Source organism: Theobroma cacao, chromosome 2 (assembly GCF_053813885.1).
Source record: "Theobroma cacao isolate CCN51 chromosome 2, ASM5381388v1, whole genome shotgun sequence".
Classification (NCBI taxonomy): Eukaryota; Viridiplantae; Streptophyta; class Magnoliopsida; order Malvales; family Malvaceae; genus Theobroma; species Theobroma cacao.
The window spans coordinates 47,283,138-47,400,310 of NC_142640.1; the positions used below are offsets into that span (position 1 = coordinate 47,283,138).

The window sequence follows — 117,173 nt, forward strand, 5'->3', positions numbered from 1 at the left end:
ACTCATTAATTGGTGTATGATTTCCTTACTTAAAAAGTACGGTTCAAATCTCTCAATTCCAAAAAAAAAGTACTTAAGATCATGCCCACATCTTATAGGTGAGAATTCTTTTTTAATGGAAAGATTTTTAGGGTGGTTAAATATGCATGCTATAGACCATGAAAAGCTTCTCATAGAGAATAATCCAGGGGTTAAAACCTTACAAATTTTGACTTCGAATTTTTGGATGGATTAACTAATACATTCAGCAATGAAATGAAAATCATCGTCAATAAAATTAAAGCTAAGGTTGAGGTACATGGTTGAACTGCAAATTGTAGTACCATCACAACTCTAATGCCAAACAAATACAAAAATCTTAATCTAAAATGATATTTGAATTAAAAGAATATCATTATAATTTTCAAAATCAGAAATATTCAAATAACAGCATTATAATTACCTATTAATCATAATGCAAAATTAAGCTAAAGTAGAGAAGAGAAATTACAAAGCGAAACTCGCAAATTTAGATTATAAACCCTAATTACTAATAGAACATGGATACTACGCACACTTGGTCAATATGATTTTCTCTATTTTGAGTAGAAAGAAAAAAAAATCAAACTTGGCATTATAATTTAGTGAGCAGTGTCAAGAATCCAAAGTTGTCTCCAGTTCATGTATAATAATTTGAATTTCTTGGAAATTACTCAAATCGTTTACGACCCCATGAGTACCATTTATTGTACAATCCCCACAACTTTTAGCCCTTTTCCAGTGATGTATGTATAGTCATTGTGTCATATAAGACATTGGAGGGTCCTTAAAACCAAACTAAAAGAGCAAGTTTGTCCTCGAAGTGAAGTCATATGGAAAAAAAGTTGGATAAGAATCCGACCCATGCTGCTTCAGAAAGATAGGAACAGATGCTTATACCTTTGCCAGTTGTGGGCAAAGAAGGAAAAAGAGTAAAACAAGATTCAAAAACAGCAATTGCATTTTTCACGATCAATGATTTTTCTACTTCACAAGGACAATTTTGGAATATTTCCCAAGAAATTTCCTACTTACCAAAACTTGGAACTAGGACCTAGAACAACCAAGACAACTGAACTTGGACTTGAATGAGAGAAATAAAATTTATTTTTCCAGGGGATAGAACAACAAAGCTTGAGAGAAATCACTGTGTACCTACATTTGCTATTAAGGAAAAACAGCGATGGTCGTTGGGTGAGGGAGACATGTGGTACTACAATTTTCTGTTTTGGGGCAGTGAGTGGAGGAGGTGGGGTTGTCTGTTTGGACCATTATTGGCCGACATAAATGACAACACCCCAGTTTTAAACAGCATTGAGGATGCATGTGGACTTTGTTTTGGCCTTAAACTAAGTTTAGGTGAAGATTAGTGACCTCATTGAGAAGTAATTGTTAGTTAATACCAACATTGAATTTTATGAAAGAATAGTGGTGAAACTCTATGGCAGAAACAACAAAACAGAAATCATATCTCTGAGATTCTCTTGCTGGCAAATTCCTTAGCCTACAAGCACATAAATTACAAGCAAAGGATTTTCTGATGTGCTTTTCCCCACTTTATTCAAGCAACTGAAACACCATTGCAATAGAAAAAAAGGAAAATGTATGACAAGAACAGAATCTGCAAAATTATTTTATTCTGGAAAAGCTTCATTCTTGTACATACTTGATGAAGATGAGAGATGAAATCCATGGGAAGGTCCTGTGAAGGATTTGCTTTTCCTTGCATATTTTGTAAAAATTAGTCTAATGTCAACAGCACTGTTTTCTTAATTAAATCTAATTTAAGTGTAGGGACATATTTATTTTATCCTGTGACATATAATTATATATCAACATATTTAGATGTTAAAAGATAATCTTGGATTCTGGTTGTTATGACATGGTTATCAATACATATATGCATCCAAGTCAGCCTAATCAATTGCTTTGATTTTTTTGTGACATATCTTCACTTGGAATATAAAGAAGGATGGTAGTTGTAGCTTGTTATGGTTTGAGCTTTGAACTTATGCCATCTTTGACTCATTGATTCATTGGTTAGTACCTACATTGTTTGGTAGCAAAAAAATTATTCAGATAGTGATTGGAAAATAGTTTGTACATACTACAGTATTAAAATTTGGCTGAATAGTTGTCTTTCTTTTTAAACTACCAACAGGAACAAAATTGTTCTATCTACAAAAGAAGTTTCCTTCTTTCTGTAATTGTATTAATGCATTGCTTTGGCTTCAACATTCATTTGGCCTTTGACTTAAAACATACATTTTTTTAAGGTACATAAAGATTTTTATGTCCTTTATGTCATACGATAAGAGCTCATTTCGTACTCAAAATGTTTAAACTAAAAATTAAAATTTCGACCATTGGATAGTTTACGAAGAATTGTGTGATTATGTAATACGTTCCGCATTCATGAAATGCGAAAACTATATAAGTAGTTTTATGTTTTTGTTAGGTATTCACTTAATATATCAAATAATTAATTTGATGATGTTTGATTTGTGATGATCATCTATAATTTGTATTGATTTATGAGAGGTCGATTTTTTTTTTGGATAGTATTGAACAGGGTGACATTTATGAGATGAAAGAAGATTATTTTTTTTTTGGTGTAATTCGATATCTTTATATAAATATATAAAGCAAAACTTTAATTAAATTATTTGAATTTAAATAAAACAAATTGCAACGTAAAGAAACAAAAATCTAGCTAACTGTTATGGTTCCTTACCTGTTCGTGTACAAATTCCGAAGAGAATCCTACTCATCAGTGAAATCTTGATTACTGATCACATAGCCAGAGTGGCACATACTCTTTCAAGTACAAAACATGTAACCAGAAAGGGTTCAATTCATGCCTAAGAATGTTTTTCTTAGTCCAGCAACATAAATATTTTCTTATATAAACAAGGGAACAAACTTAAATGCAACAACAAACTACATTAAAATAGTACTATTCTCTTAGATTACTCAGATCAGATTCAACAGTGAGATGTGAAAGGACCCACATTCTAAAATGAAAAGATAATCTCATTTGATGATGACAGTATCTATCGGTCACTGACATAAATCTAGAATGTAATTAAAAAAAAATGACAATTTGGGCAGTCACATGAATTGATTTGCTTGTATTATTATGATCATGAAATTTACATGCTGAAGTACCTAAAAAGCTTGATTTCCCCTCTTTCTCAATCTATTGGTATACTATACATCGAAAGCCAATCATTTCTTTTATTTTTTAATCAATTTATTTAGATATGAATATTTGAATTAAAGATTTTAAAAATTTTAAAGAAAAAAATGCAGTTGAATAATGATAGAAACTAAGATCTTTTTTTGGTGTTGCTTTTTTACCCTAAGAAGGCTTGAAATTTTTTTTTTAATTGACGGAGAGGGATTCAAATCCTGCTTTTTAGGTAGGAAGTCATATATAAACTAAAGAGCCAAATTCTTGAATGCAAGATTAAAAATTTTAATAACTTGAGATTCCATATAAAGGTCTTATGGTTTGAATGTTAAAACTAGAAGAATGAGTTTATGACCCTAAAAATGACTACTCATTTTTTTTATAATTGGGGAGGGGGATTTGAAATTTGTTTTTTAAATAAAAGATCATGTACTAATTAATGAATCAAATGCTTATATGTAAGGTTTGAAATTTTACTAACTTGAGATTCCACGTAAAGGTCTTATGATTTGAATGTTAAAAGTAGAAGAATGAGTTTATGACCCGGAAAATGACTACTCATTTTGTAATCCAAGATAACAGGTAAAAAAAATAAAATCCGAAAAAAGGCTACATGACAAAGAAGCAAAACGTCCCCCAAAAATAAAGCAACAGGGTAATAAAGTAGGCTGTAGGTAATGGTATCTGACAGAAAAGTAGTAAAAAATTTTTGATGCCAAGGTTCAGTACAATTGGTGCCCCTATGAATGCACCTGTAAGTATTTGCCACATCTCCCCTTTGTTTCTAATAAATGGAGTCCACAGCAGAAAGGTGAGAGAGGCTGCATATATATACTTATATGTTTCTATCTAATAGAATCAATAGGCCGTGTGGTAGAACCCGCATGCAATCAGATCAGATTTTTGTTAGGAAAGCTGTGTTTGGATTTAAGGAAATGTGGTCCCCCAATTCCTTTTCACAATTTCATGTTCCTATCTCAACTTTACATTCCATCTTTACAGAATAAAAAAAAAAAGGGGTAACCTTGTTCTAATGTAAATCACACAGGGTAAATGCATTGTATCCAGCCAACCATTCACTGAATTATCAAGAAAATTTGCTTAGGTTGAAGTGTTTTTATCATTAAAGGGGATCATCCAGATTCATCATTGGCAGTTTAGTGGAGACATACCGTGAAGCTGCTTTCTCTACAGAAACCTTGGCTAGCAATGGGGTTCGAACACATGCCTAAGAATGTCCTTGACCTTCTCAATAATGTCCTCTTCTTTGTATGATGTTACAAACTTTACTGCAGGCAAACAGAAAAAACTTTTCTCAGTGCTTATTAAATTTAATTGCATAATAATGCTAAATCAAAACTTGAATGCCTCTGATTGACAATAATTTAGAGATTCTAACATATCTTTAAATATGACGGAGATCAAGCAATAATATCTTAGAAAGTTCATTATTGGATATGATAAAAAATTTGAAACGGTCTATGAAGCTTTGTCCTTGATCTAGTAGGTACAACTCTAAGTCTCTAACTAAGCTCGTGATCATGCCGATGCATAGTCAAAAAATTGATGAAGACAAGATTGTTCTATCAATTAAAGCATTACTATGATTTAGACGATTTCAGATACCAATCAAGATAACACCAAGATTTAAATTCATGATTGGCTAGATCACCTTTTTTGTGCGTTTGGTGAAGGCTCCATGACAGCAAAGGGCATTCTATTTGCATATGGCAAATTTATGAAGAGGGTTTAACGTAATCTCAACCACACAAAAACATGCGATTTGTCAGTTAAATAAGATGGTCGAAAATCATTTTCAAGTTGAAACTAATATATCTTTTGGGCTAGCACTAGCAAATTGTTGTTTTCGTTCTAATAACTCAAGAATCTTTTGTAGTAATAATTTTACAGTTTACTTATTGTAACCTAGGCTTGCCAGTGGCAAGGTATAAATGTATATGCCATGTGCAAAATAACATGTCTGACATGATACATAAAAACTTGGAATGGAAGGACCTAAAAATAAAACAGAGCTGGGAGCAGAAGCAGCAGAATGATAACATAAAGAATAACCAGAACACAAAAAAACAAATGATAGCACATCATTAATAGTAAAAGTACAGTAAGGATCAAACAGCTCAACCTGTGAAAGAAGAAGATCAATCTTCCTTGAAAGCAAAATAAGTAAAAATGGGCAGTGGTGGGTCTAAATGGGACCCTTATGTATTATGATTATCCTCATCATCAGAGGTGTGGTTCAGTTTTTTATGCCTCTTCTCTTTATCCAAAGACCAATACAAAATACCAAGAGACAGGCTGTAGGAATCCTTCCAACTAGGTCAGTCTATCACCTACCTTAATTAAGCAGTCCCTCATCAGGCATTAGCCATTGTGTTCACACGTGTGATTCTCACGTGTAACATATTGGTCGCAAGAGATCATCCATATGTCATACTGCTTGCTCTTGAAGAGGAAAAGTGTAGGGCTGGGGACCTAAACAGAAACAGCCAAAAAGTCTACCGACCTTCCGAATCATTGAACTTATTGACTGGGAAATATCATCTCAAAAGAGTTAATTGAGTAGGAAAAGTTTCTAGCCACCAGGGTCTGGACTGTTTTACGTGTACTCGAGGCTGTTGAGTTTATGTTTGACAAATTTCATGCTTTTACTCTTGATAGTGAAAACAGTGCAACATAGTCGAACATTAGATTAATGTCTATAATTATTAAGAAATCTGAATCAATATTTAAAAGGCTTTAAGTTGGGGCATATATACTGAGTGAAGACCGTGACGTCAAAGGAACCTCTCATTTAATGATTCTAATAGACATTAAAAGAAATTAGTTTAACTCTGATTAAGACCACTTAATCTCATGTGAATCACGTTAAACAGGAGAAATATAACAGACTGCTTCGAGAGAGGTCATAGAATATGGTATTAGCCAGTAGTTGAATTTAATTTATGCATATATTCCAAGCAATTAACTGAACTTCCCCACAACTAGTACAATTTTTCCTAGTTACCAAACTCTAGAAAAACTGTTCTTCTCATTTTGTGCAAAATTTGAAATCTAATTCTCCCCAAAAATTTAAAGGACAATTACATCACATGGATATTGTGATTTGTGAGAATAACCTATGAGATTTTTTAACGTGACATCATTTACATCTACAAGTTTTAACAATATTAAGTGATTAAATACTAATCAATATTGATAAATATAAATGTGTTCACTTCTGGTGAGTAATTAACTTATAAAAATAATTAATTCTATAGGTATTGAATGGCATCATTAACAAAAGAATTGCCTCTAATAAAAAGAAAAAAGAAAAAAAAATATTCTTAATGAATCTCTTTGCCTACGGTGAAATTTCGATGTCAGCTAAAATTACGGTCCTATATTTAAAAGGTCAAATCCAAGGAAAGAAGCTCAAACCGGGGCCCACAAACTCAATTGCTTGGATACAGCTCGAATTTCACCGAGGTGAGAGCCCAATGGACAGAGATTGGTTGAAAGAAAAAGCACGGATTCAACCAAATAAAAAAAGGTTGGAAAAGAGAAAGTAAGGGGCAAGTGTCAATCCCCTCCAATAGTGACAATTAACGTCAAAAATTGATGATGATATAGTGTCAGCAGGATCCTAGCTAGCTATATATTCCATGCATTTATTGTATGAAAATGGACCATGCAATTTCTTTTTTGCAGTGCATGTACCACGAGCCTGATAGGGTCGGTGGTCAGGACTCAAAATTCAATCTGATGGAATTGAAGGGAAGATGAATGGATTGAGGGTGGACAAGTGTCCCAGTTCACAAGGCAACAAGAGATAAAACACTCACCCTTTCGCCTTGTAGACATGAATTCAAAGCTTTAATAACTCCAATCGTTGTTTACAGTTTACGTAACATACTAACATGGGTATTTAATTCAGTTGGTATTAAATAATTTATTAAAGCTTAATTATGGAATTAAGGTAAGAATTTTTCAAATCTTAGCAATAGTTAGAGAAGAGCAAAGTTTTCCATGTATTACAACAGACGAGGAATAAAGTGCACCAAAAATAATAAAAACAAACGAGGGATAACGGATCTGTTTTTGATCCTTCATTGCTATGGGAAAATATGACCCAAAACAAGTGGGCTTCAGAATTTTTTGAGGCACAAAATCTTGGGCTTTTTTTTTTTAATTTTTAATTTTTATTATTATTCTTTTAAAACTTCTGGTTAGACACTATACAAAGGAAGGGAAGGAGAGAAACACTGTTTCCTTCCACTTCCTTTCCTTCATTCACATTTCCCTCCTACCAATCATAGCGTTAATTAATCTTTAAAATGGATGTGTTATCTAAAGCACTATGAGATGAGATATATGATTAAGAGACTTTCAATTAGGATTATAGTAGTAAAGTCAAAAATTGGAAAAATAATTCAGAACCAATTACCAACAATAGTAGCATTCCTTCCTATAAGTTTCTTGAGTCAGACTACTGCTAGAATTAAACGTAATTCTACTCTCAAACAAGCTAATGGTACTGATCAGCCTTCGATGTTGACACTCCTATACATATGGTGATCAATTTGGTTGTTTCAAACTCTACAAATTTCATTGCTTCATCTTACGAGATAGTAGCTTAAATTCAAGTGACAAAGTAACTCCTGAGACAAGCAGGTTATAGATTGAATCATCTAAGAGGGGTTAGAAATAACGTTTAGATAAAACTTGAAGGTAATCATGGCTTAGTGTTCCTTAGATACAAATCATCATCTGGAAAAATCTACTGAATGAGCAAACTGAAGGGTTTTAGGGTTGTAAGCTAGTCAATTAACACTAAATTTGTTATCCTCAAGCGGGGTTGGTTCTGACAGGCCAATTTCCAATAGCAGTATTACTAATATCTCGTTTGATTACCTATATGGTGTTGTCTAACCATGAAATTCCCTTGTTAAACCAATGCATCTAGTTGGACTTCAATCTTTTCAACAGAGATGATTTATAGGACAATTCTTAATTACTTGATACTATTCCAATTGAAAATCAAACCCAACTTACTACTTTAATTTTCTTTGTCACCATGCTAGGTAACATATTGGAGGTATTCTTACAAATCAAACCTCAACTTTACTAAATCTGAAAATGATTTTGATGCAGGGGGGATGGAGAAGAAATAAATTATGCAGTGCACATGAGAAAAACTTACCCCAAGGAAGAACAGGAAACTCAAACTGTTGTTTAGGGACTGTGACCACATATGAAGTAACCTACAAAAGGAAAAAAAAAAAAAAGGTTATCAAATTGAATCACATAATTGAAGACTAAAAGACATATAGTGGAGTAATTTTAATATGACTGAAAACGTGCCAAGATGGAAGCAGCAAGAGAACGAGGAGAACTAAAAAGAATTGACGTCTCCTCCTTTTCATAAAGAAGATCCATCACATCCATGCATGCTTCAAAGCTCACCAGTTCCCCAACCTTTGCCATTCCCCTACAAGCAAAATATAGCAAAAAGAGGAGAAAAAAATGATACTAAGATGATAAAACTTTTCAAGCGATACAGATGAATTGATCTGAAATGGAACCAGAGCATTACTTGAACCGAATAAAAAGCTCTTCAAGGAATGTGAAGGCAACATTTGATGTCCCAATCTCAAAATTCAACACCTTTATATTAAAAAAATAGTTAAAAAGAGAAATGATCATCTCAAACAAATCAAATTGGTTGATAACAGAAAATGTTTTAGCTGTTTGAGCCTTGGAGATGTACTTGAAGGAAGACCACCTCCTGCACAATACGCTTTTTGATCAGATTGGCATGAGTTAACAATACTTCACATCTTAAATAGTGTTTTTATGGAATTTTTATTTAAATCTTAATCAATAATAAATTTAAATGCAAAAAGGTCAAATTCGAAAAGTTTAAATTAAAAGAGAAAAGGCTAAAACAAGACTGCGATTAGCTATACTAGTAATTAGCAAGTAGCTCACTGCTTCAAGAAAATCTCTAGTTGTAAAATGTTGATCCTTAATGAACTTGTCTCCCAATGGCTTTAAAGATTTAACAGACAGAGCACGAGAATCGTGTATCTACAACAACAAACGGAAAAATCACCTCACTGTGAAAGAAAACAAAGAAAAGAGAAGCATGAGATGTAAAGACTCAACTTTACTTGAGATCCATATTGAAATGAGGGCAAATAACTGCAAATTGCTGTCTTCCATGGATCGTAGAAGCCAGCTTCCCAACTCATTTCCCTGCTTTAATAAACTGTAAAATAAACAAAGAACATTAAAATTTAAGAAATTTTTTTCTTTAAAAAAAAAAGTTGATGGAATTGAAAAAGAGAGAGAGAGAGAGAGGAGATTTACGTGGTGACAGAGGGGAGAAATCGGTCAGCGAAGAGAGATAAAGCAGTGTATTTCACTAATGGAGTAGCTTGGAGTTGCTTTAATTTACAACAGAAAATAAATTTAATGAAGGAAATTTTTGATTTGCGTCATCGAATATTTTCATCTGAGAAAATTACTTACCTGAGAAGATTGAATAAGGAACTCCACCGATTTCTTTCGCAGTCGAATCATTTCTCTGAGAGAGAGGACCAGTTTTGCGGGAGTTTTTGATTTCGAAAGGAGAAGAATCCGTTGGCCACGTGGCATGCTTATAATTTTTTATTATTTTTATAGTAAAGATTTTTGGGCCCACTTCAATTGGGCTGGGCCTTCTATGCTCTTTTTCTCCATTATCTGTCCCAATATTTGAGATACAAGAGCTTTGGTTCAAATTTTAGTTTTCCATCAATTTATTTACCCTCATGTGCACACAAGCATGTACGTGAAAGAGAAAGATGAATATGAAGCTCTCCCATTAGTCTCCGTACCTTATATTGATATTTAATTACCTTCTGTAACGAATGGATCTCTCACTTTACATGCAAATTTCTTCATGAAGAGGTGTCTGAATGAATTAGGATAAATAGAGGTTTTGGATAATGGTAGTATGACCATGGAGTTGTATTTCTTGAGCTTTGCAGCTCGTTTATTATCTTGGTTTTCTGCTACTGTTGCAGAGGATGGACCATTGCCCAGTTCTCAGCAAGTGGCAACATCCAAGTTGCTGGGATGATGAAGATGGTGGAGGAGGCAGTACTCTGGGCATGAAATACAGTAGTCTGGTATGCTGTCGCTTTCCCCTTTTCTCTTAAAGTGCATCTAGCTTACATTCTCTCAGGGCATGAATCTTGCAGGCTTATAAAGAGTGCAAGATATTATACAAGACCACATCACAAGTATGAGAAGTGCGTTGTTGTTGTTTCACCAGATTCCTTAACTTTTTTATATATAGAGAGTTAGTATCTATGCTTATTTGTCATATGAAATATGATATAAATAGTCACTATCAAGAGTTGCCTGGAGCTAATTTATTAAAATCGATGAAATCAGGATTTGAAATTTGTTGCTAAGGTATGAAAAGTGTCACTGGAAGTGAGGATGACAAAGCAGTATTAGGTCTGTACATATATTTGTACATTATGTAACTTACATGTGTAAAGTAAGGGTAGCAATTATTTATATTTGAAATTGTATCATGTTGGTAGGTACCTGTGAAATGACCTCCCCTGAGTAAAGAGCGCCAACAAAGTTGTCTCAAAAGTTAGTGAGGAAAAAAGGGAAAATTGCTGCTGGAGAAAAGGAAGACCAATTGAATGCTATTGAAGAATAGCTTTGCCAACTAAGGTAAAGGTTGAATAATGATATATATGTTTTAGTAGCATTGTGATTTCCCAACCTTCCTCTTAGCTTAAGCATAATTATAACCACATATATCTGGCTTTTTAGTTTCATAGACAACAGTTGACACATGCTTATAACTTGAGATTGCCATCCTACGTACTTGCATATATCCGTTTTGAAGGAATTCATAATTATGAATTTGTTGATTTTATTTTGGATGGGCTAAATCCATAGGAATGGGCTGGACTGAAGTATTTGGATATATCTTTAAGACATATTGGATGCAGACTGCATGGATTTCTTAAGATGGTTTTTAGGCATGAAGAATTTTAGAGGTTCATCCTCATGTTTCAGGCTTGTTGGAAGAGCTGATTCTATGGTGATCAATTTGCAAAGAGCTGTGCTGAGAAGCACTAGATAATTTCATTCCCAGATCAGAAAATGACTTGTATGAATATGCTGAGCTCATTTCTAATAAGCTACGAGCTTTTGAGGTTTGACAATATTCTTGGCTATATTGTTATCGTCTATGATGAGACAGCACAATATTTAACTCTATAATTGGCCATTCTTTGTATTGCTCCCCTTATTGCAGCATAGCTATAACTAGTTAGGCCTACTCAAGGCTGTAATGAGATTTTCTATGAAGGCTCTCAGAGCAGCAGACGCAAAAGAAGTTGCTTCCTCAGTTGCAACGTACAGTAGCTAATGAGATCGGTTAAAGGCGAAGAGAGAAGCTCTTAGCTGTAAATGAAAACAGAGGGTACATTTTAATTTGTCTTTCCTCCTTGTATGCATGCTACAGCATTCTATAACTGATTATATTTCATGCCTTAACCAGCCTCGAAGAAGAAAAAGTTTTATGTGGAGAAAATAGAAGATTGTACCAGTTTGGATGCTTATGATATGCTCTTGATGCGCATGAGGATTTTGATTCCATGTAAGAGGTTAATAAACTAGCAGGTTAGTAAAGTCTGCATGCACGCAATCGGTTGTTTGTAACTGCTGACCAAAAGTTTATAGAAATACGTCAGGTGCTTTGATGCAAAGTTTGTATGCAGCTACTTCTTTTACTTTGGTATATCTGATAGCGATAAGGTTGTCATGTATGGATGTGGTAATTTTCTTCAATGCCTTCTACAAGTTCAAGAAATTGATGGAGAATAGCTTTTGTTTATTGATGAGCTAAAGAAACATGTGTATATCAGTGTCTTGTCATTCATTCTTCATTGTTTTTGTGATTCAATAAGTATCAATAATTTTGAGATTTCAGATATGATTAAACTTGCTTTTTGTCAAATGCCTCACTAGGGAAGTGTTTATCTAAATTTTTTTTATTGCAACAATTTGATGGGTCTTTTAGTTGATCCCAAATAATTTCATTGGTTTATGTTCATCAACCATTGAATGAGAAGTTAAATGTACCATGACACTGACATAATATTATTGCACCACTTGCAATTTATATAACATATCTTTTTTATTACTATAAACTATTAATTAAGTAAGAGATGGTCCAATTAACAGACATAATTAATTTGGTTGCCTTGATGCTCTCCCACTGCTCCACAAAAATCCAACGGCTCTCCAATGCCTCCATCTAAACTACTCAATTATTGTCATCTAGTTTATGCTCCTTCCCATTTTTTTTTTCCCTCTGAAAGAGGACATCTTTTTTTTTTTTTATATTATGAGCTTCATATCCGCCAATCAATTTGGTTATTAAGCTACTCTAATCATTAGGAAGTTTTCGTTAAATTAATTGATGGTTAACATAAACTGCATGGGGTTTAGCATACAACACCCATGTTGGAAGCAAAAAGGACCAAGCAGATTTTGGACTGTAGTTGATGGACCAAAACAAAACCTACATTTTTTTTTTAATTTTATAATCTAATGAAAACAAAAGAAGGATGATTTAGACTTATTCTCTGAGATATATAGAAGAAAAATAAAAATAATTGGAGAATAAGCGCAAAAAAAATCACTGTACACTCATCAGCAAATTTAAGTGCAACAGCCACAGAATTAACAAGTTCTTCTATCATATCCTTTGTAATTTCCTTTCTCACCCTATTCTCTGTAGTTTAGCATGCATCAAACAGTTATACAAGAAGATAAGGGTACGTTTAGCTTATCTTCAAATTTGGAAGCTTGATCTTCCTTTACATAGAAAATCATCAGCTGAGGAGGGTATCTCTAACTGGCTTGTAATTCTGTCAAACCTGTCTGATAAAAAAAAGCTTTGAAATTGTTTCATTGAATGCAAAACCGCAACTTCTGCAGTAAATAATGCTTTGACAGGTCTATGATCAGAGAATTTCTCTTCACCTCTGTTATATACATGTTGCTTTAACCCCTTCCCATACCAGATTATTCGATCGCACCTGAATTAAAAGAAAAAAGGGAAATCTATTAAGGCCTAAAACCTTTGAACTACTAAGAATATTATATGTCAATAAGTAGGTTAATTACCATGCCGGGGCACGTTTCTTTTCCCCTTTTTTGCTTTGATGAAAACATCCGTAGTATGCATCAGAATTCGGACGGTATTTATAAGTAGGAGCGAATGTGATAGACCCTTCATGCCAACCTTCAAATTCACCATTCATCAGCTCCATTCTTAGCTTCATTTGCAGAAACATTTTTATCCCAAAGTTCAGAATGAGAATTAAATTAGGAAAGAAGATTAATGATGTGAAATGGGTTTGCTGTGATATTTTATTGTTTGGTTACCTGATCATGTTCCAGGAGGCCGTTCCATTCTCTTGTATCCACTAAGAGTCGAATAGTTGATTCTGGTAGGGAAATTCTATAATTCAAATCTCCAAGCAGAATTACCCGACTGCAAGGGAACCAGGTATTGTTAGTTGATATCACCAAGAGATTCCTGTATTAGATTTATTTTAATCTGCTACTTGTTTATAGTCCTAAAAGTAATCGTTTAACTTCTTGATTAAGAAGACAACTTTATCATAAACAAATGGATTTGATAATAAGAGACGGTTTACCAGTAAAGTAATCATCCTTTTCAGTTGGTTTATCAAACCATTAGTGTACTTAGCCCCCACCAAATTTAAAATTACTTTAACAACTACACTAATTTAGAAATATATATACATATATACCAAATTAAGGTCACTGATAAATAATTAAGAAACAATATTATATCTTTGGCGGCCTCTAATCGAACAAAACAAATTCAAAGTTGGAGACTAGTAATCAAATAATGATGTTTAAACTTTATAATTTATTGGGTATTCGTGTCTTATTTTCATGATTTATAGTGAAAAGAAACATTCATTAAGAAGATAATTATTAGATTATTATACTCCATGAATCACTAACGAAATTGTTTTGGACTGTTTCAAAAAGATTAAAGAAAATTAAATCAAGTAATTTTACGTACTCATGGTCTAGGATTTTCCTTGGCAAATCACGTGAAGGGCCTCTAGGAAAACTTGTTCGGGAGAATATTTCGGATACATTGGAGTTTCTAAGCTTTTCATCCCCTTCTCTACCCCCAGAAGCTAGATGACTGCATACAAAGCAGAAGCTTGTTTCATGTAACCGAAATCTAACTGATACTGAACCCTGCAAACCAAGATTTTGAAAAGGGGGAATTAAGGGAAAAAAAGATATGATAAATAATCCTCTTGATTAAATCTCATGTAATTATTTCAAAACTATTTGTACCCTGATGTTGGTATAGCAGTAAAGATTTCAGTTCTGTTGCTGTTAAAATTGAAGAAATTAGTAGTACCATTGATAACACAGTAACTTTTCCTTTTGGGATAAAGAACAAATCAAAGGAAAAAGGTTGTTTGACAATAACATTTTTTCCACTTTGGGAATATGCTTTGATTGATGATGATCACCTTATTTCCTAGGCAGCCCATGATGCCACAGCCTATACAGGAGACACTGGGATGCCGGATATAAGGACGAAGATAGCTTCGAACCCAAACTGAGATTAGTATCCCAACCATTTGCTTGCTTATAATACACCGGAAGTCTTGACCTGGGATGCTGTTTTCAATTGATGACTTTCCATCTTCACTGGAATGCTGGGCTTTGTCTCGGCAGCGAATTTTCTTGTTCAGAGCTTCTCTAATCAGGGAATTCCATTTTGTGGAAATTTTGCTATTTTCTGATCCTAACACGTTCGACGCGCTAAGGGGTACAATTTCTTGAAACCTGGAAAGAAGAGAGGAAAGTGACAATGATATCATTAAAGATTTGATCAAACTGTAAAACTTCAACTCTCATTGTTTGCTTTCTGGTAGTAATAGTTTTACTGTCAGTGGTTACCCGAGAACATAGATGTCACAGGCGGTATTGCCTGTATCCAGCAAATCCTCCATATCCAAACCTTCATGTGGTGCAACCCCGCCAACATTCCAAGTAGTAACAAAAATACTTAAGAAGCAAAATGAGGAGAAAGAAGGAGAACAAAAAAAGACACGGAAGGATGAGCATAAACCTTATAATGATACAAATAAATTAATAATTTGTTAATTAATACGATAGTGGAATGAATATAAGTATAAAGAATAAGTTAGCTGTTGCTTACCTGTAGTTGTGTGTATCCTTATGATGACTGAATATGGTCTTGGGGCTCAAGGATGGCTGATCTAAGCTTGGAATTTCCAACAAGGTTTCTTTGCGGCTTGGAAAATCTGCGACAAAGTTGTTGCTCCCTAATCTCTTTCTGAGGATCTTGTTAGCTACTAATCTGGGCCACATAACCTGGAAGCACCATAGACAAGTATCAGTACGTATATCTTGAAAGGAAAAGAGAGCTATGGAATTAGTGAAAGAACATTAGTATGCATGAAGTTGTCATGAGAGAAAAAATGGGAAATTAAGCAACTGACTTCTTGGTTTCTTGGCATGGTGGAAACAAAGGGAAATGGGAGAAGGAAAGCTGGTGATATTGGCAGAGGTGAAGAGGATTGAAGGAAAGGGTTGGATAGAGAATGCCAAAACAGATAAATATGACAGAGATCATGCTGAGGAATTGAGAGAGAGACCTCAGCAAGTTGCGAGCAAAGGAGCTCTTTCTTAAAACAGTGACGTTAATGATGATGCGCCAATGTTGTCTAAATTAACTTGAAAAAAATTTCATTCCAGATCGAGAGAGAGGGCAGAAAATATGGGTGTTTTTGCAGGCTTAAACTTTTGTATTTGTTGGGTTGATTGGAGGCTACCTTGAGTTTTGTAGATTTATTTAGTGAGAAGCAAGTGGGGGAGGGTCCTTAATAAAAAACTAGTACCAGCACAGAAAATGGAGAACAGTTAAACAGATGAGCTGCAAATGCCCCAGCTACAGGGAAATCATGCTTTGGCTGACATGGCAATAGGCAATTGGCTATTGAATACTCTAGATGGGCGTCTTCTTTCACACACAATTTTCCATTTCCAAGGTTGTTGGTTTTCTTACTTCCGAGTCAATGTTTTCATATTGGAACCAGTTCTTAACTGCTGGAACAAGAGGACAATTGCATGATAACTTCGTTAATTTGCAAGTTGTTTCAATTTTTGTTTTTAACTCTTATTTTTCATGAAATATTTGTATTATAAATACATGACGTTTCAAATTATAAAAAAAAATTGAACCAATTGTGTTAAACATATATTCATATTTGACAGTCATAATCGATTTCTGAGTACGTACATCATGGACAACACATTTTTCCTCATTTTCGGTGATAAAAAAAAAGATTGATCATTATTAATATAATTTATTTATTTACCAATTAATATAAATCAGTAAAAATTAGAGATTATTGTATTTAGCATCACATGAAAATTAAATATCTTTAAATATAAATCACCCAAACAAGTATATCATAATAGTGAAAAAAAAGACAATAGTACTTCAATATTTTATTAAAATAGCAATTTGTAGAATATTTACATTTTATTTCTTCGACTTTAATATAATTAAGCTATTCAATTTTTACAAATATGAAAAATATTTTATCAATGTCTCGATAAACTAAAATTTGACCTTTTAAATTATTTAAAGAAAAAAAATCTTTGATTGAAAAAATGAAATTAAATATATCAAAATATAATAAAATGTGCTAAAAAAATCGAAAATTATGTACAATAAAAAAAAAGTAGGGATGAGAGTGTAATATGTTTCACCTCTAAGTTGGTGCAATGGATATTTTAAACAGGTAAAAGCTTACTTTATAAAACTAATTACAAATGTGGGAATTAAGGAAGCAAATTTCCTATGCAGATGGTATAAGATTGTCCATAAATTTTATCGCATACGCTCTTTTGAATTAAATTGAAATCTTAAATTTTAACCTGAAAACATGTCTTTAGGAACAAAGAGAGTCAGACTCATGATAAGGATTTCTCATAGGGTATCATAAAATCTTTATATATATATATTATAATTTATTTTTTTCTTATAAAAATGCTAGTGGTACAAGTTAGCAATAGGAAAACAAATTGATGTAATTTAAGGGATAACGGTATGATGGACCTACATTTGATACCATATCAAACATATAATTAGATAATCAATTTTTCTTGAAAAGGTTACGTCAAGAGTTCTTTTTAAAAATAGGTCTCATGTATAAAGTACTTTTAAAAATAGGCCTCCCTATAATTTTAACTGTTTTTAACCAAGAGAAATAAAATTAAAACAAATTACCCTTAATGAAACTAACCTATATGTTTGGCTCCGTACCTCAACCCGACCTATATGTTTGGGTCAAGTATGTTTACAAACTTTGCAACTATTCAATTCTTATCGACAGACCATACATCTCCCTACAAAGCATTCTCTCGAAAGCATTCCTCTCTGAGTCAACCGTCAAACATTTTTAGCAGTGATAGAAGTATTTTGGAATGGTTTTTCGCATAAAGGTAGTTCACATATTGAGCAGTGAGAAAAAGTTCACATAATGGTTCGCATAAGGGTTTGCATGAGTGGTTGACACCTTATGCATGATTGGTTTTAAACATGGCATCACTTAGAGTGTGTGTGATTGGTTTAGGGTTTTTTGGCATTACTTGACTTGTTGATAGATCATTGCATGATTGAATGTAAATCATTGCATGCTTCTTGATTGGGCATTGCATGACTGTTTGATTGGGCATTGCGTGACTGTTAATTGTATTGCATTGCGTGATCAATTTATGAAACGCATTACGTGACTGTTATCTGAAGGGCATTTTGTGACTATTATCTATAGGGCATTGCGTAACTATTATTTGTATCGAAGTGCGTGAGTGTTATAAGTATGACATTGCGTGAATTTTATCTATATGGCATTGCATGATTGTTATTGTGTTCATTCTCGTCAAGCAATACATAAGTCATGCAATTATTAAAATCTAGTCTCGCAATGCCTCTTCTCTAGTCTCACTTTTTTTAATATTCAATAACGTAATGTCAAATAAACAGGATACTCAATTCCTAATAATCAATCATGCAATACTTAAGTCGCGTAATACATAATAACTAGTCATGCAATGCCTAATATCCAGTCACATAGTACTTAATATCCAATGATGCAATGCCTAAAAATATTCATGAATTGCCTAATAACTAATTGATTTTGTTACTCCTAACTAGGTTTAAGTTGCCAAAATTATATAATTTATCCATCAACTTTTGAGTTCTATGAATATAAACAAATAAACTCAAGAATCTAAAACACATACATTGATGTTATCTTTGCTTTTTGGGATGGAGAGAGAGTTGGATGGTGATATAGATCTCGATGGCATTAGAGAGTTGGACGGCAAGATACAGAAATCAAGATTTAATTTTGAAATTTTATGTGAATGGCGAAATAGAACAAACCGAGAGCATTTAATTTAGAATAAATGATTTAAAGTGTATTATTGTCGAGTTATACTAAAAATTATTTAAAAATGATTAAAATAATAATAAAGATTATTTTTAAATTAAGTTTATGATGAAGGTAGTCTATACTTATTTAGCTTTTAAGTTTTGGCAAGGAAAAAGGAACTTCTAAAGCTCCTATATACATATTTTAGTTGGTAAATGGTTCTGCTTTTATTCCCATAAGAGATCAAATAAAAAGGTGCGGTTGTTAGAGCAATATTCTTGACTAATTCAAGCAGGTCGTGTCTTTATTTGATGGAAAGATGGGAAAATACCTTCTTGGAATCTGTAGAGCTGGTCTTCCCCCGAGCAACAAATCCTAGACACAGCCTATATTTCCATCAAGACAGCTACTTTCGTTGAAAACATGTATATATTTATCAAAATTTTCCTTTTATATTTCATTTAAAAGTAAAATGTGTTGGTTAGTAGTTCTAATTAAATAAATAAATAAATATTAGCATGTGTAACAAAATTTTCACATTCGACTCAATAGAATATATTTTATCGGTTAGGAACTTGAGATTTTTTTTTGAATAAAAGGTGTGAGATTTACTAAATAAGAAAATATTACATTTTATTATGTAATCCAAGAGATTACCTGAATGTTTGATCTAACGGGAATAAGAGGTGTTTGTGTTGATTTTCTCCAAAATTCTATTTTAATTTAAACAAGAAACATTTTATTTCTACTGGAAAAGAAATTCACCCGTAAATAAATTCGAGAATTACATGAGCTTATATCAAATTAAATAAATTATTTCAATTCAATTGGTTATATTCGAAAATTGGAGTAGTCCACTTTGGTTTAAAGATTGGCCCTTCTCATGTATAGTCTGAGCATCAGCCTAGGGACGCCGGCGGGTGCATACTCCAATTCAAGAACAAAAAGTTTAATTAAAAAATTCAGTCTAATTCTTGTCGTGTAATGGATATTATTATTTATCCCTTTTAAAAAAAAGACCAGAAGAGTATGTGACCAAGGAATAGTATCAAACCTAACCTGAAAGTTTGACATTTAAAATAAATGCAGCGTATCGTTTCCCACTATCACAAAAAAATTTCAGGACCCATTTTCAAATACTGTTGAAGACAGATAAATTTGGTGTATCCCATTGGTTTCCAATGAGTATTTTTTAATGGCATGCACCATAAATTTCTATATTAAAACTTGCAATTGGGTGTTGTTGATAGGGCAGGAATGGCAGCCACGGAAACCAAATCACCAATTGCTGGAGGCTCTCTACGATTTCATTATTCTATATGCCTTTTTCTGTTTATTGTATCTTTCCTTGTAGGTTTTAATTTAAGCAAATCAGGAGAAGATTCATGACTTTGAGTAAAATAACAAAGGTCTACCAGTGACTACAATTAACGAATTTAATAAGATTAGTTTTTGTAATTATAACTGAGGCATTGATAGTGAAGTTTTTTTTGGGTTTGATGAGTCAAACTTTGTTGGTTAATCAGAAGCAATTATGATTTAAGTTGCCTCTTTGTCGGCTTTGCCAAATAAGTCAAATTTTGAGAAAAAAAAAATAGAAGAAGAAAAGAACAGAGCAAATTAGCCAAGCTAAGCTATATGCCCTGGATGTTTTACATGAAGCGGATAGTATAGCAACTATATATAAAAGGGAGGATTCAGTTTATTTTAGTAAAGAAAATGAAATAATTTATAAGCCTTTTTATGTGCGTTTCTCGTTTTTAAAAAAATCAGAGATTAGTATTTATTTATAAACATTAAAATAAGGTTAAAGTTGTAACACCAAATATTATCCTACAGTTTTTGTTGATGGAAACTCTTGCTTTCGCCAACTCAGCTGCAAAAAACTTTGTTTGAAAGTGAGACCCAAAGTTCGGCATTTGAGACCTTTAATGTGGTTTGAAATATGCTTCATCTGTTAAAGAACAATGAAATAATCATTGGCTCAAAAAATTGCATTGTTAGACTCATTTTCAATAATGAGAGAACGAGAACTGACTCAAAAGAAAGAAGTAAAAAATAAGAGGCCTTCCTTAATTATAAACAAAAAGATGTTTTCATATGCATCTCCTAACACAGTTAAGAGTTTTGAGATTTTCATATAAAGATTTCATATTCGAATATTAGGGAAGGGAATGTGAGGTTTATGGGATATAATAATATAAACAAATGATCAGTCTTTATAATGTAAGGGGTGTAACTACACAGAGTCGAGTTGATTCGTTGTTAATTCTTAGTCCAAACTCAACCGGTTCGATTAAGAAAAAAATTGAGACTTGAGCTCGGTCAAGCTTTATTATTTTGTACTTGAACTCAACCTGAGACATAATCGAGTTACGAACATGACTCCATTAGGTTTGATTAACATTAATTCAAATAAGAAGCTGGAAACTCAATTGGGACGGGAGTTCAAGCTTCAATCCAAAAATAGAATAAAACTTGAAAATAGGCATGCAAATATTATATTTTATTTATACAAAATTATTTAAAAAAATCGATTACGTTTGCAAGTCACTTAAGCCGAGTATTAAGAAATTCGAATTTCACTCAACTCGTTACTTGTGTAGCTTTGAAAGCCTTAGGTCGGCTTGATAATAAACGTGCAAGTCGAGCTCGAGTAGTTCATTGGTAACTTTGCTCTTTGTTAACCTTTAAACCCAATGAGCTTCCTTCCATGTAGATATCTAAATAAAATAAATTTCAAATATAATCAAATTATTAAACTCTTATGGATATGAGTGGCATACACAACTGATAAAAATTTATCCAACATTAATTTTAAAAAATCCACAAAAAGCAGGATTCGAATTTATGCTCAATTATTAAAATCTAAAGGTCTCCGTACAACTCACCATGCCATTGAAATAAAAAGAAGTGCACAACTTGAAGCTAAGCAAATTCCCTACCTAACCATTTCTAGTGGGATATTAGTAGCCTCTTGGTTTTAAAACCAAAGAAGTAAATACAGAATCTGACTGATGAAGTCGACAAGATTATTCAAAGACAAATTAGCACTATCGTTATTGCACATCATGTTTTGGCTTATTGCACATCATGTTTTAGCTTTACAGAATACAGACACTGACTCTTAAATCTTAGGAAAGCTTATTTTATTAGTATTATTGGTCCAAAATCCCTATCCAATGGAACAGTAAATTTAATAATTAATGCATTGTGTGGTTGTGAGAGTTCGTTAGTGTGGTAATTAAGCACGCCCACCCAAAGAAAGGCCAAAAAAAAATTATTAAAGAAGGGAGAAATATATAATAAGAATGAAGGACCAAGTAGTTCCATTAAATAGGAAGCTAGTATATTTTTTAAACGAATTAAAATGAAAAAAATTATCAACTAGAATTTTTTTTAAGGAAAATGAAATTTTAAATTTCTTAATAATTAATAAGAAAGTTATCTTCTATTAAGTCTCCATTTGTTGTGATTTTATATTCAAATTGAGTCTCTCTATTTATTATCAATTAACATGTAAAAAACTTAGGTTTTTCATGTTGCTAAAAGAAAACAAATAAGCAAGGAAAGTAAAAAAAAAAAAAAAAAAGGAGCAGATTAGACAAGACAAATAAAGGATAAAGATGAGTTCTAAACATGTTTTATTTATCAAAAGCTAGCCTATATATAGGTTGTACATGAAACAAGAAAACAATATAATGGGCATAAAATCAGCTAACAGTTTGTAATTTCTTTCTAAAATAATGGTAAAAATATCTCCCTCCTGTTGACTAGAAGTTCCTAAGCGACTGAGTAAAAAGACTAACCAACAATCCCTCCCTTAAACTTATGTTTCTAACACAGTTTACAAGGCTTCAAATTCTTTTAACAAATAGACACCAAGCATGTCTTTGAACTTGAGAAAATTCTCCTTCTTCAAGGCTTTGGTGAAAATATCTACTGCTTGGTTTTCACTATCTGATTAAACTACCTCAAGCCCAAGGAAGTAATGCAATCTTCCTAAATCAGTCATGTCAAACTCCTTCATCATAGATTCTTTAAACTTGTCAAACATAATCTCATTGCTTCTAATAAAAATTAAGTCATCCACATATAAACAAACAATGAGAATATTACCCTTATCATACCTGATGTAGAGAGTATGCTCATATGGGAATTTATGAAAGCCTTCTTTTACAAAATAGGCATCTATGTGGTTGTACCAAGCTCTACGTGCTTGTTTAGTCCATATAATGCCTTCTTCAGTCTATACACCTTGTGTTCTTCACCAGTTCTGATATGGCCAGGAGGTTGATCAACGTATACTTCTTCTTGTAGCTTTCCATGTAAAAATGATGATTTTATATCAAGCTGATATATCAGCCATTGGTTTTGAGCTGCGAATCCCAAAATCATTCTGATTGTATCATGCCTCGTAACAGGTGCAAATACTTCCTCATAGTCAACACCATACTCCTGTTTATACCTTTCTGCTACAAGTTTGGCTTTATGTTTGTCTATCTCTCCATTTTCTTTCAGCTTTGTCTTGAACACCCATTTCACTCCTATACTTTTCTGACCTTTTGGCAATGTTGTCAACTCCTAAGTATTATTCCTTTTAATAGCTGATATCTCCTTATTCATTGCCTTCTGCCATTTTGGTTCCTTGACAGCTTCCTCGAAGGTAATTGATCATATTTCGTAAATAAGCAAAAATGAGTCAAAGTTTCATCTATTTAACTAACTCCAGTTACCTCATAATCCTCTATCCAAGCATGCCTCCTTATTTGCCTTTGAACTCTCTAGTTAAGGGTACTTGTGCTTTGACTGCCATGTTCAACCTCCTTAGCTTGCTTTATATCATGTTGTTTTCCTTCACCATTGGTCTGCTCTTCATCATTGAGACTTATAGTTATATGTTGCTTTGCTCCACCTTCATCCCACTGTAAAAAATCTATTTCATCAAAGACCACATCCTTATTGACTACAATCTTCTTTATAGTGGGATTATACAATTTATAAGCTTTTGTACAGTCTGTTATGCCAAGAAACACACATTTCTTTCCTTTGTCATCCAATTTTTTCCTTTTTTCATCTGGTACATGTGCATAGCCCATGTAGCCAAAAATTTGGAAATGCGTTACATCAGGTTTTCTTCCGCTTCATGCTTCTTCAGGCGTCATGTTTTGCACAGCCAATGTTGGACTTCTATTTAGAATGTGCACATTCCAAGTTGCTGCTTCAGGCCAAAATTTCTTTGGCACCCTGCTCTTTACCATCATGCTTCTCACCATGTTCATGATTGTTCGGTTTTTCCTCTCACTCACTCAATTTTGTTATGGAATGCAAGCTGTTGTTTTCTGTCTCTTTATGCCATGTAACTCACAAAATTTTGAAAAATCTTGTGAGTCATATTCTCAACCCCTATCTGTGCGTAGCACCTGAATTGTCCTTCTTGCTTCATTTTTTGCAATTGCTTTAAACTTCTTGAAAGTTTCAAATACTTCTGATTTTTCAATAAGAAAGTACACCCAAGTTTTTTTTACTATGATCATCTATAAAGGTTGCAAAGTACCTTTTTCCACCATTTGAAGTAAGAGTGATAGGTCCGGATATATTTGAGTGGACAATCTCTAATATTTCTCTTGTTCTCTGTGTCCCTTTTGAAAAGGATTCCCTGTGTTGCTTCCCAATGACATAATCTTCACAGATACTGGAAGGAATTTGAAAAGTTGAAAGACTAGTCACCATGTTCTTCTGTTGTAAAATTTTCAATCCTCCAAATTCAAGTGGCCATATCTAAAATGCCACAACCAAGCTGTATCCCTTAATTGAGCTGTAAAATATGATTGCTCAATATAATTAAGATTAAGTGGAAACATTCTATTGACAATCATATTTACTTGTGCTATCAGTCCAAGCTTGTCATTTTGAGTTTTGCCCGTACCATCCTTGATAATCACTTCATAGCCTTTCTTCTGTAGTTGTCCAATGCTCAGTAAGTTGGTCTTTAAGTTTGGTACAAAGAGTAAATTGAAGATTGTTTGAATTGCATTCCTTTTTGTTATGATTTTGACCTAACCTTTCCCCATGATTGAGACTTTTGTGTTATCTTCAAATTTCACGTTGTCTTTGAAAGTTTCATCCAAGCTTGAGAAAACTTCTTTGTTACCACTCATATGGTTACTACACCCTGTGTATAAATACTACAAGCCCTTGGTAGTTTCCTCCTTTGTTTGACATACCATCAACAAAGATATCTCCTCTTCCTATTCTGCAAAATTAGATGATTTTCCCTGGCTTTTTGATATATTTGTTCTGCATTCTGATTTGTAGTGGCCAAATTTATGACACTTGTAGCACTTAACATGCGCCTTGCTTCCTGCTCTTCCTTTGTGATTGGTTTGAACAGATCTTCCTTGACCTCTTTCCCTTCTTTGACCATTATTATCTGTTTGCACATTTTTGTATCACCTTTTTTTTGTTCTTGTCATGCTTGCTTACTTGAGTAGAGACTTGAAAATCTTGCTCCACTTGGTCTGGATGGATCAACTTTTGCTCATGAACCAACAACGAGCTTTGTAACTCATCTAGGGATAATTCGTCAATATCATGTGACTTTTCTATGGAACAGACAATAAAGTTATACTTCGGTGTTAGTGATCTCAAAATCTTCTCTACAATGATCACATCTTTTTGTTGAAACATGGCTTCATCTTGCTACCAAGCTGATTTAAAGGTTGAAAGTTGCAGAAAAATTCATAGCTGTAGATAGAAGAGTAGCTTATGTCGGTTTAAGTTTTTTTTGTTCTAGTCATTTTAATCTTTATATGTTTGACCAGTTACCTTTTACTTTGTTTACCAGTAATTTTTTTGAATACTGTGTCGTTTTACTTGTTATAGCCATTAGGCTGTGTGAGCTGTTTTGGGAATCAAAGCATAGATTTGTGTGCTGTATATTCTCTCTGCAGTTTTGTATAGCCAGGTGTTCATACCTGGTATGCTGAGTCCTTATTTTTTCTCTCATGTAACCACCTATAAATACCATTCTTGTTTTCAATGAAAAGTGAGCTGCAACTGTGCATTGGTTTTCTGTGCTTAACAAATTTCTCTCCAAATTAGCTATTTCCCCCATTCTTGTGTTCATCAGATTTTCAGAATTTTTTATTTTTCAACATGGTATCAAAGCTCCAAGGATCTTAAGGGGCCATTTTCCTTTCTTTTCCCACTCCTATTTTACCTTTAATATGTTTTTTAAGGTATTGATTCATGGCTACCTCGAGGTTCAGCACTACTGCTTCTCCAGTCTTTAATGAAGAAAACTATATTTTCTGGTCAATGAAGATGCAGTCTTACCTCAAAGCTTTCTCTCTCTGGGAAATGGTGGAGATCGGAGCAGAAGCTATTCAAAGACATGCCAACCCAACTCTAGCATAGATTAGGCAGTTTGAAGAAGATAAGGCAAAAAGGTATAAGGTTCTCTCCTGTTTACAATCTGTAGTTTCAGATGAGATTTTCTCTAGGATAATGCATCTTGATAACCCAAAGGAAGTATGGGATCATTTAAGAGAGAAATTTTATGGTAGTGATCGAACTAGAAAAATCCAAGCTTTGAATCTGTCTACGCAGTTTGAAATGCAGCAAATGGAGGATAATGAAACTATTAGAGAATTTTCTAGGAAGATGATGGGGATAGTGAATCAGTTTAGGCTGCTAGGGAAGGAGATGGATGAAGAAATGTTAGTAAGTAAGATGCTGGTAGCATTACCAGATAAGTATGAGTCTAAAATCTCATCATTAGAGGACTCTCGAGACATTAGTCTGATGACCTTAAAGGAAATGGTGAGTGCACTGGAAGGCTTAGAGTAGAGGAGAGCCTTCAGGCAGAAGGGTCTTGTTGAGAATGCCCTGGTAATGAGATAAAAAAATGTGAAACCTGAAAGTGGCAATTCTAGGAAGAATGAAACTGAAAGAAAGGATAAAAGAAAGAAGTTAGGTGAGAGAAAACAAGGAGAAACTAAGAAGTCATTTCCACCATGTTTTCATTGCAAAAAAACAAATCATACAGAGAAGTTTTACTAGTTTCAACCAAACGTTAAATACAGGAGGTGTCACCAGCAGGGTCATATGGAGAAAGTGTGTAAAAGTAAAGGTAATAAGACTGAAAAGAAAGCTGCTATGGTTGAAGAGCCTCAAGCTGATGAAGAAGTTCTGTTCATGGTTAAGAAAGTTGATATTAAAGAAAAGAATGACACTTGGTTATTGGATAGTGGTTGTTCAAACCATATAATCGGTTGCAAAGAAAACTTCATTAGTATAAATGAGAGTTCTAGAAATAGAATGGAAATTGGAAATGGTGAGATGTTTCTAATCTTTGGAATTGGTACAGTGGGTGTGCAGACTCCTAATGGAACAAAATCAGTGGCAAATGTTTACTTTGCTCCTGATGTAAGCCAAAATTTACTTAGTGTTGGTCAACTGGTGCATGAAAGCTTTGAGTTAAATTTTAAAGACAAGCTTGGCACAATAAAGAACTCATCTGGTGCAGAACTTTTTACAATGGAAATGAAGAACAAATGTTTTCCTTTAAATTGGATGAATATCAAGCATACTACTTACAGCTGTATTTTGAATGATACTGAGATGTGGCATAGGAGATTTGGCCATGTGAACTATGGTTCACTCAAGTTGATGGCAGCTGACAACCTAGTAGAAGGGTTACCTTCAATAACAAATGTTAAAAAGATTTGTGATGTGTGTATGTATGGGAAGCAGAGAAGGGTGTCCTTTCCAAAAACCAGTACCTAAAGGGCAACACAAAGACTGCAGCTGATACATATTGATCTTGGAGGACCTATAAAGATTCCATCACTAAATGGCAATAAGTATTACATATTTTTCATTGATGATTATTCAAGATTTTGTTGGGTATATTTCTTGAAAATGAAATATGATGCCTTGAGAGTATTTACTAAGTTCAAAGTCTTAGTTGAGAATCAAACAAGTCTGACTGTGAAGAAGATAAGAAGTGATAATGGAGCTGAGTATACTGCCGATGAATTTGAAGACTATTTGAGCAAGGTTGGTATCATTCATCAATTAACAGTTCCTTACAGTTCACAACAGAATGGAGTGGCGAAAAGAAAGAACAAAACCTTGATGGAGATGGCTAGGTGCCTGCTATTGGAGAAAAAGTTGCCTAAGTCTTTGTGGACTGAAGTAGTCAATACTGCTAATTATCTGTTTAATATGTCAGTTACTAGAGCCTTGAAAGGCAAAACTCCATATCAAGCCTGGTATGAAGTAAAACCCTTAGTCAAACATCTAAAAGTATTTGGATGTATATGCTTTGCTAAGGTCCCAGATGTAAAAAGAACAAAGCTGGATAGTAAGTCACTGTTAGCCATCAATCTTGGGTACAATGAAACTTTAAAAGGATACAGACTGCTGGATGTCAAAAGCATGAAGTTATTCATTAACAGAGATGTAGTGTTTGATGAAAGCAAGTTGTGGGACTGGGAAGCCAAGCAAGTTGCAGGGTCAGATAACTATGTTTCAGTAGAAAATCAGTTGACAGAAGAGGATTTTGAGTTGAGTTCAGATGATGTGGATGAGATACCAGTAAAAGGAACAAGAAGTCTATCAGATGTTTATGCTATATGTCATGTAGCAATCTTAGAACTTAGTTCATATGCTGAAGCTGCTTCTAATGAGCATTGGAAACAGGCCATGAAAGCTGAAATGAAGATGATATGGAAGAACAAAACTTGGATATTGGTTGATAAACCAGCTGACCAACACATTGTTGGAGTTAAGTGGATATGTAAAACGAAACTAAATATTGATGGATCAATTAACAAGTTTAAAGCCAAGTTGGTGGTAAAGGGTTACTCTCAGATATATGGCATAGATTATTGGGAGACCTTTGCTTCAGTTGCAAGACTGGACACTATAAGATTAATCACTGCTTTAGCTGCTCGAGAAGGGTGGAAAATAATTCATCTTGATGTGAAGTCTGCTTTTTTGAACGGTTATCTTACTGAAGACATTTACATTTAGCAACCTGAAAGATTTATCAAACCTGGAATTGAGGGGAAGGTCTGCAAGCTTGTGAAGGCTCTATATGGACTAAAATAGGCCCTAAGAGCCTAGTATGATCGTATGGACTTTTTTTTACTTGCAAAAGGTTTTCAAAGAAGTGAAAATGAGCCTACCTTATATATCTTCAAGTCAGACAAATCAGTGAGTGCGATAATTTTCCTGTATGTGGATGATCTTTTGATAACTGGAGTAGATGATAATGTCTTGGCAGATTGCAAAGCTAAACTGATGAGAGAGTTTGAAATGTCTGATCTGGGGGAGATGCATTATTTTTTGGGACTGCAGTTTATACAAAGTGCAGAATCCATTTGTATTCATTAGAGTAAATATGTTGCTGAATTATTAAAGAGGTTTTAGATGGAAAACTACAAGGCAGTTGAGACTCCTCTTACTTCCAACCACAAGCTGAGTAAGGATGATGGAGCTGTTGAGGCTGGATGTTCAAATTACAGAAATATCATAGGAAGTCTATTGTATTTAACTGCATCAAGACCAGACTTGATGTATCCTGCAAGTCTGTTATCCAGGTTTATGCAAAAACCTTCCCAAAATCACTATTTAGCAGCAAAGAGGGTTCTGAGGTATATCAAAGGGACAACTGATTATGGCTTGAAGTTTGATAAGAATAAGAGCAATGAACTGATTGGTTATTGTGACAGTGACTAGGCAGGTAGTCCAGATAACTCTAAAAGCACAAGAGGTTACTGTTTTTGATTTGGGAGTGCTATTTTCTCCTAGAACTCTCAAAAACAGGAGGTGGTTGCACAATCCTCAGCTGAAGTAGAGTATATCTCAGCTGCCACAGCTGCAAATCATGTTATCTGGATTAGAAAAGTACTAGGAGATTTGGTGTTCAAACAGAAGTTAGGAACAACTTTGATGATTGATAATCAATCAGCAATATCCATTGCTAAAAATCCAGTGCATCATGGCAGGACAAAGCACATAAATGTTAAGTTTCATTTTATCAGAGAAGTTGTTAAGGAAGAAGAAAGCTCAGTTTTGTATTGTGGCACATCTGAACAGCTAGCTGATATATTTACCAAAAGTTTGAATAAGGAGAAATTTACTTATCTAAGAGATCTGTTGGGGGTTAGCAAGTTGAATACCAAGGAGGTGTGTTGAAACATGGCTTCATCTTGCTGCCAAGCTGATTCAAAGGCTGAAGGTTGCAGAAAAATTCATAACTGCAGATAGAAGAGTAGCTTATGTCGGTTTAAGTTTTTTTGTTCTAGTCATTTTTATTTTTATATGTTTGACTAGTTACCTTTTACTTTGTTTACCAGTAATATTTTTTAAATACTATGTCATTTTACTTGTTACAACCATTAGGCTGTGTAAGCTGTTTTGGGAATCAAAGCATAGATCTGTGTGCTATATATTCTCTCTGCGGTTTTGTATAGCCAGGTGTTCATACCTGGTATGCTGAGTCGTTATTTTCTCTCTCATGTAACCACCTATAAATACCATTCTTGTTTTCAATGAAAAGTGTGCTGCAGCTATGTGGTTTTCTGTGCTCAACAAATTTCTCTCCAAATTAGCTATTTCCCTTGTTCTTGTGTTCATCAGATTTCCAGAATTTTTTGTTTTTCAACACTTCTGACGTATCACCATGCATCCTCATCTTTTTAACAATAGCCATTACTCTAGAGAAGTATTTGTAATTGTCTCATTTGGCTTCATCCTCAAGGTTTCAAACTCAGATTGAAGTGCCTGAAGTTGCTGCCTTTTGGTCTTGGCAGAACCTTGGTACTTCTTCTTCATTGAGTCTCATATGTGCTTGGAGGTGTCTTTGCAAAGTATTGTCTCCAAGATTGAACAATCTATGAACTGAAACAAATAATTTTTTGCCTTTAGATCTTTCAATTTCAACGCCTCTATTTTTGCCTTCTGTGCTTTTGCTGCTCTTGCTGCCAATCGTAGTAGACCTTTTGAAACTAGTTGCCAGTATTCTTTTGATCTCATAAAGTTCTCCATCAACGTACTCCAGTAGTCATAATGATCATCAAAACGTGGAATAGAGGATTGGACAAAATTCTCATGAGCTATAAGAAAGTGTGTAGAATTTTAGCTGCTGCAAGGAATCTTTTCTGTAGCACTTTAAAACCTTGCTTTAATACCAAATCAAAGAAAACAAATAATCAAGAAAAGCAAAAAAATAGGGAGCAGATTAGACAAGACAAATAAAGGATAAGGATGAGTTCTAAACATGTTTTATTTATCAAAAGCTAGCCTATATATAGGCTGTACATGAAACAAGAAAACAATAAAATAGGCATAAAATCAGTTAACAGTCTGTAACTTCTACCTAAAATAATGGTAAAAGTATTTCCCTCCTGTTGACTAGGAGTTCCTAAACGACTGAGTAAAAAGACTAACCAACAGTTGCATGTTATACTTCTTGTTTGTTTGTTGCTCCTGATTTGTTTTCCACGTGTTAGGCTTATTTGTTTTAATTGTTTATCTTATACTATATTTAAGAAATATTAAGTGGTGTTACTATGTAGATCAAATCTTGTATTTATTCTCAATTAATTTTAAGCCCGATGTTTATTAAGTTTAATTCGAAAATATAAATGCACACAAATTTAATGTGCATTTTTCAGAATTAAAAAAAGAAGAAGAAGAAGTAGAAAAGATTGAAACATTAGGTTGTTGAGCTAGCTCGAGCGGCTTCACTGTATTTGGACGTTGAGATGCGGTGGCTAGCCACATTGCCCACCTCCTGCTCCTGGTGCTTGTAAAAGACAAAATAAACAAAGGAAAGTTCTGTAGACAAACAGTGTGAAAGTTTATTTAGCTGTATCTTGATGTGGTCCTTCCCTTAATTAACTGTATCTTGATGTTTTGGAACATCAATCCCTAGTGCATGCATCTTTATGCTCGTTAGTTCGGAGAAAGGGAAAGCCTTCGGGGATCAAAGATTTGGTGATATAATAACCCTAAGTTGGAGATACAAAGTAAAATATATATCTAGTATTGGGATCACTTTATTTTTACTATTGGACGGATCACTTTGCAGACTCTTTACTATTTTTCTTAAATAAAATTGTAGTGAAAATGTACGGGAATTAATTAATTTGAGATTAATTAGCATAATATTTAAAGTAATTTTTTGAATTATTTGAAAAAAATTAAATAAATTTTTATTCTTTTATTGTATTTAATCAAATTTTTTATTTTTATTTTAAGTTAAATAAGTTTTTATCATGATTAATGATTGATTAATTGTTGTTAGTCAAAATGTCACTTGTAATTTTATGTTACGTATTGTTGTCGTGACATGCTAATATATCATAATGGATGATGATAATGATATTATTAATTTTCACCTTCCACGTCAGTATTATGCGCAAATAAAATAATAAGTGACATTTTTTTTGAAAAGTAATAAGATAAGTGGTATTTTAACTTATGATAATTAGTCAACCAATAGTTATAATTAATGGCTTAGTTGATCCAAAATAAAAATATAGAGACTTGATTAAATACAATAGAGAAATAAGTGTTGATTTGAATTTTTTTAAAATAGTTTAAGAGCTTTTTCAAATATTATGTCAAATTAATTCAATTTATGCGAATCTATATTCGTTACTCTTAAGTCAAAACTTCCTTGGTCTTGACTATATATGCTTTTGTCTGACATTTTTTAAAAAGGTAAAATACACTGATTCTCTTAACTTTTGACCATAATTATATGCAAGTTCATTAATTTTCAAAATAAATACTTCGTTCTAAAAGAATATTTTCGCTGGACACATAAGTCTTGCCATTAATCAACCATCAATGTTTCCGTTAGTTTGATGATGTGGTAATATTTTTAAGACAATTTTACCTTTCATTAATTTTAAAAATTACTACTTTATAAATTATATTTTTAAAATTTTTTTTGTTTAAAAAGCTCTCAACTAGCCATCTCGCGGCCTACGGTGCTCCCTTGAGGAGCTCGAGATCTGGAATGCATAGCTAGATCTCGTGCTCTCCTAGAGAGATTTACTCAATGTAAGAGAGCATCGTCGACTAGTCTGAGAGAAAGAAAAAGAGTGAGAAAAGAAGAAAGGCATTTTAAATATTTTACGTTTAGGCATTAACATCATTTATATGTTTGAGATGAAGTGCTTATTTCTAAAATTAATAGATCCGTCTATAACTATGGTCAAAAATTAAGAAATTCAGTGTATTTTATCCTGTTTTAAACTTTAATTTTTGTTTAAGAAGATTTCAATCTCCAACGTTTACAAATATGCTGTAGTGTCTTTGGGCCAACTTAGCAAATAAATATATAAATACAGAAAATGCCGTTATATATATATATATTTTGAAAGATATATATGTTCTTTATATGCTCATATTATGTTTAGTTCACTATTAATTTATGTTTCTTTTCCAAGTCCCTTCTCTTAATTTATCGAAACACGTTGGTTTTGGCTCCTAAAAGCATGAAAATGCGATGCAAAGGCAACAATAAATTTGGGTTTTAAATATATATATATATATATATATCAGTCCAACAGCAAATCTAGTTTCTATGAAAGAAGGAAACAGAAAATATTGGATGGTGGGCGGCAAAGAATGAACATAAAAATGTAATAATTAGTATAAAAGATAGACTAATTTTGCACGTAACCCACATCGATGTTGGATATCTAAGAACAAAAGTGCGTTAGGAGGAGAGAAAGTTGATAGGTTCGGTAAAGAAGATAATATAATCCATGCTTTTCCCAACCGAGACTTAAAAAATTGCCGCAAATTAAACATCATTGGTCTAATCATCCTTTTTAATTAGGGTTTAAGAAGTGCAAATGACGTAATTAGCTGTGAGCTAATTAGCCTTTAATTATGATTTAGGGTTTCCGAAAAGCATAAACTATAGTGAACTTTGTATAGATCCCATGGGCGCATACCAACGGGACCACTATTTCACTTTTCAGCCTTCATATTTAATTTCAAGGTTTGTTACGTTTGCACTCCAATAATTTATAGTCTTTTGATTTGTTTCTTTTGTCTGATTAAACCCTGTCTTTGCTGCCGGGGCTAAACATTGGTTAATCTTTTAAAAATAAATAATGTTTATATTTTGGCGATTAAGTGATTAATTTTTATTGGCAAAAAAAAAGCAATTCCTTTTTTTTAATAAAATGGATATATATGCAGGTCTAGATATACTACAATAACTTTTAATCTAAGATCATCTAAGATATTATGTTCCTAGATGAATTAATAGGGATAAAGACATAATGCAAGTGGTTGATTATTTATATACTATTCATCCCATTGTATAAGAAAACAGGGAATAAGAATTAAACAGAATTTTTACGTCAAGTTCGTCATAAGTTTTTTCTGTATAATTATATCATGACTTAAAATTATTGATTATACAATTGAAGTTAAAATTAAAAGATCCAAGTGAGTTAAGCGCGCAGTATGATTTAGTTTTCGAAAAAAAAAAAAACACATAGTATGATTTTGTTGCAGAATGTAATAAAATTCATACGAAAAGTACAACTTGAAACTTTTATTTTTTCGAAATATAGCCACTGAAACGATATGGCATTGTTAGTCTATAACTGTAACTAACAGAAACTCTCATTGACATAAATTAAAGACAGGCTTGGAAAAAGCAACTATACAATTAACAAATACAACATAAAACTTAACCATCTCTTTTTTTTTTTTTTAAAGATTATTCCATTATATTAAAATGTGAATCTTCCACTTTTTAAAATAAAAAAAATGAGAATCTTGCACCCTATTTATAAGACATAATTAAACTCAACGGGGTTTCAATTGATTATATGACATTCAATTTAAACTCAATTTCAAAAAATACAAAGGTCTAGGATCAATATAATAATACCTAATTCATTGATATGAAGAGATAATATAAGGATACAATTAATTAAACCCATAACAATCACAATTTTATTTGGGATTTATAGAATGAAATAAAAGTATCTTTTGTTGTATAGGTTAAGACTTAGTAGACCTCTGCATATGTCTGTATACACATATGCACTCCCTCTTTTAGGGATTTAATGTTCTAAGTACTTTCAAATTGAAGTTCAACCCAAAACATACTTTTTTGTGACGCGATGTGGTGTTTTTTGTCGTATATTTTCCATTCCAATATATTCCCTCATTTGTAGTCCCTCTTCTTTGATAATATTTAGTTCATAAGGAACATTATGTCTATTATTTACTCCCTCGTATGTGCCAAAAATAAATGTTCATTTTGCCCAATTTAGGGCTAATACAACAGCACATTTTTATCTACAATTAAGTTTTTTAGTTAGCATGTGATTGTTTTTGCTTCAATTGAAAACTAATTTGTGATTAGTGAATAATGAAAAAGAAAATAACCAATATGGAATTTGAAAAGTATAAACGAAATCTATATAGAACCTATATAGCAGCAAGGGTTTATATATATATATATATGTATAATTCAAGACATTAATTAATCCATTAATTAAAAACCTTGAAGTGTTCAAAAATAAAGGTTGAAATTAAGTACATGGGGTGGTTATGAATTGGTGGATAATCCTAAATGCATGGGAGGAAAACTATGTTTACGTTCGTCTTATTGCATTCGTACGCACCTTCGTTCCTTTTCTAGTTTCCTTAAACGTAAGGGAGAGGGGGAAGAGGAAGAGAGAGGAGGAATGTCGACTGTGAAAATACCTCCGGTGGCACCTTCCGCCCGCGATGATGCCATGCAAATCTACCGTGCCTTCAAAGGTCAATATTATACTCGTTCTTATTCATTTCTCTACAGTCTTTTCTTGCCAACTTACATTAATTTGTAGATTTCATTGCATGAGCTTATGTCCTTAATAATCAATGAATATGTTAAGGACTCATTGTTTGCGTGCAGCAATGAGAAATTGTGCTGCCCAATTGGTGTAGAATATCAGGGAATGTGTTAAAAGAAGCCAAATGCAACTACAAGATCTTCCATATTTCTAGATTTAATTTCCATAGCCTTCTTCGTGAGAAGAGTTTCCATGAAACCAGTAAACTACAAACCGAATTTTCCTTTAATATGTGGTTCTTTTCATGAGGTGGGGAGGAGAAAATTAGATTGAATGGAACAATCATATTTTCCCAGAAAATTGGAATCTTGATGGTCACAACCAAAATGGCTTTACCGTCTTCGAGATTGAAGTTCCATAAGTTTAGGGTGATCTTAATACCTGGCCATTTTTAAACCTTTGGAACATGCATAAGAATTGCTTCGTTTAAAAGCTTGAATCATATATATCACAAACAATAATGTCTAGTCTTAGTTTAATTTCTTCTTTTAGGTAGATTTGTTTGATAATTATTTGCAAATCTGTGTTACGGGCTTCTTCTAATTTTCCTTGTTAATATATAAATACTTTACCCTGATTTACATGTGAAAATCAGGGATATTCTACAACTTAACAACATGTAATGGAAGGAAATGCAATACAACGAAATGGTTTGGGATTATCAAATACAGATTATCTAAGATTAAGTGGAAACATGATGTTTCCAAATGCCATATCCCAACACAAATTAGCAATTGAAATTTTTTTCCAGCCACTAATAGGGGAAATAAAAAGGTACAAGGAGTATTTCATGATGAGCATGGGCTCATAAATTATTGTAAAAGTTTTGGTTGTGATGTACATCCTTGCTTCTGTTACATTTCAGGAATAGGTTGTGATAGTGCAGCAATTATCAATATTCTAGCTCACAGGAATGCTATACAACGCTCTCACATCCAACAAGAATATGAAACCATGTACACTGAGGAACTTAGAAAACGTTTATCGTCAGAGCTGAATGGCCATTTCAAGGTAATTAACATGGGAAATTCTAGTCATTTTTCTGTAAAATTCTGTTAGCAAGAAGTAAAACTGTCAGGAGCCCTCCCTTTCCGGGTTTCATAAATGTGCAATTGACAATGGTTACTGATACCAACTGTGATCAAACTTTTGTCTGCTGGTCTTAGAAAGCAATATTGCTGTGGATGCAAGAGCCAGGGGCACGAGATGCTAACATTGTGAAGAATGCCTTAAAAGGAACTGTAAAAGATCACAAAGCTGTTACCGAAATAATATGTTCTCGTACTTCATCCCAGATTGGACAACTCAAGCGAGCTTATTTTACACATATTGGTACTAATCTTGAAGATGACATTGAATCTGAAGCATCTGGTGATCATAAGAAGGTCCTCTTTCTGTCTTCATTATACAATATGTGATTCCTTTTAGACTCTGCTAGTCATGGTGAAATCACATAAATATTAATTTCATATCAGTCAGCAGTAGCACCAAATCTACTTCATTCTTGGTCCAATGCTGTATGTGATAATTTTTTATGTTTTTCAATAGAGGGTTAAAGCTGAGCAGAGGTGAGGAAGGACTTTCATAACTTGTGCTGTATGACCAAATAGGAAAACAAGAATGAAAACTTTAGGATTTGAGATTAGTTTCTTTCAGCTAGCTAAAATGTTGTCATCTGGCGTTAGCGCCATGTATGTCTATTGCGAATTAACTTTTACCCTTTCTTGATGCTTTTCCATATTGAAACATTCGTTGCTTGATTTGATTTTACACAGTTGTTGCTAGCCTTCATAAGTACATCCCGCTATGAAGGCCCAGAATATGATGAAATTGTGGTAGAGAACGATGCTAAAGCTCTGCATAAAGCTGCAAAGAAATTTGGACTGGAAGAAAAGACTTTCATACAGATTTTCAGTGAAAGAAGCAGGGCACACCTTGCTGCTGTTAGTATCTGCTACCAAAAGATGTACAAAAAACCCTTAGAGAAGGTAATTTTCTGAACTCTACTCTTTAGCATTAAGCTTTGTGTTCCACTACCAACCTTGATGTGATGCTCAATTTATTCAACTTAATGCAGGCAATAAGAGATGAAGCACATAAAAGTTTTGAATATGCCCTTAAAACCATATTAAGATGTGCTGAAAGTACTGCAAAGTTCTATGCTAAGGTGAGGTTCTACATTGCCAACGATGGTTCGTGATATTGAATTTTGATTAAATAATTTTTCATGAAGGTTCAATGAACTTTTAAATTTTCCTCATCAGAGTTCCCCCTTTAGCCCCCTTAAATGGAATAACAGGAACCAGTAACTCTGAATGTCCTTGTGACTCCCATGGTGACATGATTTTTCTAACTACAGGCATTGCGTAAGGCAATGAAAGGTCTAGGAACGGCTGACACTGCACTAATCAGGATTGTTGTTACAAGGGCCGAGATTGACATGCATCATATAAAGGCAGAATACCGTAAAAAGTATGGGAAAACTTTGAATGATGCGGTCCATTCTGAAACATCAGGCCATTACAGAACCTTTCTGCTATCTCTTTTAGGTGCCAATCATTAGGCATAAGGGGAAGGGATACCATCCAGGGTATGGTTTGATGCTAGCTAGAAAGTAGAGATGGACTTTCCCATGATCTGATCCTGTGATCACACCTTGATTTGGGATGAACAGCGTATCTTCTTGTATAGATTGATTGCTAGAAATATAGAACCTTTCTGTATCAATCAATGAAGATTTTCTAGAGTGTATTTTTGTATATTGTTTAAACTCATACTTCGTTATGCCAGTAAACATATTCTTACACTGTTTGAGCAATTATTTATGTGATGTCAGTTTAAAACTATTGCTCCTTCTTTCTTCTTTTCTTGGTTTGGATTGATTGCATTGAATGTCAACTTTAACCATATCTGGCACCAAATCAAATGTAGCTCGTTTAAAGCTAGAGCCCTGTTCAATAACCAATAACCAATGCTTAATCTTCTCCTGAAAGAGTTTATTAAAGCTAATAAAGATGTCTGTTGATTGGTTAACTAGGCTTCAAATCAGGCTTCAATTTAATGGCGTCAGCCAGAATTCCAAGCTCAGCTTGGCCCAATAGATCACCTTGGACCAGGTTTGATATTTAAAGCAAGGCAGGCATGTCTATTAAGCCCAATTCTTGATATATTGTAGTATTTGTTTTTCATACCTTCCCTTCATTTGAAACTGAATATTCATGTTTGATTTGATCGAAAAATTAAGAAAATTATTTTGATATAAATATATATAAATATTAATAATACTGATAAATTATAATTTTTTATGTCAGAAAGTAAAAATTAAAAAATTAATATGGAACATATTAAAAGACGAGTTCTAAGTTTTGAGAAAGAAAAGTGGACATAATTTTGGAATTGTCAAAAGAGAAAAGACAGACATTCAATCTGTAACGGAAGGCATATAAATTTATTAACTTGGGTTTTTAGCACTACTCTTTGTAGTTGTATAAAAAAAACAATCTTAATTTTTAGTAATTATTTTTTACTTTTTTTTATCTGAATTATACATTATTAAAAGTTGTTATAAAACTTTTTTATGAAAAGATTCTTCTAAATTAAAATTAAATAATGAATACCAAAATCATATATGATAAAAAAAGCGAAATGATTAAAATATAAAATCAATTTGAAGATAACTATTTTTTCACACACAAATAATAAATTAAATATCATATAGTTAAATTTCTAATTTCCAAAAATATTAGCTAGATTATTAAGTGCAATTTGGAGCCTCTAAAAGTAAATGGTAAAAAGTTTATGGATATATGCATGTGCTTGTAAAATGCTTTGAATTTCTTTTTATTGGTAGAAAGAGGATTCATATTCAATGTTTTGAGTAAGAATTCATACGCATTTATTATGGAATATTAAAATGCTTTAAATCTTTTGAGGAATATAAAACAGTTTTCTAGATTTAGATAAGAACATAGCAAGGTGGAAGAAATGAAATGTAGGTGAGGGATCACGCAGCAACATCTGAGCAAGTGTCTTCCACAGCTTTTGCAAAAGAGGCTACCACCATTTTGCTTTCCTGTAATAGTCAAGTATCCTTGAAACATGGTCGGCCAGTTAGAACATTTTCAAGATTACTCTATATAAATGGCATCAAATTAGGCTTCCCAATAGCATTTCATTAATCAGAAAGCATCTATTCATCTAGATTCTTTTCTTTTCTCTTTTTTTTTTTTTTATCTCACTTTGATCGATAGATTCTTCCCTTCTGTCTACTTAATTACCTCCTGAAGCCTTGTCCTATTCCCCCATTTCCTCTGGAAAAAGCCATGGTGACAATGGCATCCATGGCTTCCCATTTCAGAACAAGAGCTATGGACCTACGTTGTTTAGCGATTGTGTTTTGTGCAGTCTTGGTTCCAAGTTTTGCGGAGCTTCAAAGGTTTGAACACCCCATAAAAAGTGATGGGTCGCTTAGCTTTTTGGTTGTTGGAGACTGGGGCAGGAAAGGGCTTTACAATCAATCAGAAGTTGCTTTTCAGGTCCAACTTCTTCATTATTTCCATTTGCCTAGTAATATTGATAATTTTTCAATTTAGTTCTTGAAAAATTTATGCAAACTTTCATGATAAGTGCATGGATTACAGATGGGAAGGATTGGAGAAAGACTAGATATAGACTTTGTCATCTCAACGGGTGACAATTTCTATGATAATGGGTTAAAAGGTGTATATGATCCAGCATTTAGAGAATCCTTCACAAAAGTTTACACCGCCAAAAGCTTGCAAAAGCAATGGTATAGTGGTAAGTCTTCATTGTCATATCATCTCTCCAATGAGTTGCATTCCCTTTCCTACAATTTTTTTCCTCTAAAAAGGCTTAAAGGGTAATCCTTTTACTTCTGTAGTTTTGGGAAATCACGATTATAGAGGTGATGCAGTGGCACAGCTGAGCCCTATTCTACGAAAGATTGATAAACGATGGCTTTGTCTAAGATCCTTCATCCTTGACACAGGTAAATTAATCTCTATTTGGTCGACATTAATTATAATATCAACCAGCATAGCATGATATTTTCTCTTCTTAATTTGTTTGTCTAGAAATAGTAGAATTCATCTTTGTTGACACCACTCCATTCGTGGATAGCTACTTCGTAGAGCCAGACCATGTTTATGATTGGAGAGGGGTAGAACCTCGAAGAACTTACGTTTCTCATCTTCTCGAGGTGAGTAGCAGAGTCTTTTTTGGCTTGAAAACATGTGAATGAGAAATTAACGATCACAATTTGATTAGGATGTGGAATTAGCATTGAGAAAGTCAACTGCAAAGTGGAAAATTGTTGTCGGTCACCATGCAATTAGAAGTGTTGGGCATCATGGCGACACTCCCGAGCTTATAAAGTATCTACTTCCAATACTTAAGGTAATCTGATTGTTAAACAAATATTTTTAAAGTGTTATTCCGTTTACGCTGAGAATGTAGTCTGCAAATAATCCGACCACTCACAATGACAAGCATAGCATCAAATCTTTAGCAATATCTTTTATTTCATGGAATATTTCAGGCCAACAATGTTGATCTTTACATAAATGGGCATGACCACTGTTTGGAACACATTACAAGCCTTGATAGGTGAACTTTTGCTACAAACATTTTGTAACAAATATGTTTTTTGGTTTGGTTGAGATTGATTTGTTTGATTTTCGCTGGAAGTCAACCATGTGTTTGAAATGGACGCAGTTCGATTCAGTATTTAACAAGTGGAGGAGGCTCAAAAGCTTGGAGGGGTGACATTGAACACCGTGATAATGATGCTTTAAAGTTCGTCTATGACGGCCAAGGTTTCATGTCTATGAAGATGACTCAAACAAGTGCTGCGTTTGCCTTCTATGACGTTGTTGGCAAGGTTTTGCACAAATGGAAGATTCCTAAACAGCTGCATTCTGCAGTATGAGCTTCCATAAAAAAGCAGAAAAAAAAAAAACCCCAAAACATTGCTTAGTCTGTAAATTATCCTATAGTAGTGATGGAGTCTTGGAGATTTGTAGATATGTCCAATTTTGTCTCCAATTTCTCTTATATCCATAGAGCTTCACAAGGCCTAGGTGCCCAAAGTCATTCTCCAATTTTTATTTGAATAGGAAAAGCAAAGTCTGAATTCTTTTTGTATCTTGCATTAGCTATTGCGATTGTGCCTAACTCATCGACAAATTATCTATGTGATGGAAGATTAACAACTTGGAATGACTTATACAAAATGCAGATTTTCTCTTAAGATTCCAAATCAAAGTCAGTAATCCCAAATATGTGCAATGCTTCTCCTAAATTCTTGGACCGTATGTCACATTTTTTTCTTATTCTTATAAAAGAAAATATTATCAACATGATATTTATTCAAACATTTTATATTTCTTAACCCTTTGTAAAAGGTTGGATGAATAATAACTAGTTGTATTAGTTTCATGAATCTAGAAGTTACTTATGTAAACACCCCTTTTTAATAATATAAAAATAATAATAATAAATAAATAAATCAAAATTTCAAAAAAAAAAAAAAAAGCTAGAAGCACGCTTAGCCTCCGTTGTCAACAAAATACAGAGCATTCAATGCTCCTCTGGTAGCCGAGATTTGATTTCATTTCCGGGTGGATTTTCTTTGACTTGAAGGTTACCCATCCGGAATTAATGTTGCCAAGATCATGATTGTCCAAAGATTTGGACAACTGGATTCTATAAGAACCCTGAAAAATCTGAGGCGGAGGGGGGCAGATTTTGAAAAAATAAGAGAAAACGATTCAAAAAAAATCTTCCAGAAACAAAAGAAAAAAAATCCTAAACATCTAGCAGTCAAGAACCACAATCCACAATCCACAAATCAGAAAAAAAAATAAAAAAATTGCAAGAAAAAGAAACGAAAATTGGAGAGAGCCAAGGAGTGTGGAGCCGCCGGTTAGAGGGGAGAAAGGGGGTCAATCGTCCGCGACGTAGAGAGAGAGAGAGAGTCGCAGGACGGAGAAGGGGCCTTGGAGATCCGTGCTAGATCTACCGGTCGAAAGGAAAGAAGGTTTCAAGGGAGAGAGAGGGGCTGAAATTTCGTCGGTCGACGGTAAGGGAAACGGTGGAAGCAACTACGATGGAGTGAGAGAAGGAGGGGGGCTGAGGTTTAGGCTAGAGAGAAGGGAGAGCATTTGGGTTTAGAGAGAGAAAATGGAAGGGAAGAAATAAGGAGGAAAGAAAAAAAAAAGCTTTTATACCAGATAGAAGAGCAAAACGACACCGTTTTAGTGGAGTGGGGGAGTTGAAAGGGTCAAGGCCTAAACGGCACTGTTTCGAGTGGCCCTACAAACACCAAACAGTGCGTTTCGGCCTTGGTATCGTGGGCTTAGGGAGCAGATTTGGTGTTGCCGTCTTGGGTTTCCTACGAGCTTGTGGGCTGGCCCAATCTCAGCCCGGTAAGGTATAACTATTCTCTTTTGTTTGGGTTTAGTTTAGTTTAGTTGATATTGGACTTAGCCTATCTTGCTTAATTAACATATATTTATTTTTATTAGAGAATCAAAACAAACCAAAAATCAATAAATAATAATAATAATAATAACACCAAAACAAAGTAAAAATGCATAATTATAAAGAACATAAATTTAGATAAATAAATAATAAAAAAAATTTTTAGGAAGGAAAGTTTAGTTTATTTTTTGTAAAAATATATATAATAATAATGTATTTAGATAAATGACAGTAATAATAATAAAAAAATATATATTTTGGACCGAAATTCATAGTTAGGACAGATTCTAAGTTTGGTTAAAAAAATCAATCGATGAATAGATAAATAAAAATAAAAATAAAATAAAAGAATAAAACCAAGTAAAGAATTATTAAGTATAAAATGTAATATTTGATTTGGAATCAATACCGATGATGGGATGTCCATTCGAAGTGCGAGAAGTTGTAATTTCAAGCAAACTTTCCTAAGTTAGGGGTTTCGATTAAGACTCCACCAGTACGATGGGAGGGTCCTAATTCGGAATTCCAATGTTCCTAATTGTAAATGAAATAAAAACTATATAGTTAACCACCAATTAATCAAAATATGTAAAACAAAATAAAATAGAAATCAATGATAACAATAAATTTGTTAATCATAACAATAAAAATGGAAAACACATATGCATGAATAATAATAACTACGGATAATAAAAAAAATACTCGGTCTAAAAACGTGGTTTTGAAAATTTTCATATAGTAAAATAAATAAGTACTTATATAGCAAAATACATAACGAAATAAAAATGGAATAATAAATAAATATAAAATATTTATTCATGATAAAAAAATGCGCACAAAGAAAAGTAGTAAATTTCTTGAAAGAAACGAACATTGCATTCATGAATGCATCACGTAGCATTCTTGTATTGTTAAATATCATGGCATATAAAAATATTCCATAAACGAGTATGAGCCCAATGATGGGACTTTCCAAGGAAGCTTGCGAAGGCGAGTTTCTTCGAAAAACTCCCTAGGTGAAAATATATTTTCGAGTCCCACCAGTATGATGGGAGGGCTTAGAGAAATATCTTTAATAAAAAACTTTTGCTCGTATTAGGATTTGTATTCATGAAAATATTATTTTTACTCGTAAACGACTATCCCGATGATGAGATTTACCTAGTAAACTTGCGAATGTGAGTTACTCAGGTATTTTTCCAAGTGAGAGAATACTCCCGGATCCCACCAGTATGATGGACGGATTCGGAAAGTACGTTTAATAAAAGGTTTTCATTTAATATCATCTCGATTTTATGCCATGCATTTCACAATCGCATCACGTGCACGTCAAATTCTTAAAACAAATGAAACATTTTAACTTGATCAAAGATGAATTAAATAAATCAAATTAAGGAAGCATAAAAATAAAATTAATGCATTAGGATAATATATGATTAAGTGGTACCGTTCGTGGAACGGGCGTCACAGGGGTGCTAATCCTTCCTTGTGCGTAACCGCACTCCCGAACCTATCTCTGAAAAATATAGTCCAGTTCTCGTTCTGTCAACAGACTTAAAATTGATTTAGGACTTTGTTGATATGAATCGGGTTAATAGGTGGCCAATCACACCTAAATAAAAAAAAAGATTGGTGGCGACTCCTAAATAATTTATTTTCGCCCACGTCTAGCGGATGGGTTTCAGGACCCGACACGTTATGACAACTTACATAAAGTATATTAATCAGTAGTATTTACAAATTATTAAAGAGTCTTCACATATATAAAATTATTTATACCTAATATATATGTCCATTTTCTCTTCATGAACAGCCCATATTTTATTTTTCTGAGTACTAGTTATTTGAGGTGCATCTAACCACTAGTGGGGTTTGAAATGCTATAGAAAGCTCCCCTACAGTATTTTTCAGACTCTACTGTTCGTGTCACATTGCTTGCCCACTAGCGTGAATGGTTGGTATCATGACACGAGTTTGAAACATGACACAATTGGGACTAAATCTCAAAGTAATACGAAGTCTTTCTATCTTTCATTCATATATAAATCTTCAAATGAAGTCATATTGACAATTTCATACTTACATTCTTGCCTATGTAACTATTACAATCCAACTAAAGTCTCCAAGATGAAAATTAATTAAACAACTAGAAACTAAAATATCAATTACATACAATAAAGTCTCAATATAGCTAACAATGTCTTAACACTTAAATGGACTGCTCAAACTGTTTTTTTGGCTCTCATAATTCTTAAGCTCTCATATCTAGTTATCTGCGAAGTTGTAAGTAGAGGAATGAGCAAACCATGGCTCAGCAAGTATAGCCACACACACCCTACCAAATCAAGCATCGTTTTCAATATATCATATATACCATTCAAGAGCATTTCACTAAATCATGCTTTCAAAATAGTCAAATTCATCATATTCAAAGCAAATAATTTCATAAGTTCATAGCGTCTGAACATTGGATTCATTGGTTGGTACATGATCCCTCTATTTAAAAAGCAGGGTTCGAATCTCTCTTCTCCCAATTAAAAAAAATGATAAGTTCATAAATCATTGATTATCAAATATAATTCTTGAAATATCATTCAAGCAAATCATAGATTCAATCTTTCAAACTCATAATATTTCATCATCTTTAGCTACTGTCATAACGTGCCAAGTCCGAGAACCTAACCGCTAAACATGGAGTGATTTGAGGGAGTCGCCACCAATCTTTTTTTTTACCTAGGTGTGATTGGCCACCTAATAAATTTATTTTATTCGACGAAATCCTAAATTAACTTAGGAATCATTGAAAGGATGATAAATCGGCCTGCGTATCTTTAGAGTTGGGTTCGGGAGTACAATTATGCACAAGGAAGGGTTAGCATCCCCGTGACGCCCGTTCCACAAACGGTACCATTTAATCGTATATTATCCTAACCCATTAATTTTATTCTTATGTTTCCTTAATTATTATTTATTTAATTTGTCTTTTATTCTATCAAGTCAAATTATTTTACGGGTTTGGCGCACACATGATGCAATCGTGAAATGCATGGCATAAAATCAAGATAATGTCAAACAAAAATCTCTTATTGAACGTACTTTCCGAATCTGCCCATCATACTGGTGGGATCTGGGAGTATTCTCTCACCTAGAGAAATACCTTAAAAACTCGCTTTCTCAAACTTACAAGGTAAATCCCATCATCGGGATAGTCGTTTGCGAATAAAAAAAATAGTATTTTCATGTATGCAAATCTTAATGTGGGCAAAAGCTTTTTATCAAAAATATCTCTCTGAATCCTCCCATCGTACTGGTGGGATCCGAGGATACCTTTTAACCTAGGGAATTTACCGGAAAAACTCACCTTTGCAAGCTTTCTCAGAAAGTCCCATCATCGGGGCTATGCTCGTATATAAAATATGTCTATATGTCATGACATGTAACAATGCAACAATGATACGCGATGTACTCATAATTTCAATATTCGTTTCTTATTTACTACTTTTCTTTGAGCTTGTTTATTATGAACAAATATTTTACATTTATTTATTGTTTTTATATAATCATTTCTATTTCGTCATATACTTTATTTATTTTATCTTTAAACAGTGAATTTTTATTGTATGTAGTTATTATTATTTATGCACATGTATTTTATCTATTTTTTTATTATTATGACTGACAAATTTATTGTTATCATTGATTTCTTATTCCTTTATATATATTTTTTGATCAATTGGTGATTAAGTATAGTTTTTATTTCATTTAAAATTAGAAACATTGGAATTCCAAATTAAAACCCTCCCATCATACTAGTGGAATCTTAATCGAAACCCCTAACCTAGGGAAGTTTACTAGGAATTTCGACTTCTCGAGCTCCGAATGGACATCCCATCGTCGACATTAAATTTAAACAATTACTTTATCTATATTAAATAATTAATTATTTTATTCTATCTCTTTCAATTAACTTGTCCTTTACCAATTTTATTTCTTCACATTTTATTTATATATATGTTTTATATGTTTAGTTTTAGCAACTAAGTGTATTTTTTATTTCTCTATATATATATATATTTTGACCTACTTTTATAACTAAATAACTACTTCTACCTAATTTTATTATTTCTTATCATATACTTAAATATATATATATATATATATATATATATATTCCTATATTTTTTACCTTCTTCCATTCTTTTTGTATATAAAGTTGTAATTTTATTTTCCTAAAAATAACTAAAATAAATAAATAAATAAAACAAAATTTAAAAAAAATTCAAAACAAACATCAAAGATTCAAACCCAATAGCTTTAGAGCCCAGAATATACCAAGGTTCGGGCTTAGACTAGCCAAAAACTGGACCTCGCGTAGGCCCACAACAGCTCTAGAAGCCCACTTCTTCTCCAGTCAAGGCGCATAATTCAGGCTCCAACTTTTCCTCCCAAAACGACGCCGTTTTAATGACCACTCTTCTTGCCCCAAAACGACACCGTTTTAGTTTACCTACCCTAGTATATAACCTTCTTTTCTTTTTTTCTCTCTTCACTTTCCCCTATTACTTTCTCTCTCTATCCGTCGAATCTCTCCCTTCTCTTTCTAAAAATCCAACTTTTTTCTCCCCAAATCTTTCAACTCCTCTCATCGGCCTTCCTCTCCTTGCTCTCCCTTCAACAACGTCAGACCTCTCCCACTCTTCATCGATCGGCTACTCAACCCCCTCAAGGCCACCGATCAGGTCTCCCTTTTTCCCTTTCCACGCCGGTCACTCAACCCTCAAGACCCATTAAAAAAAACACAAATATCCCATTTTTTGTATATTTTTTTGTATTCTTTTTTTTATTGTTGTTGATTGTGGTTAGGGTAGACTGCTGGTAGTTTTAGGATTGTTTTTTTTTTGCTGATTTGTGGTTTTGGTTGTTTGAATCTTGGTTTTTTTTTTTTAACAGATTTTTTTTTGAATCTCGATTTTCTTTTAAAAAAAAACCCCATCGCTCTAGAGTTTTTTAGGGTTCTTATAGAACCCAATTGTCCAAATTTTTGGACAATCAGATAGGGCAATCGTGTTTTTCAGCATGAATCTTCGATGGGTGCCTTCAAGTCAAAAACAAATCTGCCGAAAATGATCTTCAAATCTCAACCGTCGGAGGAGCATTTAATGCTCTGTATGTTGTTGACAATGGAGGCCAAACGTGTTTCAGCCTCTTCCTATTTTCTTTACTTTTATTTTTATTTTATTTACTTTTATTTTTATTTTATTTACTTTTATTTTTATTTTTATTATTTTTTTAGTTGATTTTGAATGGGTGTCTACAACTACAGTCACTGTTATATCTCGTAATAAAGATTGTATCGACAAATCATTCTCATGATCATTACTAACTATTATCTTCTTAGTAGGGCTATATATTAACTATTATATCCCATTAGTAGGACCGTGTGCTAACTTTTTCTTGAAAATTGATAATATGCCTTTGTCAAGCTAAAAGGAATATAAATATGATAAGGATTGTATCAACAAATCATTTTCATGATCATTACTAAATATTATTATGTTAGTAGGGCTATATGCTAGTTATTATATCCCAATAGTAGGACCATGTGCTAACTTTTTCTTGAAAATGGATAATATGCTTTTATTAAGCTAAAAGGAATATAAATATGACAAAGATTGTATCGACAAATTATTCTCTTGATCATTACTAAATGTTATCCCGTTAGTAGAGTTATATGCTAACTATTATATCCCATTAGCAAGACAATGTGCTTACTTTTCTTGAAAATTGATAATATGCTTTTATTAAGCTAAAAGAAGTGTAAATATTCCACCATCAATTTGATGGAACACAAGAAACTAGACAATATACAAATAGATGTCCAGGTTTATCCCATTAAACCAAAATGACAACATACACAGGGGCCCAAAGACAATATAGAAAAAACTTTACAAACTCCCTATTGAATATCAAACCAGAAAATGAAAACATATAGCAAAACTAAGTGAAAGCATATGGATAAGAAATCAGCCAACTTTCACAGTAATCCTTGTAAGAAATTCTAGCAGCTAAATATCGTAAAGAAGTCAGTAATAATCAGCAGTACCTTTATGAGTCATCTAATCTTTCTAGAATACATAATCACCGTATCACCAAAAAACAATAAGCAAATCAGAATTAAGAAACCTCATACATTATGAAACATCAACGAATCATCATCTCGGCATACGCCAGCTTTGGTAAGATTGTTCGAAATATCATTTGCCAGTCTTAAAATGAATCTATTTCCAAATCTTTTAAAGTTTTCTTCAAATGTATAATTTGAAGTACTTGTTTCCTCAATCTCAAAGGAGTAGCAGACGGACAATTAGACCACTTAACTACCGTTACTGAATCACTTTCAATGAGCAAAGCATAAGAACATACCCACATAGATGCTATAAAAATCAATAAAGCTTTCTTAATGGCAGATAACTCTGCCTGATTCGCATCCCCCACATGGCCACATGAATACTCTTAGAAAAAGTGACCAAGATTCTACCTTGATCATCCCTAAGAACTCCTCCAATACCAGACTCCCTTGGATTACCTCTCGCAACCCCATCAATATTAAATTTCAATTGATCGGACTTAGGTTGGTTCCACTCAACCATCTTCTTAGACTTTTTGGCCGTGTGCTAACTATTATATCCTGTTAAGGTCGTAAAACTAATTCTGGTGTCGATTATCCCACATTCCAAAGGTCATTTCGTAACTCTTAAAATATTCTTTAAAGATGATCAAAGATTTCATTTCATTCTCAAATAGATACTCATTATATAAATAAACCAAAACTATTTTCAAAAAAAATATAAATAAACCAAAACATTAATAAATTAATGTTTATCATATGAAGAAACCAAATCATTCGTAAATCAATTTCTGTCACATGAATAAATCAAAGCATTCATAAATCAATGTTTATCATATGAATAAACCCAAAACAAAAAATAATAATATGCATGATGTTGAAATGCTAAGACCGGAGGATTCAAAATGGGAAACTAAGAAAACTAATGAGTGAAGACGAGGAGTTGGTGAAGCATTGATGAATCTTCATTAAAGCAGAGCCATTTACAATAAGCCTATTTATAGTAGTTTGTAAGAGTAAAGTGGACTAACCATCAACTAATTAACTAACTAATTGCAAAGCTAACTAATTATTGCAACTGCAATAGTAAACAGTAACAAAGTAAAAGTAAAAAAGCAAAGAAATAAGCTATACAAATAAATAACAAAACTGTCACGTGACATATATGTGATTATTTCTTTCTATTTCTTCAATTAGCTTCAACCTTCATTATATGCTTCAATCAGCTTCAGCCTTCAATTTATTTTATTTTTATTTAACATTGGGTCAAGTTGGATGTAAATTTAATTGAATTGGGCCCTTTTAAGATTAAAATCTAAAGATATCTTAAGTCCAATTCCACATTGAGCCTTGGGTCTTTTAAAGTCCAAATTGTACTAGACTTTTTTCAGAATAATAATCTATAACATACTTAAAAGGAAGCCCCAAAGAGGCTTTATCCTCTAATCCCTTGGAGGGTATAGAAAAAAAAAGAAAAAAAAAAGAGAGGTAGAAAGAGAAAGAAAAAAACAGATAGAAAGAGGTCCGTGTGCAACGCACGAGCCATTGTCTAGTAATAATAATAATAAAGAGGGAAGCCGACTATTGTAGTTAGTTTTTCCCTTTTCCTACAATCCCCTTTTCAGCAAACACCTTTCTCCCTATTGTCTAAAAAAATGGACAATCTTGCAATAAAGAAAACACGGAATGGGTATGGGCATTAAATACCCTTTAAGGTAGGGGGATTTAGTGATTGGGAATTCACCCCTGACCACCTCAAATGCCAAAATATCGGAGATCTGGACTATCTCTTCTAGTATAAAAAACTGGTGAAGAAAAAAAAAAGGGAGGGGGGGCGCTTCTTCTATAAAAAACTAAAATAAAAAAAAGAAGAAATTTTTGAAAATCCTAGAAAATTACCTTTTCCATACAGAATCCTAGATATGAAAAAACAAAAAATAGAAAAAGAATAAAAAACTACTACAAGGATGTGTTGGTGCTTTCTTTCAACCAACTCATTTTGCTCAGATGTTTCATTGCAGGATAAATGATGGATGATTCTTGTTTTTGCATAAAAGTCACTCAATTTAAATTCAAGTCCATTGTTTGATCTTAATTAGAACCTTAATTGATGTTTGAAATTGATTTTGAGCCAATTTTTGAAAAGATGAAAAAATACTTGACACATTTGATTTATATCTTATCAGAAATATTTATGTAAAACAAGAAAAATCATCAACAATAGTCAAAAAATATCTATGACTAGACAATATAGGGACTGCATAAGACCCCCAAATATCAACATGAATAAGATCAAAAGAATTTCTTAAGCTTTGAACATGAACAGGAAATGGTAATTTTCTTTACTTTGCTAAAGGACACACTTCATTTAAGAAGATTGTTTGAACAATGTATGTCTAAAAATTGTCTATACAATACATTTATTCTCTCCAATGGAGCATGACCTAAACGAAAATGCCACAAACCAAAAGACTTTGGAGTTGAAGTACAAACAATATTTTGAAAAGAAATACAACCACTTATGACAGAAACAATTGGAAATTTAATTAGTTTTTCAAGACTGAACTCGGACAGATCCTTTTCATCCCTGTTACTCTACATGAGATACAGGCCTGAGTGCACTTTAGCTACACCTGTCACATATCCAAGAGGTAAGATCATGAACAATGCAAACCTTATCATTGAAGAACGTAGAGTTTATTGTGGAATCAGTGAGTTGAGAAACTGATATTAAATTGAATTTAAAGCTTGGTACATATGGGACATTTTTCAAGGTGAGTTATGAAGTCACTTTGACGGTATCAATGTGTGAAACAAGGGCTTTGGTATTATTTGGAAGGTGAACATAATAGTTGACAACAGGTTTAGCATGAATGAAATTATCTAGAGTACAAGATACATGATCTGCTGCTTTTGTGTCTATCATCCACGAACCTTGCTTAAGCATGAAAAGATTCATATGTTTATATCTAAGTGGAAGATTATTAACAATGTTAAAACAAGTAATACCAGAAACAATACCTACGTACCAAAGATGAGTTTATCAAGGAATGTTTGACCTACTGGGTATGCTGGTTACTTATTTAAGGATTACTGAAGGAATTTTATCACCATTAACATTCAAACCACTCTCACTAATGCATCCTCTCCTTACATTTCCCCCATATTTTTGCACTTGTCAAAAATAAGACATCTTCTGTTGTAGAATTTGGTCCATGGTTAGACAAATCTAGGCAATGGCATGTCAACCTTAAAAAGAACACCGTTTGTTTGGGAACTTCAAGAATGGGAGGAACTTGTGTCTTTGATTTGTAAAATGTGTCCCCACAAATCTAAACCTAACAAGATTGATTGGAAGGAAAACACCAACCACTTATATACTGCAAATTCCTTTTGTCAAACCTTTTACGCATCATTTAAACAACCTCGAGATATTTGGAAGTCATTATGGTCCGAACTAGCACCACCGAAGGTTGAAATTTTTTGTTAGTATGTTATTAAAGTTAAGGTTTTGGTAAAGTTTGAGTTAGTGAAAAGAGGGATCTTGACTGAAAACTCTACTAAATGTGCATTAAGCAACCATGATTTGGAAATTGTCTCACGCTTGTTCTTTTAATGTCCTTGCTCTTGGAAAATTTGGATGGAATGTTGAAATATTTGGAGAGTTAGCTAGGTTGCATCGAGAGATATCTAATCCTTATTTCTAGCTTGGCAACACCTTACAACTCCGCGCCTTCGTGGAACTTGGGAGATGCTTTTCAATTCCATTATTTGGAAACTTTGACTCTATAGGAATAAAATCACCTTCAATGGCAAGTACTTCTACCACTTACAAATCGTAGACGTGGTCAAGGTTCAACTAGCCATTTGGTGCAAAGGTATTGACCTTTTGCTTCTGCTACATTCAGCGATTTCTTTATGAACCCTTCTTTAGTGTCGATGGGTATAGTAAAGACCAAGCCCTATCCTCTGACTCTTTGGTCAAGCCCTCTGAATGGTTCCGTGAAGTTAAATGTCGATGGGTCTGTTGTTGTGAAATTGGGTCCGCTTGCAATGGGAAGGGCCCTTCATGATTGTTGAAGGGTTGTAAAAGGATAGTTTTCTAAATCCATTAGGGTAAAAGGCTCCAACTTCGCCAAATTCATGACCATAAAGGAAGGACTGTTGTTTTTCATCTCTTCATCTAATAGCAGCTTAAAGGTCTAAAATTAAATATTCAAATAAATTTTTTTTATTAAAGTAAAGAAAGATAATGTAAATGAATCAAGAAAAATTTATAAGTGGATATCATAAATTAAAATAAAAAAATTAGTTTTATATATAAAAAAAAATAATAGTTGGAGATTATTAAATACATATTATCCATAATTGATTGAGAATATAAAAAAAGTTGTGAATTAATAGCATTGTAGGAATTGGGAAGTGATAAAAAAAATTAAGATTTATTAAGCACATAATTAAGAAAATGTCATTTTATTAATTATTTTTACTTTTATATATTTTTAATGAGAAATTAGATAAATAATTAAAAATTAATAAAAATGTGAAAGTGAGATAAAATAAATATTTATTAAACATAAAAAATACGTAAATATTTTATTAATTATGTTAATTTTTATATATTTTTAATATAATTAATTATACTATTATAAGATTACGAGACTTATGAAAATTTTATGCCCTCACTTTAGTGGTTTTACCGCAAAAGGTGTCCTTGTCTTCGTCTTAGATCTCACCGCACTCGTTTATCATGAAAAGTGACTTCAAAAACACCATCTTTTAGGCCAATAATAGCAACAGTGTTTCTTGAAGAATGAGGAATATTTCAATCATATAGAAAATTATGAAGACAAAATCTGTAGCTTGTCATTAATTAACCACATTCTAAGAGAGATTAACTCGCTTGCTGATGGGCCGATGAAACCGAAGTCTTGTGCACAAGCGACTTTTCTACTTTTTTTGTAAAGTCTTTAGCAAAGGGTCTCTCTCCTTTTCTCTCGGTCTTGAACCCTCAATCGCCTTTAAAAGAAAAAAGGTGACGAGGTTTTAAATAGAAATTATAAATTCAAGTCACGGTCTTTTCTAGAATAAAAATCTTTAATGAGACATATTTTCATCTTCCGTTTCCAATGGTGACCTTCAGCCTGATTTTATATTTATTTGCTAGGTAATATACAGAATCCCGTAGTCCTTAAATTGCAGGATCAAGGGTTGAACGACCCCCCTGACCTAAGAATCACCCTCCCGGAATGGTGAGCAAAAAATTAACTAGGATCAAGGGTTAGGTTGCACCTTCGGCCTGATTGAAAATTAAAAAAAAAAAAACAAACAATTTATTGGATGCTCCATAAACTCATAAATTCATTCAGAAATGACTGGACGATTAGACAAGTGACAACCTATATTCGATCATATCCATCAATATTCAGCACATGCTCCAAATTTGCACCATATATTTATATATATATATATATATATAATATAGTATTGGATCATGATTGAAGTAGCCCCATATCATTGTTTAAAATAGTCACTTCATACTTTTTTATCTGGATATGATGATTATCTGTTGGAAGTTTGAAGGAGCTTGGACCTCCTCCAGATTTGGATAGAAGCTGAAGAAATGAGAGCTTGACGCAGAAGATACCAAAGAGTTTAATAATTCTCTAATGGAACTGGATAGGATAACACCATACTCTGCTACCTCCTATTATTTTAACAATTTCCAGTAAAAACTTCCATGTGATAATGTCCTTTTCCTTTTGCAACAGTATGAAATCAAACCCCATGTGCACTGCAATAATTTCCATCAAAAGTACATATTGATAAGTAAAAGACGAATCTCAAAAAGGACAGCAGATGAAAAAAAAAAAAAAAAAGATAAAGAACCTACCATTGTTCGGTATATAACCTAAAAGCAAAAAAAAAAAGGGTAGAAAAGCAAGGTATGCTTACATCTTGATGTTGATGGGTAAATTGATCGAACACAAGTCGTCTGCCCCTGTTTTGTACCCCGTTTAGTGCCCCTTTTATAATTTGATGCCACGTGTATTGTAGGTTTTTATTTGTTAACGTCAGCTGTTAGGTCATTTGTGCTGCCGTTAAGTAGTCGAGGTTTATATCAACACTTTACAGCCTCCTCTTTTCCACACTTCCCTCGTCAAATCTTTGATCAAAGTCAAGGAACATTTTCATATAAGTTTTTTTGTCTGTTTGCTTTGCATGTATATTCTGATGATGGTAATAAAAAATTAAACAAGGAGAAGATAACTAAGGAGAAGAAGAAGAAGAAAAAGAGGTAAAATTATTCTAAAGCATGCTCTTTTGATAATCAAATTTCGATAAGCATTAGAATAAGAGAAGATGCAAGTATTTTTATTCATTTAAAAATACTACAGATTAACTCATCAATTAATTTATAAAATTGAGTAAGAATTGAAAACATAATTTTTTGTTATATAATTGAGTCTAAAGATGAATTGTGAGAAAATTCATATTTGTCATTACTTTCGCCCTTTATTGGAAATTTGACTTAATTGCCTCAAGAAATTTTATTAGGTAATGGTGCCTTCTTGTTGAGAAAAAGACAAAAAATAGAAAATAGAAAACTAGTTAATTTTTTGGTTTAGGTATATATATAGTCAAAAGAGTACATTGCAACCTTCGAGAATTACTACTCAAAGCAGTAGGTTTTAGGTCGTATTTTTGCTATACAATTCACTCAAATTCACATTGTATCTCAGAAAGGAATGATGATTATAGCATGGACATTCTACAGATATTCTCTCTTCAAGAGAACAAATTGATGGAAGTGTGCTCCATCACTAGCACTACACAGCTAGACACTGTGACTTTTTTGTCAGCTGGAACCAATTAAATTTGACACATGGAGTAAAGGAATTTTGTCTGCTGCTTTATTTTCTTTTCATAACTTCAGGAATTTTATTTGTCACCAAAACTTTGCGTTTCCCTTGTTTTGGATTAAAGTAAAAAGATAGGAATTGTTGTGACTTGTTTCTGTTTTGATGCAACAGATAACGACTTAGATGGCAACTTTGGGTGGTGGATTAATAATAACCATAAATAATCTGGGGAGCAATTATACACTGCCAAAACAAGAAGATTATTTAATGCTGATTTTTTAGGGAAACATAATTTTTTTTTGAACAAAAGCTACAAGAAGAATGAAATGTTATAAATCCAAATGCTTTTCTAATCTTGCCTATAGATCCTTGTCTGTCTTAGCGATAGCATGTTTCGTACGGGGGATAGTTATTTTTATGTATTATTTCTTCACTCTTTTGGTTGGCAAATGGTCCAAAGAATAGTTATTCTCTTGTAATAATTAATCTTCAAAATCCCTTAAAAACAGAACTTAGCTAATCCCAACTTTCATGGTATTTGCTATTATATGGTTGGGGGAATAGCCTTTAAAATTGATAGGATTAAAATACCTCTTATAAGAATTTAAAATAAGAAAATTTAAAATTTTAATTACAAATTATAAAAAATTAATATTTAAAATTTAAATTTTTAAAAATTATTAATATTTAAATTTTTAAAAATTATTAATATTTAAATATTTTAATCATAATAATGTTTAAATTATAAATAAAATATTAACATTTTAAAAATATTAATGTTTAAATTATTAAATTATTTATATTCTAAATTTTTAATGAAAATAAAGTAAAAATGAAAAATGCAAATAGAGAAAAAATTAAAAATTATACTAATATTTTAATACAACATTATTAATTTTTAAAATTTAATGAAAATAAAAATTAAATGATTAAAAAATAAAAAAATTTATGTACTTTTGTCTTTTGGTATAAATTTTAATACATTATATAAAGGGTATTTTTTTTAAAATATTATTATAATAAAAAGGTTAAGTTTTTAATTATATATTATAAAAAATTAATAGTTTAAATTTAAATATTAATTAAAATTATTAATATTTTTATCATAATAATATTTAAATTATAAATAAAATATTAATATTTAAAAAATAAAAAATAATTATATATTATAATAAAAGATATATTTGTCTTTTTATTACTTATTTTTTTGTTATTTCAAAATTATTTTTACCAATCAAACATTGCAGTAAATTCTCACTTTGTTACATTCTGTCAATCAAACTACATAATAATATTTCTATTATATTCCTATTTTATTTTATTTCCACCGAATATCTATTCTATTATATTTTTATTTTATTCTATGAATCAAACGTGTGCTAAGATCTCAAATTCAACCCCCATAATATATTGATTTGATCCAATTTTATATTAAGTTTGTCTAGTTATGTATTTGTTTACTAATTCGTTTGTTTGATTTATATTATTAAATTTTTATATGAAATGTAATATTCAAAATTTTTAAGGTCAGGGATTTTCTCATTTCAAAGGTTTAATAATGGGATTTTTTTTAACAAAAAGAAAATTCAAAAGCGTTTAATTCTTTTTTAATCCAAATGCACAGTTTTTTTTTAGCTCAATTAACGAAAATAGAACATTCACATTCTTTTGAGAACATATACAAACTAATTGAGTCATATAAATGAAGGTTCTCATTTTCTTTTCAATTTTCTTGTTCTTCAAGTTTTCACAATTTTCAAACCTAACTTCAAAAGAATTATTCTGTTCTGCTCTGAACTGGCTGCGGTATGGTTTTATCATCTTCGGTTTAGCTGAAAATGACAGGGGGCAGTAGGAGCTGCTTGTGATGCACTTTTTGCTGAGTCATGCTCATTGAAACGGGGCTCCTGGAGCAAAGCAATTCAGGAATGTGGGGCTATGCCGAACGTGCAATGGGCTCTGATGATCGGGTTTGGAGTGTCAAAAGATGTCCCACGTTTGGTGGGAATTATGGGCAGTGCAGTGTCCTTGTTGATATGTTTTTCTTCTTTACTGATGTTATTAGAAGTGAACCTGGTTTTGAGAACTCATCAACGGTTGAATTTATGTTTTTAGGACTGGTTGATAGGCTAACTATTCTGTTGATGTCAGGTCTTTCAGGTTAAGGCTAGATCTGATAATTTTAGACAATATACGAGAAGACACGGGTTAAATAAGTTTTGAATTTAGTTTTAATATGTTTCGTATCTAATCGTGTCTAACATGTTAAAATACGAAAATTTTCATATCTTAACGTGTTAGACACGACAAACACGTTTACTTAATCGTGTTATTGTGTTTGAACATGTATACATGACACGTTTATTAACTTATTAAAAATTAATAATTAAATATTATTTTAACTTTATATAAATAATTTTAAATAATTATTTTAATAAGTTTTTTAATTTTATAAAGGTAATAATGTAATTATTACGATTGAAAATTATGAATGATTTTTTATATTATTAGTATTTAAAGGTTATATATTAATGATGTATTTTATCATATTATATGATAATGAATTTTATATATGTTATTTATATTAAATTTTATTATATTTGATGTTATTGTTATTTTTGTTTTGTTATAATTATTTTTATAATTATAGATTTAAAATTTAAATAATAAAATTATATTTAATTGTAAATATTTTTATTTAATTATGTTAAACGTGTTAAATGTGTTATTAATCGTATCGTATCGTATATTGACATATTTAATAAACGTGTTAATCGTGTCATGTCGTGTTATATGTTTATTAAATGTATATGTGTACATATTTTAAATTTAAGACGTAAATATCAAACGTGTCGTGTTCATTTTTAGTCTTGATATATTTCGTGTCTAATAGTATCTTACACATTTACGATACCAAAACACGAATTGTCAGATCTAGTTAAGGCTTCTGTCTTTGTTACGAGTTAGTTTTTGTATGAGTCATGGAAATGATAATATGCTATCAATGGCTTACGGTGCAGCAGAATCTTTTGTAAGCGTATGGTTTCTTGCTCGCATCAGCCTTTTCATGTCATCAAATATCTTCAGGCAAATGAGTTAGTTACCATGACATATTTGGTATTGGATGAATAAATAAATATTTTAAAAAAAAATTAAAATAAATATTTATTTTGATACACACAATTTTAAAATTTTCTTAACCCCATACAAAATTCAATTCTCCCACCATATATATGGTCTGAATATGAGGAAAATGGGGGAAAATGAATCCTACAATTTTTTATATCTACCATTTGGTTATAGCCTACTCATCTATGTCTATTCTATATATTTCCTCTACATGTTAACTTAGCTAGGCATTTACTGGGGCAGATGATAACTAGGGGTGAATTTTTCAACCAAACAATATTGCAGAAAAAAGACAGAGCATTGTGTTCTTCCGTGCAACAAATGCTCTGTTATTCCATCCAATCCAAAAGAAAAAAAAAATACATACTTTTAAGCATAACTTAGTAAAACGTAATTGGTGTAAACATCAATGATCAATCCAATTGGAAGTTGGAAAGAGGGGAAATTCCAATGCTTTCAGATATGAACCAAATTAGCAGTTTTCCATGAAATGTTTAAAGTTTTTCTTCCCTCTTTCTCAAGAGAGAGGCTTTGCTTTGTGGAAAGCCACGTGACGAGTCCCCCACTAGACATTGCCATCATCTCATATACGGTGGGTGAACCTGTTTCATTTTTTATTTCGAAAAACAATTCAAATTGAATATTATAAATAAAAAATATATACATTTAATACTAAATCAAATACTCGAATATTAAAATTTCTTGAAATGATCGATGATGAGATGAGACCAAAACCACTTAAATTTAACTCATTTGATAAGAATTCAATTCGATTTAAAATAAAATTCTTGAACACAAGTGTGTATAATTAGTATTATATCTAGTAAAAATTAAAAAAAAAAAACCATTAGACTAGACAACAGTTAAACGTAGACTCCATTTCTGTTCCCTTCTATTCCAAACAACAATGCCATAACTAACCATATATCATCGGACACGAAACCACACATAGTTTTGGACCATAGTTAAGAAACTAGAAGCAGCATTAAAGCAAATTGCACAGCTGATGGAAAAGAGGGCAAAAGGTATAGGAAGAACCAGTTGGCTATAAAATGGATATGGTTATCTATTAGCAAAAATTTCAAAAAAATAAAATAAAGACAATACAGTTTGGCAGGGTCTTTCAGTTCCCATTCGTGGATTATTCCTCCTCATGCGTTTAACGCCGATTCTATTTGTCAATGGAAAAATAATTTATGGAAAGAAATATATTTTCTGTATGAATTTTACTCAACATCCTTCTATAACTGATCACTCCTTAGCTAGTGTTTTTTTTTAACCTCTCTGCCTTGTTTTGAAACCCGACCTTTATAAATAGGCCTTCTCCCTTGCCCCTGTTAGTCACATATCAACTACTCGTTCCCTTTTTAGTTTTTTTCTCTCCACTGTCTCGAGTCCTGTCTCCTACAACAATAGTTCTTTTATGCCAAAAAACTATGCTCTTGACGCTTGCATCGACGCTTCTCCTTGGCCTGTTCGTTGTTTCCTGTGTGGCGGAGCTTCAGCGCTTCGAGCACGCGGCGAAACCTGATGGGTCTCTTAGCTTCTTGGTGGTCGGAGATTGGGGAAGAAGAGGACTCTATAACCAATCTGAAGTTGCTCTTCAGGTCAATATTGTTTCTACCTTGTATTCTTTACTAACTATTTATTTCATTTCTTACGTCAGTTAATGCTTGGTATTCAGTTCCAAATGCGAAAAAGCTGCCTGTGTTAAATGACTCTTCTTTCTTGCTGTTTTTCATTTCAAAGTTTTGTCATCACATCTAAACCAGAATCTTTTTTTTTTTAATTTTTTTCAAACCAAGTGACCTAAGCTCTTTCAGTAACCAGACTAATTGTCAATCCTGCATATGCGTAGCTCTCTAGAGAGAGACAGGTGAATGCAGGATTGAGCATCTACCACACATCAAATCAACAACTCGTCAATAATTGAGAAAATCTATCAAAGCTATCTAATAAAGTTGAATAGCATAAACGTAGATGCCAGAATAGTAAAAAGACTTACCATCAAAACAATCCACCAAGGTGTTAGTATTACTATTAACAAAAATAAAAATCAGGAAAATCATCTAGCAAATGTAACGAAAAGACCTGTAATCTAATATCAGAACATTTTGACTTAATGATCGGTACATTCAAATGTCTTTATTTTAATAATTGAAGTTACATTTTTCCTTTTTCGAATATAAATTGAATCCAACTTCTACCTTCTTTAAACAAAAAAAAAAGGGGAAAAGTTATTATGCACTTATAAATCATCTTTTACCTAATTTTTTGGTTGCTTTTGGAATGGCATGATTCCACGTAAGATACCAAATTCCTTTCCTTTTCGAATAATTTTCTATTGTTCCTTAAGCAACTAGTGTGGGTAGCCACGCTGTGTGGGTTAGGCCCCATCTTTCCTGCATTATTCACTATTCGACAAACTTGCCCCTGTTATAGAAGTCCACGTCACTCAGCTACCAGTCCATGGCTCCAATATTCCATCCAGAAAATTCCAGTTTCACCTTTGGGCCTTCTCAATGGGTTTAAATCTTCACGAACCCAAAATCAAAAGCATAACTAACCTTCTGCTATCTCAAGAAACACATGCGTTTTCAACTAGACAGGTCGTACTACCTTTATTTAATACACTATCTGCCTCTTAAAATAGTCTCCCCTTCTTTTGCACTAAAAACTTCACAAGCCAAAACAAAATTTATTAATGAAAGAAATGTTTCACTGAATCCAAAAGACCCCAACATTATACTAATAGGTTAAGCAATTAGAAAATATTAATAGGGTTTTGGGTACTGCATATAATATTATACTGCGTCATATATAGACTCTATCCAAATATTTTACATTTTATCAAGATATTCAATGGTTTAAATCGTATAAAATTCCGAATCAAAAATCTTCGATTCCAATCTTTTGAAAAGAGCAATGAGATTTATAAAATCATGAAAAATTACTTTTGATTGTTTAATTCAATGCATATTTAAATTTAATTGTTAATTAATTTAGGTAGTATTTACTCTTTATTTTTTCAGATGGGAATAATTGGAGAGAAGTTGGATGTTGATTTTATAATCTCTACGGGAGATAATTTTTACGACAATGGATTGAAGGGTGTAGATGATCCAGCATTTCATGAATCCTTTACTGACATCTATACGGCTCCTAGCTTGCAAAAGCAATGGTACTCTGGTAATATTCAATCCCCTTGGGTCGTCACAGCAGATTTCCTGTTTCCAAACATTACTAATTATTGTCTATTTTATCGAAGAAAAAAAGGAAATTAAATTATAATGGTGCAAGTAATTGTGGAAGCATTTTGCTGACATCTTTGTCTATTTTGATTCTTTTGCTGACAGCTTTACTTTTGGTATTTCAGTGTTGGGTAATCATGATTACAGGGGAAACGTTGAGGCCCAGTTGAGTCCCATTCTTACAAAGATGGATAGCAGATGGCTTTGCTTGAGATCATTTATCCTCAATGCTGGACCTGGTCAGCCAACAAATTAAACTATACTTGCTCATTAAAAGCACATTTTTAGATTAATTTTAACCCCCTTTTTTTTTTTTCTCTCTGTCAACAGAAATGGCAGAATTTTTCTTTGTAGACACTACTCCATTCGTGAGGAGATACTTCATCGACCCTGAAGATCATGTCTATGACTGGAAGGGCGTATTACCCCGAAAAAATTACCTTAAGAATCTTTTGATGGTAAAATTTTGCTGCTTAATTGTTGGTCCTAAACACAAAATTTGAATAGCTTTGGATATATCAGTGCCTGCCTGCATTGTTTTTTTTTTTGTCTGTCTAGTATGTATAGGTTGGCTACAACCATATGCATTTTTTTAATTTGACCCTAAATAACAGAATTTAAGAAAAATAACTTAGCTCGTAAAGTGGGGTATTAATTTGACAGGAATTGGATTCGGCCTTAAGAGAATCCAAAGCAAAATGGAAGATTGTGGTGGGTCACCATACAATCAAAAGTGCTGGACACCATGGCAACACCCATGAGCTTGCCAAGCATCTTCTTCCAATCGTCCAGGTAATTTGAAGAGGTTATCTAGAAAAATGAAAAACAATGAAGTTCTTGACAAAGCCAAAATTTTAACTTGCAAATTTTTAGGCATACGATGTTGACTTTTATATTAACGGGCATGACCATTGCTTGGAGCACATTAGCAGCACTGAGAGGTAAAAATTACTATTTTATCAGCATTTAATCTCTGAATTTTGAAAATGATGACAGACAGTAAAATTGATACTCATGTCCCCCGTGCACATGCAGCCCAATTCAATTCTTAACAAGTGGTGGTGGCTCCAAGGCGTGGAGGGGTGACGTTAATTGGTGGAATCCACAAGAAATGAAGTTCTATCACGATGGACAAGGTTTTATGTCTGTGCAAATGACTCGGACTGAGGTTGATGCCACATTCTATGATGTTTTCGGCAATGTTATGCACAAATGGACCACTTCAAAGCAGCTTTCTTCTGCAATTTAAGGACGTTTAAAGCATCAAAACACCTTGGTCAATTGGTTTCTGCATCATCAAGATCAGCTACTAGAGACAAGAAATTAAGGGAAAACAAAAGCAGAGAGAATCTTGAGTCATCTTGGGAGCTTTGTGTATTTAACTATCGTTCTATTCGAAATCGTTTCCGTATTTGAGACAACAACATTAATTATTGGGTTGACTTACAAGTTTACCCAAATTATTTTCTCTCATCGATCCACGCTCTGCCTTTGATCCAACATGTCCTATAAAATGATTATTTAGTGCATATCACTAATTAATATAGCCAATGGTCAGTGTTCATATTCAAAGAATTAGATTTGAATCTCTTTTTTCAAATAAAAAAACAATTAATTGGAAGATCAATTTTATAATTTTTCTCAATAAGTTGCTTGAAATATAATATAAATGTTTATTATTACTAAAATTTAAGGAATTCTGAGCCTAAAAATCATATTCTAATAAACTTAAAAAAAAATTAAACTACTACATAATAAAAGAGTAACTCTCAAGTTAGTTTTATTAATCTCATCCGATTTGGCTCATAAAAAATACTAAAATTAGCAAAAAAAATTACATAAAATTAACCAAGAAACCGCCGTCAACAACATAATTAATTAAATTAATGCAGTTACGTACAGAAACAACTGTTAACTCCTAACTTAAAGTTTTGAAATTAGAAGAAAGAAGAAATATTGACGTGCGGGACAAGGCATACAATTTTCTTGTAATTTAAAAGCTGAAAGGGGATGGTGCGGGATGAATGGATTTTCCTTCATCATATACAAATAATAGTCTAGTCTATTGGTAAACGAAGACCTAATTCAATAGTCTGCATGGGTCATGCTCTGCACTTAAAAAATTCATGATCAAAAATCTTAATCTAATTTATTATTTGCCTTGATCATTTCCCATTTTCTACTGACCCACTTACCTTTTTTTTTTGTATATTTGACAATTAATCCACGGAAATAGATATGTGGAACTTTCGCAATTTCACTATAGGGAGAAATATTTCGCTCAAAATATAAATTAAGTTATAGTACGATAACGGTTTTTCTTTAATATATATATAATATACTAAAATTTTGATTAAATAATATTTTTATCGGTCCCAATTTAGAAACAAAATGATAAATTAATAATTCGTTAAATTTATAAAATAATACACTTTAAAAAACACTCACATTAATTTCACTTGATATATAAATTAATAATCTATTTATATATCAAAATTATATATATACTTAATTCAATTATGAGGTCTGTAGACACATAAATTAAAAAAATAAATAAATTAAATAAATTAAATAATAAAAAATATAAAAAATATAAAAAATATAAAAAAAAAAAAAAATCGGAATGGCTGGGCGTACGCCCAGCCATCCCGTCGCCTTCCCATCCCCCACCCACTACGCGTGAAGTGGGGGGCTCTGACCACCAACTCCAGGGGGTGGCAGAACCCCCCTCGCCGGGTTGTCCAAAAAATTGGACAACCCGGCTCTTTAAAAACCCTGCAAAAAGAGAGAGAAACAGCAGTTAGCCACAAGAAAAAAAAAAAAAAAAAACAAAAAAGCAAGCAAAATAAAAAGAGAGAAGAAGAAGAGAGAGAGAGGGGAGAGGTCGGCAAAGGAGAAAAGAAAGAAGAAGCCAACGGGGAGAAGAAGGAGAAGGAGAAAGAAAGGAAGAAAGAAGAAGAAGAAAAAAGAGAAGGGGGACCCGCGGGGAGAAAGGAGAGAAAGAGAAGGAGAAAGAAAGAAAGAAAGAAGAAGCCAACGGGAGAAGAAGGAGAAAGAGAAAGAAAGGAAGGAAGAAGAAAAAGAAAAAGAGAAGGGGGACCCGCGAGGAGGGAGAAGAAAAGAAAGAGAAAAAGAAAAAAAGAGAAAGAAAGGAAAGAAAGGAAAAAAAAGGGAAAAAAAGAAAGAAAAGGAAAATAAAAAAGAAAACAATGCAAGTTGACCCAGAAACAAGACAAGAAAAAAAGTGTGGGCTCTTGAATTCACCTGGATTTCGTCGGACTCAAAATTAGGTAAGTTTTATATTTTATATTATTTGAGTTATTATATTATTAGTATTAATTTTATTAACATTCAATATAGTTTTTACAAAAATTATAAATGTATTTATAAAATAATAAATAAGAAAAAATATATTTAAGAAATCAAATAAATAATTAAATAATAATAATAACGATAACAAGAGTAAGTAAATGCGAAAAATAAAATAAAAAAAAAAGAAAGAAATAGTTATATTATAAATATATTTAGATAGTTGTAAATATAACATACATACAAAAATACATGATACGAATATAAATATATATATATATATATATAAAAAAATGAATGAAAAAATAAAATGATTATTGGAAAAATTTCACTTAAGAAAGGCAAAGAGTTGCTTTTTTTTAAGTGAATTTTTTTTGGGTGCAAAGTTCGAGACGGATTTTCACCGAAGCGTCGGGATAAGTCCGAACTCTAAACTCCAATACCCGTTAGGTCAAATAGTCATTGTTAAAAAATAATATATGTAGGAAAATTTTGTTACATTCGAATTAATTTAAATAAATATTACTAAATAAAGTTAATCCAATCGTTTAAAAATTAATTAATTATTTATTAGATAAGCTTTGAAATCAAGTAAAAAATTGACCAACAACAAATATGGATTTAAATAGAAGACCAAAAAATAAAGTATATATATAAATAAAAAATAATAAATAACAAATAATCAAAATTTTTAAATAATCAATAAACGCGTACACGTACATACCATCCTTTTATACTGTCATTGCATGCCACTCTTATTTTGCAAATGGCGCGGGAATCCCGATGATGGGATTTCCCCGAGGAGCTCGTAGAGACGAGTTCTTCCGGGGATATCTCTAGGTGAGGAGAATTTCGAGACTTCACCAAAGCGTTGGGATAGTTTTCGAATAATTTTCCAATAAAAGATTACCGACTCCATCATTTAAAATAAACAAGTCACGACATCATTCTACGCTTGCATCATATGCATACGTAAGACCAAGTGAAAAACTCAGTCTGACAATTCAATAAAAAATTTAATTAATGAAATAGGGATTAAACTAAGAAAATGCTATATTAAGATAACTTAAGATTAAATGGTACCGTTCGTAGAACGGGCGTCACGGAGGTGCTAACCCTTCTCCGTGCGTAACCGCACTCCCAAACCCATCTCTAAAACGTGGACCAGTTCTCGTTCTTTCGACGGACCTAAAATTAATTTAGGACTTCGTCGATTAAGAACCGGGTTAATAGGTGACCAATCACACCTAGATAAAAAAGATTGGTGGCGACTCCCACACCTTGCGATTTTAATTTTCGCCCCGCGTCTGGCGGACGGGTTCCCGGACCCGCACGTCACGACAGATGGCGACTCCACTGGGGATCTTCGAGAGTCAAGCCATTAATTAATCATAAGTTATCTTTAGCCTTGAATAATTTGTGGTTTTCCCTAGCATCAATTTGGCATATTTTTGTTTAATGCATTTATTTATTTTATTATTACTTCACTGTTTTTAATAATTGCGGGAAATTTAGGATAAGGGGAATGTGAAATTATTGGTCCAAGGTCGGTATATTCCTTCTCACACACTACACATCTTGCATTCATGCATAAGCCTTCCACCCGGGCTTTATCCTTAATTAGGAGGGAGTTCAGTAGCTACGCTCTCGTGAGGTGATAACCTCCGCATGGGCTAGTGAAGACTCCCACTCAGATCGAACCTAGTCCGTCTGAAGCCTGTAATGGGTGAGGACCGGGGTGCCTTACTAGTCCGTGTGGACGACAGTGAGGAGCGATTTGGGAACCTTTAGCTCCATTTTCAACCCAAACTCAGCATGTAGAATACCGAGAGTCGCCTTTGCTTAGGTAGAGCTTCACCCGTGAGAATATACCTTTTGACTAGGTACACATGAAGGAATTTTCATAATCCCCTTGTTCTAAATTTTTCTCCGCGAATAATAAAGGTATCAGGTTATTAATTACTTTCATTCATCTTTTGGAATTTTTGTTTATAGTGCTAACTTGAACTTTTTGCATATGCATGTTTGCATCATAATTTTGTATATAGGAAAAGTATGTCATTTGACAACCATTGACAAAGTAGATGCAAAAGATGACTCCTGAATTGCAACAAGAAACAATAGCTTATGCATTGAATTACTTTGTTGAGGGGTGTTATGTGACAGATACTTTTAGTACATGATCATTCATATGTGCATAAATCCTCATTTCATGACAATAAGTATTTTCACCTGTAAATAAAGATAAGGGGTTCATTTTTTTCATTCATACATGCATCTAATTCACGTTTATGATTACAATAAGGTTCCAAAAATAGCTCGACCACCTAAGCCAAGTGACCAACGTGTTCATAATACGCGTCAACGAGCAAGGATCATGGAAGAAGAACAAAGAGAGCGAATGGACAGAATGGAAAGAGCTCAGGAAGAAATAAGAGAACAGTTAGCAAAGATGATGGAATTGATGATGAGTCTCAGTAAAGGAAAAAGAGCGATCGAAGAGCCAGCTCCGTTAGAAAACCCACCAGCACAAGACAGTGAAAACCAAAAGGACGATCCATCCTATCCCCCAGGGTTCACTCCACCACATGCCCAAACCTCTCAAAGGGTCCACCCTCAAGTGATGCCATCCATCTATTACAATGCACCACCCCCGCTAGGCCATCAACCGACTCAGGGGCAATTTGGGCCATACCTTGGGATAAATCCTGCTGAACCAATACACGTCCCAGATTTAGATGACCCAAAAGAACAAGAGAAACTGAGAAAAGACTCGTCGCAAACAGGAGAAAATGAAAAAGACCAGAAGAAGTACGACTTATTGGAAGAGCGTCTTCGTGCTATCGAAGGAGTTGATAGGTTTGGTACCATGGACGCAACCGAGCTATGCTTAGTGCCGGATGTATTGATCCCTGCCAAGTTCAAGGTTCCGGAATTTGAAAAATATGACGGAACAAAATGTCCCATGGCACATATCACCATGTACTGTCGGAAGATGGCTGCACAGTCTCACGATGATAAGTTACTGATCCATTTTTTTCAAGACAGTTTGACTGGGTCAGCTGCTCGGTGGTACGTACAGCTAGATCGAAACCGTATTAAGACTTGGAAAGACTTAGCAAGAGCCTTCATAGCCCAATACAAGCATGTGGCTGAATTAGCCCCTGATCGTTTGTCATTACAAACTATGGAGAAGAAGCAAAGCGAGAACTTCAAGGAATATGCCCAAAGGTGGAGAGATACAGCAGCGCAAGTTCAGCCACCTCTCACTGATAAGGAGATGACTGTCTTGTTCATAAATACCCTCCGAGCTCCATTCTATGAGCGCTTGATCGGCAATGCCACAAAAAACTTTGCAGATCTGGTCTTATCGGGAGAAATAATAGAAGGAGCTATCAAAAGCGGAAAAATTGAAGGGCATGAAGTTGCCAGCTCAAAGAAATGGAGTACGCCCAAAAAGAAAGAAGGGGATGTGCAAGCAGTTGCTCACGACAGCCAACAAGCTCACAACTTTAACCCATATTACCCGTACCCTCCATACCAACCCTTCTATCCGCACATAGGCAACATCACACAAAACCCATATGTGTACCAACCCGTCCCGCAACCAACATTTCAAACCAATGTTCTTCCACAAACTCCACCACCAAGACCGGTAGCTTCAACCAATAATCCTAGCCATGGTCAAAGAGGACCTAAAACTACCCCAGAAAGACCAAAGTTTGATCCTATTCCAGTCCCTTACACTACATTGCTGCCACAACTCATAGAAAATCGACTCCTTGCTCGAACCCCTTTAGAACCACTCCGACCACCTTTCCCGAAATGGTATGACCCGAATGCACATTGTGATTACCATTTTGGAATTCAAGGGCACTCCACCGAGAATTGTACTGCTTTAAAACATAAGGTCCAAGCGCTCATTAAAGCAGGACTTCTAAATTTTGCCAAAAAAGACAATTCAAATGTTGATGGGAATCCATTGCCTAACCATGGAGGTCCGACAGTGAATGCAATACATGAAAGGATGATTCGAAGGGTGAAAAAGAATGTCAACGAGATTCGAACACCGATGGATAGAGTGTTTGAGGCGTTGTCCAAAATAAAAGCCATCACTCCAGAACCGATAGAGATAAAAGAAGTAGGACATGATCTCACCCTTTCTTGCAAATTCCATATGGGGGTTGTTGGACATTCCATTCAAAATTGTGATGGCTTTCGTCTTAAGTTGCAAGAGTTGATGGATTTGTCAGAAATCGAGTTTTATGAAGAAAGTGAGGAAGAAGAATTTTGGAAAAAAACAATTCCCTTTTTGTATGAAACCTTTCGATTCGTGGGGTGCAAGGCATCGGACGAGGTCAATCAGGTTCCACGGGTGTTTGATGAGCTATCAATTCATATGATCAAAGATGAAGAACCTGATGGGAAGATCCCTGTGGTGTATCCAGTACTGCCAGGAGAGGAGCTAAGCAATTGGACAGCCACGGAACTGCCCATCATCTTTAAGTCTTCGAAAATGTAATGAACAATTTTATCTAAATGCCTATGCCCAATGGTGTTAAGATTAATTTCCTGTTTAAGTAGGGCTTTCTGTTACCTTCATCATTTGAATAAATGACAATGCATAATGTGTTTCATAACTCATCAATCTTTTTGCATATTTCCATTCATCTATTCTTTTAGCCAATAAATACTTGCCCATACACCCGTCCAACTTTACCTGTTTGCAGGTCTTTAAATAATGAACACGAAGACAATCTAGACAACGATTTGAATATCGATTTTGAGATAATCCCGAACATTGATGAATTGAAAAATGAAGAGGAGGTGGATGACTACAGCTTACCCCCTGATTTGTCGAGAATGTTGGAACAGGAAGAAAAGGAGATTTTACCTCATCAGGAACTCACGGAAATGATTGACCTCGGAAGTGGGGAAGAGAAGAAAGAGGTTAAGATTGGCACCTCGCTGTCATCCGATGAACGGCAAAAGCTGGAAGAATTGCTCCGTGAATATGTGGACGTGTTTGCTTGGTCATATCAGGACATGCCAGGTCTTAATACTGACATGGTTGTTCACAAGTTACCTTTGGAACCAGATTGCAAGCCTATTAAACAGAAGTTGAGAAGGATGAAGCCAGAGATGTTGCTGAAGATTAAAGAGGAAGTAAAAAGGCAATTCGATGCTGGATTTTTGGAGGTGGCTAAGTACCCTGAATGGGTAGCTAATATAGTTCCAGTTCCTAAGAAGGATGGAAAAGTTCGAATGTGCGTCGACTATAGGGATTTGAACAGAGCGAGTCCGAAGGATAGCTTCCCTTTGCCACATATTGATACTCTTGTGGACAACACGGCAAAACATGCTTTGTTCTCATTCATGGATGGCTTTTCTGGTTACAATCAGATTAAGATGGCACCCGAAGATATGGAAAAAACAACGTTCGTGACCATGTGGGGAACGTTTTGTTACAAAGTAATGCCATTTGGATTGAAGAATGCAGGCGCCACTTACCAAAGGGCAATGGTAGCTTTGTTCCACGATATGATGCATAAAGAGATAGAGGTATACGTGGATGACATGATTGCAAAATCTCATACAGAAATGGATCATACTGTCAATCTCAAGAAACTGTTCGAGAGATTGCGGAAGTTCCAGCTCAAGTTGAATCCTGCAAAATGCACTTTCGGTGTAACCTCTGGGAAATTGTTGGGGTTCATAGTCAGTGAAAAAGGAATCGAAGTGGACCCGGATAAAATACGAGCTATTCAAGAGCTACCACCTCCCAAAACGCAAAAAGAAGTGAGAGGATTTTTAGGGAGGCTGAATTACATTGCTCGATTTATATCCCAGCTCACCTGCAAATGTGATCCAATCTTCAAGCTGCTTCGGAAACGAGACCCAGGAGAGTGGAATGAAGAATGTCAAATAGCCTTTGATAAAATCAAAGAATATCTCACAAATCCACCGGTGTTGATGCCACCGATGGTCGAAAAACCTCTCATTTTGTATTTGACTGTGAACAAGAATTCTATGGGATGTGTGTTGGCACAACATGATGAAACTGGGAAGAAAGAACGAGCCGTATATTACTTGAGCAAGAAATTCATGGAGTATGAGTCCAAATATTCTGCGCTCGAAAAGATGTGTTGTGCACTAGCATGGACCGCTCAAAGGCTCCGGCAGTATATGTTGTATCACACAACATGGTTGGTGGCGAAATTAGATCCCATCAAGTATATTTTTGAAAAACCCTGCCTGTCCGGAAGAATAGCTCGATGGCAAGTGCTATTGTCTGAGTATGACATTGTGTATGTGTCCCAAAAATCAATCAAAGGGAGCGCCATCGCCGATTTCCTTGCAGATCGAGCTAATGAAGATTATGAATCTGTAAGTTTCGATTTCCCAGATGAAGATTTGATGGCCGTCTTGCATATAGAAGAGGTTGGTCCCAATGAACTTAATCCATGGAAGGTGTATTTTGATGGGGCATCCAATGCTTTGGGGCACGGAATTGGGGCAGTGTTGATTTCTCCAAATGGAAAGTACTATCCGGCCACGGCAAGATTGAATTTCAATTGTACTAACAATATGGCGGAGTATGAGGCGTTGGTACTGGGATTACAAGCAGCAATTGATATGAAGGCTGATGCGATAGATGTTTACGGAGATTCGGCTTTAGTGATATGTCAAATGAAAGGTGAATGGGAAACTAGAGATCCTAAACTAGTTCCATATAAAAAGCTAGTTACAGAATTAAGCAAACAGTTCAAAGAAATCAGCTTCAACCATTTGCCTCGAGAAGAGAATCAGATTGCTGATGCTTTAGCCACCCTCGCAGCGATGTTCAAAATAAAAGAGGCGGCCGATGTACGCCCTTTTGATTTAGAAGTCCGTGAAGTCTCCGCACACTGCTTGAATGTTGAAGAAGAGGTTGATGGTAAGCCGTGGTATCATGATATCATGCAATACATCAAGCACCAGACATACCCTGAGAATGTCACGGATAATGACAAGCGAACTCTTAGAAGGTTAGCAATGGGTTTCTTCCTTAGCGGAGAAGTGCTCTACAAAAGGAGTCGAGACCAAGTACTCTTGAGATGTGTGGATGTTGCGGAAGCCAATAAAATAATGAAAGAAGTCCATGAAGGAACTTGTGGAGCTCATGCTAATGGGCATATGTTGGCTAGACAAATTATGAGAGCTGGTTATTATTGGTTGACATTGGAATCAGACTGCATAAACTTTGCTCGAAAATGCCACAAGTGTCAAGTATACGCTGATAGGATCCATGCTCCACCAGCCCCATTGCATGTTTTCACAGCACCTTGGCCATTTTCAATGTGGGGAATGGATGTGATTGGACTTATTACGCCAAAAGCCTCTAATGGACATCGATTCATATTGGTGGCCATCGATTATTTCACGAAATGGGTAGAAGCAGCTTCCTATGCCAATGTGACACAAAAGGTGGTGTGTAGGTTCATCCAAAAGGAGATCATATGTCGGTATGGACTTCCAGAAAGGATCATTACGGATAACGCAAGCAATTTGAATGGTGCGATGGTGAAGGATGTTTGCGCTAAATTCAAGATCAAGCATCATAACTCGACAACTTACCGTCCGAAGATGAACGGAGCGGTAGAGGCAGCCAACAAAAACATCAAGAAGATTGTCGAAAAGATGACTGAAGTTTATAAAGATTGGCATGAGAAACTTTCGTTTGCCCTACATGCATATCGAACTTCTGTGCGTACCTCCACCGGGGCAACTCCGTACTCATTAGTATACGGTGCCGAAGCAGTCCTACCTGTTGAAGTAGAAATCCCATCATTGAGGGTGTTGATGGAAACGGAATTGGAAGATGCTGAGTGGGCCCGCTCCCGCTACGAACAGTTGAATCTGATTGAGGAGAAAAGGCTGACGGCTCTTTGTCATGGTCAAATGTACCAACGAAGGATGATGCGAGCATACGAGAAAAAAGTTCATCCCAGGCAGTTTCGAGAAGGAGAGTTGGTTCTCAAGAGAATACTCCCTAATCAAACTGATTTTCGGGGAAAATGGATGCCGAATTGGGAAGGGCCATACGTGGTAAAGAAAGCTTTTTCAGGAGGAGCTTTGATTTTGGCTAACATGGATGGGGGAGATTTGCCTAATCCAATAAATGCGGATGCGGTGAAGAAGTACTATGCCTAAAAAAAAAAAAAAAAAAAAAAAAAAAAAAACGGAGCGGGGTTCGTGCTGAAAACCCGAAAAGGGCGGCTCGTACCTAAAGGAGGGGGTTCGTGTTGAAAACCCGAAAAGAGCAGCTCGTACCTAAGGGAGGAGGCTCATGCCGAAAACCCGAAAAAGGGCGGCTTGAAGCCAAAAAAAAAACAGGAAGATAGAATGGAATTTGGGGATGTCAGCCTAAAGATTGAGGTAGAAATACACCATGGACGGAGCTCCACAATTTCACAAAGTAGGGGAAGTTAAGGAATCTGCAACCTACAGATTTGCTCAAAGCATCAATCAAGGACAATTCTTGAAGTCGAATATCAGATTGTTTTCTCTTGGTGGTCTGGGTGTTCATTATTGAAAAGATCTAATGTCTGCCCTGTAAATTCTGTTTACCTTGAACTATTTGATTCCTCATATATGAAGTTTTTCTTCGCCTCTTTATTTCAACTCTTTCGTTATTTACCATCCCATGATTCACATAATGATTGTCATGGAAAGGAATGATGATTGGTAAAAGAAATAAACTAATTAAGCAAGAAGTTACACTCATTGTTCAGTAAAAGACTTAATGATGAAAAAAAAAAAAAAAAAGAGGAGTGACAGAGCCCTGAACCAAAGGCAAAGCCAGATGTCAAGAGAGAGGGTAATTAAGGGAAAATTTGGAGTTACCTGAATTCTACAAGAGGAAAGAAAACAGGCAAAGAAGATCGAAAGTTGCAGTGAAAAATCGGATGAAACAAGAGGAAGGTCTTGGAACCTTAATGAATCGTAAACATGAAAAGCATTCAATCATGTCAATCATGCATACATGCATACATGCCTAGCCATGCACTCGACAAGAATCAAAATTAGTTCATGTCCCAAGCATCGAAGGTAGAAAGTCACTCGACCTAAAGGGTTGAGATTGTAAAACTTCAATGGAAGGATTTGAGTCTTTTCATTTCATGTTATTTCAATTAAGTTAGCATTAAAGAAATTCTTTAAATCAAACCTGTTGTGAGATAGGTCGAGCCTAGATTAAGTCTAGGAATTTCAATTTTTTTTTAAAATCAAACCTGTTGTGAGATAGGTCGAGCCTAGATTAAGTCTAGGAATTTCAATTTTTAAATCGAACCTGTTGTGAGATAGGTCGAGTCTAGATTAAGTCTAGGAATTTTAATTTTGTTTAAATCGAACCTGTTGTGAGATAGGTCGAGCCTAGATTAAGTCTAGGAATTTTAACTTGGTTTAAATCGAACCTGTTGTGAGATAGGTCGAGCCTAGATTAAGCCTAAGAATTTTTAATTTTGTTTAAATCGAACCTGCTGTGAGATGGGTCGAGCCTAGTTTAAGCCTAGGAATTTTAATTTTGTTTAAATCGAACCTGTTGTGAGATAGGTCGAGCCTAGATTAAGTCTAGGAATTTTAATTTTTTAGATCGAACCTGTTGTGAGATAGGTCGAGCCTAGATTAAGTCTAGGAATTTTAATTTTGTTCAAATCGAACCTGTTGTGAGAGAGGTCGAGCCAAGATTAAGTCTAAGAATTTTAATTGAATTTGTCCTAACATGGGTCAAGCCCAGATCAAGTCTAAAAATTTCGTTTTTGTTTAAAATCGAACTTATTTTGAGATAAGTCGATTCTAGATCGATTTGATTAAACCAACTGGCTTCGAGATAAGCCAAATGTGGTGTCTACGTCTTTGCACTATCCTTGATTCTCAAGAATGTGCAAAGAGGGGCAACTGTAGACACATAAATTAAAAAAATAAATAAATTAAATAAATTAAATAATAAAAAATATAAAAAATATAAAAAATATAAAAAAAAAAAAAAATCGGAATGGCTGGGCGTACGCCCAGCCATCCCGTCGCCTTCCCATCCCCCACCCACTACGCGTGAAGTGGGGGGCTCTGACCACCAACTCCAGGGGGTGGCAGAACCCCCCTCGCCGGGTTGTCCAAAAAATTGGACAACCCGGCTCTTTAAAAACCCTGCAAAAAGAGAGAGAAACAGCAGTTAGCCACAAGAAAAAAAAAAAAAAAAAACAAAAAAAGCAAGCAAAATAAAAAGAGAGAAGAAGAAGAGAGAGAGAGGGGAGAGGTCGGCAAAGGAGAAAAGAAAGAAGAAGCCAACGGGGAGAAGAAGGAGAAGGAGAAAGAAAGGAAGAAAGAAGAAGAAGAAAAAAGAGAAGGGGGACCCGCGGGGAGAAAGGAGAGAAAGAGAAGGAGAAAGAAAGAAAGAAAGAAGAAGCCAACGGGAGAAGAAGGAGAAAGAGAAAGAAAGGAAGGAAGAAGAAAAAGAAAAAGAGAAGGGGGACCCGCGAGGAGGGAGAAGAAAAGAAAGAGAAAAAGAAAAAAAGAGAAAGAAAGGAAAGAAAGGAAAAAAAAGGGAAAAAAAGAAAGAAAAGGAAAATAAAAAAGAAAACAATGCAAGTTGACCCAGAAACAAGACAAGAAAAAAAGTGTGGGCTCTTGAATTCACCTGGATTTCGTCGGACTCAAAATTAGGTAAGTTTTATATTTTATATTATTTGAGTTATTATATTATTAGTATTAATTTTATTAACATTCAATATAGTTTTTACAAAAATTATAAATGTATTTATAAAATAATAAATAAGAAAAAATATATTTAAGAAATCAAATAAATAATTAAATAATAATAATAACGATAACAAGAGTAAGTAAATGCGAAAAATAAAATAAAAAAAAAAGAAAGAAATAGTTATATTATAAATATATTTAGATAGTTGTAAATATAACATACATACAAAAATACATGATACGAATATAAATATATATATATATATATATAAAAAAATGAATGAAAAAATAAAATGATTATTGGAAAAATTTCACTTAAGAAAGGCAAAGAGTTGCTTTTTTTTAAGTGAATTTTTTTTGGGTGCAAAGTTCGAGACGGATTTTCACCGAAGCGTCGGGATAAGTCCGAACTCTAAACTCCAATACCCGTTAGGTCAAATAGTCATTGTTAAAAAATAATATATGTAGGAAAATTTTGTTACATTCGAATTAATTTAAATAAATATTACTAAATAAAGTTAATCCAATCGTTTAAAAATTAATTAATTATTTATTAGATAAGCTTTGAAATCAAGTAAAAAATTGACCAACAACAAATATGGATTTAAATAGAAGACCAAAAAATAAAGTATATATATAAATAAAAAATAATAAATAACAAATAATCAAAATTTTTAAATAATCAATAAACGCGTACACGTACATACCATCCTTTTATACTGTCATTGCATGCCACTCTTATTTTGCAAATGGCGCGGGAATCCCGATGATGGGATTTCCCCGAGGAGCTCGTAGAGACGAGTTCTTCCGGGGATATCTCTAGGTGAGGAGAATTTCGAGACTTCACCAAAGCGTTGGGATAGTTTTCGAATAATTTTCCAATAAAAGATTACCGACTCCATCATTTAAAATAAACAAGTCACGACATCATTCTACGCTTGCATCATATGCATACGTAAGACCAAGTGAAAAACTCAGTCTGACAATTCAATAAAAAATTTAATTAATGAAATAGGGATTAAACTAAGAAAATGCTATATTAAGATAACTTAAGATTAAATGGTACCGTTCGTAGAACGGGCGTCACGGAGGTGCTAACCCTTCTCCGTGCGTAACCGCACTCCCGAACCCATCTCTAAAACGTGGACCAGTTCTCGTTCTTTCGACGGACCTAAAATTAATTTAGGACTTCGTCGATTAAGAACCGGGTTAATAGGTGACCAATCACACCTAGATAAAAAAGATTGGTGGCGACTCCCACACCTTGCGATTTTAATTTTCGCCCCGCGTCTGGCGGACGGGTTCCCGGACCCGCACGTCACGACAAGGTCTTTGTAAAATATAACTTCAATGTTATTTGTTTTTTCTTGAAATTGATGTCTTCTTCGACTTCATCTCTAATTTTTCTTAGTGCATTAAGAAGATGTAGTGTAGTGTTCTTGTATTGTAAGAGAAAATTGATATTGCCTAATAAATGCTTTGATGATTTCTGGATCGTATTTGATATTTTATTGCTTAGCTCACTTGCAAGTTAAACGTTTCTAGCAACCACTGTTACAATTACTTTTGAGTGCAATTTGGATTTTCTATGTTGTATTCACATAATGCTTTACGCATTTCATTCGTCATTGTTGATTTCTTTACACTTTTAAGATAAGAAACCATTGTGTTTAGTTTTATCATTTATGATATTATATATATACTTTTTTGTAAATGTTTTTACTTGACTTAATGTTCATGAGTATATTAATTAAGTATACATCCAGGGGCAGAGGGTAAGCCACGACCCCCCCAAAATTTTTAAAAATATTTATTTTTTATATATATTTTATCAATGGCCCTCTCAAAATTTTTGAAAATTTTTATTTATTATATATTATTAATAGCCGACTCAAAATAATTTTTTTATTTAATAATTAATATAAATAAAATAAATCAAACAACCTCACAAACTTACTTAATTTTATCCTAATTTAAGTTTCTCTACACCTCTTTCTCTTTTTCTTTTTCTCTTCTCTTTTGTGTCTTTTTATTTTTATTTCTCTTTTCTTGTAACTCACCATTAAAACACATTTTATTCTTCAAAAGTGATTTATGAGTTTGTGAGTTTGGATAAGGAAAGACAGAGATCACACACCATCATTGTATAAAATTAAAAGGAGATAAAGTTTTCTTTTACCTTATTCTTTCTATTTATATTATTTAACTATTATATGAAATCCTGTATTTCGTATTTAATTATTTATATTTTATTCATTATAATTTTATGTTTTATTTTTTAAGTTTAAATATAAATAAATAAGAATATTGAATGTTGACTATATTGTTTTTTTTTTCAGGTTTGATTAAAATATGAGTAAGTTGAAAATAATTATAAATAATTCAATATTGATAATATATGCAAGTTAGCAAAGAGTTTTTATTCTCAGGATTTCACAGAACAAGAAAGGCTTATTTTGAGGTTATAATTGAGGCATTACGAGCTTGATATACCTCTTCATCAAAGTTTTGAAGCTATTAAGACACTTTCTGAATTGTGTCAAAGATTAGCAAAAACAGAAAAATCAAAGAATTACAACTTGATTGATAGATTAATTCACCTTATTTTGACTTTTTCTGTTTCTACAGCAACTACAGAGAAAGCCTTTTTAGCAATGAAAATTGTGAAAACAAGATTCCGAACAAAATGGATTATGAGTTTCTTACAGATAATTTAATTATTTATATTAAGAAAGATATTGCTAGTTTTTTCAGTACAGAGTCAATAATTGATGCATTTGAATTTAGAAACATTGTCGAGCACAACTTTCTTAAATAACTATTATAAGTTTTTTTTTTTTAGTTTTTTTATTTACATGTTATATAAAATTATTGTCTATTATGAATCTTTTGATCATTGGTTAAATTCAACATATTAGTTTTAAAAATTTTTTGTTTTTATTTTATTTTTATCTTTGGCCCCCCCAACAAAAATTGGCTAGCTTTGCCCCTGTATGCATCGAATGTAATTTTAGTTTGTTGTAAAATAGATAGATTCATGACTTTTGTTTAGTAAGACTAATTATATTCATGAATTTGTTTTGGTTAAACAAGTACATAGAATAATGATAATTTGTAATTGGTTTGTATAATCACAATACTCAATACATGTATTAAGTTCAATGTTTTGAAAAAAAATAAAAAATACCTTAATAAATTATTTTTTATTAATTAATGTATAAATTAATAAATTATTAATTTATCGATTAAATAATATCTCAATTAATTAATAAATTTTCATAATCTTAAAGGCATTAATTTATATAGGTTGTACTATATATACATATATATGTGATATTAGATTATTCAATAAAAGATTAATTTTATCATTTTATAATAAGTGTCTCAAGTTTTAACTTTTAATATGTTTATAGATGACGGTAAATTTTTAAATTTGAGAGCTTTACTGCTTATGCTGAATGCAATTAATTAAGATTTCATTTTGTTAATAATTTAATTTTATAATTGTTTTTAACTCTTTGTCTTTTGCATATTCAGTTTTTAAATTTTTGTTATTTACTTTCTATTTATTTAATCGAAAAACAAAAAATCAAATGCCAAATACATAAAGTAAATGAAACCTCAACAGAAAGTTATGCTACTGGAGGGATAACAACCAAGCCCACATACCTTGCAGGGGTTTTTTTTAAAAAAAAAAAAAGAAAATAAAGAAAATAAAGTCAAAATCCATAAAATTACTTCATCACTCAACTTCAACATTGAGTTCTTGGTATAGGATAAGTAAAAAAGTAAAAACAACACAGCCAACAGTGCACTCAGTCCTTACAATGCCTTCAAAGTACTACCTATTGCTCTGGCTAGGGAAAGAAACATAGCAGCTCAAGGCTTTCCACCACCGCCACCAAGCTTGGGACACTTTAGAATGTTACCCTTGTCTTGTGTCTTCCTGTTGCTTTGCTGCTACTTCTGCTTTCTTAGTCTTCTTTTCATCCTTGGTTTTCTTGATCCTTTCCTTGCTTTCTCCGAGAGCAGATTCCCTGGGTGAGTTATTTAATTTCTTGACGATCGACGTGCTTATCATCACCTAGCATGATTTCTAGTAATCACAAAGAATGCAGAACAGGGTTATAATTCGTGAATTAATAGTCAGCAAAACACTATTTAATTACTTGTAATTGATGTAATCAATTTGTTAAAAAAAAATAAAACTATTTATATGAAACTTATTTTCACAGTGGGGTACATAAGCTCCATTTTTCTCATCTCATTCAATTATTTCTTGAATCGTATTTTGTGCTTGAATAATTGCTGCTCCTGCACTTTCCAGTTGACAACTACGTACAACTACTCTTCAAACGAGAGTATAATTCCAAGGCATATTCGGATTTCGGACACACAAGGCATATTCTCCACAATCACCACAAAGAAACTCCACCATGGCTTACATCAGAGTACTATTAATAATTATCCAAGCATTAATTCCTCCCCCAACCCAAGACAAAAGTTGAATGACACACGCACACACATATTAAATTCAAGTGATAAAAGAAGTGAACCTATCTTATCTTACAAAGCTTAAGTTAATGAGGCATGCATGCTATAAAAAAAGAGTCTAAAATCAGATCCCCTTTTCAACAAGAAAATCAAGAGCTATTCGTGTTCTGCCACAATCGTCACCTAAACGTCGATATAGAAAAATAATATAAAAATAGAAGGGCTTCACTTGGCCTACCCTTAATTATATATAATTATATAAATCTAAATCATTCATGAATGCAAAATCCACATAATATATAAAATATAATTAAATCACTTATTAAGATTGAATAATTACGAAATTTTAATAAAAAAAAAACTCTATTAAACTTATATGAACACAAACAAAAGGAAGAAATTGAATAAGCATCCTTGCTATATTATTCTAACAGTTAAATAACAATTTCTTTCCTAAAATTGTAAAGGGACAATTTCTTTACTGTTTGCTTGTAATTACATTAAACACGTCAAAAAAATTATATTCTTAAATATTTAAATGTACCATTAATGTCCGATTAAACCTTCCATCTCTTAGAAGCAAGTACTTGTCGTAATTTAAAACCATTCATCAAGTCAAACATAGGTGGTTTAAGTATCATTCGGATTCTTTCCTTCTTGCTCCTACAACACATATATATGTGGTACCATGCAATGACCTTTTTCATTTCTCTACGCTAAAGAAATTCCTCCCTCAATTTTCTTACAGGCAATTATTTTTCAATTTTCTTTGTAATATATTTATATATTATTCAGACTTCAGAGGGATATTCGACATATCAACCTTTGAATTAAGAGACTAAGTTTCTCAAGTAATTGTTATCGTCACCAAAGCAGCCGAAAAAAGCCCTGCCTTGTATTCCTCAACAATTAATGTTTGGTCATCAAATAATACAAATCATTTCTCCATTTTCTTCTACACAATGGCTTTTCCGTCGTCTCGCAGAACCATTCATATCTCCGTTCTCCTGATTAGTGCTTGGCTATGGCTGTCGTCGGAGTCTTCCGTGGCCGAGCTCCAGCGTTTTCAGCATCCGGTGAAACCGAACGGGTCTCTCAGCTTTTTGGTGGTTGGAGATTGGGGAAGAAAAGGACTATACAATCAATCTAAAGTTGCATTTCAGGTCAATTTTTTTTTCTTTTTTAACTTCAACTTAAAATCTCTTTTCAACACTTGAGCTTAGTCAATCCTTAATGCTAACTATTTTCGTACATATTTTAAAGTGACATGATGATTACATGCATGAAACTTCCTAGTGATTTTGCTAACTAACTAACAATGCGTTTCGATCATGGTTTCTGCTGACAAATGTTATATCACCACTGCAGAAAAATAAAATAAAATTACCACTATACTATAGGAACTAATAATACGGTACTTAATTATTACATTTATGAATAAGTTGATCTATTGTAAATAGATAAATCTTACTTTTAAATTATTTAATATAATTTTGTCATAGAGAGATAAGTAGCAGAGATAGAAGTGTAGAATCAATTAGTACTACTCATCACAGCACCAAATTTGATTTTTGAGGACCATTTTTTCAATAATGCTATTAAATGTCTTTTGCTATTAATTGTTGGCATTTGATTACACTCTATTAATTGCTAATGAAAAATATAATTAATAGCATTTTTTTAGTTTTCACTGTATTAAAATTATATGTTACACCAAATAAGTATATTATACTATAAACTTTTCAGTGAATTCCCATCATCACTTTGTCAAATCAAACTATATTATTATTATTATTATTTACGAAAAAAGTCAGTTTTATTTGTTATTTTCTTTACCCTAATATTTTCCCCTTGTGTTTTATGTGTTATAGATGGGACTGGTGGGTCAGAAACTAGACATAGACTTTGTGATTTCGACGGGGGATAACTTTTATGAAGATGGCCTGACAGGAGTAGATGATCCTGCATTCAATCAGTCATTCACCGCAATCTACACAGCCCCAAGTTTGAAAAAGCAATGGTACAATGGTAAACGAATAAATACTTCAATCAAATCTGTACTTTCCTTAACTATTAACTTTATAATTACATATAAATATAGCATCTATTGTTGTTCATTTTGGCACTAACAAGGTTAACTGAGAAAAGGGTATTTTATGTCAGTTTTGGGCAATCATGACTATAGAGGTGATGTTGAAGCACAATTGAGTCCCATCCTTAGAGAAAAAGACAAGAGGTGGCTTTGCTTGAGATCATTTATTCTCAAAGCTGGTAAGGAAAACTGCAGCATTCTCACATTTTCAGTTCTCAATTCAAGTATACTTACGACTGTTGTCATGTCTTTGGCAGAGTTTGTAGAGTTTTTCTTCGTGGATACGACTCCATTTGTTGACAAGTATTTCACAGATCCAGGGGATGATGTCTATGACTGGAAAGGTGTCTCTCCAAGGGAAGATTATCTTTCAAATCTCCTCAAGGTGAAGTCATAGGATGATCCTTTATATTTGATAGCTAAGGCACATTATAATATCAATAACACAAAGAAAAAAAGTTAAAAAGGGAAAAGTATTCTTGGTTTCAAGCAGGATGTGGATGCAGCATTAAAGAAATCTAATGCAAAATGGAAGATAGTGGTCGGACACCATACAATCAAAAGTGCTGGACACCATGGTGTCACTAAAGAGCTGGTCGAACAACTTGTACCCATCCTTGAAGTAATATAATCTACGCTACCAACAAAGATATCAATTGCATTTTCTATTTCATTATGTTTATAACGGAAATTATACCTTTTTTCTCTCAGGCAAACAGTGTAGATATGTACATTAACGGCCACGATCACTGCTTGGAACACATCAGTGACAAAAACAGGTAATATTGTCTAACATTTTTTGAGATTTTATGAGAACAATTAAGAACATCCAACCAACAGTTATAAATGCAGCCAAATTCAATATTTAACGACTGGTGGTGGCTCGAAGGCATGGAAAGATGATGTGCATAGGTGGGATCCAAAGGAACTCAAGTTTTACTACGATGGGCAAGGATTTATGTCTATGCAAATGACTCAACGCAAAGCTCATATCGCATTCTATGATATTTACGGCAAAGTTTTACATACATGGAACATCTCCAAAGAACTGCATTCAGACGCTTAATTAGACCAATTCAATCTATAAATCAGAGGGTTATTGCAGAAGTTACTGCTTTTCAACTTCAAGATAAGTAAGCCAAGTGCAAGAGATTTGCAAAGATAATACTACCAGACAAAAGTTGATTTCGAAAAGCAAAGTTCAGCTAGAGTTCTACAAAGGTGCTGCAATTGCAGCCAGTTGGGTGAAACTGAAATATTCAAATTCTAAGCTAAGATTGTGCTCAAAATATTTCATATTCAAACCATATTTACTAATGTATATTTACAACTACGTGTAAACAATCCCAAATTCACCTTTTGGTGATTTACTAAAAGTTAAGATGCTAGTGTTTTCTTCCATGTCACTGGATGCAAAAGAAGGAAAATTACATTGCATTCACATTGTGCCAAACAAGAAGGCCCAATATGCAGAATATGAGAAGGGACAATTCTATCAATAATGGAGAACTATAAGGAAAAGATCCTTCCAGGAGTTCAAGAGCTTAAACGATGGTAAAACTCAAGTATCCTCCAAACTTGCCACCAGTCCTTTTAATAGTCACTATCAGCAAGACTTTCTTGCAAGCATCGAACATGTATCGCAAAGGTAAATATAATCCTTTTGTCATTTAATTCACAATTTAATAACATGCATATTATTCATCCATGTACTACAAAAATTAAGTCATGACTCTGTCACCAGATTAATTATTTTGTCCAAATTGCATAACTTATTTGAAGTTTTCTGGATTGATGGTATCTACTACGATTGAGGGGTATCTCAAGACAAAACCATAAAGCATGATCCATCTGGAACTTAGGTGAGTCAGCTATTGGCTCAAGCTATGGCTAGAAGATTCAGAATTACTCAAGTTGTAACTTTTTTTTTTTTTTTTTGCTCAGCTACTCAAGTTGTAACTTGTCCTTAAAGGAGGTTGAGGAGGCATTAGGGAAACACCTACTCCTCAGCCAACCTTAGGCAAACAGCCGTATCATCTTAAAACACATACAAGCTTCCTATAGACGCTGTATAAGCTGATAATTATACTTGGATCATAGGTCCTCCCGATTCTATAATGGTCATTGAGACCTGAACGAATTGCTTGAATTCCCTAAAAATTGACGACTGCAATATTACTTATTTTGTAGAAGATGCCTCCTAATTGGACAAAAAGAACTCCAAGTATAGACAACCACAGCATTTTTTTTTTCAGTCACCCTGGGATGATCTTAACTGCATGGGTCTTAAGGTCAACCTACATGGCACACTGTTAAATTAGGGACATAAGTAATATTTGATCAAAAACCAAAACAATTTTGAGCTATAAAATCTAACAACCCAACTAGCTAAAAAATAGTGATATTTATCACAAGAGCACCAGGGATCTCTAACTGTAAGTTTGTCAAGAGTCAAGACACATCAAATTGAACAACTGTATATAGCTTGATGAGCTCTCCATTGTGGCAAGCTCATTAAGATTTCTTTATGTAACTTACAGAAATAATCTTCACAAGCAGTGATTGCAGCGGAAAAAGTGGCTGCATCAAAGGACTGTTGCTCCACACTTCGAAAAACAGTCTCCACCAGTTTAGTATCCTTCAGAAAAACAGATTTCACTTGACTAATTTGCTCGCATTGTGATTGTGATAATTGTACCGCCTTGCCAGATTGAACTTCATTTGTGAAAGTTTGAGATTTGCACCCTTTCCAAAAATAAAATTGCACCACCTGTTCATCATAAGAGATTGACTCGGGTTACCATCACCACGATGATTTTAAAGTAGAAGGTTCTGCTGAAAGAAATTTGCAAATGATATGTGCAAAGTGATATGAAGAATTTCAGCAAAGCTAAATTGCCATTGAAACTGGATGAAGAATTGCTGAAAAGACTTTATGCCACGCAACTGCTAAAGAACGTATGGATCAATTCTTTTCTTTCTCTTTTCTTTTTTCTTTCTTTTGCTGGGAGACAGCTTGCAAAATATCATCTCATTAGGAAAGTACATTAACCTTTTCAATGCATCACTTATATTATTGAAATTAAATGGCTTATTCATCATTCTTGACACCAGTCCTTCAATGCACTCATTAGAAGTTATAAAGATTATCTAATCAAGTAGCAGCCATCCTACAGATTTTTTGGGTAGTAGTTGCTACCTCAATTTCTATGGAAATAACCCAGAAAGAGAAAATGAGCAGCAGTGAGTAAAAAACAGCTTTAGGAATCACAATGAGTATACTAAGTTCATCTCATGAACAAGTTCACATATCTTCATATCTGATTACATAACATGTATCAAACCCTAACTTGAAAAACCAATAGTAAGAATACCTGAAGTGCATGCAAAACATTGGCAAATTCATGGTCAAGCAACTGATGTCCTCTTGCTAATTGCATTGGTTCCATGAGCAGTTCAGATAAATCTGAGATAAAGCTCCTGCCTTGAGAATAATATACATCAAATCCAAGAGAATGCAATCTTCCCAAGCGAATATCAAAACCCAATTCTTGATGAGAAGCTTGATTAGGAGCAAACCAATACATATTATCCGATGCTGGCAAAGGTAGGAATGAACACAGCACATTATTTGACTTGTGTAATAGGCTTTCTGCAAGTAGAGGAATAAGTTTAGCATCCTCATCATGGGAACTATCACGGCTGAACCATAAAGTAAGCGTTAGCCGTTCTCCTTCAGTTACCTGTCAAATGATCTAATACATCAGCACCATAAAATGCTGTCAGAAATAAAGACGTTGAAACAACGTCCAGGACCACAGGCCACAGCTCAATGCAGTAGTAGAGACAAAAAGGAGTGCAAATAGGAGAACTATATGTGGAAAAACAAATAGGTGTTTTTTTTTGCATGAAGCTCCTTCTGGCCCCAATCTAAAATCACTCATCTAATACACGCTATCAAAAATTTTTAAAAAGTGAAAGATTCTCCTGTTATTTACTATTGCATACAGTATGCAAACACAGAAAAAAGAAGGGATATCTGAGAGCAGGACAGAAAATAAAGAAAAGCCACCATAATTTCCATTATATTGTAATTCAATAAAAATAAATAATTGGCTTGTTTCAGTCTTTTGATTTGATTTTCATACCATACTAAAGCTTCAAAATGAATCTCTTTTGTTAGAAAAGGGCAAGTCTAAGCAGAACCATGGCTTTGACTGAGCTTTAGAAAACAATGCTGAATAATTTTTCATGGATTTTATGTAAATTTATTCAACCTAGGATTTCATTGACAACAACCAAGCCATAATTAAAACTTTCTTATACAAAAACAAAGCAAAATTAAAAAATGCGGCAGCAAACAAGATATGGTCTAAAGCACCCTTTTTTTACATTCCATCACATTACTTTCTGAGCACTTCTTTTTCTGAAATTACTTTATAGCCACTTACATCATAGTTTTCAATTTTTCTCATATTTTTAATGCATGAAAGAAAAAGGAAAACTTGTGTAATTATTCACTAAGAACATATCTCCTCTAAGACAAGTTTGAACAATAATTTCCTAGCTCAAATCAAGATTGAAATTTTCCCTTTGAGACTGAGATCAAGCCTAAGCACTGAGCAGCTAGAGATTCAGCTTACCATCTTGAATCCCTAATAGTATCCTTTTGCTTTTATAGAAGAATTGGAAAATCTTTTTTTAGATTTTCACCCACAACAGAGACCCAGAGAGAGAGAGAGAGAGAGAGAGATCTTGAAAGTACCTCATCCACAGAATGAGTATTGCGGCTGTCAGCTGTATACATTACAGCATCCTGATATACAATAACTCAGTGAGTATCAATCAAATGTTATATCAAAACTACTGAGTAAACATGCTATCACTAGCCTTGATCACTAATCCAATGCAACATAGCTGCTTCTGCACTGAAGCCAAGATAAGTCACGAATGAAAAAGTTTCCTTATACCTTATTTTTTATTAGGCAAACATAGTCTTAGCAACCAACTGAATTCTATACAGAGAGGCAAAGTTCTAACTCTGAAATTTAGGCGTATTTTATAATTTAATCAAGTCTTCTTGGAGATCAAAGTCCTGTGTATACATAAGTTTCTAAGGTTACTATAAGTGTTTTCATTACTATTGAACTCCAAGTCCTCACAAGACAAAAAATCCAACAATCTCCACAAACACCTACCTAGTCTTCATATTTTAGTAGATTTTGGAGTGATAAATTATTGAGGCATGAATACTGAGAACACATAAAGTTGAAAGAATATTTCTTGCAACATATTCTCATTGTCTTCTCCCAACTCTCTATTGTTAGACCTGGAATTTTGTCATTAAACCTTTCAAACCCTAACTTTACAACCTTACAGCTGTTTGTGCCTAGCTGCTTCAAACAATCAGATTTCATCAGGGTCCCTTCATTGCAACTGACAACTCAAAGAGTCCAGAGCCTAGACCTTTTCTACCCCTTATTTAAGTCCTAAAACCCCTGCAAAGGTACTTCCCAAATTAGTCATAAATAATACTAGTTCCATGTCAAGATCATATTGCCTACAATATGATCTCATTTCCAAATACTTCAAAACATATATCCTTTTGATGTGTATAGAATGCTTAACTCCTGGACAGATATTAGATCAGTTGATAGATTTATTACAGCTTTATAAATAAATAAATCAAGCATCAATTGGAACTGTTTCTGAGACCTAAACTCAAGCTTGTATATTATCATGCAAATATTACTAAGAGAAGAAATGTCTTAAGTAAACCTTTAACAGCTGCACTTACTCTGGCCAACGGCGCAATTGTTTTGGGTTCCCCATCTTGGAAATGAAATAATCCACCTTTGAAATCCTTTTGATGACTATTCAAATAACAGACTGCCTTTGAAAAGCAGAAAAAAGTGTAATTGGAAAAGAAAAACACCCTCAGCAACACTTATCAACAGAAGACTAATTGCGAGGGACATTATTTCACAAAAGCTATGCACGCACCGTAAAATCCCGTTGTTTGAGATAGGGCCTGTTATCATCACTATGCCAACCAATGCTTGCTCCTCTGCTCCAACTGATATATATGGTGCATGTTAATCATTACACTAATCAAGGGGTAAAGTGAATAAACAAGCAAATGCAACACAGATTTAATTACCAAAGGAAATTAGCAATTGCTTGTTGTTGATTTTCTGAATTCAGGCTTTTGGTACTTTTAACAAAATTATCAAGTCATATTCTGCTACAAATTTAACTATCCCCGTGAACAACAAGAAAGAGAAGAACCTGATAAGGCCAGTGAACTCGGTGACAAGTTCATATTCGCACCCAAAGATCTCCTCTACCTTCTCCTTCAATCTATCTGTAATCAAATTTTAAAAAATACTATAAATAATAATGAAATTTGATAAATTTTATTTAAAAAAAAAAAGGAGAACAGAAGAAGAAAAGGAAAGGACCTCTAATGGGAAGAAAAGGGATGATCAGATGAGGAGAGTTAGTAGCGATGAGATGAGACAGTGTTGTGGAAAATACGTTGGGTCTGTACCCCACCGTGCTACAGCTCTTGTGTATGAACTCCAGTTCCTGTTTCAACTTTCATATTTCAATTTATCTCAAACAATAAACATCAAAGAAGATTTTGCTAAAACGATGAATAAATGATTGGCAATTTGGCGCTATTAACCTTGCATTCTTCTTCTGTCAGGAAATTATGCAAAATCAGTCTAGGATGCTCCATGTCCTTGTCCCCCATTTCTTTTAGTTTGTTTCACCATATTTCTAGTATTAGACTAATAGAAAGAATTAATAATACAACCTACTAAGATGGGCAAAGGGCCAAATCAGATTACTAATGATGAAAAGGACACAATAACAGGGAAGAGATGGGTACAAGCCCACTCAGATTACTGTCTGGGTATTTTTATGTTGGTGTTCTTTTCCTCGGGAAACTCAAACCCAATCCTTTTTTTCTTCGGAATAAGGGTACATTGTTGAGTGTTCATCCTAAGCCAATTGCAATAAATATTTTTACAAGCAAAGCTCTCGATGGGTTTTAGAATCAGCTATGGAAGGTATCAAGAATCTGTTGCTATGGGGTTACAACAAAAGGAGTTTTAGGCACATTTGTCATGGCAGGTCACTGGAAAAAACCGTTAGCATTCACTGCGGTAAACGAAGGTCCAATGTTAATTCAAAGGTGAAGCACTGGCCAATTACCGCTGCCGATTTAATGATCCTGGACTTGACGATCTCTTTCAAAGACTGAGAAACCTGAATGTTTTCTTCAATGATGACACTCATCAATCGGTTCAGGATTCTCCGATGATTTTTGTTGCTGTTGAAAAGGAGTTTGGTGCTTGGCTTGGGACACAGCGATTGCAAACATCAAGCAAGCATCACAATGTTCTAAAATTTATTATTGACACCTCCACATCTCCAATCGACAAAATGAATGATCAAAATTATCATGAGAACTTGCTCAAGCCAGGACCTGATCAACCAATGGATGTTAACCATCAACATTTTTCGAACCCGGATATGTCGAGGAACACATTCACAATCCAGAGTTTCTTACATCATAAGGAAGTTGATGAGAAGTTTCACGTTGTTGAGGACTAGTACAGCTAAATACTTTGTTGGGGTTGCAAAACAATAAATTCCATAATTTGTGATGTTTTTGGGACCGATGTGTAGCAAGTTTTGAGTATTCTTGATCATGATCATTAGTGTTAGCGGATCCAAACTTCGCGACCTTTCCCATGATTTAGAGCTATTGAATCATCGCAATATGCATGAAGAATCTGAATTTATTGATATTGCTCTTCAGCTTAACAAAGGAATCTTTGACACTTAAAAAGATAGCTATATTCGGATTTTCCAGATAAACAAGATATTGAGGAGATGGAATACGCGTCAGCTTCGTGGATTTGCAATAAGTTGTTAACTGAGGGTTTCCATGCTGGCCCTATCATCATGGACGTTAAAGCACAAATGATATGTTCTTGGGAGTGCAAAACGAACCATGATAGAAGAGAAGGCAATTATTTAGCGGCTCACTTATTTTTTATCATTTTTTGCTAACATGAAGTACTTAAGATGTCAATGCAAGAACAAGTCGCTGAATATTGATAAATGCTGCCTCAATTTGGTTGAAAGGTTTTGGTCTAGTGGTGGAAAGTGATTCCAAAAATGCAGATACTTGGGTTTCAAAGCCTTCTTCCTCTCACTGGAGGCTTAGAAATCTGGTTCTTAAGGCCAAGTCTGGGATTGATAGAGCCCATGATCTGCTATGTGTGTTTCCATAACTGCTTGAGTGATTGGGCATGCTTTTGACTGTATTTACTGCTATGTTGCTGGTGCAAATCACTTTTTGCATAATAAGGCCAATAGCTTTTTGGGTTGTTTTGCTTGAGTATGGATTTGCAAGAGGGAGAAACATCCAAAATGGTCATGTTTCTCACTCTTGCTCTCCCTTCGCCCTTTCTGGCTGTTAAGGCTGGCTGTAACTTCTTTGAGTCTTGCTAATATCATATTTTGTAGTTGTATAGTATTTTGTTTTCAGCTGGCTTTTTTGTATGCCAAGCTTCAGGAAGGGCACCTGGACCAAGTCTCTCATAGTCCCTTCCTTTTTGTGTACATAGGGGATTTCACCCTGATTTAATGGAAATACTTTTAATCTTCAAAAAAAAGAAATCTGGTTCTTAAGATCAAGGCAATGCTCCGAAAGGTCCCTAGGTGGCAGATCCTTCATATCCAGAGGTCAGGTAATGTGATGGCGGATAATCTTGCCAAGTTGGGGGTTGAAAGAGTTAACGACCTGCTGCAAGTCCTGCACTAATTATCAGAGGAGGGCGACTGTTGATGTTGGTCGATCTATGTGGTTGAGTTTTGTTGGCTTTTAATTTTGACTCTGGATTGCAGGAGGGATAGGTGCTGATTTTTACTGGATGGACTCGCACCAGGTCTCCTGTTTTGGTGCTCAGATTTAGCAAGTGTTGGGAACAGTGAATTCGTTCTTATGTCTTACTTTGTTCTGTCTGGTTTTTAGTCTGTTGTCCACCTGTTAGCGTAGGTTTTTTGAGTCCACTTGTAAATAGGGAAAGAGTTGGTTACTCTGTGTCTGCTGAAGGAGGGGGGTACTGGTGTTTTTGTTTCCAGTTTGTGTTGGGAGGGTCAAGACTGGCTGCCAATCAGTCTTCTACCCTCCTTTGTTTTGTTTTTGGTCTACCTTTCTGGAATGAATGATTCTTAATTTTCAAAAAAAGATTTGGTTGAATATAGAAGGAAAGGTTGTAGATGCTGCTGAAAACTACATTTTGGTGCAGCCGTTGCTTTCAAATGTAAGAGGTAGCATGAAGGCCAAATATGAACTCCTTACTCCCCAGGGCTCCTCGTCAGTGGGTTTCTCTAAGCGTAAAAAGAAGTCAACAATCGAATATGAACTATTTGCTTTTAATCCAGTGCGAGATTAAGTCCGCAAGAGTGCAGTACAGAGAATTGAAGATGGTCGCTTGGTAAGCATTTATCTCTAGCGTAAAGGAAACATGAAAGAAGAGGGGAAAAAGCTCTGAATCATTAAAGGAGAGAGGGATTTCACCGGATTAAGCAGCTAGCATACAGCGCCAACCCTAATAACTTGCTTCATCTGTAACTCAATACATCTTTCCGGCATGGTAAATTTCCTAAGCATCCCAAAATGGTTCCTGATTAAGAAAACTTTTGAACCACATATTAAAAAGAACCACAGTTAAATTAAGAATGGAGTTTTCCACCTAGTGTGAGCGTCCATATAATAAAACAACAAAAAATGGAAAAGAGAACAGAATAGATTGCAGAGAGAACTGAGACATTCTTCCCTCCCTTTGTTCTCCCCCTACTGGTATTAAATGTCAAAAGTCTCACGTGTCGCCGCTCTTTACATTTGCCTTAAACTCATTGCAGTTCACAGCCTACCTCCTTTCCCTCCCTCTCTCTCTCTCTCTCTCTCTCTCTCTCTCTCTCTCTCTCTCTCTCTCTCTCTCTAAAGTGCACTAGCAGGTTTGCTTGACACTATTGTCAGCACAATGCTGTTCTTCCTTCATCAAAGCTCTCCCACTGCCAGCTCCATCTACACTTCCATTGCAGTCCTGCTTTGGAGATTTTCCATCCAACCTACCCCTAGGAGAAGTTGTATGATGATTGGGTTTCACAGAACCATTCTCTTTTTCCCGTGGGGAAGTGGTCTCCACAAGAATGTTAAGTTCAGTTGCAGTAGTTGACAACTGTTGAGATGATGAATTACCAGAGCCTGGCGGAGGTAGGAAAACTCCAGTGCCCGGAACAGGGAGACGAGGTGGAGGATGCCTTGGGGCAGCTGGCCACCCAGTCGAACCAGGTGGGATCGGAACTGGAGCAGGAAAAGAAATTGCAGGAGCGACTGCAGTAGGCACAAATAAAGGTTGAACACCACTTGAAGGTGGAATTTGTGGCCGAATTGGTGGGGCCGGCAATACACCAGTTGTTGGTATTACTGCATAATGCTTGGGACCAGCAGAATGCCGAATACGATTTGGTGATCTACTAGGTGGTGGACCCCATTGGGAAGACTGAGAGACTGATGGTGAAGAAAGCCTCTGGTTGTCAGTCGTAGACTTCTTTGGTTGACAATACTTGGTAAATGTAACAAGTATGCGTTGCTTTCGGACAGAGGGAAGTGCATGTTTGGCAAAATCAGCTGATTTTCCTTGCATCACAAGGAGAGATCTGCATGATAGTTATAAAATACAATCTCAAGAATATGAAACAAAAGAAGAGAATCTACTTGACCTCAATGAGGAAGAAATGCTAAGAAAGAATACCTTTCAATAACCATCAGTATTCTATTAGATGTGGGGACTCTATTCCTTAGAAGTATTATTACCAGTTTCATTTAGGATTGACTTAATAGCTAAATTACTCAAACTTAGTAATCTGGAAAAACATGGATATTCTTCTAATCTACAAATGTCCCATTTTCCAAGCACATTGAAGCACCGTGATGGTTGTAGGATCCAGAAAAAGTGAAAAAATTACCCAGGTGCCAGAGAAAGCTTTAAAGAGCCTCTATAGTCCCCAGGATGATCAGCTACAATTACCACCCTTCCAAATGTAATGTCACACTCAGTCAAAAACATGATGCAAACAGGCTTTCCAAACCATGGTGGCCACATGCGAGGCTGTGAATGATCCCCCTAAAAAAACCACGATAACATAAGCCATAAAGCTATCTCATTTTACAAAAACCATCAGAAAGCACCATTTTTACCCACCTCATTATAGACATCAATGATGCAAGAGTCTGGCTTCACAGTCATAACTTGCAAGTTGACCAAACGTTCAATAGTATCTTGCAGCAAGGGAGGAATGCCTTCTATTCTCCGATCTACTTAAGTTAAATCAAATTAGAAAGATATATAAATTATTTGTTACTTTAAACTTTTTTAAAAAAATTCTTTGTGAAAATTTAAAATATATATTATTACTTTCTGTGTGCATGTGTGTGTTTTGGTGGGTGGGCGAGTGTAGGAATCAAGGAGGCAAAGGCTCATCATAGGAACATGCCTTTGGAAGTCCCTGCAGCATTTTCATCATCTAGTGGTGCATCTGCAATTGGAAGGCCCAATTGAATCATCTCTCTACCATGTCCCTTCATAGGTCTTTTTGCAGCCACATATGTCTGACCTGCTTCTTGTCAATTGGCATGTAACAATTCAGCTATTACTGATATTTGAATGCAAAGATGGTACTTTTACAAACATTCAGCACCCAAGAAAATGCACTACCAGACTGAACCAACATTATTCCAAGATTGATCAGAAATTAAAAGAACACAATCAGCTTAAGCAGCAGCAAAATTATCTGTTCCGTAATACAGAAATCGGCCATAGTACACTAACAACATCAGAAATTTAAAAGATATTAACAACAATGGTAGTAATAGAAATACTAGCACCTTCAACCATCCCCAGAACAGTACTTAGCAGATGCATTCCAAAGTCCCAGGTTGACCCAGAAAAATTGCATGATCGATAAAACTATTAACAATAGTTCCTAAAATTATGATGCTGCAAGCCTATTAACTATGATTATGATACAGCCTGAAAGCGAAAATATGCAGAAATGGGGTGGACAAATGATGGACATAAGATAGGACTGGAATAGGATCCTAGGAGAGAGCACCAACTGGTAATGAACTTCAAGGTCCTAAACTGATCATTTAAGCTATTTAGTATGTTAACAACTTAACATATAGATTAATGACAAACAAAATAGCCTAATTGATGCATATTTATAGAGTTTTTATTTTAAATGCTGTAAATACTTTCTAACATTAAGATATGCCAAATTGGTTTGGTAAATATTTATGTGCTTAAAAGCCAATTTTATAAGCACATCATGTTTGCATATAAGCATCTTCTCTAAAAATAATAACAATAAAACTTTTACATTATGTCTACATTACTTGGTTATTTTAATCATATTCACAAGACCAGCCTGGAGGCTGACCAGTCAAGGGGGGCAGGGTTGAACCCAGCCAGTCCACATTCAAGGTAAAAAAATCCTCATTTGTTTTTTATTTTTTCCCTTCACATTTTATACAATTTTAATGCAATTGTTTAATCTGACTTTATCAATCTCCACAAAAATGTATTCAAAGGAATTGACAAGCAAATGAAAAGACAGAAAAAAAAAGATTGCAAAATAGGAAAAAAAGAAAGTCATAGCATGTAAAAATAATATAGGTATACAAGAAGAAAATGAGGAAACTGTAAAGCGTTGAAGAATTAAGGCTAAATACGAATTTCAGGAAGTTTCAAAGAAATAATAAAAGGAAACAAGAAGTAAAAATAACTGAGAAATCAAGTCATAGGTAGTTAGCTGCACTGGGCCATGAAAAAGCTAATTCTTTTAATTAGGTCAAGTGCACTTGAGCCAAATAGCTCTTGCTTTTTCATGCAACTACGGAAAGATAGCTGGCTACCTAGAGATTTACATAAGCAGGCTGCTAAAGCTTCTTCTAATAACGACCAGACTGGTCAAATGGCAGGTCTTATCCAGTTTTAACATATTTGACCAGGTCTTGACCACTGATTTCCACCAAAAAGGAAAAACCAAAAAAGAAAAAGAGCCTTTTCTTGCTGTGAAGAAAAATGGGCATACCATTGACTTCCACCAGAATAACACCTCTCTAGATGTCAATTTATGATTTCAATCTTGGAAGATAACATATTCAAGCCCACAACAACTTCCACTTCCCAACAAAGCAACATAAAAAAAACAAAGAAAAAAAAACTATCTCACTAGAATTTTTCATCCCCTTGATTTTCTAGGTTTTCTTTCCCAATATTCTTACACTTACCCTTCTTGTATGCACTTTTTCCTTTGGCTACTACATACTATAACATAACTTGATTTTGGGTGCACGTTTGGTGCAGTTGGAATAATTTCACTCCACATAATTAGGTTCCCAGAAGTTGCACCATAGTAAGAAGGGAAACCATGCTAACCAGCTCAAAATCCCTCTACCCTTGTGAATGCAAGACTCAACCCAGTTTATAAAAATTATCAATGTGCCAGCCCTACAGCTTTCTATTGAACACGGACCTTTCCACTCTAGATGGTATTTATAATAAAACAGATACTCAAAGTGCAGAGCCAAGTTCCAGGCCAAGGTTTATACAACAAAATAAACATGTATCAGTCAATTTACATGCATTGAAAGCAGTTATATTAAGAAAAATATATGTAATTATATGCCCATATCTCTTATAATTCAAAGGTTTGGCACCAAACAGACATCTCTTTTCACTATATTTGTCTAGCTGACAAAACAAAATAAAATGTATCATCCAAATGACATTAACACTAGAATTTAACATGCCAAGTAATCACTTTAAAATATAAAACAATGATAGTAGAGAAAAAGGCAGATACAATCACAAATTAATATAGAAAAACTAGCTCTGATACACAAAACCCAAGCTAAGTTACATGCTCACAAGTGGTACAAGGAAACTTAGTATTGCCAACCACCAAGATGTTTTCCCTCTTTTTACCTTATCTTTTGTCTCATCATTATAATATAACAACGTAGTCACATTCATCCCAGGCAGTTAATATTAAGCTCATTTGAAAGTCACAATAGAGACAACCTATATGCAATAATGAAGCCAACAAAAAAACAGCCTCCCCGATCTCTACCCATTTAAAAAAGTAGTAGCCATGCTCAGTACAAGCATGAAACAATAAAATAAATAATAAACAAATAGAAGCCTACAATTATTGTTACGCAGGTAAAGTGGGTTAGAAAGAAGCTAGCTGTACCATCACTCTACACTACATGACATGACATTGCCCTAATCCACATCTAGTTCCACGCCGGGACCTATATTCAATGGCCATGGTCTACTTCACTTAATTCAAAGCTTGTGACAAAAATTCATAAAAGTCAGAAGATGAAGGTTTGCGAATAGGACAGACCCAGCAAGCACACTAAACTAGGTCACTTGAAACAAGGATGAGCCCTGTTTTTCCAGCCACTCATATGTTCAGGAACCAGGGCAATGTCTAGGCATGCATTTACAGCACAAGTCTAACTGTAAAACAGCTGGAAAAATTCCTCCAACCTAAATAGGTAAATTAGTTAAAGCATATATCGTACAACTAAATCAGCCCTTTTCTTCTATGTGCAATAGCAATTTTTATTTCTTTTCATTATCCTTGTCACTTCAGCAACTTGAGAAAATGACTCATTAGATGAATTAACCAAGGAAAAAACTAGAAGCTTCCAATGATTGCATGAAATTTGGAAAGATTTGCTTTCTCCTTGCTGGACCAAAATAAAAAAAAAAATGAAGGAAACTTTTAAGAGAATTTACCTTGAAGTTGTCCTCTTTTCCCTGCAGCCCTTAAATCATTTACCAATGATACAAGATCTAAAACTTCCTTGTCATCAAACAGTTCCTCATACAATTTTAGCCCATCCACCACATTGACCTAAGAAAAAAATAATTGCCCATAAGAAGTAGAAACAGAGAAGGGGAAAAAAAAGCAAGCTATCAGTTCATCCAGAATTTCACAAATATATCATCATAAAAGTTATAAATAATTACCATCTTTCCGTCAAACATCTCATTACCAACAAAAGTTTTTGGACCCGCAGCCAGATTCTGCTTTTCATTCTGGTTTTGGATGGAACATAAATCATTCTCTGAAAAATCATAAATAAAAAACTATTAATTTAACAAAACATAGAGAAACTACATGTTCAACATGAAGAAATTATTCAAAGAACAAGTTAAATGTCTGAATTCAACATATGGTGCAGGAGTTGAATCAAAGATGCAACCAATCAATACACTACCCAGTTTATTCACACCTCCTAGCTCAATAGGAAAAGAGGGAGATTTTTTCTAAAATAGATAAGTAAATATATTTGGATAAGTTCAAGTCTTAGCAATAAAAAAAATCCAAGACTAGTGAACTTTAAATGTACAGCAGTTGATAGTCATAAATGGTGCAGCTTCCCCTTTCAGGACCTTCTACGAGCTAAAAGCAACCCATCACTGAAGCAAAAGGATGTACCTTTATAGCTTGATGTGCACCCACCATTTACATCCTCGGTTACAGATTCTGCATCGCCAGCATGAGGTTTAGAACCAGTATCTGGGTTCAAAGCCAAAAAACAAAAAGGAATGTTAATCTTACAACATAAATCGTCAAGTACAATACATAATTTCATTTAATGGGTGTCAACTGGCATTTGTAAAAGCATTTAGTAATTATTATCCAATGTGGTATGGCTATGGAAAGCTTGAAAATGAATCCAAAGTCATCAAGGGCAAACGAAAAATCCCTAGGAGTTAAAAGTTAAAACCAGATTGATTTCCTTATGCACTGATATAAAATCCCCATCCCAAAACACAGTTTTGATGAGATTCAAGGCATTAATGAGATACTTTCAAAGATAAAAATGCATCAAACAAATATTTGGCGCAATATGAAACCTGAAATCATTTATCACATCCAGCACATTCTGATATGTGCACGTAAAACTAATAGCGAATTTGGTAATAAAGTATGTGGACTTTGTCCTCTCCAAGATTACGAATAAGTTATTAAATGCATGCCTCTGAAATTTTTTTTCACCCATCTCCAACTGCACCACTCTGGGATGAAAAAAAACACCTGCCTTTTAAAATACATAAATCCAGTTTCAAGCAAAATTATTCCATCAAAAATAGTGCAATTGTTGATTAGGTAGGCATATACATATTCAGGTGAAAAGCGAAAATAGAGAATGTGACAGCAATTTTCAATTAAGAAAGCTTGCTTTAGAATCCTACAAACCCAAAACAAAAAAAATTATCAAACAACAAAAGGCTACTTTCTTGTTTTGGATAATATGCCTCATCCAAGAAAGAAGCATATATGGCAACACCAAGCATTTTAAGCAAGTAGATAGTTCCTAAGTCAACAATATCAACACACAGCATCCGTTAGAATACAAATTTCAACCCTCTAAATCACAAACCACTAACCAACCATAACAAGCTAGAAGAATAGAAAGTATCATTCACTAAAGCATTCAACATTCACCAAAATGTACTTAAAACAGATAAAAAAAGAAACATGAACCAAGTACTTACCTTTTTTATCCTCTGTGAACGTTGAGCACTTATCCTCCACCTTCCCTACCTCACCACACGACTTAACTTCCTCACGTTTCTCACTCCCTCTCTCATTTCTCTCCGAAACTGCAGTAACAGTCGAATTCCCATCACTATCTACCCCAGAATTCTGCCCTTCTTTAGCCACCTCCATCCTCTGCCCCTTAAACCCCATTCCAGATCTTTTAAACTCCTTTCCCCCAACTTTTCCCGACTCATAATGCCTTTGTCTCCGTCTCCACGCAACTTGTTGAAGCGCGTAGGAAACCTCAGCAACCGAAAAGTACTGCTGCATATGAAGCACGGGGTTCCAATTACATCTCCTTTGTTGAATGCAAGCTATGACGGCTTCATACTCCCCAACTTCCCCAACCTCACGCAAATGATGACAAAGAGAGTCAATAATAGCATTGGATGCAGCGAATTCCCCACGCAACCAATAGATAAAGCCATCACGCTCATCGGGGAGCCATTGCCGGTGGTGGTGCTGATGGATCTCTCCTCCTCCACCTCCACCGCCACCAACGGCCCCAACAGCACCACCGCCGCCGGCTCCTGCAGCTGCAGTAGCAGGGAACTGCATTTTATCAGATAAAACTACATTTCCCGATGGCATTGCCATTGAGAAAAACTTTCGAACCAATCCAAAGAAAGATACCCAAACTACTAAAACAACATATATAAATTAAAATACCCCAAATCCAGATCTAATTATTTTATATCCCACAAAATCCAACCGGATCACGTTAAATTACAAACAAAATTCTTTTAACTCAAACTGATTCAACTTATAAAACAAGATGTAATTCCGTGAAAAAATTAACAACTGGGTTTTTTTTGTTGCTTTTCTGGGTTTAAGGCGATCTAATAAAAGATTTGCAATGAGAAAGGAAATGGGTAGTTAAAGGGCCAAAGCAAAGCCAAACCAAAATACGGAAATGGGATTGGTCTAATTTAGTCAGATCTGGAAAATGGGTCTCTAGTTTTTGTTGTGTGTTGTGCGTGTGAAGATACAGTGCAACAAAAAAGTGTGACGTGAAGATGGGGAGTGTCACAAGAAATATAAAAAAAAAAAAAACCCAAAAATAAATAATAAAAGAGATCTAGGGTTTGGGTTTTTTTGTGGAAAAAAGAGAAGGAAGACTTTCTCGGGAGTGAAGGTGAAGAAAAATGGCTTATCGATCACGCATGCTTATGGTCTTAAATGGTGGCTAAAATCCAAAGTCCAAACAACTTCATCCATCTCCTCCTCACTCCCTTTTCCTAATGTGGATCGAGTGTGGATCGAACCATGATAGAATATTCTCAGAGAGTGATTTCATATTTAACTATTGTTCAAGGAATGACATTTTATTTCTTTAACTCTTACTCCTTTTGGGTTTTGGGTTTAAGATTTATTAACTCAAACTCTAAACTTTTTAGTGTGCATCTGTTTTTTATTTTTGATTTTTGATTTTATAATTTGATTGTTTTACCTTTTTTTGTTAATTTTTAAAATTGATTTAAATTTAACTTCTTGAGTATTTTTTTAATATGGATTCAACCATGATAGAATATTTTTCTTGGTCTGGTGATTTAGTCTTTTAGACGTGTCAAAAGGTTTTTTTTTTTTTTGTCAAGAACGATATTTATTTATTAATTTTTTTGTTGATTTTGGTGTTTTTGAGTTTAAAATTTATTTCGAGTTTGAGTGAAATTGTAAGAAAAAATTATTAATAACAATAATTTTATATAAGGGGTAGAGTGAGTATAAATTATTACAATTGCGCTTTCTTGCCATTTTATTTTTTTACAAATTTGTACTGCTTGAGCAGTAGAGACATAAATGTTAATTAACAATGTAATAATGACAAATTTAATTAATTTTTTTATATAAAATTTAGAGTTTGCAAATAAAGTTGACAAACCTATTATTATAATGGGCTTCGCATTAAAATTTAATTAATATCAAACCAACACAAAAGTTTTACAAATGAATGCTTAAATAACCCCATAATAAATATATATTTAATTACAAAAATTTTAAATTAACACATCAAATAAACAAAGATAATACTAAATTTTTTTAAATAAAAATTACAATCCTATAAACATTGAACATCTAATTCGTATTGCATTTATAAATTTTTAAATAATATTTAAAGTGTAATTAATAATTTTGAGTACTATACATACCAAACGATAATGACTAATAATACAAACCTACGTGTATATATATATAATTTAAAAAAAAAACCCAAAAAGATAAAAGCAAATAAAAGAAGAAAAAACAAGTGGTGTTATTTGCACAATATTTTCTTAATCAATATAAGTTTTTCAAATAATAATTGATAAATTTATATTTCGACGAGATAAATATAAACAACTAAAACAACAATCACGATAATCCAATCATTTTTATTATATATATATATATAGATAGATATGTATTATTGGCGACTATTACTTCTAACATAAGAAAAATAATAACAAACAACTCAATAAAGTAACATATAGATAGACAAAATTCAATATAAAATTCGATAAAATCACACATGATAAGACTTTGAACTTTGAGATTGGAATTTCTAGAGTCTCCTTGCGATCAACACTAAATCTCATACCCATTAATTATAAACTTTTGACTTTGCTTGGAACAGGACTAATTAAGAGCTGGCAATTTGGGGGTAAGATGGTGATGACTGAAATCATGTGAAAGTTAGCAGCATAGGTCTCAGTGTTTGTGGATAACATGGCACTAACATGTGGAATCAAGAGTGGAGTTCAATTTCCATTAAACCAAAGCTTTAACCTTGTTCTTACACCTTGCAAGATGGACGAAACGTTTCGTTGACAATCTCGTGTTTACACACCCCACACGTCAAGTAAAACCATCCATCCACTTTCCTATTTAATTGTATTTTCTTTGTCAAGATTTTGATAATATGATTTGTTTTTTATATATACATGAAAGTTTACAAAATTATGGTAATTAGTTTTCTCTGATCCTATCACACAAAATTCTTTTCCTGTCAATTTTGGGGTGTACATCCGATCGTAAACTTTATTGCATTAATTTTTTTTTATAATATTTTAAAAAAATTTATATTTGTTAAAAAATTGACATGATATTCAAATAAACTTTCTAAACTATTCAATTTTTTTTTGAAGAGAAACTATTCAACAAAATTTAAATAAGTTTTAATTCTTTTATTGCATTTAATCAAATTTATGTTTTTTTATTTTGGATCAAATAAGCTTTTATGATTAATAATTAATTAATTACTATTAATTAAAATGACAATTACCATTTTATATCTATATGATATCGATGTGGAGAGTGAAAAATGTTACATGATCATATTATTATATCAAACATATCACATCATCATCAATTATGATATATCAGCATATCACGTTACCGTCAATCATGATATGCTAGCATACCATGTCAAGTTACACGACATAGAATAATAAACAACATTTGGATTAAGACAATCATTAGTTATAAGAGTCTATTTAACTCAAACTAAAAGTATAAGGGCTTATTTGGCTCAAAAAAAAAAGTAAGAGAGTTTAATTGAATGTAATAAAAGTATAAGAGTTCATTTGAATTTTTCTTAATAGTTTAGGGTTTTTTTAGGTATTATGACAAAAATTCAAATCAATTCTTATTCTTCTATTGCATTTAACCAAATCTATATACTTTTATTTTAAATCAAATAAGTTCTTATTACTAATAATTAACTAACTATTATCAATCAAATCACCACTTGTCATTTTTTGTATCATATGATGCTAATGTGGTGTTGGCTCCATTAGTTTTTGATGATAATAAAACATTCTCATTTATTTATGTCTAATTCCTTTATTTGAGTGTGCAGAAAATTAATATATGAAAATTAATTTCTTAAATCTTTAAAGAGTATTTTTGAAAGAAAAAGAGGGATAAAATCAACAAGATGTAACTGAATAACAAGGAGGAAGCTTATTGGTGAAATAAAGAAGAACATTGGTTGACCAAATTTCAAATTGAATAAATGACGGGCTAAAGAGTTTGAGAAACAAAACCAACTTAGTCAACCAAGTCAGTCGACTAAGTGCACTCTGCCAGAATCTGCAAACCAGAAACATAATCAACTTAGTCAACCAAGTTTGTCGACTAAGAGCTCTCTGTCTGTAATTTAAACTAGAGTACTACAAGACAAATTAACGGCTAGAACTCATCCTCAACTGTTTTCAACAGATATAAACTGCCAAACTGCCATCAGAGTTGCATCTTCAAGTATAAAAGGGTCTTCCAACAATTAAAAACAAGTTTTTTGAAGCCTTGAATGAGATTTGAGCTATAGAAAGTTGAAAAACCAGAAAAGCTTCACTGCACTTTAATGCCTACTCTTTTGCATCTGTGATTAGCACTCAATCTTATACCAATCAGATCATCTAGTGATCATAGGTACTTTCTTTTACCACTTCTTCTTGTATACTTAGAGTGAGGGAGTCACTCTAAGGGGTTATTCAAGCTTGGGAAAGCTTGAATGTTATAGGTTGTGGTTGAGCCTTGGAAAATTACTTTGGGTTTTAGTTTAGCTCGGGAAAAACTAGTGTAAAGGTTATGGCTGAGCTTGCGAAAAGCCATTGTAAAAGCTTGGTGGAAGCTTGTGAATTCCACTGCTTTAGTGATTTGGTTTGGAAAATTCTTGGTTGGATAATCAAGGTAGTGGATGTAGGTCTTGGACCGAACCACTATAAATTATTGTCCATTGTCTACTCTGTTTTTATCTTTTTTATTCTGAAAATTAGTTCCACACCTTGTCAAAAGCCAAATTATGTTATTCACCCCCCCTCTAGCACATATCAACGGGACCAACAATTGGTATCAAAGCTAGTTCCCTGTTTATAAGGCTTAATATCTTTTAGGAGGATTTAAATGGCTCAACAAAAAACCATAGTTGCTGAGAGATAATCAACAAACAGACCACATCTATTTGATGGCTCTAATTACTCTTATTAAAGCACTGGAATGTCAATCTATATTAAAGCTATAGATTATGAAATGTGGGATATCATAACTGATGGACCCTTTATGCCCTCAACTGTGAATGTATTAACAAATGAGTTGATGCCCATGCTAAGGTTTGAATGGATTGAGGCTGAAACTAAGAAAGTTCAAATAAACTTTAAGGCCATCAACACATTACATTGTGCCTTGACCCCCACTGAATTTAATAAAGTCTCAAGCTATACAACAGCTAAACAAGTGCGAAAAAAATTTAGAATAATCCATGAAGGGACTTCTCAAGTAAAGGAGTCCAAAATTGCTCTCTTAACACATAGTTATGAAATGTTCAAAATGGAACCTGGTGAAGACATCACTAGCATGTTTGATAGGTTTACAAACATTACAAATAAATTACGTCAGCTAGGCAAGCATATCCTTGAACATGAATTAGTTAAGAGACAGCTTAGATGCCTACCAAAATCCTGAAAACTAAAAGTGACTGCCATTAGAGAGGCTAAAGATCTGAACATCATCACTCTCGATGAGATATGTGGTTCTCTTCTCACTCATGAGCTGAAGCTTAAGGAAGAAGAAGAAAAAGACTGAAGGGAAGCAAAGGAAAAGAAAAAGAAAAAGAGCATTGCACTTAAAGCCAACATTCTTAAAGAAGAGCTAGAAGAGTTTTCCTGTGATGATGATGAAGATTTAGCTCTAGTTGAAAGAAAATTCAAAAAACTAATGAACAGAAGAAATCGAAGGCTAACTAGAAGAGGTTTCAAGAAAGACCAAGGTGCTTCATCGAAAATAAGGAACAAAAATGACTCCAATAAAAAGGAGGAGATGATCTGCTACAAATGCAAGAAACCTGGTCACTTCAAGTCTGAGTGTCTATTGCTGAAAGATGAAACCCCTAAGAAAAATAAGAGATCCAAGAAAGTAATGATGGCTACGACATGGTCAGACACTGACACATCAAGCTCTAAAACTGATGATGAAAAATCTGAGAAAAGAGCAAACATCGGTTTAATGGCACAAGAGGATGGAACAGAGGTACCTTCATCCCCTTGCATTAATTCTTATGATGATTTACAAGATAAATATGAATGTCATTATGATGAATTTGAAAAACTTTTTTCAAAATACAAATCATTGAAGAAAAAAGCTGCATTACTTGAAAATGATTTGGAACAAATCAAACAAAAGTTCACCTCTGTTTTTTAACAAAGAAATATTTTGCAAGTTGAGTTAGAGCACTCAAAAACAGAATTTGAGTTTTTAAAACAAAAGCTGAAAAACAAGTCTGAAGCCTTGCAAATAACTCTTGATGAAAACACAACTCTTAAATGTTTGAAAAATGAATCTTCAAAAAGATATGCATACCACAATAAATATTCAGCTAAAGTATTACCTAGATGTTATAATTGTGGTAAACATGGTCATTTGTCATATGACTATTTTAAGAAAAGAAAAGTGCAGAAAGTTAAGAAAATTTGGGTTCCTAAGGGATCTTTTGCTGCAACTAACACTCAAGGACCCATCAAAGTATGGGTACCTATAAAGAAAAACTGAAATTCTGTTTTGTAAGTTGAGCTGGACTTAAAAGAGACATGTTCAAGAGCTCAACTCAAGAAGAAACAGCCTTGGTACTTGGATAGTGGCTGTTCACGGCACATGACAAGACATGAAATGTTGTTTGCTCAGTTGGATAAGAGAAAGGGAGGAACCGTATCCTTTGAAGATGATTCAAAAGGCAAAATCCATGGTATAGGTACAGTTGGTAAGAGTTTTCAAACTCAAATTAGTCATATGTTGCTAGTTAAAGGCTTAAAGCATAATCTACTAAGTATTAGTCAATTATGTGATAAAGGATTTAAAGTATGTTTTGATTCAACTAAGTGTGAAGTGATTGATATAAGTACAAATAAAATCTCATTTATAGGAAAATGGTTGAAGAACATGTATGTAATTTTTCTTAAAGATCTTGATATGAATAGTGAAGTATGTCTTGTTGCAAATGCTGAGAATGATAGTTAGTTATGGCATAAGAGATTAGGACATCTGAGCATGCATACTATGTCTAAATTAATAAAGAAAAATCTTGTTACTAGACTGCCGAAATTGAAATTTGAAAAAGGATAATAGAGGAAGTTTGAAGAAGCTGAAAATGAGGAAAGTTGGATAATAGTCATGCAAGAAGAACTTGATTAATTCACTAGGAATCATGTATGGTCATTGGTACCTAGACTTTCAAATCATCCTATTGTTGGTACTAAATGGGTATTTAGAAATAAAGTAGATGAGCAAGGAAATGTAGTTAGAAACAAAGCTAGGCTGGTAGCAAAAGGATATAACCAAGAAGAAGGAATAGATTATGATGAAACCTTTGCTCCCGTAGCTAGGATTGAAGCCATAAGGTTGTTGCTAGCTTTTACATGCTTCATGAATTTTAAGTTGTACCAAATGGATGTAAAAAGTGCATTCTTAAATGGATTAATTCAAGAGGAAGTTTTTTGTAGAACAACCACCTAGTTTTGAAGATGTTGAAAAATCTGATCATGTTTTTAAGCTTCATAAAGCATTGTATGGATTGAAACAAGCTCCTAGAGCTTCGTATGAGAGGCTTTCAAAATTTCTAGTTGAAAAAGGATATGATAGAGGCAACATCGATACTACATTGTTCATTAAGAGATATAGAAATGATTTAATTGTTGTGCAAATATATGTGGATGATATTATATTTGGTGCAACTAATGAAGCTTTATGCAAGAACTTTGCAAAGGAAATGTAGGGTGAATTTGAGATGAGCATGATGGGAGAGTTGAAGTACTTCCTTGGTCTTCAAATTAAACAAAGTGAGGAAAGAATCTTCATCAACCAAGAAAGATACACTTATGACATGCTCAAGAAATTCGATATGCTAAAGCTGAAATCAATTTCCACACCAATGAGTCCATCCACCAAACTCGATTTAGATGAAAAAGGTAAAGATGTAGATCAAAAGCTCTATAGAGGTATGATCGGCTCTTTTTTTTACTTAACAGCAAGTAGACCAGATATTCAGTTTTGTGTTTACTTGTGTGCTAGATTTCAATCACAGCCTAAAGAATCACACCTAACAGCTGTTAAGAGAATTTTTAGATACCTCATAAACACTCAAAAACTAGGAATATGGTACTCTAGAAACTCAACTCTTAACTTAGTTGGATATTCATATGCTGACTTTGCTGGCAGCAGAACTGATAGGAAAAGCACTAGTGAAACATGCCAATTTTTAGGAAGGATGCTTGTGTCTTGGTTCAACAAGAGGCAAAACTCAGTAGCACTATCTACAGCAGAAGCTGAATATGTTTCATTAGGTAGTTACTGTGCACAAATCTTTTGGATCAAGCAACAATTAAAAGACTATGGAATAATCATGCATAATGTACCAATATACTGTGATAACACAAGTGCAATCAATATATCAAAAAATCCTATGTAACATTCTAGAACAAAGTACATTGACATTAGACACCATTTTATTAGAGACCGTGTAGTGAAAAATGATATTAAAATAGATTTTGTGAATACTCTACATCAATTAGCAGACATTCTTACCAAACCACTGAGTGAAGATAGATTTTGTGAGATTAGAAGAAATTTGGGGATGGTTAATGTGAAGGAATTATAAGAAAATCTTTAGCTCTCACAGTGAAAACAGAATGCATTCAGTCGACTAAGAAATTCTTAGTCAACTAAGAATGGTCTGACATCCTTAAATAATAAGACTCAGTGAGTTTAAAGAAATAGGAGTAAATTGTGGTAAAAATTTGATTTATCGGGTGTAAAGAGAAATAGAGCAGAGCTGCCAAAGGTAAATAATCAAAATTTTAGAGGGAATATCAAGAAATAAAAGTAGGGCAGTTCTTAAAGGAAGATGAGAAGTTTTCTGAGCAATAATTGCTGCCAACCTCTTCTTTGCTCTCCTCTGCAACCCGTTGCTCTAAAAATAAAAACCTAAATCTTCCTAGTTGCCTCTAAAACTGACTTAGGCCTTCAGAAATTTCTAGAATCAAAATGGTTAGAACATCTCAGAGTAAAGAAGTATCAGAAAAGAAGAAAGAAAAAAGGCCAATGAAGGAAGAAACTAGAACAGAAAGTCAGAAGAAGAAATAGAAAATCGTGCCTGCTTCAGTGAAGGAAATAGTCTCTAAACTAAGAGAAAAAAAAGTAAAAAATAGACAAAAAGAAAGATACAGAACCTTCACTCCAGAAAGGTATCAGTTCCTCTTCTTCTTCAAAATTTAGAAATAAGCTACATGGGTATAGATTCAAGAATATAGAAAATGCACCAATCTCTTGCGAATAGTTTATTGATTTGAAGAGTTTTAAGAAAAATGTAGAAATTCAAACCAGTCCATCTGAGTACTTTGATGAGCTTAAACTTAAAGGTTACAACACCTTTAAGAATAGGTCATATAGTCCAAGTCTGGTTAAAGAATTTTACTCTGACATTGCTCTAAAAGAAAAGAAATTAGTAGATTCTGATAACTATGTAGAAGATGGCTTGAATGTCTATTTGAATGGAAAAGAGTTTGTTGTTATTGCTGAAAATTTAGGAAACCTGCTGGAAATAGAGGGTGAAATAGGTGAATTTGAACTTCTAAAAAAATATGATCCGTCCTCACTGTGGGAGATCATCATTGGAAGGAAAGAAAAATACTCCTCTAAAAGTAATTCAGGTCTGGTAATCAATCCATAGATTAGGATATTGCATTACTTTATATCAACAAATATTCAAGGGAGGAGTGAAAGTCTTAGCTACATCAACCTCTAGGATCTTTGGTTAATGGAGTATGCTTTTAATGGAGTGTCTCTAAATCTGAGGAGATTTATGATTGAGAAAATGAGAAGTGCCTGCAGACTTGATAAGGTCAATCTGCCATATGAGAATGTGATTACATCCCTTGTGCAGAAGAAAGAAATATGGACTAAACGGTATGATATGGACCTGGTGAAAATCAGAGATCAAGCCATTTATTATGGCAACTTAGTTAATATGGGGTATGTGCTTAATGGAGAGAAGTTTATCAAAACCTCCAAAACTAGCCTAAGAAAAGATCACAGTCTGCTTGCTCAACCTGAAGAAGTCCTTCCAGATTTTCGAATGAGATGATTTTTAATTTGTTTATGAGGATTGATGGTAAACTAACTGACCAAGGAGTGAAGCTACAGAAAATGGAAGATAAAATCACTGAGTTGGAAAACAAGCTGAAGGAGAAGGAAAACATGGCGTATGAACCTGTGGCTGCAGACAGTTCTGCCACATCCAGCACTGCACCTGCACAGCAAGGTGCTAAAGGTTTAGCAGAGCCAACAGAGAAGTCTGCAAGTTCTGGCACTCAAGCTGAAGGCTCTACCTACAAGTCTGCCAGTCCTGTTCTACAAACTGAGAACTTCCCACAAGGAGTTGAACAGCCAGCTAAATCACCCTCCCTTGAACCTCAAAGCAAAAATGACTCAGAACAAGGGACTGAAGTAGCTAGTGCAGAAATTGAGAAACATCAAGCTTTTTTTCCAAATTCAGAGGAAGCTTCCATTATGGACAATTTTCATTAAATGTTCAGAGAGGAACAAGCTGAAAAAGACACTGTCAAGATAGTAACTCAGAAGGATGGTGCAAATGTAAGAAAAGGAAAGAAACCTGCTTCAAGTCCCAAACTAAAGGCAAAAACAAGGAAACCAAAAGCCACCACAGCACCACCAACTAAGGCAAAACAACCAACCAAAGGAAGGAAGACTATGACAACCAAGATAGTTTTTCTCAAAAGAAGAAAGTCTTCTAGATTGGTAGAGAAGTCCAAACCAGTTTCAACCCCTTCTCCTCACAGTCCAGTTCATGTTTCAAACAAATCTTCTCCAGAATCCTCTCCTAGAAAGTCATCTCCTCTCAAAGAACCCTCTTCGTTTCCTCTTAACCCTTTCTATGGAACTGAATCCCCACCCTCTATTTCATCGATGAGTAGAATCCCTCTCCTTTGATGTTGACAAAAAGGGAGAGTAGTATGGTACCAGGAGAGCAGGAACCAGAGAATAATGTTTAAAAAATAAAAAAATGTTAGGATAGAGGAACCAAAAACCTAAGAAAGGAAAGAAAGCAGAACCAAGGGTGCATGAAATTAGAGAAATAGGAGATAGGAACCAAAACTAGTCCAGGGGCATTTTCAGAATACTTTTAATCAACTGTTATTTGTGCCTCGGTGGCACTTAAACACTCAGCTCTAATTTTGTTATTTATGTGGGTGTATATGAAACATGAATGCTGATATGTTTATGATATTTAACTACTGTAAACTAAAGTCTACTGATGTTTTGATATGTTGATTGTCATAAACAAAATCTGTTGTTAATATGCTGATATGGATTTACATGCTGATAGATGATGTTTATATAATGTCTGATGAGAATAAGTTATAGATGAAACATATAACATATCAATTGAAACATGAATAATGTATACAAAATTTGAAATCAATAAGCTGATTGACAGCTGCTGAAACTTTGATGAAAATTTGACAACACTTACTACTGAAAATTTAATGACAAATCTGTTAATACTTACTTGCTGCAAATCACTCTACATTGATGCACATATGTATACTCTAAATGTACAATGTTATTTTCTATGTGACAAGAATAAACTTGGTTGAAACAAAATAAGCAAAATATGCACACATTAAGAGGGAGCTTATATTTAGGGGGAACAATCCTCAATTACTGCAAAAAACTAAAAAGAATTTAAAATAACACTATGTTGTTAATCAAAAAGTGTTTTGTCATCATCAAAAAGGGAGAGATTGTTGGCTCCATTAGTTTTTTATAATAATAAAACATTCTCATTTATTTGTGTCTAATTCCTTTATTTGAGTGTGCAGAAAATTAATATATGAAAATTAATTTCTTAAATCTTCAAAGAGTATTTTTGAAAAAAAAAAGAGTGATAAAATCAATAAGATGTAACTGAATAACAAGGAGAAAGCTTATTGGTGAAATAAAGAAAAACATTGGTTGACCAAATTTCAAATTAGAGAAATGACGGGCTGAAGAGTTTGAGAAACAGAACCAACTTAGTTAACCAAGTCAGTCAACTAAGTGCCCTCTACCAGAATCTGCAAATCAGAAACAGAATCAACTTAGTCAACCAAGTTAGTCGACTAAAAGCTCTTTGTCTGTAATTTGAACCAAAGCACTATAAGAAAGATTAACAACTATAACTCATCCTTAATTGTTTTCAACGGATATAAACTGTCAAACTGCCATTAGAGTTGCATCTCCAAGTATAAAAAGGTCTTCCAACAATGAGAAAAAAGTTTTTTGAAGCCTTGAATGAGATTTGAGCTATAGAAAGTTGAAAAACCAAAAAAGCTTCACTGCACTTGTTTGCACTTTAACGCCTACTCTTTGCATCTGTGATTAGTACTCAATCTTGTACCAATCAGATCATCCAGTGATCATAGGTACTTTCTTTTACCACTTCTTCTTGTATACTTAGAGTGAGAAAGTCACTCTAAGGGGTTGTTCAAGCTTGGGAAAGCTTGAATGTTATAAGTTGTGGTTGAGTCTTGAAAAATCACTTTGGGTTTTAGTTTAGCTCGGGAAAAACTAATGTAAAAGTTGTGGCTGAGCTTGTGAAAAGCCATTGTAAAAGCTTGGTGGAAGCTTGTGAATTTCACTGTTTCAGTGATTTGGTTTAGAAAATCATTGGTTGGATAATCAAAATAATGGATGTAGGTTTTGGACTGAACCACTATAAATTGTTGTCCATTATCTACTTTGTTTTTATTTTCTTTGTTCAAGAAATTAGTTCCACACCTTGTCAAGAGTCAAATTGTGTTATTCACCCCCCTCTAGCACATATCAACAGGACCAACAAGTGGAGGTTGAAAAATGCCATGTGACCATATCATCATGCCATATCAATATATCATGTCATCACCCACTATGATATGTCAACATACCACATCAACACCTATAATAAAAAATGACAAGTTATGTTTTGATTAATAGCAAGTAGTCAATCATGAACCTATTTGACCCAAAATAAAAGTATAGGAGTTTGATTGAATGCAATAAAAGAATATTGACTTATTTGAATTGTCCTTAATAATTATTTTCTCTCTCACACACATTTCTTTTTCCTATAAGTAGGGAAAATCTTGGTTAAATTATGCAATTAGTCATTGCACTCTATAAAAAATTTGAATTTAGTCTCTGTAAAATAATTTATGTAAATTGAGTCCATGTACTTTTCTAATTTGTTAATTTTAGCCCAAACCCCAATATCTTTAACCGTTAAGTATGCTAACTTGACATTCTAACCAAGCTGACATTGCATTGACTATATGCTAACATGACATTTATCATGTTGACGTAATATTGATTGAATTGACAACAACTTATGCAACATTGCATTTGCTGACATGGCATTTACTGACATGACTACCAATGGATAAATCATCCCAATTAAGTATCCCAAATTTGTCCACTGATAGCCATATCAACAAATGCCACATCAGTATTTCTCATCACGTTAGCACAAACTGTTGTCAGTCCAATCAATACCACGTCAGCATGATAAATGTCAAGTTTGCATATAGCCAATGTCATGTTAACAAGAAAATATTACGTTATATCAATCAATACCATGTCAGTTTGGTCAAAATAGTACGTCAACATATTTAAAGATAAAAATTTAACGGCATTAGAGTTTGGATTAAAATTAACAAATTAAAAAGGTACGAATGACTCAATTTACATAAATTATTGTATAATAATTAAATTTATATTTTTTTTATAAAGTATATGGACTAATTTAATAATTTAATAAAAAAATTTCATATATTTCCTAGATATAAAAACCCATTTAAGCAAGGCAATGTTCAATTTCATGTTTAGATTAAATATTGTTCAATTGGATTAAAATTCATCAGTTGTGCAATTAAGAACAATTTTTATAATCTCGAGGGAAATTTTTAATATGGAATAGTAAGTTCTTTAAAAGCAATTTAAGTTGGATTTGTATAGAACAAAATGGTCAGAGATTTTGTACTCGTGAATTTTATATCATGAGGTTCGATTTTGTTGATTTGAGTTATAAGTTATGATTTACATGGTTTACATGTAAAAAAAACCCATTATAGGCTAGATTGCAATTAGAGTCATAAATTACATCATACATGTGAGTCAAGTGTAAATATTTTTATATGCAAGAAAACACCTTATATGCCCTAGAAATTGAAAATATAAAATCGATTAATTCTGTTAATTGATTTCAAATTTTTTCAATCGAATCGGCTCGACTTCATTCATCTAATCGAGGCTCTTAACTAAATTAACCATTTTAACCATCTTAATTGAACTAAATTAATTGATTTTTATCAACTAAGTCAAGTTAAGTTAGTTTTAATCGATTTTTACATACCTCTATGTAAGAGTATAACATTTGTTTTAATTGTCAATTAATTATTATTTTGATAAATTAAATTCGTATGACAATTTAAAGGGTTTTCATCTAATTTAAACAATTAAAAATTAAAGCAAGATTCATTTCTGGAAAATAAATAGCGTTTGTTGATGATTTATGCATCAGTTTATCTAGAGAAATCTGAGGGTGATAAAGTTGTTAGTATATGCCCTTGAGCCGATTGGATTGATCAAGGAATATATATTATCATTTGATACATATTTAATCGTATAATTATATGTGATAAAGATTTTTCTTCATGTTAGTGCAATAATAAAGAGTTATTAAGTACTAATTGGATGAAGCCCATGGAACATAAAGGCCTCGTAAGAAAATTATAAAGTTGTTACAATTATGAAATCACTATGCATCAAAGCCATATTCTTAAAATTATTCATAGTCATTGTATTGTCAAGACAGAGTATTGACAATGCTCAAAGACTGGTACATATTACGCCTCCTTACTTGGGAAGTAAGCAATCGATCTCATAGATTGAAGTATATGGGATACTTAAGGATAACATGTAGGTGCTTGTTAAATAACAAGTTCATTGAACACAATCCGCTATGAGAACTCCATTTGGTATTTCACTCAAGTGTTTATGGAAAATGTTTTCATGTGATAGTCGTGCAACTAGTCCTTGGACTTGAGACACCATATCATCTTGTATGGGTAATGACATACTTTGATTTCACCTTTATGGGTCTGAAGGCTACCAGATCACTAAACAGGGTTTATTTTGGTATACCATGAAGCAAGCGAAGGTGAACGAGTGGTCAAGAAAGGATTCATCACCCTAAGTGATATAAGGGGATGTATCTCACTTGTTCTCAATTCTTGATTAACTTGTATAAAGTCTTTAGCCAAAGAATGATGAATTTGAGGAAAGTTAGTTTCCTAAATTTATAAAATTAGTCATGAATTATGAAAACTAATATGGAATGTTATAAGTAGACATTGAGCCATACTTAATGTCATATTCGAGATATTTTATGAAATGACCGTATTACACTAAGAGGCTTATCACTGAATGGCTTTATCAAATTTTTTAATTGACTCTATAACATTTTGGTGGTTATGATGTATTGCTAGATGCCCTCATGATCTATAAATATAAATTAATTATCAAATTGATATTTAATTATGATTTATATTTATTGCTAATATGTTAAAAGCCTAATGGGTCACACACATTAAGTGACATGATTGGGATTAAATAAGGATAATTAATTAAGTTAGACTTTATTAAAAAAGACCAAAATAAAGTGAAAAATTAATTAAGTTCTCAAAGACTTAATTAAATTAAAATACAATTGTTGTATTTAGGATTACAACTTAGTTTACCTATATAAATATGTTAGTTCGAAAACTAAAACTCTAAGCCTCAAAAACCATTTCTCAGCCATTTCATAAAATAAGAAAAGAAAAATAGTTTTCTTTGTCTAAAAAAATAAGATTCGACAAGAACTTTTGGTTTTTTTGTTTTAGAAACAAAACTTGCTAACACAAGTAAAAATCGTACCTTTGAAAATGTCTAATTCAGTCACTGTGTGGATTACTGTTGGAGGCCAAACACTTGGGTGGTTGAAGATTTGACAAATCTTAAAGGTGAAAAAGCAAAGATTTTGATTTAATTGGCTTTTAATTACGATATCTAGAGCAAGGTATGTAACTCTTAAACTTATGAGTGTTCATAATTAATTTGAAAGCTACATGAAAAACACAAATATTGATCTTGTAGGATTTGACTATTTCTCTGATTTAATACTAGTTTATTTTTTCACTACGTTATATTTTTAATTTATTGATTATTTTCATGTTTGAGCACAAGGTTGAATCCCAACAGTGATATCAAAGCCTTTGTTTAATGTTTTCATATAATAAACATGCTTGATTCTTGGTGATAATCAATAGGATTGATATGTGTGTTGATTTGGTATATATCAATTTTAAAGGCTTTCTTTAAAATTTATTTTTTTATTTTAATTCAAATCTAAACAGCATATAATTAATTCATTAAAACATGTTTTAGAAGGTTTAAAATCATGTTTAGTTGCAGAATTAATGAATGGATTAAAAGGCTTGCAAAGCCAAGTTAAAATCGAATAATTTTGAGGTGTTTTGGGGACTAATGTGTCAAGTGTTATAAGCAGTTTTTAATTGTTAAAAATTAGTTTTAATAAATTAAATTACTGTATGTTTCAGCCAGACTTGATTTAGTATGAAAAAGGTTCATAAAAATCATGTTTTCGAGTTCCAAAACAACAAAGATTCAATGCAAAAAATTTTGGATAGCTATCATCGGTTTTAGTGGCTTAATTCTTTATGAATTTTGTGTTTAATTGTTAAACACACTTGCTGAAAATTTTTGACAGCTTTTTCATGAGTTTGACTCATGATTTATGAAGTTTTAAGAGCACTTAGATACCATCCATTTTAATTTTGGGTGATCCATAAAAAAAAATAGGAAATTGTTTCCTACTTTAAAAGTAATTCCTAAAATTAAGGATAGAATTTTAATTTTGAGTGATTCATAAAATAGGAAATTGTTTCCTACTTTAAAAGATATTCCTAAAATTAAGGATAGTATTTTAATTTGGGAAATTCATAGGAAATAGTTTCCTACTTCAAAAGAAATTTCTAAAATTATGTGATAGTATTGAACTTTCCTTAAAATTTTGGTTTGACTAGATGTTTCCAAAAATTTGTTAAGTCACCATTTAGGTAACTTGACAACATCCAATTTAGGAAACTAATCCATGTTCTAAATGTTAGAAATTAAAATGTTGTCTTAAATATATTTTAGGAAGTTTACCTAAAATAAAGAAGTTTCCAA

The 117,173-nt window shown here is 33.5% G+C and overlaps 10 protein-coding genes across 16 annotated transcripts; 6 read left to right on the forward strand and 4 right to left on the reverse strand.

Annotated features, from left to right (window-relative positions):
- Positions 1 to 4,207: 4,207 nt before the first annotated feature.
- CYCJ18 (cyclin J18) lies at positions 4,208 to 9,847 on the reverse strand. 2 transcript variants are annotated; one of them, XM_018114807.2, is made up of 9 exons: positions 9,743 to 9,847; positions 9,581 to 9,657; positions 9,377 to 9,479; positions 9,200 to 9,298; positions 8,979 to 8,996; positions 8,805 to 8,875; positions 8,573 to 8,699; positions 8,412 to 8,472; positions 4,208 to 4,500 (listed from the first exon to the last, which is right to left on the reverse strand). In XM_018114807.2, exons 1-9 carry the CDS (start codon positions 9,791 to 9,793, stop codon positions 4,415 to 4,417), a joined length of 693 nt encoding a protein of 230 aa, XP_017970296.2. In that variant the 5' UTR covers positions 9,794 to 9,847; the 3' UTR covers positions 4,208 to 4,414. The 2 variants fall into 2 exon arrangements, with proteins under 2 accessions (XP_017970296.2, XP_088659330.1); XM_088803204.1 differs by lacking the exon at positions 4,208 to 4,500 and adding an exon at positions 7,698 to 7,869.
- A 3,009-nt stretch (positions 9,848 to 12,856) lies between these two features.
- Positions 12,857 to 16,126, reverse strand: LOC18609993 (DNAse I-like superfamily protein). Of its 4 annotated transcripts, none has more exons than XM_088803203.1 (9): positions 15,820 to 15,966; positions 15,516 to 15,691; positions 15,254 to 15,361; positions 14,821 to 15,139; positions 14,352 to 14,536; positions 13,679 to 13,787; positions 13,418 to 13,569; positions 13,274 to 13,329; positions 12,857 to 13,167 (listed from the first exon to the last, which is right to left on the reverse strand). In XM_088803203.1, exons 1-9 carry the CDS (start codon positions 15,835 to 15,837, stop codon positions 13,142 to 13,144), a joined length of 1,149 nt encoding a protein of 382 aa, XP_088659329.1. In that variant the 5' UTR covers positions 15,838 to 15,966; the 3' UTR covers positions 12,857 to 13,141. The 4 variants fall into 4 exon arrangements, with proteins under 4 accessions (XP_088659329.1, XP_088659327.1, XP_088659326.1 ...); XM_088803201.1 differs by having other exon boundaries at positions 12,857 to 13,171; XM_088803200.1 differs by lacking the exon at positions 15,820 to 15,966 and adding an exon at positions 15,976 to 16,126 and having other exon boundaries at positions 12,857 to 13,329.
- Positions 16,127 to 26,271: 10,145 nt separating this feature from the next.
- LOC148764342 (uncharacterized) lies at positions 26,272 to 26,613 on the forward strand. Its single transcript, XM_088803585.1, has one exon. The coding sequence runs from the start codon at positions 26,272 to 26,274 to the stop codon at positions 26,611 to 26,613; it is 342 nt and encodes a 113-aa protein (XP_088659711.1).
- An 8,894-nt stretch (positions 26,614 to 35,507) lies between these two features.
- Positions 35,508 to 38,220, forward strand: ANN5 (annexin 5). Its single transcript, XM_007045395.3, has 6 exons — positions 35,508 to 35,583; positions 36,523 to 36,668; positions 36,824 to 37,042; positions 37,433 to 37,645; positions 37,735 to 37,824; positions 38,017 to 38,220. The coding sequence occupies exons 1-6, from the start codon at positions 35,508 to 35,510 to the stop codon at positions 38,218 to 38,220; spliced, it is 948 nt and encodes a 315-aa protein (XP_007045457.2).
- Positions 38,221 to 39,885: 1,665 nt separating this feature from the next.
- On the forward strand, positions 39,886 to 41,796 carry LOC18609996 (purple acid phosphatase 17-like). Its single transcript, XM_018115073.2, has 7 exons — positions 39,886 to 40,192; positions 40,298 to 40,454; positions 40,558 to 40,665; positions 40,751 to 40,875; positions 40,944 to 41,072; positions 41,215 to 41,282; positions 41,391 to 41,796. The coding sequence occupies exons 1-7, from the start codon at positions 39,980 to 39,982 to the stop codon at positions 41,602 to 41,604; spliced, it is 1,014 nt and encodes a 337-aa protein (XP_017970562.2). The 5' UTR covers positions 39,886 to 39,979; the 3' UTR covers positions 41,605 to 41,796.
- Positions 41,797 to 60,599: 18,803 nt separating this feature from the next.
- On the forward strand, positions 60,600 to 64,000 carry LOC18609998 (purple acid phosphatase 4-like). Its single transcript, XM_007045398.3, has 7 exons — positions 60,600 to 60,883; positions 62,309 to 62,465; positions 62,653 to 62,766; positions 62,858 to 62,985; positions 63,191 to 63,319; positions 63,401 to 63,468; positions 63,563 to 64,000. The coding sequence occupies exons 1-7, from the start codon at positions 60,713 to 60,715 to the stop codon at positions 63,774 to 63,776; spliced, it is 981 nt and encodes a 326-aa protein (XP_007045460.3). The 5' UTR covers positions 60,600 to 60,712; the 3' UTR covers positions 63,777 to 64,000.
- Positions 64,001 to 65,105: 1,105 nt separating this feature from the next.
- Positions 65,106 to 81,037, forward strand: LOC148764343 (uncharacterized). Its single transcript, XM_088803586.1, has 3 exons — positions 65,106 to 65,817; positions 68,142 to 69,282; positions 80,904 to 81,037. The coding sequence occupies exons 2-3, from the start codon at positions 68,214 to 68,216 to the stop codon at positions 81,035 to 81,037; spliced, it is 1,203 nt and encodes a 400-aa protein (XP_088659712.1). The 5' UTR covers positions 65,106 to 65,817; positions 68,142 to 68,213.
- Positions 81,038 to 81,764: 727 nt separating this feature from the next.
- LOC18609999 (purple acid phosphatase 8-like) lies at positions 81,765 to 84,563 on the forward strand. The gene is made up of 7 exons (XM_007045400.3): positions 81,765 to 82,233; positions 82,942 to 83,098; positions 83,234 to 83,341; positions 83,420 to 83,547; positions 83,656 to 83,784; positions 83,874 to 83,941; positions 84,015 to 84,563. Exons 1-7 carry the CDS (start codon positions 82,033 to 82,035, stop codon positions 84,226 to 84,228), a joined length of 1,005 nt encoding a protein of 334 aa, XP_007045462.3. The 5' UTR covers positions 81,765 to 82,032; the 3' UTR covers positions 84,229 to 84,563.
- A 984-nt stretch (positions 84,564 to 85,547) lies between these two features.
- LOC18610000 (2-oxoglutarate (2OG) and Fe(II)-dependent oxygenase superfamily protein) lies at positions 85,548 to 90,211 on the reverse strand. Its single transcript, XM_018116148.2, has 8 exons — positions 89,851 to 90,211; positions 89,624 to 89,750; positions 89,451 to 89,526; positions 89,166 to 89,238; positions 88,960 to 89,055; positions 87,928 to 87,978; positions 86,537 to 86,905; positions 85,548 to 85,932 (listed from the first exon to the last, which is right to left on the reverse strand). Exons 1-8 carry the CDS (start codon positions 89,917 to 89,919, stop codon positions 85,624 to 85,626), a joined length of 1,170 nt encoding a protein of 389 aa, XP_017971637.2. The 5' UTR covers positions 89,920 to 90,211; the 3' UTR covers positions 85,548 to 85,623.
- A 2,686-nt stretch (positions 90,212 to 92,897) lies between these two features.
- LOC18610002 (hydroxyproline-rich glycoprotein family protein) lies at positions 92,898 to 101,154 on the reverse strand. Of its 3 annotated transcripts, none has more exons than XM_088804013.1 (8): positions 99,833 to 101,154; positions 98,769 to 98,849; positions 98,297 to 98,394; positions 98,063 to 98,180; positions 94,746 to 94,871; positions 94,454 to 94,566; positions 94,218 to 94,375; positions 92,898 to 93,908 (listed from the first exon to the last, which is right to left on the reverse strand). In XM_088804013.1, the coding sequence occupies exons 1-8, from the start codon at positions 100,473 to 100,475 to the stop codon at positions 93,197 to 93,199; spliced, it is 2,049 nt and encodes a 682-aa protein (XP_088660139.1). In that variant the 5' UTR covers positions 100,476 to 101,154; the 3' UTR covers positions 92,898 to 93,196. The 3 variants fall into 3 exon arrangements, with proteins under 3 accessions (XP_088660139.1, XP_088660141.1, XP_088660140.1); XM_088804015.1 differs by having other exon boundaries at positions 94,746 to 94,865; positions 99,833 to 101,153; XM_088804014.1 differs by having other exon boundaries at positions 94,746 to 94,868; positions 99,833 to 101,153.
- Between the last annotated feature and the right edge of the window lie 16,019 nt (positions 101,155 to 117,173).

Excerpts from the sequence above, each read along its gene's own strand:
- CYCJ18 (XM_018114807.2), bottom strand. The coding sequence starts at position 9,793 with ATGATTCGACTGCGAAAGAAATCGGTGGAGTTCCTTATTCAATCTTCT. Across the intron at positions 9,658-9,742 it reads TCCTTATTCAATCTTCTCAG|CAACTCCAAGCTACTCCATT; the intron begins GTAAGTAATTTT and ends TGTAAATTAAAG. Across the intron at positions 8,700-8,804 it reads GAGCTTTTTATTCGGTTCAA|GGGAATGGCAAAGGTTGGGG; the intron begins GTAATGCTCTGG and ends TTTTGCTTGTAG.
- LOC18609993 (XM_018114806.2), bottom strand. Across the intron at positions 15,140-15,253 it reads TGTGACATCTATGTTCTCGG|GTTTCAAGAAATTGTACCCC; the intron begins GTAACCACTGAC and ends TCTTCTTTCCAG. Across the intron at positions 13,570-13,678 it reads GCCTCCTGGAACATGATCAG|CTAAGAATGGAGCTGATGAA; the intron begins GTAACCAAACAA and ends CTGCAAATGAAG.
- LOC148764342 (XM_088803585.1), top strand. The coding sequence starts at position 26,272 with ATGCATCTTGATAACCCAAAGGAAGTATGGGATCATTTAAGAGAGAAA.
- ANN5 (XM_007045395.3), top strand. The coding sequence starts at position 35,508 with ATGTCGACTGTGAAAATACCTCCGGTGGCACCTTCCGCCCGCGATGAT. Across the intron at positions 35,584-36,522 it reads AATCTACCGTGCCTTCAAAG|GAATAGGTTGTGATAGTGCA; the intron begins GTCAATATTATA and ends GTTACATTTCAG. Across the intron at positions 37,043-37,432 it reads CATCTGGTGATCATAAGAAG|TTGTTGCTAGCCTTCATAAG; the intron begins GTCCTCTTTCTG and ends GATTTTACACAG.
- LOC18609996 (XM_018115073.2), top strand. The coding sequence starts at position 39,980 with ATGGTGACAATGGCATCCATGGCTTCCCATTTCAGAACAAGAGCTATG. Across the intron at positions 41,073-41,214 it reads ATCTACTTCCAATACTTAAG|GCCAACAATGTTGATCTTTA; the intron begins GTAATCTGATTG and ends GGAATATTTCAG. Across the intron at positions 41,283-41,390 it reads CACATTACAAGCCTTGATAG|TTCGATTCAGTATTTAACAA; the intron begins GTGAACTTTTGC and ends AAATGGACGCAG.
- LOC18609998 (XM_007045398.3), top strand. The coding sequence starts at position 60,713 with ATGCTCTTGACGCTTGCATCGACGCTTCTCCTTGGCCTGTTCGTTGTT. Across the intron at positions 60,884-62,308 it reads AATCTGAAGTTGCTCTTCAG|ATGGGAATAATTGGAGAGAA; the intron begins GTCAATATTGTT and ends TTATTTTTTCAG. Across the intron at positions 62,466-62,652 it reads GCAAAAGCAATGGTACTCTG|TGTTGGGTAATCATGATTAC; the intron begins GTAATATTCAAT and ends TTGGTATTTCAG.
- LOC148764343 (XM_088803586.1), top strand. The coding sequence starts at position 68,214 with ATGGAAGAAGAACAAAGAGAGCGAATGGACAGAATGGAAAGAGCTCAG. Across the intron at positions 69,283-80,903 it reads TGCCAGCTCAAAGAAATGGA|TTGACAACTACGTACAACTA; the intron begins GTACGCCCAAAA and ends TGCACTTTCCAG.
- LOC18609999 (XM_007045400.3), top strand. The coding sequence starts at position 82,033 with ATGGCTTTTCCGTCGTCTCGCAGAACCATTCATATCTCCGTTCTCCTG. Across the intron at positions 83,548-83,655 it reads ATCTTTCAAATCTCCTCAAG|GATGTGGATGCAGCATTAAA; the intron begins GTGAAGTCATAG and ends GGTTTCAAGCAG. Across the intron at positions 83,785-83,873 it reads AACTTGTACCCATCCTTGAA|GCAAACAGTGTAGATATGTA; the intron begins GTAATATAATCT and ends TTTTTCTCTCAG.
- LOC18610000 (XM_018116148.2), bottom strand. The coding sequence starts at position 89,919 with ATGGGGGACAAGGACATGGAGCATCCTAGACTGATTTTGCATAATTTC. Across the intron at positions 89,751-89,850 it reads TGACAGAAGAAGAATGCAAG|GAACTGGAGTTCATACACAA; the intron begins GTTAATAGCGCC and ends AAGTTGAAACAG. Across the intron at positions 86,906-87,927 it reads ATACTCATTCTGTGGATGAG|GTAACTGAAGGAGAACGGCT; the intron begins GTACTTTCAAGA and ends ATCATTTGACAG.
- LOC18610002 (XM_088804013.1), bottom strand. The coding sequence starts at position 100,475 with ATGGCAATGCCATCGGGAAATGTAGTTTTATCTGATAAAATGCAGTTC. Across the intron at positions 94,872-98,062 it reads GAAAAGAGGACAACTTCAAG|AAGCAGGTCAGACATATGTG; the intron begins GTAAATTCTCTT and ends CCAATTGACAAG. Across the intron at positions 93,909-94,217 it reads AAGCTTTCTCTGGCACCTGG|ATCTCTCCTTGTGATGCAAG; the intron begins GTAATTTTTTCA and ends ACTATCATGCAG.